Source organism: Aulonocara stuartgranti, assembly GCF_965226115.1.
Source record: "Aulonocara stuartgranti genome assembly, chromosome: 4".
Lineage (NCBI taxonomy): Eukaryota > Metazoa > Chordata > Actinopteri > Cichliformes > Cichlidae > Aulonocara > Aulonocara stuartgranti.
The window spans coordinates 12,636,441-12,774,997 of NC_138942.1; the positions used below are offsets into that span (position 1 = coordinate 12,636,441).

A 138,557-nucleotide genomic window follows, 5' to 3' on the forward strand; every position below is an offset into this window, starting at 1 on the left:
AAGTTGAACGGTTTTGAAGGAGATAGAGTACAAAAAACGTACGGAATAGATAATAAAATAGTTTAAAGATTAGAAGAACAATACTGTGAATGCTTTTCAAGCATTCACACTAATTATGCTCTTTGATAAAGCAAATTGAACTTTCATAAGTGTAAAGTGATGTGTATTAGTTGGTGCTCAAGGCACAATAACATCCAAAAATGTAATTAAACACCCATGGCAGTTTTGATTTTCATGATCATCTTTCTGCACTCCAGGACATTTTGACATGCAGTAAATCACTTAAAAGCATGATCAAAATCCTCCAGTTTTATGTAACGGTCTAACACAGACAAACAGTGAGTTATTTCTTGATACCTTCTATCTGAGTAAGAGTTTGCATGTAGGAATCTGACTTTGGCAGCAGGGTGATGATGATGATGTGATGATCACAGCAGCAACATCTTGGGTTCAAATCCACAGGCCAACTGGGGCCTTCCTATGTGGAACTGGTGACCTGTCCAGAGTGCACCTAAGACAGATGGGCTCCAGCCAGCCAGAACTTGAATCGAATAAATGGAGGAACGATGAATAGAATCTGACTTTAAGAAAGTGGTTTTAAATTATGTTAAAACTTGAACATACATATGCGATTATGAAAATATCTTTAGGAAAAACGTTTCTTTTTTCTTCAATTCATTAGGCTACATTTATTTTAAGGTTATGTTGACTTTGGAAACAACCAAATCCCAATATCATTTTTGTTTGTTTGTCTTTATTTCACATTTTCTGCACATGTACCCTTGATTTTTACAGCCTAAGGAAAGAGAAAAGAACTATACCCCACTTCACACATACTACAGCACTCACACCAAAAGACTTCACAGACAATTATCAGTGTTTGTATTTACTCAGGGAACTCTAGAGCTCTAGAAAGCAGATCTGAGATGAACTGGACACACATCAGTGTTGCCCAAAGTCTCAAATGCATCAGTGACGTGTGCAGTTATCGCCTCCTTGTAAATGATACACTCATTAATTCACTTTCATGTAATCAACTTCTGTGTTAACTCTTTGTTACTGTCATTGTTAAGAACTGCATTGACACCATACCTCGAAGCCACTTTGAAGCACTCCATTCATTATTTACAATGTAACTAGTGCACTCGTCTCCCTCTGTTGTCTTCTTTGTAAGCATACAGTAAAATGCCACAGACTTACAGTATTCACATCATTACTCTACCAGCACTGGTAAAGGCCTACTTAGGTCATGTGTGAGTCACTACCTGGCACTTGGAACACTAGTGGCTATTGTTATTGTGGTGCTGTAATGCTCTATAGAGTGGCATTGTGTTGCTCTGTCTTCTGCTGTCACAGACAGAAAGCAAAGGAACTGATAGATTAATGCATGCCCGCACAACTACGATTATATTTACAGTCACCTACAGTGCAATCAATCAGGTTTAAGAACAAGGATAATATCTCATGAATAAAGATGGTGCTTGGAATTGTACTACATGAACACATGCAAAGACAGATAGTGATTCAGGCTCAATCTGGTTTTTGCTTGTTATCATACAGTTATCTGCTGGAGCAATGTGTGATTTTATTAGAAGAAATAGCAGGATCTTTATGAAGTGAAAAAAGGATCATGTATTTTTCTTTGTTCCCGCCGTATAGAGTAACTCAGATAAGGAAAATGAGATGGAAGACAGGACAACACACACACACACACTGAAAAATATGGCACCACATGCTAATGCACACACATCTCCATTGTTCTATTGTTCTTCTTCATTCAGCAGAACCCCTCGTAGTGTTTACATAAATGACTCAAAGGTTTTTCCTTGTAAAACAAGTATTTTGAGGAGCTTTAATATATGTAATGGTACAAATGTAAACACACACCATTTTTCCTCCACAGAGCATACAACGTTTATTGTATTTAACTGGCAGACAGAGAAAGAGTGTTATTGAAGGGTATCAGGTATGACATAATAAAACAAGTTCAGTTTTCAGCCTCCTGTGACGTTTCTCAAGACAACAAAAGAAAAGTGACACTTAATAAAAAATAATTACATGAATCAATGTCAAGAGGAGAAAAGACAGGTTTGACATCATTCGGGGTGGATTTGTGGAAGGCCTTCAGACATTTTAGACATAACCTTTGACTTGTGTGGCAGGTGCCCTGCGTGGACTGCTCTCTCCACTGCTGAAAGTGGGAGAGCCTGGGATTCCGGGAGGACTTGACCCCGCATAGAGCAGTGACCCCCCAATTAGAAGCAAGGCTGATGCCCCCCAGCCGATGTAAAGGGCAGGGCCGAGCTCACGCTTGTGTGGAGCTGCCACATGTGGATCATAGAAATCCCTGATGATGGAGTGGGCAGTCCAGCAGACGGGCACAAGGTAAAGAAACCCCGCGATGGCAAAAAGGGAGCCAGAAATGCGAGCAATGCGGGCTTTAAGGCTGTTTACGCCGATGCATTTAGTGCACTTGACTCCTAGGACCCCCAGAGCCAGAGCCAGGCCACAGAGCAGGATGGACAACACAGTGAGGCCGCGGGCGGCCTGCATGTCGCTGGGCAGAGCCAGCAAGCTATCGTACACCTTACACTGGATCTCACCTGTGCTCTGCACTATGCAATTCATCCAAAGGCCTTCCCAAATGATCTGAGCTGTCACTATGTTGTTACCGATGAAGGCGGTGACCCGCCACAGGGGGATGGCACAAACTATTAACCCACCCACCCAGCCCACGATGGAAAGGATCAGACCCAGCAACTGCATGCCCGTGGTAGCCATGGCGAAAGACAGATGGACTTGTCTCTGATATATTAGTCTCTGCACAGGCCAAACTTATAGTCCCACAAAGAAATGTGACAGTCTATATTGCTCGAAATGCCGTGGTCCACTCCGCCGTCTGTGGATGATGGCGTCGATGAGGTCAGTTTGATGTGGATTGATATCCTAAAATTAACAAAACATAAAATAGTCGCACCAGCCGGGTTATTCTCTTAGTAATCAAACAAGCAGTGCAAGAAAACGCTCAGAGACACACTGGATATTACATCACATGCTGTTGTTATTTACCACAACAACCACTAGCATAACATTAGTAAAGTATGAAAAGACTATTGGAGCATATAGTTATCATAAATATTTGGAATCAGGCTGGGAGGCCTGTTGGATTCCAGTAAGAACTGCAGAGAATAGCTTTCTTTGACATGACTGTGGGTGTCGAGCTACGCCTTGCCGGGTGGTGGATTATCTCAGAAAAACATGAGGAGACTCGGAACACAAGCAGCTTTCATGAAAGCCTGTAGAGTGGGCCAGGAGAACCTGTGTCTTCTGTTTGTTACAGCTACAATTTTACTAATACTGTTTATACGATCCATTCATAACAAGATCGATACATATGCAGCAGGACATTGAGGACCAATGGGATGCATTTTACTATTTAGTTCAGTTATTTAGTTTGAGTTTTGACTCCAGTAAAACTAATTCTTAAAGATTATTGTGATGTTTGGTGCAGATGACAGTGGATAAACCATATTAAAATAACAGAGGGCCCTGGAATATTCCCAGATCTCATTACTAAAATGTCCATTTCATTCCTAGGAAGTTTTGCAGATAACACAACAGAAGAAAAGCCACTTCCAGTGCATACATGTGTTGGAAACTAACAAACTAACAAAGCACATAGCATTAATTTGCTCTTAAGCCATAGTGAAGACATTTCTGACATTTGGAAATGTCCAAACAATATTAATGAAATGGTTATTATGAGGAATATTTACCTGAAATAGAGGTCGCTGAACTTTCACTGCTCCTCCCGGAGATGATTCACAGTTTACGGTTTTCCTGAAGCTCCGTAGGTTTTGTAGTTGAGCTGTGAATGCCTGAAGTTGTGAATGACAGCCCTGAGAATTCAGTTCAGTCAACAGGAAGGCCAGAGAGCAGGGGAGGCTCTCTGTCTCTCAGCTCCAACACCCAGGACAGGACTGGAGATGGGGCTGCCCTGCGAGATGCCAGTGTGTCTGTGTGGCGGTGGGCTGAAGCACGCACTTCTGTGCACGACTGTGTCGGTGTGTGAATGCGTGAATGTGTTTGAGTGTGTCTCCCAGTGCCTGGTGTACGGGCACAATGCCCTGCTGTTTTACTGTGCCCTCCCCCCCGCTTTCCCTGCTTCTCGTCAACCTCTGTCCCAACCCTGCAGCCCCGCGCATCCATCCAACTCAGCAATCCTCTTTTTTCTACTTTCACTCACTTGTTCATTTATGACAGCCATCTATTATTTACTGCCACACTTTTTTCTTTTTTCAGTCTGTTTATGCGTTTCATTGAAGTTTTCAAGTGTACTGACGTAGTCCTTTTGCACCATCTTGTTCAGTAGCCTGCTCTGACAGGGAAAATGTGGCTCATTGTTCAATAGCTTTGTAAATAAATAAACACATTAATCACGCTAGATAAATATTAAGGAGATAACAAGAACCAACAAGTAACTCTTTTTAAACTGGAATGAGGTTTAGATGTTGCAAAAACTTGAGCAGATGACTAGAGGAGCTGCATTTCTGCCTCCATGCATGCGACCAGGACTGAAGAATGGATGGAGCCGATCTGTGAACTTATCCGTGAAGGTCTGAATGTGGACTCCAGAGTCTGCGCAGTAGAAGGACACACGACCTTCGTTGTAATCCAGAAACACTCCAAACTTCTTGGGTCGTTGGTCTAGAGCCAACTGGGTGACAGGAGAGGTGTTTGCAATGTACTGGCCTCCAGCTTTCAGGCTTAAGGTCCAGAAACCATTTGCAGGGCACACTGTGAACTTGCCTTTCCTGTTTACGGACTGTCTGGCAACACCTAGGGTCCATTCTATCTTCTCCCCAACCTCCACTTCCCAGTAGCACCTCCCGCCAGCGAAGCTTTCTTTGGCCAGAACATTTCCCACTCTGTCAAACCTCTTGGGGTTCTCCGGTACTTCCTGAAGCTTATCCGTGTGCCTCACCTGCTTTCTGTCATCTGAGACCCAAAGGAAAGGGTTTGCTGTTTTAGCACTTAGGTTAACATCCACTAAAAAGAAAAAAAGAGCAAAGAAAGGAGAAAAAGAGCAAAAAGTCAAGAATTAGTCAAACAGTGCTCGTTCATTTTCAGCTATTCACAACAGCTGAAAATTCATGCAGTTAAATTTTGAACTCAAAATGAAGCTGAATTATGGTTATATTTTTGATATTATCCACAAAAATAATCTTCAATCCCTAATCATTTTTGTAAAGTTGATAAAATGTATTTCTGCACAGCGAGAACCTTACCTGAGTATTTCTCAATTCTCTTAAGTTCTAAAAATGAACAACAGGGGAAAAAAAAGAATGTCAATGAATTTATCTTTTAAGATTGATATGATGCACGCAAGATTAAAACAGCACCACCCACCAGCTTTGGAGAGTCTGTTGACTTCTAACTTTATTTGTTCCAACACGTCTGACAGTGCTCTTCTGGTGACTCCAATACAAGGATCAGTTTCTATGGTAACCTTGGACCAGTCCTTCATCTCACAGGGCTAAATAGCATTCGCAGTGTTGGAAAGATTTTACAATTATGCTTCAAATCACATCATCATCATCATGCATTTGGCAGTAGATGGAGATAACTTACCTTGGCAGGTCGCTTCAAGTCGTCACTCTGATCACCAGAGATCTGAGGGTCCGGTTCTTTGGTCTCCTTCCTCAGCTCCTCAATCTCCTGTTCGATCTCTTTGACCAGTGTTTCTACCTTGCTCTCCTCTTCTCTCTGCCTCTCCTCAATTGCAGCAACAACAGCTTTATGGCTCTTCTCCATAGCATTTACAAGTGCAGAGAAGATCTTCTGACTCTCTCGCACCTCTCTGAGGTAAGAGTTCTGATTGGACAGCAACATCATTTAATGATGTACAGATCAAAGGAAAATAAAGAAAAAATATAAATTATGTTATACATGTTTAAATTTTATAGATATTTCCACTCACCTTTTGTAGCCCGAGAGAGTATTTCAGTCTTTCTATCTTCTGCACCCTTTCCTGAATCATTTGGTTAACATCTATAACCTGTGAATGTGCAAACGATTTGCATCAGCACACAAAAATACACTAGATTTATTAGATTAGATTACCTGTTATTAGATAACAGACAAAAGAGTACCGTTTCCTCATCTGGTGGTTTCTGTGGTCGAGACTTCCTGTAGTTTTCAGATATGTCTGCCAGTATGTGGTTGACACTGAGATCAGGCTTGTCTGTGAACAGTCTCCTGCAGTGAGGGCAGTATTTCAACTGATGTCGTGTCCAGTATTTGGACAGGCAGGACAAGCAAAAGCTGTGTCCACATGGTATGGTTACGGGGCTGGTGAAGATGTCCCTACACAGAAAGCACAAGAAGTGCTTTTCAGGGAGCAAGCAGATGGTAGAGGCCATGATCTGAAAAAGAAATTATGTCAGAAAAAGTAAGAAACAGAGCTTTTTCCTGCTGTGCATATCGAAGTCTTTTAAGGGAGTGTTGTGTTTGAATAGTAAAGCAAAGACTAAACCAAAAGTGATACCTAAGAGTAAGTGAGAAGTGCCAACAGAAGTCGTTTGATAAACAAATGCAATGAAACCATCTTGTTAACAGTCCAAACTTAAAAGTACTATAAAGTACTATAAAGTAGATTTGTGTTTTTAACACATAATTGTGTAAATGCTCAATCCTGCATCCACGATTTTACTTGCGCACTATGACGGTACACAAGTATCAAAAGTACTAGTCACTGTTACTCATATTACAAGATGCTTATCGTATGTTTTATGAATTTTCAAGTGTATTAGTCATACATTGATTGGCCACTTTGTTAGGTGAGTCCGTTTAATTGCTCGTTAACATAAATATCTAATCTGCCAATCACATAGCAGCAACTCATACATTTAGGCATGTAGAAATAGTCAGAATGATGTGAAGTTGAAACTGAGCATAAGAATGGGGAAGAACGTAATTTAAATGACATTCGATGTAGCATAGTACTTGGCAGAGAATCACCCTGGGCTACTGGGGTTTTCCTGCACAACCATCTCTAGGCTTTACAGAGAATGGTCTGAAAAAGAGATTGTATCCAGTGAGAGGTCAGAGGAGAATGACCAGACTGCTTCAAGGAAGGCAACAATAACTCAAATAACTACTTTTTACAGCCAAAGTATGCAAAAGAGCATCTCCTTGAAGCAGATGGGCTTCAGTAGCAGAAGACCACACCAGGTGCCACTTCTGTAAACCATGAACAGGAAACGGAGGCTACAGTTTGCACAGGATCACCAACATTAGACAATAAAAGACTGGACAAATGACTCTCAGTTTCACTTTGCTGCCATGTTCAGATGTTAGAATCAGAATTTGGAGTAAACAAAAGCATGGATCCGCACTCCCTTGCATCAACAGTTCAGGTTGGTGGTGTTGGTGCAATGACCTGTGGGATATTTTCTAATCACACTTCAGACACCTTAGTACCACCACAACCCAAGATTTTAGACACAGATACTTAAGGTTTGACTTTAAAATCCATGCTTATTAAACAACAGTAAAAATTCAGGATTCAGCTCACATTTCGCGTGAGAGAAGGCGGATTTACTCATGGCAGAAATATTTTCACTGGAATTCAGGGCGTCATGTTTTAACATTGTGTTCTCATACAGAATGGATTACTCTCATTCTACACAGACTAAAGAGGCAGAAACAACTGGACATGATTATACTTTAATGCCCTGCTGTTGAACTTTACCCCGTTATCTCTTTCTATCTCTGCGTGTTTTGATTGCCACTGTCACAGCCAGTGTGAGCACCAGCAGATAGATAACAAACAGAGGCAGCAAAATATGCAGTCAAACTGGTATTTGCCAAATAGTTTTCTTGTGTCATGAGGAAGCTACTACTCAAAACAAAAATGAACTCACTAAATTCTCAATATCGTTTTAATGTAATGTGCAATCCTCAGTTCAGACTCCCTTGTACTCCCTTGTAACATAGGAAACAGTTTACGATTATGCAACATGGCCATAAAAGATTGAGAGGACTAACATGAAATCAGCACACAGGTAACTTTGTGAAAACAGACACGTTTGTTAAAAAGTATTAAAGGAAATGTGATCTTACCTTTACTTAGTCGATCTTTTCTGGGTAGGAGCGGTGTCTGTATGGCTTGTACTTGTTAATTTAGTTAATAATACACAGAAACTTCACTGGTTCACACTGAACAGGTGTACTAAGGTATGTGGATTGTCTAGGAAAGTGGCAGCGCTTTAGACAATGGCGTGTTCAGCTAAGACTCCGCCCTACATGTTATTTGAGTTGCACTTCAACTAATCCACAGCAAGGCACCAGGAAGAGGTGGAGGTTGAATAAAATATAAAGTGTTCACACAAATCTGCTATAAATGTGCTAAAATCACAGCTTCATTTATTTATAATAGGCCTATTTATAGTTTAAACTGGTTGTCACAGTTTGAATTGATGCCACTGGAAACCTTTCAAGTTTTCTGTCGAAATAGTCTCGTACTACACGTATGTTCTTGAGATGAAAGAGGGCTTAAGACGGCTATCTAGTTTGTTATCAAGTAAGTCAGAAAGCTACCTAACCAGAAGTTGGATACAAAGAGTAAGTTTTTTATTTTCATCAGGTCATCAGTCAGTTCCCTTTGTCATGTACGAGGAGCTGCAAAGAAGCGGTTAATAAAGATTGAGTTGAAGTTCAGTCTGGCAGTCGGGGCCATTCTGTTGTCCATATGCTTTATTGCCACCTGTGCTGTTCCCCCTGCTGATCCACCCACTGCACCACCTATGATCCCATAGAGAACCATCCCTCCTGGGCCCTCTATAGACCCGGCCAGCGCACCCATCACAGCCCCCACAACAAAACCCGTCCCCAGGCCTCTGACTAGGGACGTCCTGAGCCAGCTGTTGTCGATCTCCGCTTGAGCTCTAATCTCTGCGCCAATATTAGCCGTATAGGCATCCTTCTGGAAGTACAGCTCCTCTTCCATGTATTGCTTTTCCATCTCAGCCCATGCCTTCTCTATCTCTGCTGCTCGCTGCTTCCTAAGCTTATTCTCCTCCTTCTTTACACAGTCCTCTGCCTTCTGGAAAGTTCTGCTGGAGAAGTAGCCTCCTCCTAACGAGGCAACCATCAGCTCTATCTTCTTCAACAGCTCTCTGTCCTGACTTCGATCTCTCCAGTTCTTGTTGAAAAGGTGAAAGCGTCCACCGTACTTCTCGATGAGTTCTCGCAGATGCCAATCTGTCTTCTTCACCCTATCTTCCAAGGCAGCTCTATTCTGATTTCCTTCATAGGCCAGGAGGACCATGGCGTGTCTCAGACAGTGTCTTCCAAAGCGTTCCCTCATCAGTCTGGAGGTTCTCACATCATTGGGGGAGATTTTCTCCATGTCAAAGGCAACAAGAAATGCATGGGGACCAGGTATACATAAGCACTTGGACCTCCTTAGCTCCATCTTCCTCTTAGGTTTAGATATATCCTTATCATAGATGTTTGGTCCATTGATCACTGCCACTCGTCTACCAGCCAGCTCACCGTTGTTCTTTATGCTGCCAGAAAGGCTGGTGACATCCTTAGAAAACACCTGTCTCCCAAGTATGGAATTGGTTAGTAGGAACTGAGAAGGTCCACTGCTACCAACCACCATGAGCCTTAATTCTATGGCACCACCTTTAAAAATGAAAAAAAAAAAACAGAAATTCAATTGGGATCAGATTGATGAAGATATATTTTTTAAGTGTGTAATAAACTCAGAAAACAATAAAAAAAATGTCAAAAGAAGCTACAATATCAGCAATTAACATCATTAACACCATATTGTTTGTGTTTGTCTTATTTTATACTTTTTCTGATATCAATGCAATGCAAAGCATGTTTGAAAAGGGCTGTGTGTGCATGTGTCTGGTTCATCCTACTTTCTGAACATAACTTATGGTACATGTGTGCAGTAAAATCTAACAGTAAGTAGGGTAGTTTGATTTTTATTGTTAAAGTTAAACCTAAGGTTCAACTCCTCCTTCTCCACCTTTAGGTATTTTCCCACAGTCCCTGCCTGACATGCAACTTGAGAATATTCCCCTTTGTGCCTTTGTGCCTAGAGCAAAGAGAAACCACATCAAATCCTTTCTTTGTCATGTTTTCATGGTTAATGGAAAGCCTACCTTTCTTCCTTGTATCCATTTGGCAGCTTCACATCACAGATTCAGTAGTTTGTTTGTTTTTTTTAAATTTGGAAATTATTAAAACCTTTCCTTGAACCGACTTCACACATTTGAGTTCGGTGAAAATATATTCCTGTGTGTTTCTCGTCTCTCCCTCTGTCTGCCTCACTGTATCTGCTGATTAGATAACTGGTCACTAGATTTTACATTAAGTGGAAAATGACCTCAGGGCTGGAAGCTGGCAGTGAACATATTCACATTTATTGACATTAATATTAATCTATGTGTAATTAAAGCTTTAGATTTATTACTGATTGAATGTATGAACACTGTCTTATTTTGGAAATTATATTGCAGTAAATTTTATTATTATTAATCCTTTATTTATCCAGGTAAAAATCTCATTGAGATTAAAAATCTCATTTCCAAGAGAGACCTGGCATCATGGCAACAAAATGAGAGCAGGTATACATGCATGCGTTATTTGTTTTGATTTGAATTATCAAGTGAGGATCACACTCATCTGATGATGAGTAGCACCGACATGGATCCATGATTGCAGTCATATCAGAATGATGAAGACATTTATTGCCTATAATCCTGATTTATATTTTTAATCTTTAGTTAAAAAATAATCCGTTTTTAAAGCAGCTGTTCTAGGCTGTGTTACTGTCTGTGTGCTAGGCTTCGGAAAAATCAATATCTCATTAGTTAGTTTCATCGTGTGTTAGTGGGACACACATTTATTTTCCAAATATAGACTTGTGTCTTTATTTAATGTATCAGCTATGCTCATAAGAATTCCCACATAATCTACCAGTGGATCAGCCCAACCATACCCTTGAAAGTCTCTAGGTTGTCTTGACTATGGTTACATGTGTCGGTCCACTGAGTTGGTGCCAGATATTTGTATTATTCAATTCAATTATATACATTGCCAAATCACAACAACTCTAGCTTTAAAGCGCTTTATATTGTAAGGTAAAGACCATACAATAATACAGAGAAAACAGAGGAAAACCCCAGCAATCATATGAACCCATGAGCTATGGCTTTGGTGACAGGAGAGGAAAAACTTCATTTTAGGAAGAATAAACCTCCAGCAGAACCAGGCTCAGGGAGGTACAGCTATCTGTCGCAACCAGTTGGGAGTGAGGGTAGGAAGACAGCATAAAGACACGCTGTGGAAGAGAACCAGATATTAATAATGACTCATGATTAAATGCTGAGTGATGTATAAACACTTAAAAAGGTAAATTAAGAAGAAACACTGAGCATTGTGGGAATCCCCAAGCAGCCTTCCCACAAAGGGAAGGTTTACATTAGGACTGAGGGTTATCTGATCCAGCCCTAACTATAAACTTTAAGCCTTAAAAAAAAGTTTTAAGCCTAATCTTAAAAGTAGAGAGTGTGCCTGTCTCCCAATGTCTCAGAGCAGAGTGCTCTGTAGAGGTGATAGAGTACTGTGAGGTTTTTAAGATAAAGTGGGGGCTGAGTATTCAAGACCTTTTATGATAGGATCAGAATTGTAAATTCGATTCTGGATTTAATAGAGAGCCAATGAAGACAAGCTGTCTCTTTCTGGACCCTGTCAGAACTCTTGCTGCAGCATTTTGGATCAGCTGAAACCTTTTCAGAGAGTTTTAGGACATCTTGATAATGCTGAATGTAGTTCAGCCTAGAAGTAATAACAAGCAGTTGAACAGGTGTGCCCAACAAAGATTACTTATGATTCATAGGCTCCTAAATAAACTGCATCATTTTCAATATAAGGCCCATATAAATCATATTTTAATCAGAAATAGCCTAAAATCAGCCTCTAAATCATAGAATACGTACTAACAATACTATTCACCTTCCAGCATGTTGTCAAATTTGAACCATTTTAAACTTTGACAACAGCAAAAATACCCTACGTGTTATAAATATTTAATACTGTTTGATTCTTTTGCAAATTTTATATATAGTGAGTCTATTTGGGGTCAGATTTGACCTGTATCTATCCAAATGTATTTCAGATTCACTACCATTAGTAAAATCAAGGAAAACTATGAATTTTAGGGACTCTTGAAACTTCAAAACTGTGTGTGCCTTGTCTGTTATGGGGTGGTGGTGACAGAGTTCAAGGGCCACATTTGACCAGGTTAGTGCAAAGAAAGAATAGGAGTTATAATATATAACCCTACATGACAAGCAGAGGTCAAAGAGTGCCTTGATGCCAATGATTACCAATTTCACTTCACAGAGAGAGGGTTCCTGGTTAAATCCTGGCTAGGGCCATTCAGTATGAAGTTTAAAGGCACTTTGAGTGGTTAGAGTGGAAAATGCTATATAAATATGAGTGTATTACAGTTAGACCTGAAATGTCAAAAAAAAGAAAAGAAAAGAAAAAGAAAGAAATAATTCATTTTGATAGTCTCATAGTTACATAACACATGTGCAAGTCCCACACAAGCAAGGAGTTCATTAATGTTGCGATAATAATGATAACTGCAGATGGTACTTACAGAGATTTGTTATGACATAACATTGATCGTAGTGTTTAATGGTTGTAAAGGTCATACATGGTTATATAATAAATCCCAAGAGTTCAAGGAGTTTCTTTCCATTTCTACTTTAGCGTTAGAATATATTTAAATCCTTACCGCTGCAACGTTTTCACGTTTTGGGTAAAACTGGAAAAGATGTTGTGTGAAAATACATATTTTTCACCAAAAGCAAATGTTGCAAACCTAAAAACCTGGCTGACCCTCTTGTGCTTCGGGTATTTCTTACTGTGGTAAAACAGCGCCCCGCTGTGGCCAAACCGGGAACATGAAGAGGAAATCGCTCCATGTATTTCCGGTTGGAGCGACTTGACTGCACCTTCAAATAGCGTAGCGTAGCTATTTTGTAGCTACTTTGTTGTCACAGAAACGCATACCGTTTGAGTGATGAAGCCGGGTATTGAAGTAACCTCTGGTTCGGGTCGGAGAATGTAATCTCCCGTGGCGAAACAAACGCTGTCTCCAAAATGATGAGACGCACATTAAATGCGGTCAGTCGTGTCCTCCCTCCCCGACTGCAGCACTTCTCGGTCGGAGAAGTAACCGAAGATGTGTCTGAATGTGCGGCTTCTCCACAAATCACAGAGCGCGCGTCTCTTTATGTGCACGTGAGCTATAGCTTCTTTTTCTGAGAACATCACGCGCACATGTATCCGTAACTGCATGTTGACTCACCTGATTTAAGCATAAGTGGGCTGTGTCATGACTATAAGGTTCTTCCTCCCCCAGTGGCCTTACTGTCTCAGGAGGTGCTCCTACTGCAATTTCAATAAGTACATATCCAAAGAGAACAATGACCATATCATGACTAAGTGCCTTCAGATGGAGACTGAGACACTGCTGCGACTCAGTCAAGTATCCTGGTATGTGCATTTATTAAACCTGACAATCAGTAACTGTAAACTGCAGCTGAGATCACACTCTGGTTTTCATTTGTAGCATCACCTCAGTGTTCTTTGGAGGTGGGACTCCAAGCCTGGCCCACCCCTCCATCTTTGCTGCGATCCTCGAGACTGTTTCCAGGCAGGTGAATCTCTCGGATGAGGCCGAGGTCACCCTCGAAGTCAACCCCACTCCTGCGGGAAAGTCCAGGTTAGAGGACTATTGCCGTGCCGGGGTGAACCGATTTTCCATCGGGGTCCAGGTGAGCGTAATCCTCGGGTGCTCATGAAAGCCCATGGAAAAGCAGGGCCTTCCAGCTGTTTTACTCAAAGCATTTAGTGGTTGGTTGCAACGTTACACTCAAGGCCTATCATTGTGTTCATGTTTTTTTTTTAAATTCCCTCTTCTGTGTGATGACATTTATTTAAAACGCACTTTTTGAAGTTTAGTCCTGTCAGGTCCAAATCACACATCTAGGGTACCAGTGCTTTTTTCTTTTGCTCTGCATCATAGACATGAAATTGCATGCAATGAAAATTGCAATTTGGATTTTATATTGTAGATTTCAGTTGGAACAGAGCTTAAATGTGTTTTCAGAGCTTAATCTTTCCATCTGTCTATCTCCTGACTCGATAATATTGGAAAAATAACACAATTCAAAAATGTTGACCCACTTATATGTATTATGAGGTGATGTAACTCTGAAAATTGCATTAATAATTTGATTCTGAAAGGGTAAGGTGAGAACTTTTTTCATTTTATGGAACAACTCTGATCAAACTTTCTATCTTCAGTCTTTGCAGGATGAGGACTTGAAAAGTCTGGGAAGAGACCACGACTCCCACAAGGCTTTGCAGACTATCGAAGAGGCCAGGAGGCTGTGCCCTGGTCGGGTGTCGGTGGATGTCATGTTCGGACGTCCCAAACAAACCGTTGAATCCTGGGAAATAGAGTTGTCTGAGCTGCTGAGGGTGTGTGATGATCACGTGTCTCTGTACCAGCTGACCCTGGAGCGAGGCACTCAGCTTTTTAAACAGGTTGAGTGCGGTGCAGTGACGATGCCCTCCGAGGATGTGACAGCAGAAATGTACCAGCGCGCCAGGAAGACTCTGCACCAGCACGGCTTTCAACAGTACGAGGTGTCGAATTTTGCAAGACATGTAAGTCTTTGCTGTAACAAAACCGTACTTTAACGCTTCACCTTATCATGCATCCGTTTTATACACAAAAATGATATGTTAAATCGAAGGAAGGTTCGGAGAATGAAAAGAGAAAATAAATAAAAGAAAAACACTTCCTTGGTACACTTGTTTAAATGCTTATTAACACAAATACCTAGCCAGCCAATCAAGTGGCAGCAACTCATTGCATTTAGGCATGTAGACACGGTCAAGACGACCTGCTGAAATTCAAACTGAGCATCAGAATTAATAGAAGAGCGCTGATTTCAGTGACTCACAATGTGGCATTGTTATTTGTGCCAGACAGGCTGGTCTGAGTATTTCAGAAACTGCAGATCTGCTGCGAGTTTCCCACACAACCATCTCTAGGGTTTACTGAGAATGGCCTGAAAAAGTGAAAGTACCACTCAGCAACACTTCCTTGGTAGAAAATGCCTTGTTAATGTTAAGAGGTCAGAAGAGAATGACCAGGTTGACTTGAAGGCAACAGTAACTCAGATAACCACTCGTTACAGCCAAGGTTTGCAGAAGAGCATCTCTGACTGCACACCACACCAAATCTTCAAGAAGCATGCCAGATACCATCCTGTCAGCTAACAACTGGAAACTGAAGCTACAATTCCCACGGTCTCACCACAATTGGATAATAGAAGATTGAAAAATGTTGCCAGATCTGATGATTCTCAATTTCTGCTGCAGCTTTCGGATGGTAGGGTCAGAAATTGACATAAACATGAAAGCATGGATCCATCCTGCCTTGTAGCAACAGTTCAGGTTGTTGGTGGTTTATAATGGTGAACGCCACAGTCTATGTGAGTGTTGTCACTCATTGTGTCCATCGCTTTACGACCAGTGTCGTCATCTTCTGATGACTGCTTTCAGAATAACGTGCCATATCACAAAGCTCAAGTCATCTCAATCTGACTGATAGTGGCTTCACTGTTTACAGTTCATGCAAAAAAAAAGTCTTCCTTCACTCTTAATTGTAAAAAAACAAAATCCGTACAACAAACTACATGTTCAGTCCTCTGTTTTATAGGCATCCATATTTTTCTTGTATAATTTAGAGTCATCGGATGTTTTCGAGGTTATTGAGCGAGATTTAAATGTCCAGTTCTATCGAAAACCAAAGATTTATATTGTTTTTCCCCAGCAGAGTCTACTAAGTTGTATTTTTAAGCTTCTTTTTAACTTTGTGTTTGGTTTTCTGTCTTCATTAAATCTCCGTAATATGACAGTTTTACTATTCTCCCTCATAAACACTCAGTGAATGTTTTTCTCTGTGTAATGTAGAACTCAGTGAGTCATCACAATATCAGCTACTGGAAAGGCAACCAATACATCGGTGTCGGCCCAGGTAATACTTAGATGTAAAGCACTAAATCACTCCGGTTATGCTCCTGTTGGAAACTGTGCTTTTTATATTGTTGTCTCTGACACAGGAGCACATGGGCGGTTTGTTCCTCTGGGGGAGGGAGGTGTTGTTCGAGAGGCCCGGACCCAGACTCTGGAGCCTGACGTGTGGATCCGTGAAGTGCGGCATTGGGGACACGGGACGCGGAGGCGGCTTCAGCTTGGCCATCTTGAATTGTACGCCGTTGCACTTCCAGGCAGAGACAGATGCCCAGAAATGCTCTGAGCATGTGAAATGTAGCAGTGAAGTCTGAGACAGTCCACAGTGTAATTTCTCACACTGAGCGTTGAGGCCGTGGCACATGTGCTTGTTCTCTCAAACATTCTGTCCTTGTGAGATGCTATTATGAGACTTGTATTCAGGCCTTTTACTCTTTCTGTTCTGTCCTTGCTGTTCTGTATTCAGTTTAAGTTATGAAAGATGTTTGCTTGGCAGATTGGAGGAGGTGTTGGTGATGGGAATGAGAATGACTGAGGGCATTAATCATAAGGTAAAGCACACAAAATAAATCTTTCATTGTATTTTCTGTCACGGCAGATAATGTTCAGTTCGCAAAGACTTTTTTTTTTTTTAATTATGTTAACAGCACTGGGAGATGTTCAGCCCACAAACTGGCCTTGATGAAGTTTTTGGTGAATCCATTGTCGTCCAAGAGTTGCTCCAGAGCGGACAGCTGATTCTCGATGACAGGTGACTTATGATGTTTAATTTTCTCTTTAAGTTTCCTTACCTGTGCGGAAACCAACCTAACAATTGTTTTTATTATTTGATAATATTTCCCTTATTATATAACTGTTTGGTGCATGAGGTGACAGAAAATAAGGGGAATAGTCTGTTCTGATTTCCCCAGCACACGGTATTTAAAACGTCTCTACAGCTTGAAGGTTAAATCATTTGTGTCTTTTTTTTCTTTTTTCCTTGTCAGGGGTCTGAGGTGCTCCTGGGAAGGACTGGCCTTACTGGACAGCATCCTTCCAGCTCTCCTGGTGGAGCTGGAAAGACAAATTTCCCCCAAAGCCTCACAGGGACCACTCTGAGTCTGCTGGCAGACAAACCAAGAACACCTCCAACCTTCAATGACACAAATGTTTATAAAGCAGATACGCTCGTGGCTGTCAAAACATATAAAAACCAACAGTTTTGTTTGGTACACCTTTTAAACGTGTTAGTGAAGGCTCTTCATCATTTTCCATACCATTGCAAACATGACTTTATCTTTAATGACTGCAGCCCAGCAGCGATCGAGCATATTGTGTTATGTCCGTGTTGCCTCTCCCACCGGTTAGAACGAGTCTTGGATTTAAGTCTCCAGATGCTTTCATGCAGTCATTACTACAACGGATACACTTTGCACTAAAGCTTTAATTGCTGCTGTTGCTGTCGTTTAATCATAATTATACCTCTGACAATAAACAGGAAATTATTTTGGATTGATGTCATAGTCTTTTGAGCAAATGTACACGGTGAGTGGGAAGTTTTAGAGGGTGAACAAATTATATTATACCAAGTAAAGCCTCCGAGTAAGCAATCATTTTGTTCTCGGACTTGATTGATATCACTGCAGGTGCTGCATGTCTTCTCAAATCCCTGGAAATCATACCAGATGGATGAACATTAATTTCCTGGTGAGTAAAGGGATATCTAGATATATATATATATATATATATATATATATAGCTTTAAACTGATCCCAGCTCACTTGTAAGTCTCTACATTTCGTAATCACTGTCGAGTTTGCCTAAAAAGAGCTTTGAAATGTGGTACTCCTGGAGAGAAGTGAGACATTTGTGTTGTGCATACAATAAAACTCCCCCTCATGAGAGAATAAATAATAAATATTTAGTCCATTTAAAAGGATTGAGTCTTATCTCAAGGAACTTTACTGTCATAAGACATATTCAGACATTATTATTTTTCCATGAACTAGGTCTGGAAATACAGATCTTTATGATTCAACTGTGTATTGAAAACCCAGCTAGTGCCCTGTCACTTAAAAAGTACATGCGGGTACATCGGCACCTTTTAAACCTTGTTTGTAGATTGAAATCTGGTGACTGGAGGCATGTTGAGCACCAGTTTGAGATGATTTAAGCCTTAGCAGCCATTAGAAGATGGGTTCACTGTGATCAGAGGTACTTAAATCCCCTTTCGTTCCCATTCTGATGCTCATTTGTGAATGTACCAGACAAATTTGTCAATAAACTTTTAGTTTATCTTTCCAAAGTGGGTTTTATTGATCCACTTCAGTTTTACTGTTTGGAGAGGTTTATTTTAAGCAAATATACTGAACTTCTTGTCAGTGTCAGTAATATTAAATGCCGAGTTGAATAATCGTTGTGCTCTCTCCATGGTGCTGATCTCACTCCGTCTCTCTCCTTTCGCCCACCTTCCCCTCTTTAATAAATCATGCGCTATCACTCATTGTTTCCTCCAACTGCCATGGTGACACACAAGCGCGTACACCACCTCGGCTGATTAATAGGCATTGTAGCACCTCTGTACTTTAAGCCATTCACTAAGCCGTGGGCGTTCTAAACAAACCGTGCAAAAACTCTCGAGACTGACAACAGATACTGGAAGATGTTGAAGGTCTGCGTTTGAATCATCCACCCATGGCTCTGAACTCCCTCCCACACTCGAGGTTTTTACATCATCACTCGAAGAGAATTGACTGCTTACGTCAGTGTGCGTAATCTGGCCGTGCCCGTCTCTTTGTGAAGAGATTCTTAAATGTTTTGTAACAAACGGAAGGATGGAAAGCAAGGACACAAAACACGCAAGATAGTTGGAAATATTCAGCTTTTATTACAGGGTTATAGAACAGGGATATACAAAAAAACACGATAAGAATGCACTGGTCCAGCCAGGTGCTACAGAGTATAACTCTTTACGTATACCATATTGCAGCGTACTACTACAATTTGTTTGTCGAGAAGTCTCACAATTCATTGAATCTGACACTTCTCGGGTTTGTTGTGTTTGGTGCTTGATCCAAGCACGAGTTGCAGGTCGCTGTTGAAGCTCGGGCGGCGCGCCAGAGGGTCCACTGCGGCACAGGGCGCAGAGAGTACCCGCGTACGGCTACCCCTCCTGCCTCGCTGGCCGACGTACAGCGACCGGTAGGTGAGGATGGGTATGACCTGATGTCGCGATGGACTAGTCTCGTGAGGTAGTCCACCCAGAGAGGCAAGGGCTCTGAACATCGCGTCCAGCCCGGTGCCGGTTTTAGCAGAGGTTTCGAAGAATGGGATATCCTCGCCGAGGATTTTCCCCACGTCTGGCCGTCTCACGACTCTCTCTGAGTCTAAGTCCCCTTTATTACCGCATACAATGACTGGCACTCTCACTGGCTGTTTTAATTTCAGCAACTTTGCCTTAGCAGCTTTGATTTCGCTGAGCAGCTCACAGGCTTCACTCAGAGATTCTCTGTCATCCAAACTGAAGACGAGCAGAAAAATGTCACCTGGAGAGACAAAGAACATCAGATGTAAATTAAGGTAGTTAGCATTCATTTTCAAAATATAAAAAAACAACATCCCTTAAAAACAGATTTAATACAGTACTGATTCCTAACCTGTCAGGATGGATAGTCTGCGTTTGGCAGGGAAGTCCCTCTCACTTGCCGCATCCAGAAGATCGACCTGGTATGCCTCTCCTCCTATGTGGAACAGCTTTCTGTGGAAGTCTTCGATTGTGGGCTCATAGCTCTCCTCAAAGTCTTTCCCCATGAACCGCCGGAGAATGTTTGTTTTACCCACTCTGGGCGCACCAAGCACAACTATTCTATGACAATTTCTGGGCTTGGTCAAACGCAACTCCAGCAGGTCCACGGACCTCTTCGGGAGTCGATCAGCCGACACTTGCCGATTGCCAGAACTTGAGGATCTACTCACAACTATCCTCGTATCCTGCTGTCTCCAGCACCCCTTAACCTTTTTGACGAGCCCCATGCCTGTCGCTACGTTTGAGACTTTGGGGTGCTGGAGCACTGGACCGAGTGAGGTGCTCTGAAGATCTGGGTGCGTAATGCTTGATTGTAGATGCCCGGTGAGAGAGTTCAACATTTCGAGAATGCCATCAACGGGAAGATAAAACTTCTCAGTTGTGTTCATCTCTTGTGCTCTTTCAAGAGTCTCCAGTCACCGAGAGGCAATCACAACCTCACCAACCCAGTTGCTTTCCCATGTGTCCAGCGAAACAGAGCCGAGTGTCATCTCTTATACACCCACAGTTTCTGCGTCAGCAGGCTCATTCAAAATGCATTCCTTTTATAGAAGCACGGAGCCCCCCACGGCCCCCGCTTGTGAAAAATATTCCTTTGGAGGAAGACAAAAGTGCTAGATTGGTCTAGAAATATACAGTAGACTTTTTTCAGTTGGTGCATTGCAGCTTTCTGAAAGTTATCCGGATTGTTTTAAATTACGATCTTACTTTGTTCGGGGGGGGGCACGAAACACTCTGATCTGTTCTGGCACGTTTCTATTTTTAGCATTTGACCTGCAGGTGCTTCCTGTCTAATTCTGGGTAAATGTTTGGTAGACAGAGTACAGATAATTGCCAATATCATGGACAATTGAGGTGTGACGTGCGAGCGCAAATTAATTTTGTTTATCCTCTTTTCCTGAAACGCTGTCACGGAGACATTAGCCATTTGCCGTATATATATTTATATCTGTTATTTAACAGTTCCACAGTGTTTTCATAACAAATCCCACTTAACAACACATCCCTGCACCGCCCGACATAAATCTGTGCATGACGGATTTTATTATTCCTGAACTGTGATCGCATACTCTGGAAGTCCCTTTATTTTCTGAATTCCTCACGACTTTTTCGAGTGTTGAAGCTTGAAACAGAGCAACTCTTTGCTTTATGAATCATAGATGACCTGGCGATGAGTCCTCTGCAGAACCCCCGGAGTCAGAAAGCTGATGTTATTTTTCCACGGTACACTAACATATAAATCAAATTTGTATTTCTGGAGGAGAGATATGCTGATGTTTTAGGGAGAAGGTGAATCACTGGAGCATACCAAATCATTTGTGAGCTCAGTGCAGAAGTTAGAACATGATACAAAGCCTTTTTTTTCCCTCCATCAAACTATTCTCAAAATCCAAGGACACTTTGAATGGACAGCCCACATAATGGTTTCTTTCTTGAACCTGAAAAACATGCAGTTATATATACAAGACTAGCTGATCGCCATGGAGATTGCAGTCTCACTCTAATAAGTGCACTTTAGTGCTACAGCTGAAAACCATGTTGTGATGAATAATGTATAAGCAGCCATAGTAGCTGATAATGTACTAGTAGATGGTTGGTTTCTAAATAGGTGCTATCAGCAGTACATAATGGAACATTGATATACTTTTAGAAATACTAATGGGGTGCAAAAGTCTGAGAGAGCTCGTGAATATATTAGCTAGTTTGCGTTTTTCGAAATTATATTGTAAAATTTTCCATTAACAATAACAGTGAGCTTAATAAAGTGAGCAGAAACACGAATCCACGTATTTTAGTGCATCTTTGGTTTTGATCAGAGCATATACTTGAGATTCGCATTGTGCAAAATTTGCAGATTTTCTTTTTTGTTTTCAGGACATAAGAAGGAGACAAAAACACTGCCCCTAGAGGGCACCAGAGACAAACAGATGAAGTTAGTTGATTAACCAGTGGAAAGGAATTGATTATGGTTATGCACATCATGCTGCTTTTGTTGCAGCAGCAATTAACTAAAAGTAAATTATTATTCCAATTCATACACATTACAGGACATTACACCCATTTTCAACCCTGCTCCTTTGTCTTGCATGGCCTCTTATTTTAGCTGTTGTTTTTAGCATTCTTTGCTTGATGTAGCAGTTTACCTAAACAACAGCCTGAGCCCTCCTTTGTCAGAGTTCTTAATCAGAGTGTCTTATCCTCCCTGGTGTGTTCCTTTTGTGATTGGTCTGGTCTGGATGCCACTTTAGATTGCTGACTCTTTTACTACATGCTAAATGTAGTTTGGTGCTGTCATGCTCAAATAAGCAAGGCTTTCCCTGAAAAAACAATGTTCCTTGAGAGACAGCATATGTTGCTCCAAAACCTATTCAAATTGTTTATTATTATTGTTTAATGGACCTTTCACAAATGAGCAAGTTATCCATGCTGTTTGCAGCACCGCACATGATCACAGATGTAACCTTAGAACTGTGCACTGAAAACAAGGCTCTCTTCTTTAGCTCTGATGTCACAGCACCCAGCTTTTAAAAAAAATATGTTGCTGGTACTGAATTAAATTAAGCATATATTTTTTTCAAATACTTTTAAATATGCTGTCAATAAAAACAGAATACAATGATTTGCAAATCTCATAAACCCACATTTTATTCACAATATAATAGAAAACATATAAATGTTTAAACTATAAAGACATTTGACATTTTTGTGAAAATTTGAGCTCATTTAGAGTTTAATAGCAGCAACATCTCTCAAAAAGTTGTGATCAGTGCAACAAAAAGGCTGGAAAAGTAAGTGACATTAAAAAGAAACAGTTTGAGGAACATTTTTCAACTAATGAGATTAACTGGCAGCAGGTCAGTAACATGATTGGATATAAAAAGAATATCTTAGAGAGGCAGTTTCTCAGAGCTGAAGATGGGCGGAGGTTCACCAATCTGCAACAAGCTCTGACATGCAAAGAAGAAGCCATATGTGAACATCACTGGGACACACTGCTGTCTTTGTAACATAAAATACGGAAACAAGACCAAGGGCTGTCGGACAAGAATGGAACAACATTCCTCTCCCAAAAGACTGCCATGAAATTCAAAGTGGAGCTAATATTGTTCTTATAATTGTACATTTGATATGTGTTCTATGTTCCACTGTGAATAAAATATGTGTTTATTCTGTATTTATTTACATTTTACAGAGTCTGGTAACTTTTGGGAATTAGGCTTGTGTGCCAAATTCTTAGTTTTAATAAACTTTATGGTTAAATTATATTTAAATTCTTTGCATTATTACACTATACAGTTGAAAAAATCCAGCTTTTTTTTTGATGAAATAGGATGTCATGTTAATATCCCTGAGACTTACTATAGCTATAACCACCATAATCTAAGTCTTCCTTTCAGTGTAGTAATTTACATTATACACACTCACTGTAATGGAGGTGTCCCCAGGAGGTATAAGACTGTGTTAATAGATTAATGTCTCCAGAAGTAACACATGTGCACACACACTTGAAGTCTGATTGCCTTTCTTGCATGACGTCATCACTGGCCGTCCTCTCTCCTCCCCCTCTGTTTTCCCAGCCCTCGCCTGCATGTCCCCCCTGTCCTGACCTCATCACGCCTTTGTTGGGGAACAAAGAATGTTCAGGCATCTGTTTTGAGGAGAAATAAAGACAGAGAGGAGGAGGGCTGAAAGAGGTATATGAAATGAGCTTGACTGACTGGATCAGTGAAAGTGAACAGGGCGGCTGCAGCAAGCAATAGTACATTCCTACACACAGGGCTGGGTAGTACACACTTATTTCAGAGATATATATTATTTTTAAACCCCAAATCATACGTCATATCGCTTGATGACATTTTAATTCCTGTGCACTTTGCCCTTCAGTTGTCTTCAGGAGTGTTTTTGTTGTTACAAGGTTGAGCTGGTATTTCCTGTATATCCTGCTCAGTCAACCACAAGACCCGCTGCTCTCTCGCCAGCAGCTTCTCCCTTTAGTTAGATAATCATTTTGCACTCACTGTATGTTCATACAGACACCCTCAGATTACACTGTGCATTTGTCTGAGTCCAAGCCAGAGTGAATACAGAGCAGATTGAGGTCTTAATGCACAAAGATGGGAGTTCAGACAAGAACCCATTAGTGGTAATAAATAAGTAAAGAGCAGAAATGCATGGAAGAAGCTGGTGGGAAGGAAGTGTAGTTCTTTGTACACTCCCCCATGGGAGAGCATGTTCACTCAAAAAGTGTTGCAGCGCTGACTTTCTGTGAAAAGATCTGTGCCTGGCTTAGATTATTTGTTCTTATCTCACAGTACAAAATTGTACATCGGTCTAGCTGTGTGTTTGCACCACTCGCAAATTACACACAGTTCTAGTTGTTTTAAGCTTGTGAATGTTTGTGGCAGAGAAAAAGAGAGATTCCTCAGCATGTGCTGTGATCACCTGCTTCAGTTACGACAGATGATTTTCCATCAGGCAGTGAAAGAGTTAAGTCTGACTCTGCATGCACCGAGCAGGCCTCCCTCCCTCCCCTTCTCTCCATCCATCCATTTTTACTGTGTGTGTTTATAGGGGGCTGTGCCATCTGCAGGCTCAGTGCCTGGATTTGTGATAAGCAGACACAACTTAGTTTGATAACAAACTAAACAGCAGCTTCCGCCTCCGCGCCGTAGTTTGGGATTCTTACACAGTCCGTGCGCTTCTCGCTGACTGCTTTGGGCTTTAAATATCTTTCTCCACTAGTTCTTCTCTGTGCGACAGCTACGGGATATGCCGAGAGGCGGAGGCGTTTCTTATTCTACCCAAAGCTTCCCCAAGTTGGGACCCCACTGACGCGCTATGACATGAAGGTAAGAGGGAAAGTGGACACGGTGGAGACGATCTTTATGTTTTTCGTGGTTTCTTTTCGTTTTATCGGGGTTTTAACTTTTAAACTCGGAAACAAGGCTGAGTCACGGTCACATACTTCACCTACCCGATCATCGCATTTGACGCAATAATGGCCCCGGTCTTCCTAGTTTGGGACAGAAAGAGCATGCCAGGAAAAGAGCCGCGCTTTCCCCCAGCGGGTCAGTGATTTTTCTCACGGCTGTAGCCCGCAGTGAAGAATACCTGGGCGGGTATGTAGGCCCGATCTGGGAGCAGTTTTATTTGGGGCGGGGGGTTGCGTCCTATAAGTGCAGATAGATCGCGTTCTTTTAATTTAAGCAGGACTTTTTTTCTTTCTTTTTTTTTTTTTTAATTGTTTAAATCCTCCAAATTTGAAAATGGTCAAGTCAAGGTCAGAAATGGAAAATCAGTTGTGTTTTTGTGCGTGTTAATGTTTTGGGCCTGCTTCTCTTCCTGGCTGTACTTTGAACTTTGTGATAATTAACGAAATCGAGGTGCCAAAATTTGACTTAAAAAGAATTTATCGTCTTCATTTTGCCACATTAACAGAGGCAGAAATCTGTCCAGAGAGACTTTAACTGACTTCTGTTAAACATTTCTCCTCTGCTAGCCCTCATAAAACCACCTTTTCCTTTAAACTGACTTCCACTGACAGAAAGTTATAGGAAGAACGCATTTTCTCTTATTTTCTGGGCACAGCTATGTAGTTTCAAGAAGGGCCTAAGCAGTGAACCGGGCCTGCATTGATCACTGAACCTGCTGTTCTTTGAACCAGAAATAGACTCACTCACTCCCTCTTATCCTGGTACAGTCAAAGGTACAGCTAAATCTTTTGAGAGACAAAAGTAGCAGTGTGCTCATATTTCGTGTAACACAATAGATTTTCAAGCGTAATTTTTGCTGTTTTACTTTTTTTTATTTTTTATTGTAAGTCCTACTGATGTGATTGGGCTGTCACTCATCTTTGTACTCCTTTATGTGCGGGAGAGGAAGCTTATCAGTTAGCTTATGATTCCCCTGACTATGTAAGACAAAGCAATCCAAAGTTCAGGACAAAGTGACATGTACTGTAAGGCATAATTTTCTGTAACTGCTGCAGAAAAACATTTTGGTGATTCAGGCAGATAGACATATGCTTACATGTACAGGACACTGGGTGTTTCGTTAGTTATGGGAGGCCCACCACCGCTGTCATGATGATGTAACCAGGTCAGACCAGCAGGGGAGGTGGAGCCCCTCCCTTTTCTCATAATGCCCAACACCTGCAGATTAAACAGTAGTCCCAGATACAGTGAGTTTGGTATGACACAAAACTGTGCTTTTATTAGCAGCAAAAGTGACGAATGAAATAAGATATAGCAAATATTTGTCAAGCTGGTGGCTGCCCGCTTAGGAACAGTGCACTGCATGCCTTAAGCCATCGCCCATGTCTTCAAGTAAATTCGGGGAAAACCGAGATCAGGTGTTTTTTTTTTTTTTTCACTTTGCTCAGAGGCGTGGAGTTATTTCTCTCCTTCCAAACACTAATAATGGGTGGGAAAACATGAGAGCTAGGCGAGCTCACTAATGCTGCTGATAATTGCAGACAGAAGATGATGTATAAGGAGTTATAAAGCTGACAAGTTATGTGAAATTCTTATTTTACATATGCATATGCTTAAATCATGTTTTTATTCTTCCAGAAGGAGCACACTTGTGGACACAGCTGAAGTCACCTTTGGGCCTTCCCTTTAACCGCATTTTTCCATTAAGCTGAACAAGCCGTTTTCCTTTGAAGCAACACAGTGGGCTGGCCTGCTGCTGCTAGATTTTCTTCCTCTACCTGTTAAACACCGCTGCCATCATGCAGACATCATCGATCCGCCGCCAAATGAAAAACATGGTCAACAACTACACCGAGGCCGAGATAAAGGTTAGAGAGGCCACCTCCAACGACCCCTGGGGACCCTCCAGCTCGCTCATGGCTGAAATTGCAGATCTGACCTTCAATGTTGTGGCTTTCACCGAGGTTATGGGTATGGTCTGGAAGAGGCTCAATGATCACGGCAAAAACTGGAGGCATGTTTACAAGGCGCTCACGCTACTGGACTATTTAATCAAAACAGGGTCTGAGCGCGTAGCCAGGGATTGCCGGGACAACATATACAGCATTCAGACACTGAGAGACTTCCAGTACTTAGATCGAGATGGACGTGACCAGGGCCTCAATGTGAGGGAAAAGGCTAAACAGTTGGTGGCTCTGTTGAGGGATGAAGAAAAGCTAAAGAAGGAGCGAACCCAGGCACTGAAGACCAAAACACGCATGACAGGGGTCACAAGTAGCTTAGGTTCGAGTCCCTTACCTCCTCCTTACCCAGGATACCCGAGTGATGAGGGCGTCAGGTGCAGAAGCTCTCCTTCCTCCTTCCACTGTGAGTAGCAGGGGCTGTTGTGTAACTACAGACTATATATTACATTACTCAAAGCACACAGTGTTGAGTACTTGAATATTTCCTTTTGCACGGGAGCTGTCATTTTTCTGAATCACTCACATGGCAAGTCACAAGTTAAAATGGTCATGAGTTCATCTGATAAGTTCCCTGAACTCTTATGTGATGAAGTAAATCAAAACCTGTTTTCAAGGTAGTTTCGAAAACACTTAGTTTTAATACTCACGCTCCACCTTTCCGAGCCTTGACATGCATAAACTGACTGCGATTTCGTTTCAGTTTTGCTCTCTTCACACTGTTGGGCATCTGCATTCCTTTGATTGTCTGGCAGCTAAACTGGATTTATGATAGAGAAGAGGCCCAATGTGTGCTTGTTTCACTCCAACACAGGTTTACAGCATGTTTCCTTGAGGTGATACTCTGTCATCTGCCACTTAAGTGTTTAGGTCATTAGATGGGTTGATGATATAAGACTGAAATTTTCAGTGTGCGACTGAGGAGAGATGGTATCACTGACTTCATCAGCTACAAGTGACAACTCTAACTGGAAAGCTAAATGCATCATTTATAAATGTGGTGCTACTGGTCTGTACTATACTTTGGCAAATGTGTGGTCTTTGTGGGGAATGTTGTTTAAAAAGGCCGTTAGTAACTTTTGCCCTTGTGGTGTCTCAAGGGCAGATGTTTATCTTTTTATGTCTGTGGCTTGCTTCATGAGGGAAAAGTAAATACTGTATACCCGCAAGACGGTATATGACTGTATTTTCTTTCTTTCTTTTTTTTGTTCAACAGATTTTCCACCTAATACAAATTACTAGCATACTTTTCTGAGCAAGAATGAGTGCCAGCGGAAGCACATGGCCAGTGTCCAATTCCTAGCTCTGGTTCTGTGGTTCAGAGATACTATAAAAATAGCATGGTTTATTTGAAGGAGGCTTTCCTATCCATTCCAGAAATCATAGCAAGGAATTGGATAAAGAAACCCCAGATGATTTAGAAAGCCCCACCAGTCCTCTGTTGTTGTTTCTCTCTAGCTGATTTTAACTATAAAAAGGGGGGATATTTTGGTGATTTCCAGAAGATTCCATGATAATGATAATGATTAGTACCGTGGGAGGGGGTCACCAGGTTGTCAGCAGCTAATTGCTAGAAAGTATTCCAGCTCAGACGGGGGATATTGAGGGGCAGTGCGGTGGAAAAGATTGGTTTCCGAGACCTGACTTTTCCAGCGTGTGGCCTGCTTCCCTCTTTTAGCCCTGTGACCCACAGCCTGGCACCCAGACTGGTAAACTGCCAGCTCCCCCCGACCCCCTTCCCTATTCCCTCTCTCAAATCTGGACCTGAATCCTCCAACTGGCCCAGAGGATTCGGGGTAATAAGGTGGGCCCCACTCCAATCCATCCATTCCTCTCCCCCACCACCAGCCGAACTCTCCACACAGCCACACCATTGTTCTCAGTGCAGGCAGACTGTGGCAAGCAATGTGATCAAAGGCCCTTAACAACAGGCAATGGAAAATTAACATGCAAAAACAGTGCCAGCTCGTTTCTGACCTTAAAAATCACCCTAAAGTGTTTCTTTCTTGGCTTTGCATCCCCTTCCTCCCTCCATCTGTTGATGTTTCTCTCATCCTATGGCTCCCCATTCCTCCCTAAAACCCACTCCCCTCTGCTCTTTCTCTCCTCAACTAGCTCCAGACCTGGAACAAGCACGGCCAGCAACCAGTGGCGAAGAGGAGCTACAGCTGCAGCTGGCCCTGGCTATGAGCCGAGAAGAAAGTGAAAAGGTACAAAAACACACAACACACTCGCTCTTTCAGTGAGCACAAACCTTTCACGCTTACAGGCACATGCGCCAGACAGAAAGAGGCTTCTTCGCTTTGTTGTTGACATTTTATGCTGTAGTAAAACATTAAACAGCTGCCCCAGTGGTGAAGCGTTGCTCCTGACTGTGTATTTTCCAGAACTGTTGTCAGAAAATGATATCATCAGCTCAACCTCTGATGTAGCCAACAATGACCGAGCAGAGTGAGGAAGCTGGGAGCGAAAGAGTGAGAAGCCAGACAGAATGTGTGCATTGATCCACTCTCAAGCTTCCACAGCCCGCCTCGGTCTCCATGCCAAGGGCAGCTTTGCCCTCGGAGACTTCCTGCTTCAGCTCCTGTAGGAATATATTAGAGTGCATATCAGTTTCCACTTCAGCAATCAGACAAATCGGCTGTGATTTTTTGATAAGAAATCCAAGGCATTTGATCTGTTTCTCTTCTTTCCAGCATAGCCTATCATTACAGCAAAATCAAGCATGCTTTTTTACCATTTTTTTTGATTTGCCTTCCTCCAATTCCCTCATGTGTAACTCTAGCCACCTCCTCGAGTGGATATCGATGAGCAGACCCAGCTCCAGATCGCTATGAGCCTCAGCAAAGAGGAGGCCCACCAGGTACATGTATACTGGGAGGGATGCAGCTACCTTTGCATTTTTTCTTTGTCCCTTGGTTTAAACATTTAACCCAGTATCACATTCCAGTATTTTTCCTTCACAGAAGCAACTGCATGCCTACTCACTTTCTCTCCTTCCTACAACTGAACTATCCCCCCTTCACTCACTCACTTTTGAACAGCAAAGAAATATGCAACTTTCTCTAAAAATTAACCAATTGTGGTTTCATCCTTTGTTTTTTCTTATACTAACCATAAGTTGTTTCCTCTGAGTACACTTGTATGAGACACACATCTCAGGCTCTGACCTGGTGCTGCTGACCTTCTGGTGTGGTGCCAGGGAAGGGCAAAGGACTGGCTCCTTCACATTGATTGGGAAACCTGTTAAATTTGCTTGTGAAGTACTGTGAGGATGCCCAACTTTATTTCTGGTAAAATGGAAGCTGACTGTAAATCCCTCCTTGGTTTACACTTTCACAGCCAGTCCAACGCGCTCCTGCTGCTGCCCTGGATATGGACGAGGAAACTCAGCTCCAGTTGGCCCTGAGCTTGAGCAAGGAGGAGCACCAGCAGGTAGAGTGTCCTGGGGAGTGGGTGAGAGGACTTGAACCATTTCCTAAGCACTTTTGAAATAGACAGTAAGAACTGTCGTGACATTTTTCACAAGTTATTTATAAAAAATGAAGGTGCAGGTGACCACACTTGTCACTTCAGTTTGAATTACAGTGCTGTGCAAAAGACTTGAGCCACCCCCTCATTTCTGGCTTCTACGGAACCAGACTTGTAACTGTTTTATTTTTTGAAGTTGTCTTAAGCCATAATTCTCCAGACTTTTTGGAGGTCTTTCAAAGCTTTTCCTTGGACATTGACTGTTTTTTCCACTCATTATTAAAGGATTTTTATTTTCTTGGTAGTGTTACGTGGCTTAAAAAAAACAATCATTTAAGCAAAAAAAAAAAAAAAAAAAAAAAAGGCAGCCTGCTCAAGTGATGAATCAGTGCTGTGTAAACACAGACAACTTAGCAAAGAAGCAACTGTAAATGGTATATTTTGGCACTTCCAGTCTGTCACAAAAATCAAAAAAATTTTTCCATTTTCTTTAGTTGAATCTATGAAAAGTACTAAAGATGACACGGTTTGACAAACCAAAAAGAATCATTTTGCACCAACAAGGTGATTCCCACAAAGCTATTAGCTAAAACTCGCCATATCTCAGCATGGTGTGCGGTGTGTTCATTATAAATTTAAGGAAATCAGACAAGTGGAGGACAAAAGAAGTGGAAGGACTAAAAAAGGAAATGGAAAGCATCTGAAAGTCATCCATCCATCTTCTTTTGCTTATCCAATTCAGAGTCATGGGTGGGCTGGAGCGTATCCCAACTGCCATAGGGCGAATGGTAGGGTGCACCCTGGGCAGGTCGCCAATGTGTCTCAGGGTTTATCATGTTCTTAAGAAACAGGAAAAATCCAGCAAAGAAAAACACACAGTGGAACACTATTGGTCATGAATTAACCTCCACAGAGCCCACACCTCACCATTATTGTAACAGTGTGAGATCATCTTGACAGAGAACAGAAGTAAAGACAGCCAACATCCAAAGAAGAAAGAAAGCTGCTATATATGCTGTATTTCAAGCCATCTTATTCCACATCTTAAATAAATAAATCATAAATGAATACATTACTATTTTGCCTATATATATATATATATATATATATATATATATATATATATAAGGAAATTAAATGTGGGTCAAAACTTTTGCACAATACTTTATTTATAATGTAAATTCAGACTTGCTTCCTGAATAGCTCAGGAGAATATTACCTGTTTAATTTCAGTCCTCTGTTACAACATAAGCCATTATATGATCAGTGCCACTTGTCCTAAATCATCCTTTCTCTCTGTATTTTTTTTTAAATTATATTTTCCCCCATACAACCTTTACAGTACCTTATTGCCACACTTTCTGCTTCCTTTTCTTTGCCTTGTTTGAAAAAGTTGTATAACGTTCACTTTGTTGTATTATCTCGGCAACCTTTGGACCCCCGCTTCCTGTCTCACTCTCTTTGTCTCTTTCCTCCCCCTTTTTTACCCTCTCTGTCTACACTCCTATATAGTAACACAATAGAACTGCTCTGTTAGAGATCACAGGGATGCTCTGCTTTCTGTCCTCTCTTTGGCCAGGGAATTTTCTGGTTTCTGCCAACTGTGTACATATGTTGCATAGGAAAAATGCAAGCCATCTATTTTTCCTGTGCACCGTCACTGAATGAGAAATATAGTGTGATGTGACAATATGTGACCCGTAAAGGCTTACGTGTGTCTTTTATCTGTTGAAAGGAGCAGCTCAGCCGCCAAGGAGATGAGTCCCTGCTCCAGAAAGCTCTGGACGAGAGCAAACGTGAAATGGAGAAAAAAGGCGGGGTATGAAAGCTTGAAACATAAGCAGTAGTATATGACTATGAAAACATTCAATAATACTGTCAAAATATATGTTGAAATATAAACTTTTTCTGGTTTTGTTTTTTTCTTTGATGAATTTGGTCAGACGGCCTTTATGGACCTGGTAGATGTTTTCGCAGTACCCACAGATCTGCCTCCCAGTGACCATCGGTGGAATAATGCCTCACACCAGGCAGCTGCTGGGGCTGGAGGTACAGACCATTGGGACTCTTTCGGTGAGCCTTGAGTTGGCTTGGTCATGGTATATTATTTTAGATGGAATCGTATGAAGATGAAGAATCTTTTTTTTTTTTTTTTTTTTTTACATGAAACTCTCTGCTTTTTGTACCTACAAAATAATTTGAACTGCTCACCGGCTAACACTCTTTTATTTGTGTGTTAATTAAGAAGGCAGCCGCGTTCCAAGAGCTGATTCTCCATGGATGGTACCTCCACCTTCAAATAGCCCTCCCCCACCGTGGGAACCTCCAGCCAACCCCTGGGATCCACCACAGGACAACGTCTCCAGCCTCAGTCCTGTATGGTCTTTGCCTGCAAATACAGGTGAGTGTTTTCACTTACAAGTAGGGTAACTAAAATAAAGACGTCACCTGGATATCTTAAAAACTACCTATGTTCCACAGAAAGTTAAATAGCATTTCTGTCATGTTTTTATCCTCGTCAGGAGCTGATCTGTTCACAGCGCCTTTAGGAAGATCAGCACCTACAGAACCTGCTCCCCGAACTCTAAGTCCCTCAGGTAAACAATACACTATCTGCTATTCTTGTTCTACTTTTTGTACGTTGGTTCCACTTGCAGTCTTACTTGTCTTTCTACTTTTCTGCTGACAGATGCTGATCTGTTTGATGACGCTATGGATGGTGGTCAGGTGAACGGGGCTAGTGGGCGAGAGGACAGCCCTGAGCTTTTTGACCTTTCTCGTCTTCGAGAAAGCCTGAATGACCCCAGCTCTCGAACATGCCGGACACCCGAGTCCTTCCTGGACCCTTCGGCAGCTTCCTTGGTGAACTTGGACAGCTTGATCCCAGGAAACCCATCAGCCAAGAACAAGAACCCGTTTTTATCAGGTATGTTTTGTATTATTGACTGCAGGTGCAGTCATTGCACTTTGTTATTGGACATACAGAGTAGTTAAAACATTGTATTCAAATCAGCCAGGTGCTGGTTGTGCATAAGATGAGCACAACCACCACCTGGCAGTGTTAATCATTTACCAGTGTGTGCCATGTACTGGTAAATGCAGGCGAGTGATAATCCGCTGCCATGTAACGACTGCAGTAAAACCCCCACGTGCAGAGTGCTAGATATTTCCATTTTTCCATTTATCCTTGCTGGTATCTGTTTTTTGTGATCTCCAGTTGGTTTGTGAATGAGAATTAAAGTTTTTTTTTTGTTCCTGCCTTTTAAATCTCAGATGAGTTTTGGGAACAGTGTGTGCTTGAAACTGTAGCGTCATGAGAGACATAAAGAGGTCATTGACTCATCAGGTTCAAGGCTCAGTTTTAGAAAAAATAAACTTTGAATAGGTGTTAAAAGTAGACTTTTTCTCTTTATTTCTTTTCACATAGGCCTGAATGCTCCTTCACCCAGCAATCCATTCCAAGCAGATCAGCCGAAACTAAGTCTAAATCAAATGGGCACCGGCTCCGCCTTGACGGCTCCCCACGCCACTTCTCTTCCATACAGTGCCTCCTTGCCGCTGCCTACAAGTCATCCGGGTGCCAGCATCCCGTCGTCACATACTCACCCCACCCATCCTGGACTGGACTTGCCAGTGAGGCTCCCTGAGCCCTTGTTGCCTTTCTCTTCAGCAAGTGCTCAGGGATCACAGGCCGCACAGAGCAGTCAAAACCCCTTCTTATGAGGACAAACTAAACCGGAAAAAATATTTTAGAAAAATGGAAATTCACTAAATTGTCCTCTTGAAATATTGCTCTAACTGCACACCAAACTACAGCCCAATGGACTTGTATGAAAAACCTATTCTTAGTTGTTTTTATATTCTTGTAATGCACAATAACCTTTAGGTAGACACAAGCTGAATCTGCTCTTCACTGCAGCAACATATCCTGCTCCTCTTTTAATGAACAGACTACAACAGAGATAACACTTTTTTTTTTTTTTTTTTTTTTTTTTTTAAATCTAACTACCAAGTGTCAAGTACAATTTCAAGGTCATACCCTACAACGTAGAAACAAAAGGTCTGATAATATTTTGCTGTCAACAAACTAAGCTGTAAGTAGAGGGAAGATGCATTACAGGTTTAGGTGGTCACTGCTGATTACACATTCTCGGTATGTGCACATCTACCTGTTCGCTGCTTGAAGTACTGCATCATACTGGTATATGGCTGGAACAGAGCTGGTGGGGGAAAATCAGTGTATACCAGTCTGCTATTATGAAATTCAAGTGGCGAATGAAGTAATAGTTTGGGAGGACTGTGAGCAAATAATTCATATGAAGTAACCTTAAAAAATGTATGAATATGAGTTTATTCATTGCTTGCAAACCACTGACTTCACCAAATATAGGAGTGTATTTACAACACTGCTCAGTTCTTCACATGGGTTTATTCACTTGCATTTACTCATTTCCCTTGGTATCAATACATGCCACATGAAATCATGACGACTCAGGAACACACTCAGTATCACTGTCTCATAAGCAGTTTGCGCCCCCTGCTGGTGGTGAAGTCAGCAATATTACCTCTTACATTGCATCACTACCAGAATAAACAGAAAAAAGTGACAATAAGCCAAAAAAGAAACACAAAAAACTGCTCCTCTCAATTAAAACATAACATCCACATACACTGAAAACAAAGTTCATACACAAAATCCAAATTTCATTAAGAAAAAAAACATATACAAAGATAAATACTGAATGCCTTACATGAGAAAATATTCTGTAAAATCTTCATAAAGTTCTATAAGAGTTGTTACTCATTTTTTTTTTTTTTATATTAAATCTGAAGTGAAAGAGCTTTTTTTAATTTCAGACAGAGTTCACGTGATTTACAGCCATGGAAAACAGCCATAACAGAAAACAGGAACTCTTATAAGTGACAGTATCAATCAGGAATACCTCAGATTCCCACTCTGCGTCGAATAACAAATGCATGAAAGTAAGACCTTTGCAAATGAGACAATCATTTGATCCTGTTATACTATCACTTCGTCCTCTTCACTCTGCCTAATGTACAGTTATGTCTTTGTGCTACCAAAGATAAACACTCTTACACAAGAAACACACCATGAAAACCTCAACAGAGTAGCATATAAGCTGATAAAGACCAAAAGGCAGAACATTTTTTGTATAAACAGTATCACTATTATAAGATACAAATACAGAAACTGGCACGCACGCACACACACACAGTCACTGGCCACTTTATTAAGTATACCTCACTAGTTCAGGGTTGGACCCATTTTTCCTTCAGAGCTGTTTTAATTCTATTTAACCAGGTGCTAGAAACATTCCTTGGATTTTGGTCCATACTGACTTGACAGTCTTATGTATTTGCTGCAGATCTGTCATATGCACAACCATGGTGTGAGTTTGCACCAGACTTTGAAGGTGCTCCACTGGATTGAGATCTGGTGACTCTTGTGGCCATTTGAGTACAGTGAACTGATTGTCAAGTTCATGACTGGAGCTTTGTGACATACTGTGTTATCCTGCTGGGTGCAGGGTACCAAGAAAATATCCGGCACACCATTACACCACTACCAGCCTGATCCTCTGATATAAGGCAGCGTGGATCTATACTTTCATTTTATTTATGCCAAATTGTAACAATACCATCCAAATTGCTGGGAGAAACTTACACTCACTGGACCAGGCAACATTTTTCAATTCTTTGATGTCTAACTTTGGTTAGCCTGTGCAAACTATAGCCTGTTTCCTGTTCTTAGCCCCTCTGGTCTCCTTTTCCTCTGATCATCTACAACAACAAGGCCAGAGAACCCAGAGAACTCGGTTCAGCAGATCATCTTTACCATGTTTCAATGCTTAAACTAATTCAGTTACTGCCATGTTATTAGCTGATTAGATATTTGCATGAAAGAGTAATTGTGTACCTAATGAAGTAATCAGTAAGCGTATGTCACTTGACTGTGACGGACTCCAGCCAGCTCATCACCTCTTTAAGTCCCTCTCCAGATCTGGCACTGACTTCCAGTGTTGTGATTGGCTGAGTCGCAGATGCAACAATGTCATCCATCCTGAACAGTGACTTTATCTCTATAAGGCTCATAGTGCAAGGCATGTCCCTGGGGGAAAATATAAAATTGGAAAAGAAAATCAAAAATTTCCTAGTGGTATTATTAGCTTTCCTTATTACATACAAATTGCATTAAACCTGCTAGAGATCCTGTACAATATGGTAAAACACTAATAGAGACTGATGTGTATTCTACGAGTGTCACCTCTTGTTGAAGAGAATAAGCACGGAGGCCTTGCTCAGAGGCTCAGCTGACAGTACTGACAGCAACTGGATACAGGAGGAGGATATCTGAGCAATGTTGGCCGAATCCACCATGAACTATGGAGAAACAAAAGAAATCTACTCAAGTACTTCAATTTAGTAAACCCATATTGAATATTACAAATATAAACAGCATGTATACAAAGATCATACAATGACAGAGGAGCAGTCTTTGAAGTAACTGGGCCATATAGGGCCCATGCAGCCTCCCAGCTCTCTCACAGTCACCTTCTTCTTCTTCACGGTTAGATCTGTCAGATTGGTTCCTACCTACAAAGAATGAAGACTGGAGATGGAGAACTTACACGGATAAGGTGTCAGAGACTTTGAACTGTCCATTAGTACTTACTGTGGGAAGAGTTGAAGGTGGTGTCCCCAATTCATCTAAACCATGTACGATAAACTGTAAATGAAATCTGATAGGAAAATCGACTGGAGACAGCATTGCTATCAGCTTTAAAGAAAAACATTTTGAAATGTTTACGCAATATTTTATGAGCTATGAAAGTAGAACTTGAATATTTGTTATGAGTAAGGTTGGTGATGTCACAGCTGAGAGACTACTGTTGACTTGTCACCTCACAAATGAAATCACGTCATCTGTTCAGATGACAGTTTATTAATAATCCACCAATTTGGGCTAAGTTTATATGCGATGGGCCCCATGCATGTAATCTAGGCAACTGGAGGATAGTGTTTAACTTGTGCTGTTGCAGATCACTTCCCTTTCAATCTCTGAAATAGCTATGTGAACGAGAACTGCCTCCAGATAAATACTGGAAAAACCAAAGGGCTGGTGGTGAACGTCCACAGGCACAAATATCCTTCTCCACTTACGAAATGGAGAATGTGGACTATATCAAAAAAAATGCTATTTACCAAAAAGGACAGAGCAGGCTGTATCTGGTAAGTATGCCAAGGACTTTTGAAGTGCAGGAGAAGCTCCTGAAGACTCTGTGGTTCCAACAGCTATCTGTAATGGTGCTGGTCTGTTGGGGCAGCAGTATCTCTACTGGGGTCAAAAAGAATTGAAACAGGTAGACCAAGAGTGCCAACGTGATGCCCTCTTGACCCAGTGGAGGTAGTAAGTGACAGGTAGCATGGTAGCTAAACACATCCCACCCCATGCAGGACACTCTTACAGCACTGAGCAGCTTCTTCAGCGTCAGGCTGCTGGACCCACGGTGTGTAAAGGAGCAATATTGGAGGTCTTTTCATCCAGCAGAGCCGCAGCAGTAAAACACATGTATACTTACACATGCACACATTGGGGACTGATAAATCACAGTGTGCAACTGTTTTCAACACTCCATCTTCTATTAGCATCATCTGGGGCTCTGTTTTTTTGCTTCTAGGCATCTAAAGATGTTATTTTATTTTATCACTGCGACATATATGTACACACATTTAAATTATACTTCGTCTATCTTGTACATGTTTCCTATTGTTTTATATAATTATAATTATTACTGTTATTATCCACTTTCTGACCATTGACAATTTCACATTACAGTACAGCACTAATTTCTGCTGTAATGTGAATTTCCAAACTATTGGACTAATAAGGGCTACCAAAGCTTAAATATTGTAATAATAATCTCTCTTACAGATCTTATTATGAAAATGAATTTGTACACATACCGATGCAAAATAAAATAACACTGGGTATCGACATTTGGCAATTGGGAAAGGCGATATACAAACCCTGGTCGTCCATTACTTAGCAACTTAAGTACTACACAAGCTCATAGGCTAAATTAGTTAGCTAATTAAGCTATTTGGTAGTATTTCCTTTTACGTCAAAGAAATTCACATGGCCACAAAGGATATTTTGTAGACGTTTGAGCAACAACGTCTTTCCAACACCGGTCGCTCCGAGGAGTAAACACATTTCTTTGCTGGTCATGCCGGTTTTTCCGCAGAACCATAGTTAAACTCGTAGCGTATAGCTGTAGCCTCACTTGGCACCATGGCGACGTTCACGTGACCGGACAAACGTCGCAACTATTGGACAAAGTAGAAATCAATCAACCCAGACTTGTTTATGATTGGCTACTACTCAATCATTATTTACATAACGGAAGAAAAACAAGATCCTGCTTCGGGACAAAGTCCTGGTTGGCTGCCGCAACGGAAACTGTCAGAAAGACTTTCATACCCGCATTTGCGATGCGTAGGTGGTTTTAGTCCTGCTGTAACTGTCCTGGAACTGATGATAAATAATCATGGAAGCTAAGTTAAAGAGGGAGTTGGGGACAACCATGCTGAAATCAGCTGGTCATGCTGGAGGTGGATGCATCAGCGAGGGACAGAGTTATCATACTGACACTGGGAAAGTGTTTGTAAAGATAAATCACAAGAGTGAGGTATTTGTTATTGTTAGTTTTTCATTTTCTTTAACTGTTGTGTCATTCAGTTCATGATCGGCTTTCGGCGTGTGCTCAACTCGGGACTTAAATGAATGGGACATGATCCAGCAGCTGCACCACACTACTGTCCGTGGACTTTGTGTAGATGTTGTGGAGTGGAGAACAATGCAAAAATTCACATTTACTGAAGCTTGTGTTTACCAGACCGTGTTGTCCTGTCTTTAAATTATCCAGGCCAAACTGATGTTTGATGGAGAAATGGCCAGTCTGGAGGCTATTGTAAAGACAGAAACCGTGAAAGTCCCCAAGCCCATAAAGGTGATTGAGCTTGACACAGGAGGCTCTGTATTTGTGATGGAACATCTGGACATGAACAGTCTTAGCAAGTAAGAGAGCTCTTGACTACATTTTTTTCTTTAGTGCAGATTAAAGCAGAATTTGGGCAGATGAATTTAGTTTTAGAAACACTGAGCAAAATATTTTTTCAATGACATACTTGATTTTTAAACACAATGAGCAGGTACTCAAAACAGCTAGGAGAGAAGATGGCAGATCTGCATCTTCACAACAAGAAACAACTGGAAAAATTAAATAAAGAGCAACAGACAGTGGGTAATTCAGTTTAACTTCATCTTAGGATGCCACAATGTGGATAATACACACACACACACACACACACACACACACACACACACACACACACACACACACACACACACACACACACACACACCAATGAATAATAATGAACTGTGTCAAATTTAAGGTAAAAAGTTTGTGATTACTGTTTATTAATATTACGGCTATATATGCAGGAAAAGGAGCGGGGCAGTCAGATGTGGCTGCTGTTGAAAAATTTGGCTTCCATGTAACTACATGCTGTGGATATCTGCCACAGGTAAAGCCAATGTATATGTGTCTATATACTGTGTCTGCATTCTAGTGGAGGGTGTACAGTATTGATGTCTCTAAGTTGTGTTACAAATGTTTGGTCTCCAAATCTTCAAGATGTTAAAGTGAATTTCAGCAGCATCACAGTTTTTTCTCATTCTTACCTCTCCAGGACAATCAATGGCAGAGTGATTGGGTTCCATTCTACACCCAGCAGAGGCTACAGCACCAGCTTAACATGGTGGAGAAATCGTATGGAGACAGGGAGACCAGAGAACTATGGGCTGAGTTACAGGTGCAACCTCCCTTTGATCCTGTTTGAAATTAAACATATTTTGCACAAGACATTATGATTGTATCAGCATTGTAATGTGCATGTTGTGTCTCTTATTTCCAGCTGAAGATCCCTCAGTTCTTCAAAGATGTGGAGATAGTCCCTGCTCTCCTACATGGAGATTTATGGGGAGGAAACGTGGCAGAATGTGCAGACGGCCCAGTCATCTTCGATCCTGCTTCCTTCTACGGCCACTCTGAGTTTGAGTTGGGTATTGCCGGGATGTTTGGTGGCTTCAACAGTGCTTTTTACTCTGCATACCACAGCAAGATTCCCCAAGCACCAGGATTTGCAAAGAGGAACCAGCTTTACCAACTCTTCCACTACCTGAATCACTGGAACCACTTTGGTGGTGGTTACAAAGGTTCTTCCATAAGAGTTATGAAGACCCTGCTGAAATAAACACACTCACAGGCACTCTTAGAAAGCATTGCAGTCTTACATTGAAGTATTATGCGATTTTGCTTATTTGACCAAAAACAGTGTGTGAAGACACTAAACAACACATCTAACACTTTAATGTCTTCTGTACTGTGCAGAAAATACTGACCTAACATAGAAAAAACAGTTGCATCCTGCCAGCTCATCTGACACTTTCCTGCTTCCTAATATTTAAAACAGAATCTGCAAATAAATTCTGTATTTTGCACAAGGTGTTACAGTGAATTAAGTGTAGTTTGTTTATAGACATAAATTAAACAAAACTTGCAAATCAGAAGTCTGTACTGCACACCAATGACTGAACTTAAAAATTATTGTTTTTTATTTATTTATGTTAATATTGAGGAATCCTTTATAAGCAGGTAGAACAAACCAGAATCTGACTTTCACTATGGATGCAATGTTTTATATTTTATCTGCATTATAGTAGAATGGCTACGAATGGAATAAAGGTTGGCATACTAACTACACCTACAAAATATCCCTGTATAACAGTGAGTCATTGCAAGCCCTTGTTGTGCATGGTATAACCATTATTAAATCCTAAGCGAATCCATTGTGTTTTTCCAGACCTGCTGAATTTGTTATTTATCTAGTGTGAAAACCTTTACACACTACATTTACACACCTTAATTCCCTGTGAATGGAGGCATGGAAAAGAAAAACAATCCCATTTGGATAGAAATGTTTCATCATTAGGTCAACTTCACAGCAGCCCAAATAACTGTTTAGTAAAAGGTTAGTAAACATATCCTGCATTAATACGGTCTAGAGAACACGTGACCTGGGACTTTTCTTTCCGCCCCTGTTAACCACGTGAGCCATCTCGCTTGCCGTACCGGGGCGGGGTACGACTACAACAGCTAGCTGCATCGTTATAGACATCAACAATAGTTGTGTCCAGTGAAGTTTATGTAATTTTGAGAGCTGCCATATTTCGCGCGTATACTCTCTGAACCTCCTACGCATCTTATCAGTATATGTTTTAATTCAATTCACCAGTTTCCTGGAATAATTTCCACCTTTCCGCTTTTATTTGTTCGCACAAATGCTAATATTAGCTAGCTAAACCTGTCATAACTTGCAACAGATACTCGTGCTAAAGGTCTGCGATAATGCCTCTATCGGAGACGGAGAATGGGTTTTCCGGTGGTGAAGGAGGAGGAGAGGCGGACGCTATTGTGCAGACTTGTGTGCTGGGCAGCTTCAGTGAGAGAGGCGAGACCACAGCCCTCATCTCCAGCCTGCCGGAGGTCCACGGAGACCTGGGGCCAAGGGAGTCTACTACAGAGAGGTTCCTAGGTGAGACGGTCACAAATAAATCAGCTTCCCCAAGATAAGCAATTTTAAGTGATTAGTTTGGAGACGTGATGGTCTGCTAATTTCTCCCTGCAGTAATAATGAACAGATATCAAGAGCAGCCTCATCTGCTGGACCCTCATCTAGGTACACTACAACAGCTAATTTACAAATAAAATCACTCAGTTTATAAAAAGTCAAAGGAGCTTGCAGTTTATAAAAACACTTCCTTCCTTATTTTGTTCCTTTTTTATTTTAGAATGGATGTTAAATATGATACTGGACTTTATAAGGAGTGAAAAGTCTCCACCTTCGTTGGTTCATTTGTGTTTCAAGTTCCTCTACGTAATCTGCAAGGTCAGTTTTCTCATTAAAAACCTCCTGACTGCACTGAATAAAAGCCGCAATGTGATTGCACTCACGCATGTCTTATGCAGCAGATTCACTAATCCTGCACGTTGTTTGTTTATTTCTGGTTAGGTCAGAGGCTATAAAATTTTCATGCAGCTTTTTCCTCATGAGGTGGCCGATGTCCAGCCAGTTCTGGACCTGATGTCCAGACAGGATCCCAGTGACTCTGAGGTGAGGCTTTAGTTTAAAGGGAAAAATAATAGCTTCACACTGATGCATCAGTTACATATACCTATAGGCAATAGTGTATATTGTTTTGATCTTTATTTATTTACTTGTTCCAGACTTGGGAAACTCGGTACATGTTGTTGTTATGGCTGTCTATGACCTGCCTCATACCCTTCGATCTTTCTCGTCTGGATGGCCACCTCGAGTCAGATGGTGGTAAGGCTAGAGAGCCTATCATGGATCGCATTCTAGCTATTGCCAAGGTTAGTTATACCAAAGTGATATGATGTTTTTATGTTTTGGCATAGCCATTGCCAAAGTCAAGAGTGCTGTGGCCTACTTAAAAAAGAAAATCGCATGGGGCCCACTTAGTCTTAAATTTTTAACTCAAATCAAAATAAGAAAGAAAGTGATGTGTTTCCTTGAAAAACTTATTTAAAAAACATAACAAAGGCTGTTGGTTATAGATAGCTAATGCTACTCAGTCATATGTAAAGTGCTAAGGCCAATGTGTGACCCACCTTCCACTGAGACACAAACTTCAGTACAAGAGTAGTGAAATTAGGTCAGAATAAGGAGTAAACCATCTCATATTACCAGTTTTTTATATACATAAACTAATTTTATAGAAATATTTAACTGTACATATCTGAGAGTAATTTTAAGGTGAATTTCTATTACTACAGTGCCTTTGCATCCCGCCAGGGGTCCCGGCCCACACTTTGGGAGTCGCTATGTAGTGTTGCGGCTTGATTTTTGATGATATATATGCCTTCCTGTACAAACTGATCCACCAGAGATTCCTTAACAAGAAAATCCAGCAGTGTGATATTGGCACTAGATTTAATCTTGTCATTTAAGATTTTTGTCAATTTTTTCAAATTTGCATAATACAGTATGTGTTTGTGTATTTTTAAACAGTATGAATAATCGCACTATTTTTTTTCTTCCACAGTCTTATCTAGTTGTGAGCGACAGTGCAAGAAATGCTGCATCTGTATTGGTATCAAAGTAAGTGGACAAATACCACACAGACACTTAAAGTTAAACAGTGTTTTTAGTAACATACCTGAGAGGTAAACATGCTCCAGTCCATGTTTTTAAATCTGTCGTGGAGTACACAACCTACTCCCATTGGCCACACTTTGATTGTCTTCGCTAATGGTTTCACACGATTGATGAGTGGTGAATATTCGGGGGAGAAACAAAGAAAGGTGATCAGACTGTCCCAGGTGGGGGAGGGGCGTTACCGTGTAGGCTCCAGCAATAGGATATCCATCCATCCATCCATTCGCTTCCGCTTATCCTTTTCAGGGTCGCGGGGGGCGCTGGAGCCTATCCCAGCTGTCATAGGGCGAAAGGCGGGGTACACCCTGGACAAGTCGCCAGTCTGTCGCAGGGCCAACACATAGGGACAGACAACCATTCACTCGCACATTCACACCTAGTGGAGTACCCGGGGAGAACATGCAAACTCCACACAGAAAGACCCTGATGGGGGAATTGAACTCAGGACCTTCTTGCTGTGCGGCAACAGTGCTAGCCACCGTGCCACCGTGCTGTCCTGGATAAGGATAATCTTTATTAGTCCCACACATGGGAAATTTGTTGTACCACAGCAGAAAGTGAACAGTCTAAAGTTACAGTAGCAAAAATTAAGAAAAACACTGGAGTAGGATAAGATAATAAGAATAAGATACTATATACTATAGAATAGAATAAAATACTATATATAACAGAATAAAATATGTTATCAGAAAAGGAATTGCAATTGTATACACATTGTCCTGTGTTGTCCCCTCTTGTGTGGCAGGAGACATGTTGATAAAATTTAGCTAATACTGTCTTTAGGTTGGAGTGGTTGAAGTCACCTGCTACAATAAATGCAGCCTCAGTGTGTACAGGTTGTTGTTTGCTAGTGGCCGCATGGATTTCGCTCATAGCAAGCTTATCATTAGCATTAGGTGGGATATATGCACCTGCATTTGGTTGAATCTGAGCAGAGTGTAGTAATATTGTCGAGGCAATATTTCTGTCAAAGCCCTTGAGTTAAACCTGAAAGTCTGCAGTTCAACCACATGTTGATTCTTTGACTTAAAATCTTTTTAGTGATTTACATTGTTCAAATTCTTATGGACTTTATTTTAAACTTAGTTTTTTATGATCTAATAATGTTTCCCCCTGCTGTTTAATAAATTATTTCTGGTATTTGTTCCATTAGACATCTGTGTGTTGGAGTGGAGAGTGTAGCATGCAGTATTAGATTTAAGATATGGTGTGTGTTTCAGGTGCTGCTGACATCATAGTCACTTTCAGTCTAGTGGAAACCAGGGTATTTTTCAAATGACCATAATCTTAATTATTTTACAGTGTGTTGCTTCAAAGCTAAGCTAAAAAACACAGTTACGATGTTTTTAATTTTGCATCTTTATGTTTGTGAAAATATGTTTTTTACTGAAAACCATACAAGATCATTACTAAAGCATTTTGCCCCTGGTTACAAATATATCTCAGATTCGAAGTAAATTCCAACAAACAATTTAAAACTATTGATCTGTAATCAGGTCTTTATCCAGTAGAGGGCAAGATTGCTCTTGTTATATTTAGTGTCAGCGATTTGGTCTTTCATGGTGTTGTCTTATTTTACATGACTCTGCAGGTTCGTGACTCGCCCTGATGTGAAACAGAAGCGCCTCGGAGACTTTTTGGACTGGAATCTAGCCACTATATCCCAGACCAATGATCAATCATTAAGAAACATTGTGGTGTTGGATGGTGCTCTGCAGTCTCTGGTAAACATATGCGCTCACACTCAAGCCTGTATGTTGTGTGCATACTTGTCTGTGTGTGTATGTGTGTTTGAAGACAGTGTAGTCTGTTTGTATAAAAACCTGTCGAGGGGGACTTACAAGAGCTGACATGACTGGTATGCTTCACACAATAGCCTGTGTGGTTTTAGCAGGTGTGTTATGCACCTGCTGCATGTGTGGGATCTCTTGCTTCAAGTGACTTAATTCAATTTCATCTAATGATTTAAGAAAAACGTTTCTTGTTTTTTTTTTTTTTTTTAAGACAACAGAAGTTTTTTCCCATGTTACACCTTCATTGATAAGCTACGTTTAGATCACTTTGTCTAATCTAAGGTGATCTAATGGATCCCACAAGCATGCACATGAATGTTGTATAATTGGCACGTAAACTTGTATAGCATGTTTTTAAAAAGCGTCGCTTTGCACTTAATGTTTGCTAAATGAACCTGGAGCCAAGGTGTTGCTTAGGGCATTCAAAACTGGCTCTGTGCATTTAGTCTCAAGACTTCAGAACTCAAGCTTACATGTTTTTGTGGTTAATGGGAGATGCTTAAAAGTGCAGCTATGTACCAGCTGCATTAAAAAAAACAAACTATGTTACAGGCAAAGCTCTTCAAGCATGGAAAACGAGATGACCTCTTGCAGTATGGTAGGTTCCTTTTCTTTGTTCATGCACAAAGTAAGAAGCAAGACTTTGCTCTACAGCAGGGGTAGGCAACTCCAGGCCTCAAGGGCCGGTGTCCTGCAGGTTTTAGACATCACCCTGTGTCAACACACCTGAATCAAATCATTAGTTCATTCCCAGGCCTCTGGAGAACTTCAAGACATGTTGAGGAGGTAATTTAGCCATTTGAATCAGCTGTGTTGGATCAAGGACACATCTAAAACCTGCAGGACATCGGCACTCGAGGCCTGGAGTTGCCTACCCCTGCTCTACAGTCTCATTTTGGGGACAAAAATAAATAAATAAAAAGAATCACTGACATGCTGTCTCTTATATAACTGGCATGTGATTGTTGTTTAACTAATTGTTTAATAGCTTCACTACCTGGAAAATATTTCAATCTAAGTATTAATTTCCACAAACTTTTTATATTCCTGTGTGTTCGCTCATGTAATAAATTTAATAAATAAATTTCCTCAGCTCCTGCAGTTCTACAGTGTCTGGAAAAGAAGCATCTGTCAGAGAGCAGCGAGGCCATGCTGAGGAAGCTTGGTGTCAAATTAACCCAGAGGCTCGGCCTTACCTTTTTAAAGCCCCGTTTGGCCGCTTGGAGGTCAGATTTAGTACCAGCTAGTTTTTAAAATAAGCAGAAACACAGAAATGCATTTTGTGTGTGTGCCTTTTTGTAATATGCAAAATTTTCAGGTATCAGAGAGGCAACCGATCCTTAGCAGCAAACCTTTCCATGTCCCAATCGGCTGCAGACAGTACTGGTGCGACCTCTGAAGTGGAGACAAAAGAACAGGAGGAGGACTACGACATTCCCGAGGAAGTGGAGACTGTTATTGGTAAGTTTCTGCTTCCAATTAATTTAAAATGTTTGTCCTTACAAAACATTTAAAAATAATAATAAAATAAAAAAATCTGATTTGCATGTTATTCTACAGAACATCTGCTATTGGGACTGAAAGATAAGGAAACAATCGTGCGCTGGTCTGCAGCAAAGGGGTAACAAACCTTTTATATGACACTTGAAAAACCTGAACTGTTTATAAAAACGCATCCATGTTGCTGCTTGTCTTTGGTATTTTGACATGTCAAAAGCAGATCATGAGAAAGAGTTGTTGTGTTACAGTAATCTATGTTGTTTAACCCCTCAGCATTGGGAGGGTGACTGGAAGGCTTCCCAAGGAGCTGGCAGATGAGGTGGTTGGATCAGTGCTGGACTGCTTCAGGTACATTCATGCTTGGGGCATTTCGGCTCTCTCTGTTACTTACCCCTCATAGAGGGGCAATGTTCTGCGTTTTGATATGCTTTGCATGTGTTTTGATCCTGAAGCTTCCAGGAAACAGACAACGCTTGGCATGGAGGCTGCCTGGCACTTGCTGAACTGGGTAGAAGAGGACTGCTGCTGCCTTCCAGATTGACAGATGGTAGGTGATTTAATATCTCAATACTTAATGTATGATACACAGACTACTGTAAACAACTTTTATTATTTTATTAAGCATCTTTATACATATGACATGACATTTACAGTTGTCTGCTTTACAAAATTGTTCAACTTTTAGAAAACTTGCAAAATTTGCTCATCACCTTTTCAAGTCATTTCTGAGATTAAAAAAAAAAAAGAACAGTGTAACATTTTACATTTTTAACCTTGTAGCAGTGCTATTGGCTAAAACAGTCAAATCTTTCAGTGCTAAATCAATACAATAAGAAGTCCATTATCAATGAGGCTTTTAGACTTTAGATCAGAGATGGTCCTTATTATAGTCAGAGTTTAGTTGTTAGCAGCAACGAGATCTCCTCCTCAGAACCCGTCCGGGCGCTTTTACTCTCTTGGGTTTATGGCATTTGTTTTCAGCCTTTCCACTGTGTGGTCTTTTGATTGCTGTTGCCTTGGCCCTGGTCGTTTGTTTGCTCTTCTCTTGATAAACAGGACTTTTAGCTTCTGTGGAATCTGTCAAGGGCTCGTCTATAGTACTGAAGTCACGTGAAGACGCTGCAGAGCTTGCAATGGCTAGCTGACAGAGTGCTAGAGCTGCAGTCTGCCTCTGGTCACAAGGCTCTTCATCCAGCTTTTCAATGGAGCTCTGCTGAAGATCTTCTAAAGTGCTTGTTGGAGAGCTGCATACAGGGCTGGTCTGAGAAGTTTTGAGGCTGAGGTTCAGGGGCGACTCATGCTCTGTTGATTTCACTGTGTCTGAGCAGCTCAGTCTGTCGACAGACTGAATGTTTTCCTTGTCTTGGTTTCTTGTTGAGAGGTTGAGGGGAGCCATATCATCTGTGCTGTCGACTTCATGACGCTCTGATGAAGTTTCAGGATGTGGATCAGAATCAGACATGAAGGAAAATCTGCTGTTCGCAGCTAATCTGAAACGGAAAGGCCAAAACCATAATGTACACAACATAACAATACAATAATAGAAACAAAAACGTTTTTAAAATTAATACATCCAAAATTTTGAATTTTGCTTACCCTCTGTCTACGTGCTGAGCTGACATTTCTGCACACTCCTCTGGTCTTAAGTCATTTTTGATGTGTTGCACCGCTGTAGACGTGTTTCCTAGTTGTGGGCCGATCTGTGACTCACTGATGTTGGTGTACTGCAGCGCCTCGATGTCTCGCTGGATGATGTGAGCTTGGCTGGGTCTGTCAGGGGATCCCAGAGCTGAGCTGCCCTCTTTGGGACTCAGCCTTGTTGCCTTGTCTCCACTTTGCCCGTGGTGGCTCTCTGCTTGTGTAGAAGTGTGTGGGTGGTTCAGACTGGCACGTGAATGTATGTACAAGTCATAGTCTTTATGGCCAAAAGTTGGGCCATACATATCCAAAGGAATATATCTGTGTCCTGCAATTGGCATAGAAAGCTCGTGGGGTCTGTACAGAGTGTAAGGCAGAGGGTGCCCTGGGTGAAGAGGATGGCAGTACCTGTATGGGAAAGAGGGAAATGGGGAAGTGTTAGCTGGAGTCACTGGTTGTTGTACCATAGGCCTCTGGGGATCCAGAAAATCTGCCTGAAAGGAAGGAGAGTTTGGCTCATTCACATGGTGATTTCCTGGAAGATAGTAAGGTGGATATAGGGGCCGATCAGGCTGGAGATAAGGAGAATATTCGGGAACCAAGAGAGGCGCGAATGATTTTAAGGGAATGGATGATGAAACCGTGCTCCATGGGAAGCGTGGGTGGTTGAAAGTGGGAACAGGAGCTTGCAAGTCCTCGGTCTGCTTCACAGGTGTCTTGAAAGCTTCTGCTCCGTCACGGTTGGGTGTGACAGGTGAGAAGGCAGATGGGCGCGTCTGATCCTTTTCCTCGTTGCTTTCCGTGCTCTGTGTCTCTGAAACCATATTTGGATTTGCTGCACTCTGACTGTCCTTGATGACTGGACTGTCACACCCTACATCGACCTTTTCTGTGTCATCTGTGCTCTCAGCTTTCTTCTCTTCAGCTCCCTGCTTCTCTGGAGTGTTGTTCTGAACTGCTGGTTGGGCATTTGTTAAATCCTTAGTTTTAGGAGGGATTGCTTTTGCCATTGCCTTCATCTGTCTAGCTGTTTGCCCACCTTTCTGTGATACGAGGGAGATGGAGTTTTCACACAAGTTGTATTTCATATGGTTGAAAAGATGGGACTTTTCGTTGCAGGTGAATGGGCACTGGAAGCACTGGTACTTGAAAGGCTTGCCTGGTGGTCGGGGAATATAGTGGGGTCTTTTTGGCTTGCGTTCTTGAACAGTCTCCATCTTGATTCTGAAAGAAGAGTATAGCGTGTCATAGTTGGAGATTTAGTAATGGTTTAGATTTTACTGAAGTACCTCTATTCTAAAGTAAACATGCCAATAAATCGGCAAAAAAAACAAAACACACCCGTCTTACAAAAAAAGTCACAAATGTCAATGGACTAGGCCAGTTGCCGATGGCCAGTAAATCCATCCAAATGCCCAACCCTACTCTGTACCAGATTCCCAAGCTTGCTGTCAAGTAATGAGCCTGCTCAAGTTGTTTGACTGGTTACCGTAAAAAGTGGTTGATTTTTCGGTGAGCGTTTCTTCAGCTGCTCAGCCAGAAAATCTCTAGCTGCACAAAACACCGAGCCCTCGGGCTAATGTATTTCTGCAACTTCACAGTGCTTTGGACACCAAACAGAAATATACCCAAATATGTAAAGTAGCCTACCATATGCAAAAATGTTGCCACACGTTTGCATAGATGCAGTTCTGTCCTAGTTTCGTTTTGGTTGATTGACGGCAGCCTGCAAACACCTCCACATGTTTCGCACTTTCACTCGACAGTCGGTTTTGCGATTGCTTTGCTCATCACGCCTCTAATGTTAGAGAGTCGCTAATCCACTAGACAGTTAGACTACACACTTTCTAGCACAAACCTCGAGGGCATGTAGAGACAAGCTCGCTCCCTCTCTCGCTCTCAATCTACTAAACTCTGCGCTGTCGGCGTGGGAACCACCAGCCACCTGCTTCCCATGACTACACCTGCGGGATGAATTTATCACTTGATGAGCTCACCAGCTCAGGAGACGCATGAGTATTGGAAGTAATTGTTTAATAGTTTTTCTTGTGATACAGCGTTCACGCTAGCTGAACAATATCAGCAATTAGTAAGTCTGCAAACGAGGATGGCATCTGTAGCACTTCAGGCTTCTGAAACGAATCATCACCTAAAGCTGTAAGTTCAGTGTTGGTGGGCGGACTCAGAGGAACCTGCTTGTCATGCGCTGTTGCAAGAAGTTGCCACTCGAGTTTCTGTCCCAACTGTGGTAGCATGCAAAACCACTCCCTTCTTAAGAAGTAAAAGTCTTTCGAAAGTCTTCTTATAACAAGTCTTTATTTTCATTATAATACAGCTTTAAAAAAACAAAAACAAAAAACAAAATAAAGGATCTAAACTTACTTGTTTTTTTTAAATAAATCTGGATGGAGTGAGATCAGGTAAGTTTAGTTTTTTAAAGATGATATTCTTTAAAGAAGGCTGTCTGTCTGCTGTCTAAATAAGTATTTTAGACCTGGTTAAAAGGTTGTCTGCAGAGCTCAGATATTTACCTGTGGCTCAGTTACTGCAGCCTGAGCAGGGACTAATTAGGATCAAGAGGTAGCAGGTGCACAGTTATCCCTACCCTTTATGCAGCCAATAAAAATGGTTAGAAACACCATTACAAATCACAGTCAGTCTTATCCATTGGCAAAGAAATGCTTTGATAGAGTGCTGAAAATAAGTTTAGTGTTAATAAAAGAAAGACAAAAAAAGAAAAAAACAAAACAAACCCTACCTTCTCTAGCCAAAGGGTCAGTATCTTATCCTCTTTATCCAGTGGGCTGTTCCACGCTTCACGCCGCACGGCACTTTCTGGTCAGGACACCTCCGTCGGTACGTGCTCGGAGTTCAGAGTGGGTGAACGTGTGTGTGATCATGAATGTGTTTGATATTTGTTGTGTGGTGAGTTTCTATCTCTGAGGAGTTGTCTCACCTGTGGGTGGAGCTTTCATCTAAACAGCAAGGCCCTCGGGCAACACTGATGTACCTGGTATTAGTCAAGCCTCAAGCAATGATTTACATGTGGGGGGGGGTTGCAATCCTTCTTCCCCTTTCTGGTTCCAACTGAACAAATAATGTATATGAAGTTTTAAATAAAGTTTAATAGCAGGCAGGCCATTTATTCTCCTATTAGTCCTTTTTATTTTCTGTTAAAACAAATGTTCTGTTATTATGAAACAGATTTATTTTGATAATCATCCTAAATAACATGCACTTACTATATTGTTCATAATCTGACCTTGAAAAGTCTTATGAACTGGTGCTAGCTTATTTTCATGTTGTATTACTCTCCTTTAATCTGGAATTGCAAAAGTCAAGCTTTGTGAAGATAAAGTAGTGATCTTTGCTTACCAAAAACATTTCATGCAGTTTGTGTAATATATATTTTGGACATTTCTGACAACTTTTCATCTCACTGCGGTGTCTGCTTGCAGTTGTGCCACTCATTATCAAGTCCCTAATCTACGAGGAAAAGAGAGGAGCGTGCAGTGTTGGTTCCAATGTGCGTGATGCTGCCTGCTACGTCTGCTGGTCTTTTGCGAGGGCTTATGAACCCAAGGAGCTCAAACCTTTTGTCACTCAGATTGCCAGGTAACCTTCCCTTATACACATGAAACACTGCTACACATAGGCAATGATGGGAATAACGGCGTTACAAGTAACGGTGTTACTTTTTTCAGTAACGAGTAATCTAACTAATTACAATTCCTATCGTTACAACGCCGTTACCGTTACTAACAAGAAAATGCGGCGCGGTCGCGTTACTATTTTTCAACAAACAGACGGTTGAAGCTGTGTTTAGCTTCCAGCACCTATAATCAGTTGCACGGAAGTAGCTGTAAGTAATCTGGGCGCTACAGCTTTAAGCAGCGGCACGCTCCCACGGGCGGCAATCACTTTCTGGCCGACGATCACTTTTTTGCACAACACCTGGAGCTAAGGGGGCAAAACAATCGCATGAGTGCTGCTGTTTGACTGAGGAAGAATAAAGTAGTTGTGGTAACCCAATCACATGACCACTTAAAGATGACAAAGCAACAAGGTGATATATACCAGTTTTTAAATTGTGTTGATAGGCCACGTAAAACCAGAGTCATGATAAACAATATATACGCATTTTTCCTCAATAGTTTCATCACGTTTACGGTCTAAGGACAGCGCTAGCAAGCACTCTCTGCTTATGACCAAAAAACAAACAAACAAAAAACACCTCTTTCGAGTTGGTGGAAAAATGTCGACCAATCAAAAAATGATATGGCAACCTGACATTTGGTTGTTTACGAATAGGGGGAAGTTTTAGGAGTGATGGCAAGAGAGAGAGAGAGCCAGTTTTGAGATGTGAGAGATTTGTGACGTTTAGCGTGTTTGGAGTGTGTAGTTAATGTGTTGTCTTGTGTAGTTAGTGTGTAGTGTTGTGGATAGTTTTGTGTTGTGTGTCCGAGCAATGAGGTGACTGCTATCTGCAGGTATCAAGCTGTGATGTTCTCCTTTATAGTGGACAGAAATTATTTTTTTGGAGTGGCACAAATAATTTGTGTGGCATCTTATTGAATGCAGAACAGCTGATTGTTCTGTAAATAGTTTGAAATGGGTTTTTTTAAAAAGGGTAAAAGGTAAATGGCTGCAAATAACTTGTTGTTTGCAAAACTTGTGCATATGATTTTAAAATTGGCAATTTATATTTGCATTTAAAGTTATGAAATATGATTAAATAAACATGTTTGTGGTTGTTACAGTAAAAGACCTTTTCTACTTGGAATTTATGTTTTTTTTGTCTGATTTTAGATCAATTGCGTTAATACAGTATATCAAAATGAAAACATAACTGTAAATTCAAACACGTGAGGTTGTGCTGAAAAACAATGATACCAATCAAGGCAAAGTAAATAGTTTTTAACGGTGAAATGTAGAGGAAACATCAAAAGTAGTGAAAAATGGCCAATTATACCCTGGACCCCAGAGGGTTACATTTTTTTTTTTAAAGTAAGGCAATAGTTACTTTTCAAGTAATTAATTACTTTTAGAATATTGTAACTCAGTTACTTTTTTTGAAGAAGTAACTAGTAACTATAATTAATTACTTTTTCAAAGTAATTTCACTTGTTATAGAAAATGTATAACAAACCTCATTTCCCCAGAGGAAAACTATTATCGTTATTCCACTAGTAAAATGCAAAATAATTACTTAGAGAATTATCTCCAGTTTCATTAGATTCCTTCAGTACCTTGCTGCGGTTTAATATTCAAGCAAAGTCAGCATTTATCCTCCTGAGCAGTTTAAAGTTAATGCATTTAAGAATTAGAAACACCTTTCTAATTAATATAATACAGTTGAAAATGGAGGATAGAAATTTTGCAAAGAACCGGCTGAAATCAAGAGATCGGTGCACGTGACATGTCAAGTAATCAGTCAAGTCATTTGATTGCAGCTGTTAGGAGTGACATTATCATTACAATTTGCATAGAAACTGCAAGGTGTTTTTACTGCCTCAAACCAGTTTTTCTGTGTCATATCAGTCTTGCATGTCCCCACACAGGCAACATACATCGCCATTTGATAATGTTTTCATGTGTTCAATTTAGAATAGGCTACAAGTTTGGATTTTTATGTTGTAAAAATCAAATAGATTCAGTAAAGCTCCAATTGTCTGAGGCAGTGGGTGGGAAAAGTACTTTTTTGTTGTTGTTGTTTTTAAAGCAAAAGCACAACATGGGCTTTATATGCTAAATAAAGGCTATAGTCCTTTTTTTTTTTTTTACATAGAACTTTTTATATTACGTTTCGGTTTTGAAATGAGATCCAGTATCTAAAGATCTGCATTCCTGGTTTGCAGGACGTTGACATTTGGAGTATTATCTAGCATATCTGCTAAAGAGCACATTTTGCTCTGTTTTGGTGTTTGACTGAAAAACAGAAGGTTTATAGGTTTGGTGCAGAAAGGTTTATCTCAGTATTTTTTAACCCTGGTGCAGCATGAAGGGAAATTTATTTTAGAAAAACAAGGAACCAAAATCTGGTCTTTTCCTACAATCCTCATCAAATTTATAAAAATGATTTTTATGTTCTGTTACCTTAGACTGCATTATCTCTATTAGAAGTGCATTTCTTTCTGCATGTTTTCCCCTCATGTTGCTGCAGCAGCCGCTATGTTAAACTGCAGGCATTTAGTTAAGACTTCATTTGCATGCAGCATGCTTATACGGGCATGGCAAGAAGTACTGAAATCGTTGTTTGTTTGTTTTTACATGAACATTAACAGACGGTACTTGCTGAGTAAAATGTTTTATATGCCTCACTTTAAAATCAGAACTAGCTCTAAAAATAAAAACCAAGATCGGGAGATTTTCCCATCTAATGAGCAACCATGCAGAGAAGTACGACATCACCCATTGACATGTGTTCAGTCTTTGTTAATAGTAACGGTTTATCTCATCCTTGAGCTCTTTTTCTTGGTGTGCATGTATGGACCTGTGGCCTGTGACTGTGCAGACCAGCTCTGCAGTGTCAGTTTGAACCCCTGCAAATTATCATCAGCAGTCGCGACAACACCCTCCCTTTCTCTAGCCTACAGGACTGCCAGGTTTCGCCTGCTGTTGTAGGTTTCGGTCGCCGTTTGGCAGCAATGCTAAGACAAGCTGGTTCCTGCTCTATTCATCAAAGCTTGATGACATTCACAGAAAACTCACTTTTGTCAGTGGCTTGGGGGCACACTCATGCACTTGTATTCTTACTAACTTAAATAAATAAACTATATACTAATTGTAGCAGTGGTAAAAGTAATTTAGAGTAAGCTTTATGTCTAGAGTTCAGCCAGGAAGTTTGTTTTCTAAACCCTCAGGGTGAGGGCAGTTAGCATAGCCAAATTGGGCAGCTGGTAAATCTCCATGCTGGGATCTTGCTGAAGCTGGGTACATGAAGGGAAAAAGGACAACAGCAGTCAGTCTCAGCCTGTCACAGGTTGGCCCCCACTTAAACGTGGTGTGGGGATATTTACGTCAGAAGGCAGTCGTGCTTAATCATATTATGGTTTACCGTCTGTGCTGAGAATCTGTGGTTCACAATCACAGTTTGCAATAATGATGTAATTGAAACCTAGCATCTGACTCATCTGTGCGCTCATAAGAATCTGTACACTGTTGGTGAAGATTGAGGTTAATTTCACAGGAATGGGGCAGTCTAACATTTATATTAGTATATTTTTAATTCCATATGCATAAAAACTGTATTTAAGCGTTAACTACAGAATTTTCTAAAATTGAAGTATCCGTCAAGCAGAAAAATTATAAAAACAAAGTACAAGAAGGCTGATTCATCTTTACTTAACGCCCTGTGACAAGAAAAAGTTATTACCTTCTCCAACACGTTTGGTGGCGGTTGAATGTATTTAACATATACTTTGTGTCTTTCTGCAGTGCTTTGCTGATCACTGCTGTGTTTGATCGAAATGTTAACTGCCGCAGAGCTGCATCTGTAAGTTCTCTTTTCGACATCCCATGCTTTCCTAACTAAGACATACAGTTACAGGACAGCAGTTCATTTTGTCTCTTTTTGTCCCAGGCTGCCTTCCAGGAGAATGTCGGCAGACAGGTTTGTGACCTCAGTATTGACTACATGAACATTGTGACTAACAGAATCGCTGTGATTTGAAGCTTATTTGTTGCCAAATATCTAGCTCATGCTCAAACTTGCCTTGTTAGTGAGAACCTTTTAAGTAAAGAAATAGCCTCCCAGTATGGCTGCAGGGCACCAGCAAAAGCTTGATTTGCAAGTAGACCTCGAGCAATAACTCTGTGAGATCGTTTCTTGAATTTGGAACCTAACTGTGTGTTTTCTATCTCATAATCATGAGCTCAGTGTTTAATAATATGAGCAACCTTTAATTAATGAAATGCAGTAGAAACATCTCAGCACTTTCTTGGTTTCTTGTGTCTCAATAGGGGACATTTCCTCATGGTATTGACATCTTAACAACAGCAGACTACTATGCAGTTGGTAATCTCAACAACTGCTACCTGAACATCAGGTAAGAAACACTGCACAAATCACAGTAGCCTAAAAAATAAATGTTGTAAACAGGTAATACATTTTCTTTTCACACTGGCACAGCACAGAATTAAATCTCAGTTTTTCCTAACATTACTGTTTATGTGTGTTGTCCCTAATTAAAAATATCTTATCTCACTATAAGTGACAAGCAAGAAAAAAATCATTCGGGCCAAAAGTGGGTTGTGTACTCTCTCTCTGGAACAGCGGTCCCCAACCTTTTTTGCGCCACGGACCGGTTTATGCCCGACAATATTGTCACGGACCGGCCTTTAAGGTGTCGCGGATAATTACAACAAAATAAAACTAGTACCGGTACCGAAAAAAAGAAGATTTATTCATAACACACGTGAAAAGACCAAGGAAAACAGAGTTAATGATAAAAACGATAACAAAATACCGCTGAAAACCGATAAAAACCCTGAAAACCATACATTTCACACCCGAGCCTCAACTCTTGCGGCCCGGTACCAAACGACTCACGGACCGGTACCGGTCCGAGGCCCGGGGGTTGGGGACCGCTGCTCTAGAAGATAGACCCTGCCTCCCACTCTAAAAAGAGAAACCTGTCCAGAAATGTCATAATCTTGGATTCTTCTTTGACTGATGACAAAATAAGGTCACACTTTATTATGTCTATAAGAAAATTACACTTTTTTCCATTTTATACTATAGTAAACACTTTCCTTATTTCTTGATTAATCAGTTTCAAGACCTTTTCAGTACAGCAAACTGGTCTTTGTGTGCACTGCAGTCTTATTCAGAGTGAAATAGACAGTAAACCATGGCATGCTTCAGGGAGTGGCTACCTTGTGATTGACAAGTTGCCACAACACGAGCACACCTCATCTTTGCTATGTCAATGGGCTCCACTCTTCACTCGCTTCAAATTAACCTTTTACATAAAGTGTACAGTCCATCATCACATCATCACATGACCTTGGGTTAAGGTAACTGAGTTGTAACGGCACCAAAAATCTTAATATTATAACCCAGTATATACACATACACATTTGATAAAGTGTATATTGAAGCCAGTGCAGAAAAACTTTAGCCTTTACAAGAATCTGCACCTTTGGCAGGAATGTGTCACCAACTTAGTAAACATTTAAGCGGTGAAAACGAATAAAGATGCTAGCCTCAGGGCATGAATGAATACAGAACGAGGAAGGAACATAGCACAGTGATAGCAGATGTGATTTAAGTGTGGCTAAACTGATGTTTGCATTCTATTGGTTACCAAAACATGCATAAAACTGTTATGTGTGTTGTTATTTTTTTATTACTTGTCTCAAAGTGTCTATATAGCAGGTTTCCCAGAGTACACCAAATCCATGATCGACCATTTAGTAGCTATGAAGATCAACCACTGGGATGGGTAAGTACTTGCATTAATAATGCTGCCAAATGTGAAAAGGACACTGTTTTGTTTTCACTTATTTATTTATCTATTTATCTTTGTGTATATATTTTGCAGTATGATTCGAGAGCTTGCCACTAAAGCTCTCCACAACTTGACGCCTCAAGTGCCTGATTATATGGCAGCAACAGGTAAACAATGTCACCCTACCTGTTCCTCAGTCAATGTTTGTCTTTTAGTTCAACTGCTAAATGCTTTATGAAACTGAATGAAACCTTCAATTAAAAATAAAGAGTGGAAATTTTATACTCCCCCTCCCTGCTCGGTTTCAGTTTTACCGCAGCTGTTGAAAATGGCCGTGGGTATTGATCTCCATGGCCGGCATGGAGCCATCCAGGCTTGCGGGCAGATCACACATGCTCTGTACAAAGTGGGCCTTCAAACCAACAGGTAGGCTTTATATACACAATAAAAGTAGCATTAGCTAGGGTTGGTCTAGAACTGAAACTTCTTTTTAAACCTTAATGTACACGGGTTAAAAACACTTTTTAATCAGAGTAAAGCATTAAGTCAGTTAAACTTCTGGCATATTAAAGTGGTCGTTTAAGTAGCAGAGGGGGTTGTTGGTTTGATTCTCATGCTTTGGTGTTAATTAAATTAACAACAGGTGCACTAGAGGGGAAACAATGACACAACCCCCAACACAGGAATGGTTTTACAGACCACTTCTACATTTTGCTAGTTTAAGTGTCACTACTGCTAGCATGAGGCCATACCTCACTGGACCTTGCAGAGGTTTCACTGGTAGTCCTCCAGGATGGTGCATCAATATGTGCCACTGGCAAAGGATTTACTATATCACCCAGCACAGTCTCAGGAGCATGGAGGAGTTTCCAGGAGGCAGACAGTTACTGTAAGAGAGCTGGACAGGGTCGTAGAAGGTCGTTAACCCCTTAACAGGACTGATATCTGCTCCGCCTATCTGCTTGTGTAAGAAGGAAGAAAATGAGCACTACCAGAGCCCTATAAAATGACCTCCAGCAGGCCACTAGTGTGAATATCTCTGACAAAACAATGAGAAAAAGCCTTCATGAGGCTGGCCTAAGGGCCTTACAGCCTGTAGCACCCCGTGCTCGTAGCCCAATTAGCATTTGCTATAAAATACCACATTTGGCAGGACCGTGTGCTTTTCACAGATTAGAGCAGGTTCACCCTGAGCACACATGACAGACGTGAATGGATCTGGAGAAGCCAAGGAAAATATTGATTCCTGTGACATCATTCAGTATATGGTGGTGTGTCATTGATGGTTTGGGGAGACACATCTATGGAGGGATGCACAGACCTCTACAGGCTAGCCAACAGCACACTGACTGCCATTAAGTATCAGGATGAAATTCTTGGACTCATTGCCAGACCCTATACTGGCGCTTTGGGTCCTGGCATTCTCCTGGTGGACAAGAATGTCCGACCTCATGTGTCCAGGCAGTTCCTGGAGGACGATGATACCCTTGACTGGCCCCCACAATCACCTGACCTAAATCCAGTAGAGCACCTTTGGTACATTATATTTTGGTCAATCTGATGCCACCAGGTAGTACAAGATCTCAGTGATGCCCTGATTGAAATCAGGGACGAGATTCCCCCAGGACTCTATCTTTCATCTCATTAGAAGCATGCCCTGATGTTGTCAGGCATGCATGGAAGCACATCGGGCCATACAAATTTCAGTAAAATGGACTCCCTGAATATGGCATCTTTTTGTTACTAACACATTACTGAGTCCTTATCAATATAGATAACCCATAACGATTTGATGTGTTTTCAAAGTGTCCATGTAATTGTTTTAGCAGCGTGCTTTGACAGTGCCCTGTAAGCCTTTGGCACATTAAATGATGGCACTATTAAAATCGGGCTTGTATTTGTCCCATAGGACTGTGGTGGACATGATTTCTCCAGAATGTGTGGATGCTTTAAAGAACATTCACCAAATGGTAAGTGCATGAACTTAAAAATAGTTTCAAGATTGACTTCAAATTAAACAAACTTTGCTCTTCTTGCTCATTTAAATTTGTTGGCCCACTTTCAGCTACACGACCGAAAACAGTACAGGTATGCTGAAATAATCTGTTTAGCTTTGCAGTATGGCAGATCAGTAATATATTACTCGTATTACAATTATGTTTATTTTGTTACATAGGGGCTTTGGTGGAGAGCTGATGAGACCAGCAAGTAAGTTTACATTCAAAGTTGGAATTTAAAAAATAGTTGCATGACATGCTGACGATTCCTGATTGTTTGTTTTTTATTTTTTCACAGTTTGTAGTCTTATAGAAAAGCTGTCCCTGTCCAAAATGCCTTTCAAGAACGACCCCATCATTAGTAAGGCAGTTCTTTACAGCACTGAGGTTTTGCTTTTCTTTTTTTTTCCAACATCACAGCTAACAGTATGTATTATGTTACAGCTGGCTGGCAGTGGATTATAGACGACACCATAAAGACTCTTCATCTTGTTTCTAGTGGAGCAAAGGATGGCATTATGGTAAGCTTAATGCCTTTTCATTCTTCTCTAATGTTGAGGTCATTCCAGGAACCAGTGAGAATGATGATGCTCATTTTTATACGTCAGTTATATCTGTTTATTGTAACCAATCAATAGAGCAAAACACAGGTATCTGTAGTATAAGGTAAAGTGGTTGCTCCACCAGAGTGTGTACTAGTTTGGTCATTTTCAAAGCTGTGGAATCAAATACTGTCACCATTTGTTTATTTGTGGACTATTTTCTGTTTTCTACTCTCTGGCCTTCCCTTTCCTGTGTCTGCAGGCTGCACTTGTATCAGCCTTGTCTGCCTTGTGTGAGGAGTACTACCAGGCCAGTCCAGGCCAGGCTGACCCACAAATGCAAGGTAGCTTAGCTATGGTTTTCTCATTATTCTATAACCAAATATGGATTTCATCTGTATGATTTGGTTAATGTCTGTAACATGTCCGTGTCCTTACATGTTTAGATGCTCTGGTGTCTCAGTACACTGAAGGGCTTAACAACCCACAGATGCTCACTCGTTGCGGATCTGCCCTGGCCCTCGGCTGTCTGCCAAAATTTATGATCCATGGCAAATTGAAGCAGGTGTGTTTGAAGTGTGTCCACACTTTCATTTTCAAGCTGTTTTCCATCTAGCTGTCTCTGCATTTTAGGTATAAATTGGTTTGTGTGTTTGCGATAGATCATTGAAGGCCTTCGGCAGCTGTGCGCTGAAACCCAGAAGGAAGGGACTTTTACTGAGGCGAGGAGAGATGCAATCACATCAGTAGCTCAGTGAGTATTCATATGCACACGCTTATTGCCTTCTCATCTTCTATCTACATTTTTTTCTACCCTGTTGTTTCTTTGGTGTGTATTTGTGCACTGTTATGTTTGTTTGTCTGTCCTCGGCTCTTTGCCTGCTAGTTTAAACACGTGGATATGTAGACAGTGGTGCTAAAATAAACAATTGGCCGACTATACCTGCAGGACCTGAAGGGCATGTCTGGCCATTTCTTCGATAGCATCTTTCCTCAAAATTCAAATTTAATTTCTTTGCTGTGGTTTGTGTATATTTCTCGTTGTCCTTTTAAATTATGTTTTGATTTGCAAACTGTTTTTCATTTTCTCCACCAGAGTGAGTGTGAAAGCAGGCGCATGTGCTGAAGGCTCTCCAGACTCTACCCTGTGCTCTGCAAATGTAGATGAGGTGTATGGCACTCTCCTCTCCAGTATGGTCGATTACACCACCGACAGCAGAGGGGATGTCGGGGCCTGGTGAGTGAAATTGCTCCTCAAAGGCACATATGTTCTTTTAACCGCCTCGGGGAGGAAGAATTCTTCCCCATTGAGACGTCTGGTCTTCTGTCCCTCCACAAAGGGACGTGCCCATGTCACAGGTAGCTCCAGGCCACGGTTACCGACACGCCTGGAATGTCACCAGGCTTGTCACTTGTCTCCAACATGGGATGGGCTGCTTGCTTTACACTGTCTAGTAATCTTGTTATTTTCTTCTTTCTCTTGAATCGCTTTTCTTCCTTGTTTACCTGCAATCTTTTTTTTTTCTTTCGTAATAACACTGAATGAAGACAGTCCTTCCCTTATTTTCATCATATATAATCAAGAATTCACAAGTTGCTTGTGTTTAAGTTTTGAATAAACACCCTGATCAGCATTTCACATAAACAAATTGTGCCCTTTAGCCATGAAACTAATTTGACTGTAAAACTGCAGAATCCTGTAAAACTGCAACGGTCTTCTGTTGTTTATGTGGCTGTAGCTCAGCAGGTAGAGCAGTTCAAATACTGACTGGAAGGTTGGTGGTTTGATCCCCTGGTTTGATCCCTTGATGAATCCATCAGAGGGTGAATGTGTGTAACATTAGATAGAAAGCACTTAAGCATAGAAAAAAAAGTGATTGAATGAGTAAGAGTGAATGGGTGAATCAGGCATGTAGTATAAAGCGCTTTGAGTGCCCAGATGGAGTAGAAAACGACTATATAAGTTCCAGTCCATTTAGATTACCTTAAAAAAAAGTAATAGATTGATAGATTTAATAGAAAGTGGTGGGGTTTATTCAAGCCCATGCCATTTAAATATACTGTGTGTGTCACTTGCTCAGGGTCAGAGAGGCGGCAATGACTAGTCTGAAAGATGTGACTATGCTGGTGGCTAGCAGTGCTCCAGAAATCCTTTCAGCAGACATGTGAGTACGAATCTTTAATTATTTAAATATGTTCTGTTTTTTCTGTATGTTCTAGGCTCTCCAACTTTACTTTTACTGTTTATTGTTGTCATATAAATTATATCCAATGTTGCCTTTGAGCTTCTTGTAGTTCAAGATCTTTTTTCTTAAGTCTTGATGGCAGCAAAACTTGTATAAACACAACTGTGAGAGAATAGTGATAGTGCTCATTGTCTTTATTTCACACTAATGTATGTAGGGTGAAATGTATGATGTGCTGCCTGGCCCAGCAATCTGCCGAGAAGATTGATCGCTACAGAGCCCACGCTGGCACCATCTTCCTTCACCTCCTTCACAGCACAGATCCTGTAGTACCTCACATTCCCCACCGAGAGGAGCTGTTGGGCATTTTCCCCATGTGAGTCACTACCACAGTTAACCAGTAGCTTTAGGAGCTTTAATAATTGCTATAATTTTAACCAGCCTTTTGTGTTTGGTCGGTTTTGGCACATGCACATGCAGTTTAACAGTGTTTCGTAGATGACAGCTTTATTTGCTGATCTGTGACCCATTTGCTCTGTGTTTCAGTGAGACCACAACCACTCTGAACTGGAATGCTCCATCTCACGCTTTCAAGTATATCGCCCAGCTGCTGGGATTGTTTGAGTATCAGTACCACACTCTGCTGGGGCTCACCGTGTCTGTGGGAGGAATCACAGAGTCCACAGTAGGTGGAGAAGTTGAATATTGTCAAATCTTTACATTGTTATGTGCAGATGGGTGATAGTTTTAATCTGTAAACGTCTAAAAGGTTGGCAGTGAGGGATTTAGAGATTTTCACCTATTGAGCTGTAAAGTTTGATCACCGGTAGGAATGATTTCCTGCTTCTGTGGCTGTCCACTACCCTGAGTCTGCTCCCACAGCAAAGGGGATCGCACTGGCTAACACAGACTCGAAAGACATCATCCGGTAGATGTTAAAGAACTCAGTCGTCTCAGAAAAGAGGGACAAATTTAGCACCTCTTATTGTGGGCTTTTGTGTTTTTAATGAAGTCCAGTAGATGTTTAATGATATTTGTGCGTAGAATAAAGCAGTGGCTTATTATAGAAATGTACTTTTCAGCATTAAACATCCCACAATAAGATCAACACACAATAAGATTTGTGTTGATACTCAGGTTGAGTTTAGACCAGCAGGGGGAGCTTTCAGTCTGATGCACTCTGATCTCGTGTCTGACGTATAACACCTGCCTTTACGGCAGTCCATCGAGTCATTGATACCAGCTATGTTACTCATCTCCACCTGATTACGTCTTGTCTTTTTTATGGCCAAGCGTGAGTCAGACTTACCTACAGATTCAAAATGGGAACATCCCATAGGTTGTATCTGGAGTTTAGCTAATTTCCTGTCCTAATATTTTACTCAACGTCAGTCGGGAGACTCAGCTGGGGTTGATCAAGTTTCCCCCCTTCGTCTGTTATGACCTAACCTGTTAAAACCAATCACTCGGAGGAGAACTTGCACACACAAATTGGAGCCAGTTAGGTTATTTCTTAGCTTTTAGTGTTTATAGATGTACTAAAGAAAATAAGTTTAATGCTTGTAATAGCAGCAGTGGGGCCAGTAAAGTCAAACTTGTCTTCCAGTGGTGGCCTAAATATATTCCCCAAGAGGCAATCAAGCTCTCGTCCTGGTCTTCCAGTGGTTTTTACTGCAGATACATCCTCAGAGATGAGAAGTAGTGATATGTTTGCACAGGGTTGCATTTAGGAAACTGAGCCAAGACTGCATCAATCCATGGGCCAAGAATACTGTTCTCACACCACAGGCACATATTCACACAGGCCAGAGAGACATGAAGCATCTACCAACTTTCCAGGAATTGTGTGGACGTAGATGGCCCACATGACCCTGAAAAAGAGCAGCCACACAACAGAAAAAAGTTGGTGTAAAACAGAAAATTAACCACTGAAACATTAAAAACTGTTATTATTATGTGTATATATGTGCATTAATGTGGATGAGATTTTCAGCCAAGAGTTTCTTAGTAACTCTGTTTATAGGGCATTGTGCAACTATATTATGTTGCTATCTTGCAAATGTCAAGATTTGACACTTTCTTCGCTGTGGTCTGATAATATCTGATGCTTTTCTTTCCCAGGCTCCTCAAGTTTGCACTCGCTCAGCAATAACTTCACAGTAATTTTAATATTATAGTCCAGGTTTCTGTTTTTTCTCAGTTTTTTTCTATTTACATTTCCTACCTTTGCCTTTGAATGACAGGAAAAGAGTCGTAACACGGCAGTGTTTTTGTACTGCATGTACACGTACTCTTGGGTTGTCAATCTGTCCTGTCTTATTGAATTTATTGTCTCTTAAACACCGTGAGACACTTTTTTCCATTTGGAACAAGCATTAAACTATAGACACGGACCTTACAGTGGCCAAAACTTGGGTGTTATTATGTATGATCAGTTAAAATGATGTAGTTTTATATACAAAAAGCTCAGACTTCATCTTCACTGTGACATCATACTGTTTTACAATAACACTTTATTTATTTTTTTATATATATTTACTAGTTTTTTCTGTTTCTGTTTAGGTGCATTTCTCTTCCCAGTCTCTGTTTGACCATCTGAAATTGATTCAGAGCGATAGTGCTGCTTTGGGACAATTTGGAGAAACGTTGCTGAGGATCTTCAGAGACAATCTTCACAATGACAGGTACGTGATGATGTGAGGCTTTTTTTTATCTGTCCTGTTTTCAGTACATTACACTTGTAAAAGCTGCATATATTCTCTTTTCTTTTCCTTTTAGAGTGTCCGTTTCCTTTCTTAAGATGCTCAATCAGATTCTTGCTAACAGCTGCTTCGAAATATTCACCATGCAAGAGAAGTGAGTGCTGTGATTTGTTTTTCTTTCTTTGTATTAAACTAAATGTGGATGTTTGTCAGAGCTAAACTTTTTCTGCCTGTGTTTTCTTAGTCATCCGTTCTGTGTGGACCTTTTGGCCCTTTGCAAAGAATTCAAGAAGTCCAAAGACATTTCCAAGCTGCGAGCATGTATATCAGTGTAAGTCTCTGTCTCACTGATAAATGCACACATGATGCAAATCGCTAAAGCTAAATGTATGTTGACTATGCCGGTTTGTGTTTCCCAGTTTATGTGGGCTGATCCAGTTCCAAGGTGAGGTGAGAAAGAAGGTTTTGTCCCAGCTGCTGCTGCTGCTCTGCCATTCATTTCCTGTGGTAGGTTTACTTGGAGCGTGCACCGCTATCCTTGAAGCAGGATTGTTGGGTTTTTTTGATCAACAGTTTCATCCAGGTGGAAAGATCTCAACACCTAATTACTGTACATTCAGCTTTGTTTATGTTTTTTGTATATTTATAGCCAGCTCTAAGGAAAACTAGAGCCCCATCACGTTGTATTTTTGAGTGGACTAAAGGGGACCTATTGTGCTTTTCCTTATTTTGTCACGCTGTTACAGAGTGCAAAATTGGCTTTCAGACTTCTCTAAACACAGTTTCTAGTTTCTTCTGCTCTGAAAAGCCCTGGCAGTGAGCACATAAGCCCCACCCACCTGCTGATCAAAGCTTTTGTTTGTGAGAGGCAACCTATCAGAAGGAAGGGGCCTCAAAGCAAGAGGAGCTAAAACAGCTTTTTTTCCTCCAGACAGTGTATCAACAGAACTGTATTAGTATTAGATATATGAATCCTTTTGAACTGTGAATCATGCAAAGCTACTCAAGTAGAGTCCAAGAATAAAAATAAATGTGAGCATAACGTGCTCGCTTTTAATGAATGGATGAATTGATATGCATGTGGCTTTGGACACATGCAGGGTGATGATTATTGTCATCAGGTCTAGTTCTCAGTTTATATGTTTGGATCAAGCATAGCTGATTGCTGGAATAGCTCTTGACTCTTGTTCTAATTTGTATTTCTCACAACTGTAGATAAGAAAGACCACAGCCAGCCAGATGTATGAGATGCTTCTGACCTACGATGATGTTGTTGATCCAGAGGTGTTGGATGATGCCATGACTTTGCTAAGTGACACTAACTGGTAAGTAGTCATACTGGAGGCAGCTGTTAAATAAACTGGCTATAAGCAGTATGTAAAACGTTGCCATGCTCCTTTCCAGGGAAAGCGACCTCGCCACAGTTCGGCCACATAGGAATCAGCTTTGCGACTGGTTAGGAGTCCCCAGGCCACAACCAGTTACAAAGGTAACCATTTAGCGTAATTATTGAGAGTTTAGAGCACAAGGCAAACAAATTGAATTGAGTTGATCCTAACTGCTGTCTTTAATCAGCAGGGCCCTGTCCAGGTTTCCTGATCACTCACAGGAAATGAAGAACACCCCATGTCAGGTAGCTCTTCTAACTGCCAATAAAACACATGGAAACAGTCGAAATACAATAAATGTATAAAAGAAATTACTTGATTTGTTGTGTTGTTATTACTAAGACACACCTGCATAAAGGTTATATCTCTATCACTTTGCGTGCGTTCTGGTTACAGCCTAATGTCACTTTGGTTTCAGTAGAGCTGTTTACTTGTAATCTGCACCTGGAATGACACAGATAGATGAAACTTAAACTGTAGTCTGCGTACACTCCAGGGGGATGTTTTCATTTAGCCATGTTGGCACACACCGTGGAATCTCACTGAGGCCTACGCAGACCTACTTTTTCTGCATCGGTGGAAGTGCCAAGGGCTAGAGGAGTATCGGGGCCTGATAGCAGAGCCTCCCTGGTGCTCTGTGGTACAGAGCCTTTGTCATCAGAGGCTGATAGTAGCCACATTGTGTCCGACACCTTCCTTCACAAAGATAGAATTGTTGCATTATTTTCAAATTACGTGCTTCTGATTGCGAGTCACACAGTGTAGAAACTCCCTAAGCTGGTAATCACTATATTGCATTACATTTTTTTGTGCTGTGTATAATATGATTAATGTAACTAGATTTATCCTTTCTCGTGGAAACTGATCTGTATTTTGACCTGTTTAAAATGGATAGAGAAAAAAGTTTTTTTATGATTTGCTTGGCTCCGTGTATTTCAGCAAGGCTGCGTGTGCTGCCAGATCATTAGTGACATATTTTTTCCAGTTATTCTTTCACGGATGAACTCTATGATATTCTAAACAGCAGTTCCACGGCACAAAACCATGACTGGAAAAAAAAATCCCCTCGTGGTGGTTTATGTAATCGAAAATCAACATGACAAAATCAGGAAATATAACATGAAGTTTGAGGTTATTTTATATGAAAGCCATGCTTCAGCTGTTTCCATTAGCTTTATATGTTTCTTGAATCAGCAATAATGGTGCCAAAGCCGTTCAGTCACTTCGGCTCATTTATAAATAGGTCTATTAAATATGACATGATTTGTCTCATAACGAGTGAGTAATAACTTCTGAATTAGTGTCTCTGACAAGTGGCCTGCCTTGTATCCTGCTCATTAACAAGGCCACATTCATTCTTACCCTCCACGGGCGTTGTTGAGTTTGTCTGAGTAGGCCAATATTGCCGCGGCCCATAATTCGACTTTAATTAATTCCCAGCCAGATGGAAATTCCTGTAGTTGCTAATGAAAGAAATGTTGTTTCTCTCAAGGCGGATTGACCGTAAAGAGAGCGGCTTTGCTACAGTGCTCAGGGTAGAGAGGAATGCTAATAATTCTAAAAGGCTTACAGTGCGCCGGCAGTATCCATGGTAATTCTTCACATACAATGGTGGCCTTTTTTTAGAGGAGTGGAGAGGGGAGGGAGGCGTCTTCCTCGTCGATTCAGTTTGGTGCGACATTAAGAAAGAGCTCCTGTGCACTTTCAGCTGTTCAGGTTATTATTAGACATTTTATCCAATGCAGTTTGCTTAGATTAATGATTATGAAGCGATTTGTAGGTGTGTCTGTATGTAACGTGGTTTGGTAGTCTGCCTGAAAGAGTTACTCATAAATGGTTAAACATAAACATCACCAGATCATCGCAGAATTTCCCTAACGTAGATAAGATTTCGATCGCTCCTCAGCCCCCTTTTTTCTTTTCTTTTCCTGTGTGTCGTGTCGCTGTTCCCTGCAGGAGGACGGTGTGAGGGTGTTGTGCGCTTTTTTTTCTCTCATCAGTAATGTCAGGCTCTGTTTGAACACTTGTTATGGCTTAAAGAAAACAGTGTGTTTCTAATTTACCTCATGATCCAGTGATTGCTATCAACATCACAGAAGCATGTATAATCAAAATTCACTTCCCCTCTCACAATCAATGACTCAACTGTGGTGAACACAGAGGCGAGTGTTACGCTAATTGCCCTCTGGATAACCTTTTGTTTATTCATTTGGTTTCTTGACCTGCTCAGTACTTTTCTGGGGTAAAAGGAACTGGACGGCATATAAATGTCTTTCAGTACAAGCATGCACTTCTCTTAGCCAGCGCGGCGTGGATTGAACCTGACGTCATAGTACGGGTAATTGATTTTATATTACTACTGCAGTACAATACATAGAATATTAAATGTCATATTTAATGGTTTAAAAAAAATCTTGTAAATCCAGTAGTCCCATAAAGCAGTTCTGCTTGTTGATTTATACTATTGCCATCAGTGGCCTAATAACCACATAACCACCACGCGGCAGAAGCCATTTAATCTGGAGATTCATGGCTCTAATTTTGGCATTTATGCAGTTTAACTATCTATTATATGTTCTATGGATAAAGCTTTTACTGTGCTTTCAGTGTGTCCCAGCCCTGAGATGGTGCTAAAGTTTATTATTCCCAGGTGTTTTTCCTGCTGGGTCCTTGTGTATATGGCCACCTGGTGAGGGAGCAAAACCCTCCTCCTGCTTGTTAGTCAGCTTCATTAGTGAAGCCCAGGCTGTAAAGGGCCTAAATTCATCAAGCCACTGTCACAGGTAGTGTTCCTTTAAGTTCAAGCCTCCAGAACAACCTTTAATATATTATAAATGCATACATTGAGATGGAATTTGCTTAACTAGAAGTGATAGTTCTTTTATTTTCTAAGCTGCTTCTTCTTGTTTCGCTTGCTTCCTTAAAGGGTTGCCACATTGGATTATCTTATCCCTAACATCCTTTTCTATCAACCCAACCCACTGCATGTCTTCTTTCACCTCATCCATGAACCTCCTCTGTGGACTTCTTATTTTCCTCCTGCCTGGCAACTCCATAGTCAACATCCTTTGTCCGGTATATCCACAATCCTCCATGTGCTCAAGTCTAAATTGACTTGACAAACAAAAAGGCTTTTCTTCCTTTATTTTTGCTTTCTGTTCAGCAATATCCTCCAAACTGTGTGCTCAGCCACGTCGTCCTCCACAATCAGAAAAATTCTGTGTTGCTTGCGGAAAAAAAGGAGAAACGCTGTCCCAAATGTCATAAAAGTCATGGATCGTGAACTTTAAGAAAACTTTAGGAAACTGCAGAAGTAAAGTTTAGGTAGAAATGACAGAAGACCTAATTATATGACTGATAGAAATAGCAGATATACGATAATCATAAGATTGATAGAAATAGCAGAAATGCTATAATTATGAATATGACAGCTGATGCGGTCTCCCTCCAGGAAACCACCGTCTTTATACGTTTTCAAAAAGCCATAATCAGCAGCACACCAGGCATGCGCTCTCTGCCGAGGAAATTACCACGTTGTTTGGAATTATAGTCATTTGGATATGGAGGCAGTTGGATACGTTTGGGAATGTGGCTTAATTGCTAAGCCTGTGTCCTTTTTGTAGACCACAGGTTAATGGGTGGTGTGTTTTTATATCGACAATGCTTACATGTGCTTGTAGATAATTTGGCTAATGGAACGGAAAGGTGGTATTTTTAATTCCCTCATTTGTTAGTTAGAAAACATTATCTTATAGATTTTTTTCCATAAAATGTTCATTTATTTGCTTGTATAATAGACTCTTGGTTTTTTTTAAAGTGTGACCAGCTTATTCAGTAGCATGTGAAAGAGTTCCCCGGGCTCGTGTCTTCTGAATACTGACCGCCCTTGTTAGAGCATGCACCATCCAATTAGCCTTCCTTCCTTATCACTGCTGACCTGGAGGAGGCTGACAGCTGTTATTGGCTCCAGCACCTCCCAGATTCCCCATTCACTATTCATAGTGCGTGTGCAGCATTTCTGTGCACTTGCATCCTCACAAAGTACTGTGTTTGTTTATTGTTCAACTGTACTTATCTGACCTGTGAGCAGTGAAGGACAGTTATGATTCTTCTCTTATTGGCTAAAAGTGCAGGTCAGGAGCTTGTGAGTCACATATGTTGTTTGGGTTAAAATGATATCAAATGACTGCTGAGAGTTTCTTGTTGCCTTCTGAGCGATGTCCTCCATCCACTGTTTGTTTGATTAAAGAAGTTCAGGCTTGCTTACTTAACGTCACTTAGAATTGTCAAGGTTTTTCTGTCCGATAAGATTTGTTGTGTATTCATAGTTGCTTGGTTATGAGTATGATGATAAGACTAAATTTAGCCTTGAAAGAAAAGCTTTTTTGCTCTCTCACTCTATATTGAAGCTGTAGACCCATTAACACATTTAGTGCATACAACAGTTTTATTGGCTGGCCAAAAGGTTTCGGCTTATGGCCTTCTTCATAATCATAAAACATATTACAGGCAGCATTTTAAGTAGGATAATTACAGGGCTTGAAAAAATACAAAACAGACAATCACAAAGACCAACATGCACATTGGTCATTGACACACTAACAACGATGGGCTTTGATCTTGCGGTTTAGAGTCGGTCATTGTTCCTGGCCGCAAGCTGAAGTGCACTGGTAGGGCACTGAAGTTGTTATATATACTGCATGTGCTGCTAGAGATTTAATTTGTTGCGATCTTATCGTCTTCCTGCAACATGGAAGTTGGTGAAGCTGTGCCACAAATCTTAACCCTGTCTCTGCTCTTTATTCTGATCACATCTGTTGAAGCTGTGGTTTTTTTGTTGTCTTGGGGGTTCCCTTTGCCAGTACTTTCCATGTGGTTCTTGGTCTTGAAGCAAGCAGTTTCAGCCCCGCTCCAGTTCAGATGTAACTCCTCTTCCTGTTATCGTTCTGGCCTTGAATGAACCTCAGTTATTCTCTGTGTTTGTGAGCATGTCTTCAGAGGTTGTCCTGCTGATGCTCTGTGCTCTTGAAGAGTGACTTCATGGAGACAGCTCAAACTTCAGGGGTCTGGCTCGCCTCTTGTTTGGACGCCGGCCAAAATGAGCTCATCCATGACAGTGCTTCCAGCTGCTTGGTCGTAGGAGTGCTGTTCTTCCTTGACCTCCTCACCCGGCAACGACGCCGTGAGGTGGTGCGTCTGTGACACGGTTCCCAGAGGCTCCGCCAGGGACTGACCACTGGCAGCCTGCCGCCCCCTCGGCGCCTGCTAAGCAGCGCGGCCTCAGGCCTCCACTGTTCCCTACGGAGAGGCCCAGTTTGTTCTGGACACACGCCAGCGCTGAGCGGTTGGGGGCAAGGCCAGGTCAGCTCTCAGGGGTGGTCTTGTAGTCCATGCGTGCGAATGTATGTGCGATGTGTTTGGAGCCACGATGATTAGCTTGTGTTTTGTTTTTGTGTGATTCTGTTATTTTTTTGCTTTGGTTTTAAGCTCTCGGGCCGTAAGATCTCTCTCTGTCTTTGTCAAACCCCCCAGCGTGTCCTGGGAATAGCGAGGAGGAACAGCACACAAGAGATTATGCTTCTAATTCATTCAGCTATTTCTATGAAGATAAATGCTGAAGGGGTGCGGATCCTGAAGGAAGCTTTTGTCAGTTAGGGGACACAGAGAATTGCTAGTTCCAGCGCTGCTACTCATGCTACACTTTCTTTTGATGCCGCTGCATAATATCAGCATGAGTTAGAAATCTCTGGAGCGTATAAGGTATCAGCAGGCCTGAAAGATATCCCCTGGGAGGAAGATAGCTGCATTGGACTGTGTGCTGGGCTCTGTCACTCAGTCATCTCCTGGCCTAACACAGTCAATCTGGTCTCAATCTGTAGCAGAGCACACGAGCAGGAGGGGGGCCAGCCAAAGGTCAGAACCTGAGAAGGAGTCACCCGTCCCCCCCCCCCCCTTCCTTCTGATCCACTTCTCCATTCGTGGCCACCTCCTCCAATGCTTCACCCACTTCTGCCTTAGCTCACCATTTGGAATCCATTATCCAACCCGGCTGGAGTTTTCTGATAATTAAAAGGAGACGTTCTCGATGTTCCCTCTCAGATTAACGGCTGTTCTCTGGGATCAGCCGTTGGCAGGGCGAAGACTGCAGGCAGACTGGTGCTCATCCAGAGCTGGGAGCAAATCCTAGTGTACATACATACATAGTGTGCTCACATAGTGTGAGCGAAATCCATTCGTTTTTTTAAAGTTAGCACTTTTGGAACTGGGATTTGCAATATGTTGGAGAAGAGAGTGGGGGAGAGGTGTTCATCTGGGGTACGTTAAGGCTGCGGTTTGCAAAAGAAAGCTATCAAAAACATCTGTCACACAGCGGCGAGCTTATTCTGAACTTTGGGGAGGGAGGGGGGGGCAACTCTGAACTCAGTTTAATTGTAATTCAAGTTTGGCAGCGGTGCTGCTCAGCACAGAGGTCAGACACACTTGGTGTTACATTCTCATCAGACCATCCCTCCAAAAGTGCACCTGGTCAAACTGAGTTCATCACCCATTTCTGAAACTGTGTTTGACAGCTCTAACTTTTATTACAGAGACTTGGCTCAAATCTGGATTTGCATTCTGTTTCTCTTTTTTACAGTTGATGAAAACTTTACCCGTTATTCAAATATGCACGTGGCATGAGGATAAAGAAATCCCTGATGGCAGCCAGCATTTACACAACCCTTCTGTCCAGATACATTCATTTGGTTAAGCAAATTCATTTGAAAAAAAAAGTCTAATAAAGTTAAAAGTTTTGGCTAAAGAGGACTTCAACTGATGCAATACAAGATGCGCTCCCATGCACTAATGAACTTGTGAGGCTTTTTCATTAGTTAAAAAACATATGAATCACATCAGATAACACTGTTTCATGCGTTATTAGTTTCAGCTAATGAGTCATTTTCCTCCTTATCTATGAGCACATCTGTTGGACTCAGTTTTTTTTTTTTTATGTGTGTGCATGCAGCAAGAGATAGTTCGTACTATTATTTTCCTGGCAAATTTAAGAGTTACCAATTTGGAGTGTGACCTCAGTCAAAGGCAGTCACTTGTTTGCTGTTAAAGCATGTGATTAAATCCTAATGACAGTGCAGCCGATTTGGTCTCTCTCGGGGTAGTTTAAGAAGCATAGCTGGTCTTGAACTTGTGACATGCAGCTAGTCTTGACAATTCACAGCTGCGAGGCCCCAAAGATCATCACAGGACTCTTAAATCAGATGACATGGTAGCCGGTGTGCTTTTTTTCTTTTTTGCAGTCTGTTAACAAGCCTTTCTGCAGTTTATTTATCCCCCTGTCACGTGATTTTGTAAATATTCAGGATGCGCCTTATTTCAGCAGCAGCTGTATCCTCTGATCGGAAGTTATAGAATGTAAGCTGTCGTCACTTTATAGTTGCAACACAGGTCGAGTCTTTTGAAATCGGTGACACAGTCTTGGTAAGAGCAGGGTTGCAAGAATTATTGCTCATCTTCGTGGATCTCAAGGGCAGATCCAGGCCACTTCAGAAACAAACGGCTTTTGTGGTTATGTGGATCTGCTGAAACGTAGAATTAGAGGCAGCATCAAAAACTCAGAGCTCTGTGATGATCTAGTTTTATCTGCTGGTGTGATTTATTTATTTATTTATTTTTAAAGGTATTAGATATAGTTTTTTTTAGGTTTTCTGCACCTTTACTCAGTTCTCAATTCCGTCTTATTTGCGCGGAAGTGAAAAAATACGAGTTTCAACATTTGCAGTGTGGTTGTGGCCAATTTTGTCTTGTCTGGTTAACCTCAGGGGGACAGATTAGTTTCTCGTGTTGAAAAGCTCTCTGCATCTCTGTTTGTTAGCAGCTTCCACAGTCAAAAATGGCAGAGAAGCATTTGTTTTTATTATAGCCTTTTCTGTCATTTGCTTTAACCTCGTCTTCCTGCAGAAGTCCTAATTACAGGGCTGGTAGTCATAGTGTGTTGGTGTATATGTTCTGTGCGTAACCCCTGCTTCTCTTAAAGTGTTTCACCTGTTCATGCATCATTTCCTGCCAGCCTTCAGGGATAACATCCGGGGCTGCTGCAGTGTTCCAGACATGTGTGGCTTATTAGCATGATAAATAATCACACTAGTTGCAGCATTGTTGTATATTTTATATAAACTCGAAGCGTAAACTTCAGAGACGCTGAGCCGATCAAAACATAGAGCTTGAATCTAGCTTGAATTTAGAGTTTGCAGGCACATTTTCACATGTTTATGTTTAAATTTCAGAGCAAGGAGTGCTTTTGAAATCATTCATGTGCTGAGAAATCACAGGCTGGCAGCACAAGTAGCAAAGAGGGTTTTAAACCGAGGGGCCTCTTGAGTCAACGATGCCATGCTTCTCTCCCCCACAAGGAAGGCCTGCTGCTGGAGTCACGAGCCAACATCAGCAGCCTAATAAGAAATTGCTTCTCTGCTCCAATCAGAGGAATTCAAACATGTGTGCAGGCCAGCCGCCCTCTCCTCTATTCCACTATTTTAAGAGCCAGACCAAGGGGGGTGGAATTACACTCCAATATACTTAATCATTTCCATCAGTGATGTGGGATACAAAAGCCCTGCTCCTCCAGGGCTGTTTCCAAGAGACATATTCACTGTACACATAAATATCCTGGATGAATTAAGTGGAGAGATCGCTGTGCAGCTACTACTTGCACAGAAGCTTTTGAAATTGTCAATGATGTGCGTCACGCCTGCTTTAACCGAGCAGTGTGCGCAGAAGAACTGCAGTGCTGTGGAAGAGCGATAGCAAGAGATTTGGCGATGCAAAAGAAAGGGCAGTGGACGCGGTCGCAGCGGTCTACCAGCAGCTGTCATCCTAAACGAGTGACTCAACTCTAGGAAGTGACTTTTGACATACAGTATAGAGTAAAGGAAGTGTGCACAAGTGTGCCGTAGTCTGATCAACAGTTTACCAGCTTTTTCGCTTTTTTTTTCGCACATTTAGCTGCATGTGCCCAGCGTCAAAGAAGCAGTGTTGTCACTTATGGCTTCTTGGTCCCCCCCCTCCGCCCCTCTTGTTTTTTTTTACTCTTTTCTTTTTGTTTGTAGTGGTCTTATCATATTTTTCTGAGGTCCCTCAGAGAGACAAGAAGATAAAATTGCAGGATGTGGGATTCCCCTCCTGCTCCATATGAAATAATCATCCCTCTTCCCGCTTCTCCTGTCATCTATGTGGTTAAGGGTGGTGGTGGTGGTGGAGGGGGGGGTTTCAGAGGAAGGAAAAAGCGCGTGCAGAAGCACAGACGAGCTTGCACGCTGCGGCGAAGATCACAAAGACTTTGGCAGGAGGTTGGCTGTGATGTGGCGGCCCTCTGATACACATGGGCACCATTCTGGCCGTGAATGGGAACAGTGGAGTACTGCTCACCGGAAAGCCCCAGCCTTTCTGATCCGTCACACACACACACACACACACACACACACACACACACACACACACACACACACACACACACGAGCACAAAAAAAGCTCTGGCTCAAAATTTTCTCCACCTCAGAGCTGCTGGTTCAAAGCAGCCTTAGCAACTTTGTGTTTAGAGGATTGAGTCCGATTTACATTAATTGGACTAAATCTTCGTGTCGTTAACGCGGATGTTGGAAAAACCAGAAGATTCACCAGGTCCCGTAACCACGGAGTCATCACTGACGTTAAAGGTGCAGTCAACATGATGTTTTGATTTTCTTGTTTTATTATTGTCTGACAACTTACCGGTAACCTATCCTACCAGTGCGCCCTCTGACACATTCTGCATTAGTTGCGGTGGAAAGACAAGTCTCTGCACGCGGATGAAACAGTAGCCATGTTAGCAGTGTTTATCATGATAGCAAGAGGGTAAACAAACACTCGAACTCCTTTGAGGTCCTCTTTTATTTATAAACCTCTGCATGCTCTGCTTGTCACCTACAGCAGCCTGAAAAAAAAGCTTTTGACATGCAAGAACACCAACTGACATCCTGAAAGTTTGAAGTTAAGGTACAAGTTCACCTGAGGTGCAGTTGGCTCATGAATGTGGGTGCACCGAAAGCATCACAAAGCCATAACTGCTACTGATGCAGTAATGGATGGGAAACCGCCAACTGATTCTTAACTGTGAATAAGTGTGAAAGTCACCAAAGTGCAGGTGAGATAAAAGGTTACAAGAAAGGAAGGAGGGAGTTTTTACTGCTATTTTTTTTTCTTGTAAAGTTATAGCTTTTATCTTTGTGGTTAGATGTGGCTTTAAGCAGCGTTTTTTTGTTGCACAACAGTCAGCAGCACACATTTCAAAAAAATGAAGACAAGAACAATGCTTGTATGGATCAACACAGAACACAACAGAGAAGATAAAACAACAAAAATGTCTAACAAATAAAAATGAGTAGACATTGTATATGTGTGGCTAATCTGTAGTGAGAGTTGGTAAAAAAAAAAAATAGGAAAGTTAATCAAAAAAAGACATGCAACTCTGAAAAAAACTTTAAAAAATGGTACACGGAGTTGTTCAGTGGTTCTAGTTTCGGCCATCGTGCAACTGTGCTGCATAATGACCTGGAGAAACCTGCAGTCAGCTGAGACTGAAGGAGGAACCTGGGTTACCGATGAACGGACTCAACCTGGGATTTCTGTACCTGGATGATTGAGCAGGCATCACGACATGTTAACCTGAGCTTTTCTGCTCTGAGAACTGACATAACATCCTTAAGCCACAAAGAAATAACTGGATGATCAGGTGACTACCAGAGAAGCAGGATGCAATGTTTTTTTAAAAACATGAAAATAAGTAAATGTATCATAAGAATTAGTTATCTTATAGCAGATTAAGCCCAGCTGTGTTGTCCAGCTGTGGAGATCTAGATATTTGTGTGACATACAGGGACTGAACCACAGAGAGGTCAGGGGTGGCCACCGCCCCACCCACATGCAAGTAATTGTGAAGCCCGTTAGAAGCTGCACACACACTAAAGTCAAAGACATTCAGCTACTTCCACTGAGTGCAGGCAAAAATAACTGCTGGCAACTTGGGCGAGCCCAGAGTTAACTGAAACTACTGCCAATGAGAGCACAGGATACCTTTGACTGAGATATGATAGGGGGTTACCTAGGCAACCGGAGCCTGGAAAGACTGCTACCAGCCGTCAGCTTCAGCTCAAAGTGATGCATGATAAGCAATTTGCTTCCTACGTGGACGCCTCTATTATATTATTTTTAACAGCACGGCCACCCATTTAAATTCCAGTTATTCACAAACCTTATCAAAAGTTTCCATCACTGAAACGGAAAAGCTTATTTATGTGGAAAAAACATAACAAGAAAGCAAGAACAAGGCATCAACTTCTATCCCACTCCAGTATAATTAATTAGCCCAGCCTTTCCACCTCCAGTAGTTTCGCAACCAAACAGGATTATAGATTGATGTTATTCTGTAGTAAGTCTGCAAATAACATTTAACAGTAATATTATCTGTATTTATAACATTCAATAGGCTGCCAGTACAGTACTCTTCTTGCTGAGAGGCAACAGTGCTGACCTCTTGTTAAAAATTGCTGGAAATCAGAGTAATTTAAGTACGGGTGCTGAAGGCAATTTTAGCAACACCTGAAACTGTATCAAGTGCTGAATAACTAAACTAGTAGAAAGTAAGAGGAGACAGATGTAGCTCTTCTAAAGATGACAGCTAAAATGCCCAGCTCCTGTAGAAACTACTTTTGAGTCACTCCACTGTGAAGTTTACTTTTTTAAACTGCTTCTTATTAGACCTTGAGCAACACTTAATAAAGGGAAGCATGTGTAGTCAGTCATTCCACAGAAGTGTTTAGATAGGGTTAGTCATTAACAAGGAGTTATGAGTAGAGTCAGCTTTTGTTTCCCCAGAAAAGCAGTAGCAGCATTATGGCTTTTCAGCTCTGCTGTTTACAGTCTGTGATGCCCTTTGACTCTCCCCTCCTTCGCTGACCCCCTCCAAATCCTGTATTTATTAAACAACCCCACCACCTGTCTGTGCAAGAGGAATGTGAGTGCCGTCAGGGCCCAACAACCGCCACCACCACCATCAGCACCGCCACCGCTGCTGCTGCCAGTTTCTGCTTCCATTTTGGTGGAGACAGGAGAGGGAGGGAGAGATTAACCGCTGGACTGCTGTGGTTTTAGGCCTGCCTGACGGACCATGCAGACTGCTGGTTCTCTCATTAGCCTCCCTCTTTTTCCTTCCAAAATCTCTCTTTCCCCTTCATTGCTCCGCGATGTGCCAGTGGGTTTTTGGAATACTGAAATAGCCTGTGTCTTGTTTTATTTGTCAGGCATTCAGTGAGAATTCCCCCTCCAACCCACAGCTGGCTCAGGAATGTTCTCTCAAGTCTCCACTCACTTCATCACCTCCTTGTCCCCCACTCGCTCTTTATTATTTCCCTCCTCTCCTCCTCTCCTGCACTGGCTCTCCGTTGTCCTCCTCCTCCCCACATTTCCCCACATTTTTATCTCTTTCCTTCGCCGTGTCCCTCTGTCCGCTTGCCTTTTCAGGGATGGTCGTTAGCAAGGGGCTGACATGGGGAGAAGAGTCGACCGGTGCCAAAGCTCACAAACTGCTCGCTGCAAACACAAAGGGTTGCTGTGGAGATGGGCTCACATATGGCTAAATTGGATTTGCTCACTTTGTCTACCCGCTCACTTTTATTATTTCTCTTTCTGCCACTGCCTCTTGCTCCCCTTAATGTTACTTTTCCCTCCTGTGCCATCCTGTGAAGCTCATTTATTTTCCTCATTCTGGATGTTAATCTCCCAACTGTCTACTTTAAAACTTTTCTTGCCATATTTTAACACAGATACACTAAATAACAGGATGATAAAAAAAGAAAGTATTTATATGTGAAGATCTGTTCTGTGTCCTTCACATCTTATTAGATATAAAACTCCCTGAAACAACTGTTAAATGTTTACTGAGAGTACTGAGGATGACTGTTTTAAAATAAAACAATAGTGTAAGTGTAACTTTATTTAGATTAATATGCACCAATAGACTGAGGTGAGTTTACATATATTTCTGTCTCGGGTTTGAATGTATCACTGCAGATCTTTGCAAGTACAAATGCAAATAATTTATCGGCATCACTGCATTTCCAATAATTTTCTCTGTAGGTCTGTTTTTGGTCTTCACGTATTTCACCTGATCTTTTCAGCTTTTTGGTGCATGGCACTTTGTGTGCAATGCACTTGTAAAGCTTTTTTTTTTTTTTTGCCAGAGTAACTGCCTGAGTGGGGCCAAAAACAACACTCGCTGAGCAGTGGGACTCAAAGAAAACTGTAAAGTTGTGGGCTAGAAAATGAAAAACTGAGCTGAAAAGATGCTATCGCGCTTTGCATAACTGCAGTTGGGTAATAATTCTCTGTTGGGAATCTTCGTCACATACAAGTGGGCCTATTATTGATGTTAATTTAATTTCTTTAAAGAGATTTAAGCCTCGAAACCTCAGTTACCCCCCCTCTAGCGATTTTATGCCTTCTCCAACCAGTCGAGCTGCAGTTCATATCCATATCTGCCCAGACTCGTATAAGGTAATCGGTGAAGACACGAAGAGATTTATTTAGAAGGCAGTGCTTCAGATATGGACGTTGCTGCAAAAGAAGCTTCAAATTCTAAATCGTGGAGCAGCAACAAAGGCCAATCCACAGGTCCAAGGTGTGTACCCAAGAGCTTAATTTAGAAAAGTTACAAAGGGCTTCACAGAAAGAAATTTAAGGAATCCACAACATGGTTAAAAAATCTTTTTAAAAAAGACAAGAAGCACTCCGAGAGCACAAACCTCACCACGACAGCTCACTGTCACTCTCTTGAAGCGTATAGTTGTTATTTCCTGCAGAAGATTAAAGATTTAAAAAGTAGTAGTGAGGTCAGAGGTCAAATGTCACATTTGACCTATTTGGATATATTGGATACAAACAAAGGCACTAGACTTTTAAGCATAGTTTTAAAGCTAAAAGAGATATTTTATGAAAGTTTGATCTTATCTGACCTCGAAGAAGAGGACAGATCCAAAGTAATAGTGAAGGTGCTTAGAATTGTTCCCTCTATGACTGTATGTTGTTAATATAAATACGTTTTTAATTGCTCTATATAGCACTATTATCACATTAAGATCAATCTATTAAATATGAAGCAGAGGTCGGAGGTCGAATGTGACATGATATTTCAATCATTCTCTGGTACTTTCCATATGTTGACAATATACACCCCACTTGTAATAATCATGCTTTTAAAGTACAAGACTTTTTGTCATTTTTGAACTAATAAAGAATTAAGTTGACTTTAAAGACCTTGGTGGATCTACAACAAATTTTTAAGGGATATTATCACCTCACTCTAGTTTGATCAGAATAGTTAATAACTCGGGGGAAGCATGGCCAGTAAATGCTTTAGATCTTCCAGTACTGAAGCAATAGGGTCATATTTTTTCGTGCCAGTTAAAATTGGTATCCTGCTGCAAAAAATAGCACTTTTTTCATTTTTAGATCATCAAGCTAAACGACCGATGAGCTCGTGCCATGGCAGGGCGACCTTTTTCCTTCCGTCCACAATTTGCCAGAATTGCTTCTCCTCCTGCACGAGTCTAAATTTAATCAAGGTCACGGTAACACTGGTTGTTCTCAACACATTTTCATTTTCATTAGTTGGTGCAAATGCAACCAAGCATTTACAAGGAAATGTATCGCTTTCTTTTTGTGCATCGCACATAACAATCACCTGTAAGCAGTAGCAGCATGAGGCGGATGAGCTACTCCGTCACTGACGTTGTGGTTTCCTGTTAGATATTTGTGCGAATTCTTTAATTTATATATTTAGTCATAGCAGGCATGTAATTTTGTCATTTGAATCCAATTCAGGCCTAATTTAGAGAAACTTCTATAAAGAATTCCTGGGACAATGGGAGAGAAGCGATGGTAGAATTGTGCAGATGTTTTAAAAATGTTAACATATTCCAGAAATACCTTCCTCGAGCAGATTTTCTCCTAAATTAGTCAGAAGTTGTGTGGCAGCATAGTTTTGAATCCTCCACAGAGAGCTATTTTGCTAGCTTAAATACCTTTGACATGCCAAGCTACCTGCGCTCAGCTCTATGGAAATCACCAGCCAGCTTAAAAGAGATCGCTCAAGGGGTGTTACTAAGTAAGCATAGCTGTTATAAACTACAGCCAAAACCTGTAACCCCTGTCTGTTTCTAATGATTTACAGCAAGAGACTGCAGTCGCCTTCATTTTCCAGTCTTCACATGGGTAACAAAGGGAGCGTTGTTCACGACACAGAGAGCATAGTTTTATAGATGGGCTTAGGTCAATGTTAAGGTGGTTTAGTGAGTGTGGTTTTTTTTCTCATGAACATATAAAGCATCTGGGCAATGTTTGTCTATACCAAGTTCCAGACCCACATTTGATGTTGAAAGATAATAATCCACAACACATCGTGGCCTCTGAAGGAGGTTTGATTCCGCTCCGCCACATATAAAGTTTTATCCTGCTACAGCATCTTCAAGAGAGTGATTAACACAAATTCCTCCACGGAAAATCGCTCAGAACAACTATGAATGGATTCCTGTGGGGAATAAAAGGTGGCTGTGGGCTTTTGTGGACCATATATATTCTAATGCTCCACCGCCATGCCATGAATCCATTGTTAAGCTCTCTGTCTCCCAAACACAACAGCAAAGCAGAGCATCATGAATAATACGGCATCTAATACCTCATGAAATATACATTAGTTGAAGTGCTTTCAGAGCTTTGTAGCACATCATCCTTCATGATTCATACGTGCTTTCTCTCCCTCTCTCTCTCTCTGCGTATGAGGGAGAGAAAGCATGCAGCGGCACTGTGCCGGTCGAAGCACTTGTTGATGCTGAAGCTAAAGTGAACCAGATGTACTGGAGGGGGATATGCTGCGTTGCTCCTCGCTGAGGTAATTCTTGGGTTCTGTTTGGAGTTGGTATATCATTTGCATGCTCGCACGGGTGTAAACTTTAAAGACAAACAGGGAAGCGTTTTGTGCAGGTGTTAAAGAAGTTGTTATTCTGCTCGGTGTTTGGCACGATCCCGTGCAGGAGGGAAAAATAGTAAAGTGAGAGCGAGAGAGAGAGAGGAAAAAAAAACACTGGAAGCTGTACTTCCCCTATAGAGTTGCTGGAAAATTTGTCCCAAGGAATAATTCATACTAAGGGTGGTTACAGTCCAGCCACAACCTCCCCTCCTCTGAACCTGTGAATCACAAGCAGTACACAGAACCACAGCTCTGTTAAATGTGAAGGGAATAAGAAAAGCTTCTTTATGGAAATGGAAATGGACTGGCATTTATACAGCACTTTCCCAGTCTTACTGACCACTCAAAGCACTTTTTAAACCATGCATTCATACAACGCTTTATTCCTACACCAACCTATTTAGAATCACCAGTTGACCTAGCATGCATTCATAAATTACAGAGATGTCAAAGAATTATATGGTACACATGGGAAAAAGATGGTAAATATGTGGTGATGTCTTTGAGAAACTTTGTGTCAACAATTTCCCTTTCACACGTGAGACTGGGCTAAAGCTTTTCTTGGAGCATATGTTGCCAGAAACCTTGAAGGTCAGATCATTAGTTGGATAATGTATGTCCTTGTGCCCAAATGGTCCCAGACACAAGACAAAGGCGTTACTCCCGCGTACTTTCCAGGAGGGAAAACTGATACTCTAGACCTTGAGTCCAGATCAAGGCGTTCGGGAGACTTTGAGTCGTTCTAACTTGCCTCGTTCATGCATACCTTAGTGTATGTAAACACACATAAGACACAAAACACAGACTGGAATGTCAAGATAACAAATAGTACGTCTTACTTGCCACACGAGGTTCCTCCTTTGTGTCTGAATACTGTTTGAGGTGAACTTTGGTTATTTCATGTGTCCAAAGTGTGTTCAGAGATTTGAAGGTCAGAAGTTGGTTAAACCTTCTAACCAAAAACAGAAAAAAGTAAAGTTTTCAACTTTAAGACCGCCATAATAAGCACTAACAATCAAAACTGCTGGTCTCCTGTATATATAGTCTGTGCATGCAGATTGTCTTCATCTGCAAAAGTGATGTGAGTTTAACTTATTAACTTACATGACTTCAAAGAGGATATGAACAACTGAAACTACCAAAATCTAAATATATATATACTTGTGATAACAAACTAATAAAGAAAGTAGTAATTTAATTCAGTAATATGCAATTTAATGCGATTATAAATAAAACTATAAATAACTGTAAGGATGTATCATTTTATCTTAGCATTTACTTCCATAAATATACTTTCTTCACCTAATGTAGTTCCTACTAATGTAAATCTGCTTTACTGTGCAAATGACTGGGCTGTCACCCACAACAGAAAGAGCTGCAGCCTGTCAGGTTATTGATGGGGAACTTTAGTAATCGAGCTGAAATTTATATCATCAGAGGTACAGTTAAAATTGAAAGGAAATAAATGAATTCATACAAAAGCACATTATTAGATAGATTTGGGAAATTTGGTCCCAAATCTATCAATTAGCCATTAGCTGCTCATTAAAACAAATGTCTAAACAGCCAATCAGATGGCAGCCCCTCAGTGCATTTAGGCATTTACGTTCAAACAAAACATCAGAAAGGGGAAGAAAGGTGATTTAAATGACTTTTAAAGAAGCATGATTGTTGGCTTGTTTCAAAAACTTTTCCAACACTACCAGAGAATGTGAAAAGGACAAAATGAGTGGAAGTTCTCTGGAGTTCTCAGGTGAGAACAGCCACACTGAAAAAGACCCAGTCTTTAGAACCAAGGTAAGCAGAAGAGCACACAACACCTTGAAGCAGATGGGCTACAGTAGCAGAAGACCGTACAGGGTCACACACACACACACACACACACATCCGTGAACAAAGAGAAACTTTATAGCAGCTGCATAATTCTGTCAAGTCAATGTGAGCCCAAAATTCCGAGGAATGTTTCCAGCACATTACTGAATCTTTGTCATAACAGTCCTGAAGGCAAAAGTAGGTCTAATCAAACACTAGCAAGGTGTATTAGTGAGTGTGCACTACCATGTTTCCCCTCTCTATCCCCAAGAAATTGCAAAAAATAGGCTAAATCTTCACGCTGTCACACATTCTGTTCTGCACCATCTCTCCTCAGATTATTCAGATGTCAAGTTCAGCACAGACAGCATGCAGGTTCATTCTTAGGTAAACACAGAGGTTGCAAAGCGGAGCCCTGCTGTCCTGGTTCATTGTAGGCTGGTGACTGCAGGCATGCTTGGACACATCAGCCCTGGATCACATTGCTTTTGTTGGGACTGTCCGAGGTCTGCTCTGCTCCTCGTGACATCAAAGGACCATGTCAGTGTGAGTTAGCAAAGATGAGAGGCCGTACAAGCGCAACTCAGTGGAGTGTGATCAGCAGGGCTCACAGTGCACACTCTGGACAACACCGTGTTGTGTTAGCAGGCAGGGTAATCACGTAGCACTACAAAAACACTCAAACACAGGAGCTGCAAGAAAGAACAAACAGGTGATGATCGGGGTGGAGAAAGGGATAGGTGGAACATTTGGATGGTGGCAGAGAACACTCTATGAGGATAGACTCCGTTCACGTGGTCTAATGACTCACTAAACACACATCAGAACAAAAACAGGCTGCTGTGTTATCTCCTGTATGTGCTACTGGACTGGATGTATGGACAACATTCAGCTATTTGATAAGAGCTACAATAGGACAGAGGTGAAGCAGGTTAGGAGAGAGGAAGGTGGAGGTCAGGAGTCACCACACAGGAGGCAAAACATCCTCTGCAATACTCCCAAAAATCACATCCCCTAGCATTGCTGCAGCCAGACCTGAACATCCTTTTAGCAGTCCAAACACGGCCTTGCTCTTCCCTGCACACCTAGTCTGTAGCAAATAACACGGAACGAAAAAGTCATCTGTGAAAATGTTTGGATTGTTATGTCTGAGAGGCACGCCTGTTATCTCCCGGCTGTATAATATTCTTATGCGCTGCTGGTGTGGTTCTGTAATAAAAAAAACCCCCAACATTTAACCACTTGATGATTTTCATGTGTTAGTTTCAAAAGAAAGAATTAAATATTCTGCCATTAACTGGGGAGAATGCTGTGAAACCGGTGCTTTGAAGGCAAATGAAATGCATGGTGCTCTTGAAATGACATGTTGGATGAAGTTTCTCCTTATTTAAAATAAAGAGAAAGCGCTTAATGCTTTGCATTGTCTACTTACAGTATTATCTTTAAGAGTAATTTAACATTTCTGTGTGCAGACAGCAGTTGTTGCCCTTAAGGTTTGAACTGCTGTGAGCATGTGCTGTTTTTTTCTTCTTCTTCACAGTGCCAGTTCTTTGGCGCACAGAAAGAGGTGTTTTACCGACAGGTGTGACTCCTGACCCTATCCTCTGTCTGCATCTGTCAACACATCTAACCCCGATGTCTCAGCTCAGGCGTGGAGAGACACGCTGCACCACCACCGGCTTTGTCTGCTCACCTGCTCGCATGGATAAAATATCCAGTCTGTTGAGCAGCAACAGCTCGCGCTAGTAATTGCTCTTGATTTTGCACCTCGGATTCTTCTGCAATCTTGTCTCAGACGAGTTAAAAAAAACATAAAAATGGGAGGGTTGAACAACAAGTGTGTTTTTCTGACTGCATGTATTCCATTCTGAACCGCCCTTCGGTGAGTAATGAGGAGGGGACTGATCGTAAACTACTTGCTGATGTTGAGCAAGAATTTGTACACTGGAGATGATGTCAAAGCGCAAATATCTTTTTGGCAATTCACCAGTTTCCTTAATTTATTTTCTGGACAGCAAGGTTAATCTTTACACAAAGATAACATTTCTGGCAAGAGTCCTGAATGACACAAACACACACAGGCATACGCGTGTATACTTTCATTCAACCGGCAGATGACTCCAGATGTTTCCTAAACAGATGAAAGGCAGGGAAGCTCCTCGCCAGCCTGCGTTAGACTCAACGAACGCTCGGAAGCCGGCCAGCTGGAAACACCCAAGCTTCCATACTGTTTCCTTCTCAGTGGTCCCTCCCTGCTGAGGGCCCATGGTTGCGATTTATATCCCCAGGAAGCATCCAGGCTTGTGAGGAGGACGAGGGGTCTGACTCCACTGTCGTTCAATAAAGCTTCGCGATAAGAGGATATAAGTGAAGAGAGGAAAAGAATAAAATGAAAAAAGAGAAACACAGTCTCTAAGAACACACTGCAAATGTGCTTGTTTCAGTATGTTTATTAATGTAGTTAGACTGGCCTGCTTTTTGGCAATCTCGTCTAAGTATTTCTCATTCTGGGTTTTAGATTGGCAGCAAGAAATTATTAAACTTTTCCAACAGACTTGTCTTTCACCACAGATCCACTTCATGGAAATGTCAGGATGTTATTAAATCTGCCGCTGCAGCTCTGCAGACCCTGTGGTCAAGACGTAGGCTTTACACATGAAAAAAACAAAACAAATGGCAGCTTAGCGAGGCTCCAGCCGCAGCTCGAGGTGTGTGAGCCACCCACGTTTTACCTCATTGTATCTGAATAATGCAACATCAGTGGAAGCCACAAACCTCTCAAAATGTCACTAGGAGTCAAAAGTGGGTGTGTCTTTCACCTGAATGGGAACAATTATGGTGTTACCTCAGCTCATACAATGGGCCCATTGTGAGGAGTATAGCTCCACGGGCTGCTGGTGGATCTGAGGCTTGGCAAGATGAGAGTGGGATGGGGTTGAGGTGCGGAGCGAGCCCACCGCTGAATCGCTTGCTTTGTTTGCAGACATATCCCGGGATTTTTTTTGATCATATGGTTGGAATGGATGGGGGACTCAAAGCTGCTTAACTCTGCTTACAGTCTGGGCTGCGCACTGCGTCACACAGGTGTGAGAGCAAGTTTAATCTCGCACCGAATCCCGTTGTCACTTTAGAAAACCGTCCAGATTTGGCTTTGGGCACACAAAATGCTAGTAAAGAAAAAACAGTATTATTTCACAAGTTTTTCAATATTTTACAGACGTTGTGTATAAACATCTGCTGTTTGATTTACTGCAGATGGTGAAGAAGACGCAGCCTTTTGTGTCGTGGACTCATTGATTTAGTGATCTGTTCCACACGCTGTGCTCATGCCTCCTTTGTGAAGGTGTGTGTCACCTGCTGCAGCTCTTTCAGCTGGTTGTGATTCACCTGCGTAGATGCGTGTCTCATCATGACGGAGTCTCCCGTGTTTCAACAGGTGTCTGGTAGGACAACAAAGTGAACTCCTTCACATGGGGGCATATTCAGCAAACGGCTAGAGCGATGGACGTGTTAAAGAGCAGCTGCAGTTGATGTTCAGCTGATGGGGTACTTGTTAACTTGAACATTTTTTGAAATCAACTATTATGGATTTAATAGCAGTGAGTGCCTCAGATATTTTATCTGCCTCCATCAAAACTGTGTTTACACTTTGTTTTCCTCTGCTTTCAGCATCTCTGATATGCATCCATACGTGTGACCTGCTGAAGCGTGTCTGTGTGCTGGGTCATGTGACCGTGGAAGTGTGCATGGAGCGTGCCAGCTTTGAATATGCGTGAGGCAGGCTAAGTGCTACAGGTGTGTGCGTCAAATGCACAAACCGGCCGGACAACTTGCTGATTCAGCCCTGCGGTGCTAAAGATGTCTGTTTGTGTGTGTGCGTGCAAGACACTGAGCCTACTTAGCACGGCTAAGCCGGGCGGGCAGAGAGCGGAGTAGAGGACAGACAGCAAAGCACAATAATAAGGTCACAAAGCGCAGCCTCCATGCTCGGCTCCCATGATCCCTCAGCTGATCCTGCAGCTGATCTGACAGAAACAGCCTCCTTGTTCCACTCAGTCAGCACATCAGCCCCTTTCAACTTCATCCAGGTTACTAAATACATAGATTAATACTCTCGCTACATTCTGCACCACCTGCTTAAACCCTAAAATATCTTAATGTGGACCTTTCAGCAAAACCTCAGACTCAGGGCGAGTTTAATCGTTCTGGTGCCCTTGAAGGCAACTTAAAACGTATCTGAGCATTCATGCGGAGGCCTTCAGCATAATCATTTGTGCATGCCATATACCTGTTTGAAAGGAGAATAATAAATTGTTTCTAGATGCCTTTTTCTGGGGATGCCAGAAGTTAGTTTTTTACCAGCAGATCCTTTCTATTTGTGCTCTATGAGTACCCTCTTTTCTCAAAATGTCTCATGGTTTCATCACAGACTCTGTTGGCAGGAGTCCTGACATGACCTCAGGTGTACTGGAACAAGATACAGACCTAACAGGTTATTTGAGTGTTGGTCTGCGCTCTTCATTAATGCCACGCTTCAGGCCCTGGCGTGCCTGTGTTGTTTTTGTTTCACATGACACGATGAAACAACAGAAAGGTCGAAGTATTTAGCAACAGCTTGGAGTATTGCAAAAAGATAGAAAGACTATCCATCAAAACAGCGAACCAAAAACAAGACTGTGATGAAATGTGGTCATTTTATACGCTGGGACAACAAGCACACTCGATACTAGAAATGTAAAAGAAAAAAGAAAAGAAAAAAAAATAGTGCGAACCACTTTTTCACACTTTTAAATTTAATAAGTGGCATTTCCTTTAAAACAGATGTCAGTTTCACTTTTGCAGGGCTGCTGGAGTGATAACAGTTTTGCAACACAAGTCAGGAAGAACAAAATAAATGAGGCAATGCTCTCCCTACTGACCCTCCTCTAAGCTAATAAACTGCAGTTTCAGGAAACAATTCAACTCAGTTTTATTTATGCAGCCCCAATTTCCAACAACATTCAACACAAGGCGCTTTATACTGCAAAGAAAAGATCTTACAATATTGAAAAATACAATATTACAAACAAAGTCTGAAATATTTTAATGCTTTGTCTAAGTATAATCTCATCAAGCATTAGAAATAGAGCATATATTGCACAAATGTACCAAAATAAACTGCCCAGCTACTGGATAAGTACATTATATTTACTGAACTACTTTGAGCTGAATGTATAAATATGGGTATATATGCCTGTAGCCTCATAATTATCTTTTTTTTTTTTTTTTTTTTTTTTTGGATCTTTAGCCATCAGAATTGTTGTCTTAAGGCCAAGAAAGATGCCAAGCGGATTTATTTCACCAAGTGGATCATCATGGCCTTGCCATATTGGTCCATTTGATTGATCTTTATTATAATTATGTATTTATTTTATTTTCAGTTGCTACAAACGGGACAGACATGACTGGGGGATAGGACAGGGAGAAAGAATGAAAGAAAGAGAGGGAGAGAAAGAAAACCAAAGGGGAGAAGAGACGGTGAGAAGGGGGGGAAGAAAGAAAAAAAACAAAACAAACAAAACACCTGGGTCATCTGTATGGAGAAAAAAACAGGAGAGAAAGCAAACAACAAAGAGCAACATAATAAAAACAGCACCATCACAATAAACTAGCTAGCAGTAGATATCAGTAGAAACTAAATACTAAACGATATTGTGCCGCACGCAAGATAGACAGCGTACAATGTGCTTTGAGGCAGCAGCCAAGAAAGCTGTAGTCCGCGTCTGTGAATACCCGTGTGTACACCTGTGTGGATCAGCATGCTTGTATTCCAGAGGTTTCTCCATGGTAAATGGCCTGCATTTGTATAGCGCTTTTCTAGTCCATAGGACCCCAAAGCGCTTTACACTACATTCAGTCATTCACCCATTCACACACACTGGCGATGGCAAGCTACATTGTAGCCACAGCTGCCCTGGGGTGCACTGACAGAGGCGAGGCTGCCGGACACAGGCGCCACCGGGCCCTCTGACCACCACCAGTAGGCAAACAGTTAGTATCTTGCCCAAGGATATTTGACATGCAGCCAGGAGGCAGCCTGGGATCGAACCACCGACCTTCTGATTAGTGGATGACCTGCTCTGCCACCTGAGCTACAGCCACCCATGTTACGATCTGCTAAGGAGTGTGGGGAGCCACAGCCCCGTCCTCCAGGGTATGAAGCAGGTATGGAGGAGATCAAAACTCCAGACATCCAGAGGCCCCCAGAACACAAGAGACCAAGGAAGACCAACAGAGGGGCAGCCGCGCCACTGTCCCAGTAAGAGCTGAGGAGAGTCCCAGATGAGGGCTCACTCAGCAGCCACCGAGCAGAAGCCAGGGGGAGTTGCAGTGACGCGCCCGTGAGTTCCGCCGGCAGCTAGCTGTGCCTGAGTGACCGAGCCCCAGGCCGAGAGGCCGAGGGCACCCCACCTCTGAAGTGGCCCGAGCGAGCCCCAGGCTCCAGGCCCCGATAAGCAGCCGCCAAGGAGTGAGCCGGTGTGTACCCGGACGCCCATCCCCAGACACAAAGAACCACCAACGCACCGACACCTGAGGGAGTCCGCCACTGGCAGGGGAAGTGGTGGGTGGAGATAGGCCTCCAAACCTTGGAGGGCCTGAGATGTCCCCAGAGAGGTGGCGTCTGATACCCAACCTGACATATAGACACAGACATACAGGCACACACAGACTCAAACATCCATTCCCACCCTCATGCTCTCATATGCACTTACTCCACACTCAACCAACATGGAGACAGACATAAAGAGACGCTGTACACACGATCACACTCCCCAAGCGTACTCTACGAACCGGGTCTAGGTACCCTTGCCCCTGGAGGGGGGAACTGCACCCAGACCCAGGTGGTGTTACCCTTTTCCCTGCCTCATAATTATCTTTAAAAATGAACTCATGAGCGCACTAAAAAAAGCTTTGCAAGCTATAGCTGGTGGAATAGCCTCGAATTGCTGCCCATATAAATACATCATAGGGGTATAGCCTTGAGGAAAAAGGATACTGTCTTTATTTTCCACTTCAGCCTTCAGGTTCTTAGACTCTGTATTTCCTGACCCTTAGCTATCGAGTCTTGTCATCACACCGGTTATGATGAATCAGCAAATGAACGAGTAGCACCTTCATAGTTGACCACGCCGCTGTCTGAACTCCTCTCTTTCTGAAATTCCAGCTTTTGTTCCGATGGCAACGAAGAAAAAGAACAAGTCGACAAGAGTTTCCATTAGGAGCCGTCATACTTAGTTTATCCCAACACTTGACTGATTGTTTTGTTCTACAGCTTGATGGCTCTTTCTCCAGGCAAACCATGTGCTAATACTGTATATAACTGTGCATGTGGATAAACACAATAGACTAACTGTTCTCCTCTTCTACATTTCCCCTTCTCAGTCTCCTTCCCTTTGTAAATTCACAAGCTTGTTATGTGATCATAATTGTGCTGAAAGAGCTAGGCCTATTGGACGGCAGCGTGGGCTGTGTAGCGGTGGAAGAAATTCAGATCCTTCGCTTAAAGCCGGGGGTAGGAAGGCAGTTTTTGTGGTTTTGGGGCAAAAAAAAATTTCCATTATAACCTTTCAGCATAATGTAACTAAAGTGGTCTGAGAGGAAACGCACTTCCTACTTATTTTGTTTTAAGACTTTAGAAAATCTACCCCGTGATGGGAGATGTTAGTTGGTCACAGTTCTTTCTGCAGAGAAGGAGCTTTTCAGTTGTCTGTTCTACGAATGCAGATTTGTGTGCATGTCAGGAACACATACAGGAAAATTTGCCACTTCAGCATCAACAACTGGCTCCCCCCCCCCCCCCCCCCCCCCCCCCCCGGACCCCCTACACACACACACATACACACACTTATTAGAGTCTAAAAGAGATGCTGACTGTAAAAAAAATATGCAATGTGTAAGTACTGGTGAAGTGCAACTTTCATTAGATACACTATACTGCCAAAAGTATTCGCTCATCTGCTTTCACACACATATGAGTGACACTTAATTCTTAATCCCTAGGCTTTGGTATCTGTCCACCTTTTGCAGCTATAACTGCTTCAACTCTTCTGCGAAGGCTTTCAACAACGAGTGTGTTTATGGGACTTTTTGAACATTCTTCCAGAAGCACATTTGTGAGGTCAGACGCTGATATTAGACAAGAAGGCCCGGCACACAGTCTCTGCTCTAATTCATCTCAAAGGTGTTTTATCAGGTGGAGGTCAGGACATTGTGCAAGCCAGTCAAGTTCACACCAAACACGCTCATCTGTGTCCTTATGGGCCTTTTTTGTGCACTGGTGCGCTGTCATGTTGAAACAGAAAGAGGCCATCCCCAAACTGTTCCCACAAAGTTGGGAGCATGAAATTGTCCAAAATGTCTTGGCATGCTAAGACATTTAGAATTCCTTTCACTGGAACTAAGGGGCCGTGCCCAACTCCTGAAAAACAACCCCACACCATAATCCCCCCCTTCACCAAACTTTACGCTTGGCACAGTCAGACAAGTACCGCTCTCCTGGCAACCACCAAACCCACACTCATCCATCGGATTGCCAGACAGAGAAGCATAAGTCGTTACTCCAGAGAACACATCTCCACTGCTCTAGAGTCCAGTGGCGGCATGTTTTACACCACTGCACTTGGTGATGCAAGGCTTGGATGCAGCTGCTCAGCCATGGGAACCCATTTCATGAAGCTCTCTATGGACTATTGTTGAGATAATCTAAAGGCCACATGAAGTTTGGAACGGACTGACTGAGCAGAAAGCTGGCGACCTCTGCGGACTTTGCACTATGCACAGAGGTCTACCATTTCATGGATGACTTGCTGACGTTCCCAAACACTTCCATTTTTACTTCCGCTTTTTTATAGTTCCACAAACAGTTGACTGTGGAATATTTAGTAGCGAGGAAATTTCACAACTGGACTTGTTGCTTAGGTGGCATCCCATCACGGCATCATTCTTGAATTCACTGAGGTCCTGAAAGTGAGCTCTGCGTGCGTATGTATTTGATTTTACACACCTGGGCCATGGAAGCGATTGAAAGACACAAATGCAACAAAAAGTTCTCATAGACTGTTACAAAAGATGGACATGTTGTCGGATCTAAAAAGTGAAGCTAAAGATTAAATGACCCAGTTCTTCACTTGATTTGTGACCTTTGGTAATACTTCCATGATGAGTTCATAGTCTCAGGTGCTACCATCAAATCTTACTGAATAAAACATGATATATTGCGTAAATTCTGAGATTGTGTGACCCTGTATGAGCATAAAGTATACCTCGGTTTTAATCAGACCTGTCCCTCACTCATCACATCCAGTTTCAGAACACCAAGATACTCATAAACTGTTGAACCTGAGGCTTAAAGATGGGACTTAACTAACCACCAACATACACAGTCTACCGTTTTAATACGCTGTTAGTGAAATTAAGATTGATTACAGGTTATGAAGTGGACTACTCATGTGAACTTGCTGTAACACCCAACAAGGGAATCCAGCTTATGCTTTTGTATTTTACCCATGACAGGACGTCTTGATTGGCTGTTAGTCAATATGTATTCTACACTCATCCGCTGATGATGACACATCTTCTGGTTATGCTAACCGGTCTTAGCATAACCGACCAGCAGCTACAGCTCTGGATAACGGGCGATCGTGGCTCAAGAGTTGGCAGTTCGTCTTTTAATCGGAAGGTTACCTGTTCGAGCCCCGTCTCGGACAGTCTCGGTCGTTGCGTCCTTGGGCAAGACACTTCACCTACCGCCTACTGGTGATGGCCAGAGGGGCCGACGGTGCGATATGGCAGCCTCGCTTCTGTCAGTCTGCCCCAGGGCAGCTGTGGCTACAACTGTAGCTTGCCTCTACCAGTGTGTGAGAGTGAATGAATAGTGGAATTGTAAAGTACTTTGAGGGTCTCGAAAAGCGCTATATAAATGCAATCCATTATTATTATTAGAACTTTCATGTTTATGTAGCCATCAAAGCCATTTTGACACAGTCACTCTTTATAGTAATTGAAGAAAGTACCTATAGCATTTAGTTTAGGCAAGGTTGCTGCTTGGATTGAACCTACAGGAGGCAGGATGCCCCCTTGCTTGCAGTGACTTTACCTAACATGTATCTGTACTGTTCTCACATAGGGGCAGTTGGACATTACACACACTCTGGACCAGGAGGCTGGCAGGTTAGAGCCCATTCAGTGTAGGGGTTTGTGTTCTCACGTGCACCTCTGTAGGGTGACATCTGGAGAAATTCAGGGCTGTGGCGCCTGTGTGTAAATGCTAAAGTAAATAAAGCTGTCAAATGCACGTGTAACAGTAAGAACTACATTATATGTCTCTAGTGTTAGGTCATTTGCAGTACTTTAGTAACTGTACCTAATCATTTTCATCACTGTAGCTGTAGCTGGCTTTCTTTTGTTTATACACGGCTTCAAAAAGTAAATCAGCAAGTGTGTGCATGGTTAAGTTGTCTTTGTTCACTTTTCACCCTAAACCACATGGCAAAAGCCAGGATGCATCTCCTCAAAGATCGCATTCTCTAAGTATAAAAAAGAAAGCCTAAACCAAAAACATAACTTCAACAACCATCAATCGACAATACCCAGGGAGTTTCACTAAACCGCATCTGCACTGTCAGATCGCTGCATCTCTGACTGCACAAAGCAGACGTGATGTTAAAATTCCAATAAAAAAAATCTGTTTTGCTGTACTGGCCTTTATGAAATCAATATTACTCCAATCTTAGAATGTGCTGCAGAGACTCCAAGAGACTTAAGGATTAGGCGCTGCCCAGGAACGATGCCAGAGTATGCGGGTATAGACAGAAAGAGCCGATCTCCTTGTGTGAGCCAGAGAACTTAGGAATTACAAAAGAAGGCGATCTTGCTTCTTCCCTCCCACCCCCACAGTTCCTGAGTCTATCATGGCTGTCACCTAGCATCAGCGAGCCTAAAGGCTGAAGCTTTTTGTGCCCAGCATCCTGGACTGATCATGCAAATCGAAGAATGAGCGCACCCATCAAGGAAGCTCTCATGCCACAGGGCCACGAAGAAGAAGGAGGGATGTGGGCCAGAGGAAGCCATGAGAATCCGATCACTGAGGCTAATCTGGTGAGCGGAAGTCGTCTTGCCTGTGATGGAGAAAAGGTGGTTTAAACATACACTTATACAGTGGATTCTGGGGTTTCATTGCCAAACTTGGCTGTAAAATGGCTGACTGCACACTTAGGACTCATCCATATTTGATTTCTGTGAAATCTGAAGAGAGAAGAGTTAAATTCCCCTTTGTCTGTGCTGCTACTTTTACAAGAATGTCCCCCGCAATCTTTTTATGCACCCTCAGTGCTGTGGTTGCTCAGGTCTCTCTGTGCTGCAGAGATTATAAAGGTGCTGACAGCTGAAAGTGATGAGAACAGCTTGGAGGCATCACTGGCTGATTTGCATGGACTTGACAATGTCACTGTGTTGAGCCTTTTCCCTGCTTTTCTCTTCCCTCTATTTCCCCCTCAAGCACATACACATGACCTATACATCATCATTGGGAGTGAATCAAAAGCATGGCTTTGTCTGCGCTGCCTTGCAAAACTTTTTTTGAATTTTGAGTGAGATGCTCCAGTTGCTGCATACTTCAAATATGTCACTACCCTCCCACACGCTCTCACACCGACTGGATTTTACCATCGACAGTTCAACCACTGACTAGTGCTGATGACATGTGGGAACTGCACTGTGGGGAAGAACAACATCATTGAAGGAAGTTATTAGGACTGACAAAATGATGTAAGGTGTTGGTAGAGAGACAAACACCATGTCAGTCCTCAGATATGACCGGTACTTCAAAATGACAGGGTTCCTGTTTACTGAGAGGAATGCGACAATCTGGAAGACAGCCAGAGAAGGATGATGACAGGCAGACGGCCTGTTGATGCTATCAGCGCCTTCCAATCTGCTTGCGCATACCACAAGATATCGGACATGGCTATGTGACTGCGGTTTACCGTGTGTCTGGCTAAGATAGTAGCCTCAATAAAACAGGTTGAGACTAGCTTGGAAAAAGAGCAACAGTGTGTTCATCAAACTGGTTTAACACTCAGGGGAAGTCTGTTGAAAATGAACTCCAGACAAACTTCAGATAAATAAACCCAGAGAGGAAAATGCCACAGACAACAATAGGTCTGTTTAGGAGGTTTTAGTTTTTGCAGCACAGTGAACAATAAGTTTATTCATCATCCTCCGTACTTACTAAAAAAAATGGTTCTCTTAACAACTGTTAGAGAGTTAGTTTATTGCAGACAAGTCTGATTTCTTGCTTTACCAAAGTGAAACCATTAAAGACAAACTAAGAGTTGAATAGGACACACACACACACACATATATATAAATCACATCCTGTCAGCAGCCTAATCTACTTTATGACTGCTTTTTCACCTGGAGGCTACCTAAAGGAATAAGCCATGTTCAGCAAGAGTTTGGGACAACAGGCTTGACAAAAAAACCAAACCCTTCCCCCGCAAAACTCCCCCGACTAACTCCCGAAACTCCACTGATTCTCTAGCTCACTATCCCAGGCTATATAACACATATTTACCAAACTCACTTAATCCTTTAATTTACGATCCACTTCAGTGCCTCTCTGTTGAACATCAGGGCTTCTCTGCCAAGTTTCAGTCTAAAAAACAACGGTAAGAGCACACTGTATGATTAGCTTTTTTGTTTTTCAGACTCGTGATTTGCCTCCCCCCAACACCACCAGCACTACTGAGACTTCTGACAGGTGGAGAGTGAGAGCTAAGCCTGCTTCCTTGATTCTGTGGCCGAAGAGAAAATAACAAACACTGGCAGCAAAAGAGCAAGCAACTGCAATAACAAGCTGAAGGCAATAATAGGATAAATCCCTTCTTTAACACTTAGTCAGTCTAACCTGACTGCCAGGTAGGTATGGCTGCAGTTTCATATAATTTTATTGTTTCAAACATGTGTAAATGCTCATACAAACGATGATGTAGTTTTGAAAGTGGCCTGTTATTGGTAAACTGGAACCAGCATTCACAATTACTCATTGACCACACTTGTTCAAAAATTTGTGGCGTGGAAATATGAGCCAATCACATGACAGGAACTCAGTACATTTAAGCATGGTTATGATGAGGGACTGACGTTCAAACATCAGAATGGGGAAGGTAATTTAATTTGTTGGTGCCAGATGGACTGGCATTTCACAAACTGCTGATCTGCTGGTATTTTGTGACACAAGCATCTATAGGGTTTACGGAGCATACTCCAGAAAAGAGACACTATACAGTGAAGGGCAATTCTCTGGGTTAAAAATGCCCTGTTGATGACAGAGAGGAGAGCAATAACTCAAATAACCACTCGTAACAACCAAGGTGTCCAGAAGAGCATTTCTGAATGCAGAACACATTGATCCTCGAAGCAGACGGGCTACACCACACTGGGTGCTACTGCTGTCAGCTAAAAAACAGAACACTGAAGCCACAATTCACACAAGCTCGCCAAAGTTGGCTCAGGGAAGACTGGAACAACAGCGCCTGGTCTGATGAGTGTCGATTTCTGCTGCAACATTCAGAATTTGGCACAAACTACAAGAAAGGATAAATCAATCCTGCATTTATCAACGGTTAAGGGCCTGAGCATTGTTTAAACACCACAGACTACATGAGTATTGCTGCTGCTGATGTCCATCCCTATATGACCACAGTGTATACATCATCAGATGGCAGCTTCCAGCAGGATAACAAGCCATGTCACCAAGCTCGAATCATTTCAAACTTGTTTCTTTAGGATGACAATGACTCAAATGTCCTCCACAGTCAACATATGCCAATCTATAAGAGAGCACCTTTGGGATGTGGTAGAATCAAATCTGGGGCAACTGTGTGACGCTGTTATATCAAAATGGACCATCTGAGGAAAGTTTCCAGCAATTTGTTAAATCTGTGCTATCAAACCGGTACTAATGAATTGTGCCTAATAATGTGCGGCAATGTCATAATGTCTCACTTAAATAAAAAAGACAGATATGAGAGACAGGAGTCCAGTGATTAAAATCCCCGTTTTTGGATCTCTGTCCTCCACAAACCTTACAACTACAGGACCACTGGGGGTCTGTTGTGAGCTAAACCTTAGCACTGATCTCTGCTGCACAAACAGTGGAAACCACATCACACATTCTCAAGAACCAGAGTTTAAACACAACACAAACGTAATGACTGTAATAACCACAACACTGCTCAACAGATAGATGTTACACTCACCACAGCAGAGCTCTTCCTTTCTCATTAAATGAAACATGTAGCACGTGATAACTCAGTGTGAGGGCATATACTTAAAAGACTAGTACAAATTAGGTTTAACGCACTAATTAAATTTAAGCAAGGTCATTATTTGTAATTACACTGTGTGTCTGTGATGTATCAGTGCAGGTGCTATTATGACTGATCCTCAGATGTCTTGCCTGGGCACGTCTTGTGTTTCTGTTACCTCATTGAGAAGTGCAGTGGCAAAGATAACACAAAAAGCAGATCATACACACGCGCGCGCGCACACACACACACCAGCCAGGCTTCTCATCCTTACTACACAAGCAAAACAAAAAAAGTTGCACAATGCCTGGAACAAGGCTGTGGATTTGTGTTTTCCTTATTGTTACAGCAACTTTACACTCTCGTCCTATTAACCGCTCATCAGCACATCCTTCTGAGGTTTGCAGGGGATTCTGAGTTGCCCAAGCTAGGACATGCACCCTGCATGTCAGGTCAGAAACGCAGAGGTGTCAATCATCACCGCAACCACAACCAATTTAAAATCCCAAGAAAGCAGAAAGGAAAAAAATAGCAGTTACAAACTGCGCTGGTTTTCCTTGTCAGACAGGTTTCTTTCCCATGCCAAATGGCTTCCAGATACAAAACAACTTTTTCATAAGAAGTCGTTGCGTAGGATCCATTACTAGAGCAATGAAAAGTTTATGTTTACTGATGCTGTAACCAACCCCGAAGATCGTAAAGTTCCTCTTGTTGTACTCGCAAACAGAGCTATGTGTAAACTATGATGTTACAAGTCACAAATCAACAGACAAAATAGATCTGAAGTCCCTGAGAGCTGTCTGGGGCCAGAGACTTTATATTAATGATGGCTGTAGCTACTGTCAGTACAAAGCACAAACTTCACACATTAGTGGGATTAAACACGCAGCAAGTCACATGATTTGTCAGATAATTTAAATAAAGATGTTTCAAAAGACAGCCCTGCAGCAGCAACTTCAGCTAATCCCCCTTAATTGAATAAATGGAAAAAGATTGATGAATGGATGTTTAAAAAGGCACCAAGAACACAAACATGGTGGTGAGGTCTTTGCCATGGTCTCCCCACTCTCCCCTTCCAGAATCCCTCTCATCTGAAAGAGGGGGAAAAGAAAACTATTACAGGATAAATTTAAATCGCAGAGCCCCTGTGACATTATTAACAGACATAATGGATAATACCATCATTACTTCCCATAAAGAAACATGCAAATTTGTTTTTACTTGACCAGTACTTGACTTTGATTAATTAACTCCTTCATGTGGCCAGTACTTGCAGATGTCTGCAGAGCTCCAGTCAAACCATGAGACCACAGCTGATAGTCAGCCCTTTTTTAGCCCTCAGATCTCAGTATAATGTACAATTGATGGTTGCTATAAAAGTATATGGCAAAGCTAAAGGCAAGAATGCAACTGGCTAAACTTAATTTGACTTACAAAGAGGGACTATGGGGATTTTTTTTTAAACCATTATAATACTAGAGTTTCACCAGCATGCCAGTATTGCCAACATACCACTTTTAGGTAATTGAGTCTATGCACCTTTCCTTTGAAAGGACACTGCCAGGAATACCTGCCACTTTACTTCCTTACCTCTTTACCCTCATTGCACTAAGATCTCATTATTTGACAGGGATCTTTGCGGCTCCAGCATCGGGAAACAATAGTATTTCTGTTCATAGAGACAGACACCCACAGAACTATAAAACACTTTATATGAGGGATATAAAAGACCTCTTACAGACTGATTTCTTACAAAAATAAATAAAGTTTATTCTGTTGAAATATTCAACGAATGTCAAAGTGTTGCAACTGCGGAGCTGCTGTGGTTTCTACACAAGTTTTATGCAACTTTCAAGTGCTGTCGGAACTTTTACATGAGTCGAGCAACTAACCAGAAAACAGTCACAGAAAATAACAGGGATATTGGGGATTGTTTGACATGATTATATTAACCAGTTTTAAGCAAGTTACCTTAACTCCAATCAGCAATCATATCAAGAATTCGATATTAGCCATATACTTATTCTTTAAAACATTCTGGTGTTTTCAGTCACAGAATAGGATTGTCTCCCCTCGGAGAAAATGATCTGTGTTTAGACAACTGACTACAACCCAACCTGTTAAAAAAAATCTCCTGGTGATGTAATTAACTTCTATTAATCTAAATGTGGCATAGCTATTTTTTTCAGCTGCTTCCTTGAGGGGTCACCACAACAAATCGTCTGCCCCCATCTCGCCCTTTCTTAGCATTCTCCTCTCTCATAACAATCCTCTGCATATCCTCCTTCACTACATCCACGAACCTCCTATGACCATGTCCAAACTATCCCAGATCCACATCCAACTTGGCCTCCTGACTTCTTGTAAGTGCCACCGTCTCCAAACCACACATGACAGCAGGTCTCCTCTCCACTCTTGCTGCTATGCTTCTGTCACAAATAACCCCTCTTCAGCTATGCCAGCTGAAGATCAATCATTTGATATACCATATATCATTAATTATGGCGCATTTACAACAGATAACGTTCTAAAATTCAACCAACTTTAATATTTGGAAGGACACAAACCCGCAAAATTTCGAACTTCTAAAATCGGAGTCTGAGATGAGGCCCCTGAACGCAGCATACACAGAGCGCTCGGGTGTGACGTAGAGCGCAATCAGGGCTGCTGAGGCAGACTCGGAGCTGAACTCACTCCACATTTAACGGAGGGCTGTCAGCGCTGCGCGGAGCTACTGAGTGAGTGTGTGTGTTTGATGGGGAAAGCGCTTTTAATCCCCTGAACTTTTCGAGAATAAAAGAAGAAACCCCGGGGAGCGCACGGAGCGGACCGTGGCACATGGAAACGCTATGCAGCTGGAGAGACGGCGGTGGACTTTATCGTAGTTTCACTCAAGAGGAGGCTAAGTGAGGCGAGATAAACATGCTCACCCCGATGCTGGCCTCCTTGCTGCCGCTTTTCCTTCTCTTTAGGATTTCTTTCTGCCAATACTCAAGCGACCAGTGCAGCTGGAAGGGCAGGTGAGGTCTACAGACTTTTTCCCCCCCCCCTTTTAACTGAATGTATTTTGAACGTCAAACTAAACTGCTAAATAAGAAAAAGCGAGGATGTGAGCAAACATGAAAGCTGCTGGTGGCGACCTGAAATGACTGTGACTGAAACTCAAGTCGCCGCGGTGATGTGGGAAGCAGGCGGCAGGGTTAGACGATAAATTAAAACAAAGCTAGCCCCTATGGTGGCTGTAGGAAACAAAAGATTTGTGTAGTTTGTGATATAAGTTAAGAAACTACCGTAATTTTTTGTGTGTGAAAAATGTAGTAATGTCAGAGACACGTGTGTTTGGGGTTGTTTTGGACGTATGAATGACACGATGGTTCAACCAAAGATTTTAATAACATGATGGGAGGACGTTGGAATACGAAAATAACATGTTTATGACATCCCACACACAAATCGCCTTTTTATTTTATTTATTTATCTTTTTTACTTATGTTTTATTCCCCCCCTCCCTTCCCCTAAAGAAAGTGTGTGTGTGTGTTGGACATATGCACACACTCATAGGCTCAAAGTATTAAAGGTAGCCACACAGAGATGTATGATTGATAAACGTCAGGAAATGAAGCATGCACTGGAAAGTTTCACCTCCCATCAAACATCTGCTGAAATCTGTTTTGCAGTTCAGAACTGCGCCTTAAATAAGTGTGGTTTTCTTTTTTGTTGTTGTTTTTTTTCATCATCCTGCAGTCAGGAGGGGCTGCCCATACTTTTGAGCTTTCCACCAATAATCTGTTGTTCATTAGGCAGACTCTTGACTAATCTCCTTTAATTGCCTGCAGAAGTGATGAAGTTAGAAAGGACTTAATTAGAGGCATGCTGAGGAGAGCCTGGTTATGGGGCTGCAGAGGCATATGCTCAGCATGTGCTGCGGGTTCCTTTTGAGATCTATGGCAAATTTTGAATTTCAGCATCTCATTTTCAGGAAACTGGGCGTTTCTCCTCCGGAGTCAAACCGCTAGCTTGGCATGTGTATGCTGGTAGACTGCTGATGGCTTCCTGCCTCAGGCTTTGCCACAGAATGACTGACAGAGCCGGAGTTTTCAAATCCCGACCAGGCATTAAGTTCTGGAGGGAGTCATTTGGTCATGCTGGCGCCAGAGGCCGAAGTGCTGCCCGGACAAGTCTCTTCCAGTCTCTTTGGTTGCTTGAAAGCAAGGGGAGGTTCGGTGCGTGACCTGCATTTGCACTTGCATGCTGCAGTCCCAGCTACTGTTGCTGCTGTTGTCTGCCCAGAAGCCCCTGTGTCCCTCCATTCATCCATTTCTGCCTCCAAACCCTTCCCAAAGGCAGCTTGCCAGTGATGCGTTTTGCCAAAGCGCTGGGCGGAACAATGCGGTACGGGGAGTGTGTGTTGGGAGCTGAGGTCATTTTGGCTGCTCCGGCTCGTGACTGGTCATGCAGCCAGTCTTGCGCACGGCCTTAATAATGCTTCAGGAGGAATGTGGTTTAATGTCCTTTGGGTCTGCCAGAGGTCTTCAACTTGGTCAGTTAATTCAGGCTATAAATGCCCCCAAAATCATTTTTAGATTAGTGAATAAGTCTCTTTATTCTTTATTTGGGTAAAGGGGGGTTGAAAAAAATTAAAGCTTTCCAGAGAAATGCCACTTTTATTGCAGCTTGTGCCTTTTTCTTTTCTTTATCCAGCGGTCTGACCCATGAAGGCCACACCAGGGATGTGGAGCAGGTGTACCTACGTTGCTCCCAAGGCTCTCTGGAATGGCTTTATCCCACAGGGGCCATCATCGTCAACCTCCGACCCAACATGGTCTCTCCCGCCGCCGCTCGGCTCTCTGTCTGCATTAAACCCTCCGCCGAGTCCAGCGGCACCAACATCTACCTGGACCGCAACGGCAAGCTGAGGTTACTGCTGCCTGAGCAGGACCAGGCTCAGGGCAAGGTGCACTGCTTCGGCATTCAGGAAGGGGCCCTCTTTATTGAGGCTGTCCCCCACATGGACATCAGTCGGCGGATTACGGCGTTCCAGTACGAGCTGGTCAGTGACAGGCACAAGGCGGGGCCGCACTTGCTCGTTGGTAAGATGCATCTTTGACATCTTTAGTGATACCCCTGAAAACTGCTGCTTCTTTGATCTGTGTAGCTCCTATAAAGGCCTTACTTTAGATTCCCTCTAGAACTGAGTGCCTTTGTGCTCTGCCCCTGTGGTGCACACCGAGCACTAAATGCAGCCATCTACTGGTGGAAACTTTTATTAGGTTGGACTCTAATAGTAGGAAACTTAACATTTGCTCCAGCACACTGCAAATACTACATCCAAAGACTTTTTTTTTCTAGTAGCATTGTGTTTACATTAAGGATTTTTTTGGGGGGTGGGGGTTCTTGTCAAACTCATATTTTCACCGTGAGGATTAAAAGGTCAAAATCGGCTTTTAAACTTTAGTTTTTCGGGATAAAACGTTCACCTCTCAGCTCATTTTACAAACATTCTGACTGGATTTGACTTGAACGTTGCACTGTAAGCTTCTATTGTTTTCTTTTTTCTTCTTTTTTGCCTGGCTTGTGTGTGGAGGGGCACAGTCAAACAGAGGGCCTCCAATGGAAAAACAGCCGTGTATTTTCACGCTGCGTACCTGCCAAACCTGCACATTTTCAAGCTGTGCAGCTATGTTTTTTTTCCCTTCTCTTCCACCTAAAGCAAAATATGAGCAGTATCAGGCCCACATCTGTTTTTACGGCTCTCTTGGTTCACATATTCACATCCTGCGTCATTATCTGGCACAGCAGACAGAAACAGACAGAGAGAGGGTTAAACGTAGAGTAGGAGTTGTTTTGACCGCATTAGCTCGCTCGGCTCAGCTCTGTAGTATAATCTGCTGCTGTAATGTGGCCTAAGATAGCACTGGGATGATTCACAAAGACATTGGTCTCGTGTCATCTGAAGCCTGGAGTCACAGATTGATTGCTGCTGCTCCTCCTTCTTTTTCATGTTTCTTCTTTTCCTCTTCTCTCTGACCTACTGTGCTGGGATTGAGTTGCTCACCATCAAATTGGAATGTATCTCCAACCAGATGTTGGGAGGAACTTCTAGGACCATATAGGCTTGTATTTCCCTTGCTGTCACTCCCTTAACCTCCCTTTCAGCTCGCTTGACTTATTCTCCCTTTTCCTGTCTTCAGTCTCACTATTTCCTACTTCTTAATTTTCTTTCTTGCCTATTTATCATTCTCGTATTTTTCCTTTTCGTTCCCCCCCCCCCCCTTCCTAGTTGTTTGAAGTGGGTTTCGTCTCTGCTGAGCGGTATTAGCAAGTTGTGCTCCATTACAGTGGAATGCATCTGGTCCCAGATGTTTCAGGGACACTCTAATGTGCCCCTCCACTCCCTCCTTTGCCACTCCTCCCATCCCTCATCCCTCTGTGCTCCTGTGAAGTGGTTCTGATCAGAGTGGCGCTGCATGTGCAGAGGGCCAGAAAGAGATGCTGACTCGGTTCTCAGCCCATTCCTGCGGTTCTATTTCATGTTTGACTTCCTTGGAGAAAAACATAAAAAAAAAACCAACCTCTGCTCTGGGTGAGGTTGGCCTCTCTGAAGTCTTGGCTCTCCAGCTGCTACTAAGCCATCCAAGCTTGTGGCTGTTTGACCCTTGAGCCCTCTTTAGTGATGTCGCAGTGCCTTGTGTTGCTACACTAGCTGACCTCAAAGATCCCTCACCTCTGTACACCCATCATCAGACAATCCAGCTAAAAGCTAAAAATAAGGTTAAGCTGTGCTCCTAAATATGACCAAGGGTGAACATCACCGCTTTGGCAAGAAGTCTTATTAGATGTATTGCACACACCAAATTAATATTTATGCTCAGTTTTATGACTGGTTGTGCAAATTAGGGTGCTTTCCAGTGCACCGGGCCCACCTGAGTTAACATTTTTTAAACATTCTTCCACTTATTTTGTGGTCAGACGACTGCTCCTTCCTCACCCTCAACCCACTGCTGACTAGACAGTCCTCTTTTTGCTCCCACTCCTCCTCCTACCCCCACCTGCTTCAGAGTACTACTAAGGAAAACCAAAGCAGGTCTAGGGGTTAATAAAGGCATTCTGGTTAGGACAGCCACAGGACCACCTGAGTCAACTAATCACGGAGTTGACTGCTCTCATTAAGGGCCCTTTCTACTGCTATAAAACAGTCTGGACGAGGGGGCAGGCTGAGTTGCTGCTATGCAGACCCCAATCAAAGGTGAAATGGTGCCTGGAGCAGACTTTTAAATAATTGATGTGGGCTATTGTATTTAATTCACATTTTCTTTTTGGAAACTAAATTACCTGCACTTTAATTGCCCTGTGCCTGTGTAATGCAAGATGTGCACGAAACCGGCAAAATCTATCCTCTGTTTGCTTCTTCTGAATGTGGGCCCCCCTTGATGTTATAGTTGCAGTCTAAGTAGGCCTGCTGGAGTGCTGTGAGAGCTCAGGTCAGATGTAACCTCTACTAGTTTTGCTGTTCTTATACCCGTCATCTGGTCCTTGTTTGTCATGGGGTGTCAAGGGGTTCCTGTTTTGGCAAGGGAAGCTGACTGAACAGCTCCCAGGAGCATTAGACATGCATACACACACACACACACACACACACACACACACACTCTTAGCTTTTTGAGTTGTGCTTACTATCAGCAGCGTGCCTTTGTCTGGTGTATAACTCTGAGCTCAGCTGAATCCTGGTCTCTCATTTCTAAATAAATATTCATTTGTCAGGATGGAAATGACTGTGACCCTAATTGTCTGTATGTGAGGAACACTTACTCAAACACAGCCACAGATGTGTGTTTACTGGAAGTCTGTGGGCCTGTTAACACGATTTTTATCACGCCACATGCATTTTTTAATTTTATTTGCACACCATTTTTCTCTGAACTCATCCACCCTCTTTCTTTATTTCCACATAGCGTCCTGTCAGCCCTGCAGTGACACTGAAGTGCTTCTAGCTGTCTGCACAAGTGACTTTGGTAAGTGCTGTTTTGAAGAATTATAGGCTTCCTGCTTCCTGCTGCTGCATGGTTGGCGTCGATGTCCAATACAAACACACAGTTTGAAATATTGCTGTTACCAGTCTCTAAATCCCATCTTCCTGCTTGGTTTTTCCAGTGGCACGAGGCAGCATTAGGAAGGTGGATCAGGAGGAGGAGCACTCATCTGTCACTGTGGAGATCAGTCGCCTTTACAGACAGAAAACCCAGGTCTTTGTATCTGGGGGTGTCAGGGTACGGAGCTGGACTGGCCGTATCAAAATGCCCCTTCAGTGTGGGGTGAGGTCCGGTGAGGGGGAGTTTTTGTTCACTGGGGCCGTGAGGTTTGGGGAAGCCTGGATGGGCTGCGCACCACGCTACAAAGACTTCCTGCGGTTGTATCATGAGGCACAGCAGCAGGGCACCAACCCCTGTCACGTGGACACTAACTGAGCAGGTCATCTGCCCACATTTGGAGATGGAACAAGCCCTCAGTAACTGAGGAGACTGGCCCAGTGGCCCAGAGCCCCTCTCCTCTCCTGCTGCGCCGTGACTCTTTGGAGACAATGGCTGGAGCTGCTGGATGTTGCCAAGCAGCGTGCTAGCCGAACGCCGGTGATGCAACGTGGAATGTGTTCAGACCGCCTTTCTCACGCACGAGGAATCGCAAACTTTTAAATGTAGCAGACCCCATTTGGTTTTTATGTGTATAAAATGTGAATGAATATTGTACATTTTGAAGCTCTGTGTGCTTTGTTCAAAATCAAAACAAAAACAAAAAAAACGTGATGTACAGTTCTGAATTTATTTCCTATGACAGATGTATAAAATGAAAGACTCTTATTTTGTTTAAAAACGTATTGCAGTTTAAAACCTGAGTTATTTTTTTTCAGGTTGTACAATTGTTTAAAAAAAAAAGAAACCAAAAAGTTTTTTTTGTTTTGTTTTTTTTGTCACTGAGAAGAATAAAAACTTTTATTCCCATGTGCATGCTTACATGTGTGATGTTTGCATACTCTTCATGTATACGTGTGTGTGTGTGTGTGTGTGTGTGGTGGCAGATTTTAGACAAAAGTATTAGTAATCGGAAGATAATTATTTAACTGCTTTGACTTTGACTAACTTGAGCTTTTATTTCTAATTTTATATTTTAGATAAAACTATGGTGGCCTGTAGGTACAAATACAAAACACAAAGGAATGAAAAGCAAAGCAACATTTGAGAAAACAAAAAAGTAAAGACCTCTTTTATTTAAGAAGTGTATCAATATCTAATCTTTAAAAAAATGTTATAAACCAAATTATTAGAAATTAATACTCATTGATAATATTCAATCATTTTGGCCATAATGAACCTAATTTAGGGACACAATAGTGCTCTATGCTGCAATTTTAAAGAAACCTGGTGGGTCAAAGTAGCTCAAACAATATTCACAAAGCTGTTAAAGAGTTTCATTTTCACCTGATTCTCCATTGGAATGAAAACGTAGTCATACGATGTGCATTAGCTTCTTCACCTCAGCTTTGAGCTGAGACTCTCTGCCAGGGGTACAGAGAGATTGATATCAGAGAGTTGGGGTGGATTCCTCTGCACTGGTTCCTGTGGTGATGGGGTGGCTGTGTTTCAAGGTCGATGTGAAAGGCCCCTTTGTTCCAGCGCAGCAGTCTAGTATGGGAGAGACGACTGAAGACAAACCTGAATACAACCCTGTGACGGGGCACGCAGCATAAAGTCGCGCTCTCCAACCACGCTAATTTTGAATGACGTGCACAACTCTGCTCAGGCACCACATTTAAATGAAAGCCTTTCATTTTCATCACCTCTAAATAAAACACAAAGAATCGGAATATTGGAACTTGTAGCTGTGCAGCACCAGCTGATGCAGCCTGTGAGCCAAGCCTGTTGAGATGACATCCAGTTCATGGCCAAGGCTCCTTTTGTCTGACTTTTCACTTTAAACGGAAATGCACCTAGAATGTCTTTCAGTAAGGTGCCCCACACGGACAATAGCTTTTCCAGACAGCACTGCCCATTGAAATGAATGTCTGGATTCCAGCTAAAAAGCCAGAGGTCCTGGAATTGCTCACTGGGAAATGCAAACAGAGTTTCTATGGTAATGATTCCTTACTGTGAACATTTTTTTGCTCTGGCTTTAAGACCAGGAGCCATGGAGTTAGAGGAGCAGGAGGAAGAGGAGGGTAAGTGGGTATTATTTGACTGCTGGGTCCTTCACTGGTTCTCAAAAGAACCCTCTCTCCTTTTTCCCGGGCCAAACGGCATTTTCATTTCAGGTAACAAACACAGAGTGTTCAGGTGTTTCCTACGCACACTTATATCTCTACATGACTGCTGTGCTGTGTACCCTTTCATATAAATTTCATATAAGTATCTATATCAGGCAAGCTGTACACATCCTGTGTGTTATGAGGATATTTTCAGAGTTTGTATAATTTGGAATATATTCTTTCTTTCTTTCTTTCTTTCTTTCTTTCTTTCTTTCTTTCTTTCTTTCTAGTACACATTGTTTCTTATCCTTTAAAAGTTAAACAATTAATTAAAGGGGAAATAAATCACAGATTAACCAATATCAGGCCAGGGTGCAAAGTTCCACGGGATGGCTTAAATCAAAAAGTGTTTGATTATACATTAGTGAAGCAGCTTTGCAAAAAAAGAAAAAAGAAAAAGAAAAGAAGCTATCAACAATATAAATACAATTATGATGACCATCGTGTATATTTTCCAGTCAGTGTAGCCAGCTGGTGAGCAGTTCTTCAGAGGCTCTCGTGTCATGAGGGCGTGCATTCAATTAATGCATTGCACACATGCAATCGGTTAAACCTTCTTGGGCGAGGTCAGATTTTGTTGTATTACCAGTTGAGAAGGATCAGTCTCAACCAGACATAAATATGTGGAGCCATTGTGCTGTCTGCGTGATTCAGCCAGAAGTCACTGCATGGTCATCTTGTGGGTGGAATTTTTTTAAAAAGAAGGGAAAAAACTGCTGTTGAAACTACAGCCAGGGTGCAAAGTCAGAAGGAAGGGCAGTCAAGTTAAAGAGCAGGAGAACCCCTGCAGTAGGATGAGGCCGAGTTTCTGAGTTTCGTGTAGTGGTTAATATTTCGGTGCCTCTTTGGGAAGTGCTGGAATGTGGGGAATGTGTTGACTTCACACACACATGCATGCGCGGCAACCCCCAACACACCGCCGCCTTGATTAGCCGGAATCAATAGAGTCTCTGTGGTTTTTCTGTTTGCATGCATGTGTGCGTGTGTGTATGCTAGTGCGTTAGTGTGTATGCCTCCACTGTGCACGTGGCTCTAACCCCAGCACACATAAACACACCGCCCCAGTGGCCAGATAGCTGCCACCCACACTGAGCCACAACTTACTCTGCAGCTGCAGTCCCAACGCCTCCAAGCTGACACAAATCTGCCATGACACTTCTGTAATGCAGTCACATGTACACGGTGAACATAGTTTATCCGATTTTAAATCCATTTAAAATTTGCCCTTTTTCCTGTCTATTTGTCATGTGGAATATTATTATGCCTTTTATATTGTTTAGTGTTCATTTTATTTGATGAAACTGACTTCAGTTTATGGATTGTAGATGTATGTTTATTATACAAAATTACAGTTCAGCTGTGTACAATTTTCTAAAATTGTACATTTGTTTCGACCGCCTTGTTTTTTGACAGCTGGCCTTTGCTGGATGGGTTTTCCTTCTCTACTAACTACTTTAAAATGCTGCTCCATAGTAAATATACTGCATTTCTATAGTGGTTTTCTATTTCATTCTTCTTACAAGGTTCATTCACCCTTTCACACACACATTTTTACAAAAACTTTTTTTTCTGTGCCTAACCATTTTGCCTAACATTCACACACACACTCACACTTAGATGGAAATGTCAGGGGCAGCTCGGTGTTTAGTATGTTGCCCAAGGATGCTTCAGCATGCAAACTAGAGACGCCAGGGATAAAACCACCTTCTGGTTATTATATGACCAGCCCTACCTCCTGCCCCAGCTGCCCCAATTGTCAGTCACTTTTTATCTTCTTTGAAAATTTCTTCTTCTGTGATTATTTAAGTGGGATATTTATCATGTTGGAAAATTTACCTTGTGCTGTTCATCAATCTCCTTTTCATCGTATCTTACAATATTTAATCTGTGCCCAGAGCTCTGGTTTCCTTGTGGACGCTGCACAAGCTGACCTCTGTTGTGCCTGAGAATTCATCTCTTCAGTGCAAGGTTACATAAATCAAGAAATGCGTGTGTGGCTGTTTTCAAGGATAGCTGATAGTTTGTGTTTTACATAGTTGTGTCTTACTGCTTCATTTGTGATGTCTCGCATCTTTCTGAAATCTCACAGTTCAGTTTCTGACTTGTTTAGACCGTTCCTTTATATGTGCCGTAGAGGTAAAGCAGATCATCAACTAACCAGAGGTTGGTGGTTTGATCCCTGGCACTCCAGTCTGCATACCAAAGTATCCTTGGGCAATATACTAAAGTCTGAGTTCCCCCTTTTTCACTGACTCATTCACATAAGTGTGAATGTTAGATAGAAAGCACATAAATGTAGAAAAAAGTGATAGTATGAGTGGGTGAATGTTGTGTAAAGCACATTTATGTAAGTGCTTTCATGTATTTAGTCTAAACTGCATTTGTACTCACTGTTCTTGCAGTGGTCCCAGTGGCACAAAGGTTCTACTTTAGGGGTCCTTTTTGATAAACATACGGCCTGCGGTCCAGAACCTGCCCACCAAATGAACTAATCTGGCCCACTAATTTGAAAAATGTAGAATGTTTATTTGTTACACAGTAAAAAAAAATCTGTGAATTTACTGATAATTTATTTTGCTTTTTTAGTAAATAAAGCCCATTTTTCCCACAGTGTAAGCCCAGAGAGCCACACTGCAGTCTGCTACTGCAGCATTTCTTCATAATGTGGAAAAACTGAGACATATTGCTAAACACCTGCTTCATCTTTTTAAAGATATCCCAGGGACTGTATGTGTAGTTAAACACATTTTACATGTTAGCGCTTAAACTAAGGGAAGCAGGTTTTTTAATAGCTTGTTGGGCAATAGCCTTACTGTTCCCGCGCACTTCAGATGAAACCGGGCTGTATGTGGCAAATTATAAACGAGTTCTCACTCCTGGTCTAACCTGTTTGCTTATATTGATGAATAGAATAAATTGCTCAGTTTTGCTGCACTCTGCATTGTTGTGCATGATTGCAATCCCACTTCAAGACATACAGAGATGAAACCTTAGAAAAAGTGGTTCAACAAGCTGTTAAGGCCCCTCCCTGCATGATTATTAATCCCCAGTGGGTCATGAGTTTCCCAGTCATAAAATTCCTTGCAGTCACCTCCCCCAACAAGGCTGCATGGCAGGATTAAAGACTAGGGTGTTGGGTGTCTATAGCAAAATGCAACTGCAGGGTCAGAGCATGGCCCTGCATGTCTCAGTATCAGGTATCAAAGAAGATTGGGAAATAACGTGTTCCAACGTACTAAATGTGTAGTATGCATTAAGCAAACCAGACGCTGTCTTCATCAGATGGTTTGGAGATCACCGTAGGTTCGTTTTGGCTGATGGTAGCCTGTCAAGACAAGGTTTCGCTCCATCTTCTAGTTGGCAGACAAGTTTTGGGATCACATCCAGACAAAAATACAGAGTAGCATTGGCCAAAGTCTGCTGATGAAAATAGAGTTCATGCACGTGATAGAAAAACGCCAGACTGCTATGTTTTATCATGTAGATGACTCCCTCTTGGCTGATGTCTGTATTATGACTAATTATTTCTGTTTGTGTGAATGGTGATTTAGTGCTGCAGTCTGCTCCTACAAGACAGCCTTTTGTCCTAAACCGTCCTCTTTCTCAATGAGTGACTGTGCGGCTGCTGTCAGCTCACATGGATCCCAGAGGCAGCGTCGAGGTGCCCCGTTCCCTCGGCAAACATGCCAGTGTCCTCCAGAGTGGGGGGTCCCGCTGCAAGGAGCAACTCTGAGTTCCCCCCACAATGCTCGGCGGCCCAATAAGGGAACAGAATTTGGCTCGGAGGACGTCAAGCAAACATGCAGCAAATGGCACTTTTATTTGCTTGCCGTCACATCCCCTCCCCCAGCGACCTTCATTTACTGGGATCCACAGTGCCATTTCCAGCAGCCCCATGGCAACAGCAGGACTTGTCAACAGGGGTACAACTTTCTCATGATGTCACCGTGCCGTGAATGATTTGCAGCCCCTAGAAAGTTGATGAAACTCCTTGAACTGATATTTTCTTGCAAACACAAAACAACACAAGCTTTGGATTTATAGATATGAAGCTTCACTTTGAACTGGATAGAAGGAGCATATTTTGCATCAAGTTAATAAGAACACGGTCCTGCTTTCTTTCATTCAATGATGCGATACATTGTAACTGGAACATTATAGAAATATTCACAGACCTGAATGACAAAAGCCCATCCTGTCGCTACACCTACCCTGACTCAATCTTGCCTTTGAATGAGCGTGTTGTTGTGTGCTCTATACAACCTGTCATTCATCAGCACTTGCTTCTTTTCTAATTGTGATAATGTGACCTGCTCAGGCCCCATTGCTCTCAGCCTGTCAGATGCATCGGTCAGAGAGGAAGATCTCCTGTTTGCACAGCCCAGTGAGCACCAGTTGCTTTGCCCTGTTGGTTGACTCCTCCTTGGTAACTGGGCCAACCCACTTTGACCTCTGACCGGGGCTGTGGCCTTTGGATAGGTGGAGAAAAAAATGGCTCCTGCCTAAATTCAGCCATTAAATTCTGGAGTAGACGGGGCCATGCCCTCTAGCCTCCAAAGGAAACACACATTTTAGGGCATTGTGGCATGACAAAGATCATCAGCCCATGGCGGTGCAAGTGCAGAGCGTGATAGATTGCGTAATTTAACATGTGACATTTGATGGATGTCCAAATGAGGGCTGTAATAGGTTGTGTGAAGGATAGGTAGGAAGTGAACACTTAGATTTCCACACAGGAGCGGATGTGAGCTGTTTGCTCTGAGGACAGAATGATGGATCGATTCTGAATGGGGGACAACGGCACTAAAGAGGATCTAGGTGCATCCTCCCTGTGTTTAATATACAAACATTACTGTTTGTCCGGACAGCGAGACAGTTTCTAAGGCTAACACAATTCAAAGTAATATGTCAACAACACTGAACAAACCAAGAAATGAATGTGGCAAAAGTCACATTTAGCGAGGTAACAAATAAACATGTTTCCACCCTCATTGACTAATGCTCCACTGCTCCATTCGTGTCAAACAATCCCAATAACCATGCCAGAGTCCTTGGATCCAAGATTTCTCACAAAATTGCGTAGCCACCCCTTCTTTTCTTTTTTGTTTTCAAGGAGCCACACTTTATTGTAATATTTTAAAGTGTGCTTGAGTTATAACAGTTCTTCAGGCTTGTAGTTTTTCATTGGTGATTAAATCCTTTTTCACTCATTTTCAAGCCAGTCCTTGTACCTGACTATTTGAAGCCACTTAACGTTGCTCCATGAAGTGTTTAAGAATAAAAAGGCACCACACTCAAAAGTCCAACCAGTGTTGTGTCTACATACAAAAGGCAACTTAGGAAAATTGCATTTTAAATGACTTTGTTGCTAACAGCCTGTTGCAAAACAATAAATTCTTCCCTAATTTTCAAACTTAATCTACAACTAATGATCATTTTTGGTTTTTTTATTTTTATTTTTGCCCCCCCAAAAAGTGACTCCACCCAAAAATTGAAGAAACTGTAAAAGTGTCAGGCCTAAGAACTATCTGCAGTCGATGAACTATATCTGAAAATGATTTTCTTAAGAAATAGGAAAAAAAACTGAAGCATCAGATTCACAATGACTTCATTTTTCAAACTGAGAAATTACAAGAAAGCGAATAACAATACATGGCTGCTCGTATTTTCACATTTACAACATAAAGAATGGAGGGGTGACTTAAGACTTGTGAATAGCACTTTGGATGTTTAAGATATTTTCTTTCACACCAAGATTATGCCCTCCAAGTCATCTTGGCTCAGTTTTTTAATACACATTGGTGTTGAAACATCTTATACTCTGTATTCCAGGTTACATGCCACAGGAGAGCAGAGGGATTTCATTAAAATCATTACTGGCTGTAAAACAGTGCGCCGAGTCCTGAGCCGTGGCAACAGTTAATAAGCAGACAAGTGTTGGCAACAGCTGAATGGTCAGCTGGGAAAAGAATGGCTGAGGCAAGGGAAAGTATAACTACAGGGGGTCATGCACTCACACTTGCATATGTGTGTAGCTGTTTCGCATAGTAGCTTAGCACAGGTGACTCCCACTGACCATTAATCACAGTCGGGGAACCTGTTGTGTTGCACAGCAGAACAGAAAAATAAGAACACAGTTACAGACCGAGAGGGGATGAAACACATATGTTTGTGGTCTCATTTATCAAGAGAAAGAAAGAAAAAAAGCATGTTTTTATTTTCCCCCTGCTTTGTTTTTGCCAACAATTTATCCCCACTGACTTTTTTTCAGACTGTTTCCTTCTCTTTTTCAGTCTCACTCTTTGGTATCTATTCCAGAAAACTGTGTTGAGGCTGTATGCAAAGGTGGCAACACCGTCGCGTCGAGTTTGCCCAGTCGCAGACTAAAGAGACAAGCGCTCTGTAGTGTGACATGCTGTGTAGATTTTGTGAGGATTATCACCGCTCCACTGTGGAATGTCTTACTGGGAGAAATCAGAGTGGATGGATGAGGCCACGGGAGCCCACTCTGCTAAAAATGTGAAGCGGGCTGAAGATTTCCATTTCTAGTTTTTGTCTGTAACTACAGCAAGGCCGAAATGTTAATCTTACTCTTCATTTTATCTTTAAATTGAATCGTTTTAACATATTTATTCAATATTCAGGAGAAGACAGACTGAGGTTTCCATATATTAGAAGTTTGGTTTGATTCCCAGCTCCTCAAGTCAACATGTCAAAGTGGGTGATTGTGGCTCTGAGAGCTTTGAGTGGTCGAGCTAGACTAGAAGCATAAATGCAGTCTGCTTACCATTTTGTGTTGCTTTGTGTTTAAAATTAAAATCCTCATGAATCTCCTTTTATTGTGCAATCTATCTGCATGCAATTTTGTGAGTCTTATATTACTGCATTACTCTTTAAGTTAATTACAAGAACTGCTGATGCTCACTGTACTGTAAAGGATCACACTCTTTAGGGACCCATACTACTTACCTCTTATACAAGTAGTTGCAAATTTTAAAATCACTTGTATGCAGATAGCATCCAGCTGTTCTGCTCTTTCCCACCTAACCAGATTTCTAAACTTGCAGATCTAAAGACATATTAGACTGCCATCAAGTGTTGGTTAAAAGCTCATTTTCAACAATTACATTTCTGACTAAACAGTAGCTCAGATATTTAATCCCAAAGATCAAACAATACCTCAGATCTGCGAGATCTTCTGTAGATTAAAATTTTGTGTAACACTGGGGGTTATCTTGGACAGTTACCTGCCTTTAAGGCTTTTATGTCAGGAAGCTGACTTGATCTTTTCATCTCAGGGACACTGCTGAGGTAAGATGAAATGTTTCCAAGGTGGAATTGGAGAAATTGTTCATGCTCTTATCTTTTCCCGCTGAAATATTTGCAACTGTCTACTTAAATGTCTTGAAAAATCATCTTTAAATCAGGTTCAGTCTGTCTAAAATACAGCTAGGGATTTCATATCTCTCATATTTTGGAGTATCTTCACTCTGCCTCCTCTTAGCTTTGGAGTTCTTGTTTTAACTCTCAAAGCTTTGAATGGTTAAGACACCACAGACCCTCTCCGAACTTTTACTGACCTACTCTTCCAAGATGTTTGTTACGTCTTTGAAGCGTAGGTTACTGCTGGTGCCTTGTACTCATTTTACACTTAAGGCATTCTTTTTTGGCATTTGGGAAGTTTCATGTGTGTTCTTTAATATACGTTTTCCTTTTGTGTATTCTTTTAGGTGTCAAGCACCTTGTTACTTTGTCTGTAAAAGGTGCTTTATAAATGTACTAGAATTGCTTGTAGAGGTTTGCCAAAAGTTGGTCATGATTGAGAAAATGTTCTCATTTCATAGTAAATTAGGCTTAAACAGGCAAAAACGCTGGTAGAGCAATGTTTTTACTCTATGTTTCATTGCTGAACACAGAAGGCTCGACTCGCTTCATTATGCTTTTTCAGCCCAATGTCGCCCCCTGCAGGTTCCTCTTAATGCAGCAGCTTTCGTCGGTGTCGTCGAGGTTGGGGTACATTCCCGTACTTATCACCATTAAGCCTGCAGTGATGGGCCGAGTTACATACAGCATTAAGCCACAAACCAAAGCCATAATAATAGTGCAGTGAGAGCACAGAAAGCGGGCTTTATGTTTAAAGTCTCTCTCCAGTCCCAGAGAGACTGCTCATATTTCCATCTGTGGTGAAATGCGGATTTATACTGTAGTCATAACAAAGCCTGAACAAGACTGACACTGCGTAATAAAAGGGTTGGATGATCATTTGTTCTGCAGACATAGCTGTCCACAAACTGATGGATTGCTTGACTGTCTAACGTAACAGTGTATAGCATGTATTCATACATCGAGGGATTACCTAACGACACACAGAAGTAAATATACAATAAGGAAGAGCTGCGTCTGCCTTTCTGATGAGGAAAACTGACAAAGACGAGGCATTGCGGGTTCCCCAAAGGCAGCACCGACCCCACGAAAGAGGGAAACTGTACTCTCCTTTCTGCTGAGTGTGACTTGGCCGAGTGTGTGCTTAAAAACTGTGTATCCACAAGGGTCGAGTTTTCAGTGAGAGCCGGGCGATATTTCATACCAAATTTAGAAAGAAAACAGTTAAAGGTATCAAGTTGAGTTCATGACGCCTGGGAAGAAATCCTGTAATAAAATAACAGTTGTTTGCCTGCGAGGGATCTGAGAGGTTGTTTATAATGGGTCTGTGAACACTGATGAACTTTGACGCTATTTGACGACCACAAAAAAAACAAGACAGAGGAGCCACGATTTCAGGATTTAATTACGCCAAATTACAAAGAAATAAAACACACGATGCTTTCATTTCTTGAGAAGTTGATGTACAGACTTATAGACAGATCTTTCCTCAGCATATGGAATATAAATAGTGTGGTGAATTTACAGATCAGCAATGGGCTTGTGTGGCCAATAAGGATGCTTTTCTTTGTCCAGCTTTGTTTCTGGGAATGTGTCATTCAGGTCTTCAATCGTCATCTGGTCAAATGGGATCATGTTCTTGAATTTTTCCAGCTGGGAAAGGAAGAAAAGATGATCAGAAAAAAGAAAAAAAACAAAACATGGCTTTAATAAACCCTACTAGGCCTTAAGTGGAAATGTCTCAGCCGACTTTTTTCTCCTTCAGAATAAAATGTGCTGCCAGTTTTCCATGAACACCCAATATTCAGAAGCACTGGGTGCTACTGAATATCCACCTGAATCTGATAAATACAGAGTAAAGTGGTTGCCCCATGATCGGAAGGTTGGGGGTTCGAATCCACTGAACGGCTATTCTGAGGTACCCCTGAGCAAGGTACTGTCCCTACACACTGCTCTCCGGGCGCCTGCTCAGTGGCTGCCCACTGCTTCACTGAGTGAATGGGTCAAATGCAGAGAAAAAAAACAAGTAATTTCCCCACGGGGATCAATAAAGTATACATCATTATTATTATCATTATTATCACTGACTGTGACTGTGTTCTGGACTGCCAATTTATTTAATATTCCTCTGTCTCTGAATGTGTGCCAGCCTGAAATTAAACTGTGGCTGTCAGAGTTGGTGGAGACACGTATACATAATAATGTATACGTGTATATATACGTATACATTATTATGTATACGTGTGTATATATACATATACTTGTACTTCTGGGAGTATAAGTGTTGAGGGGGGAGCGGAGGCTGCCATTGCAACTTGGATAAATGCTATAATGATTACAGAGTATCTGAAGACTGCCCTTCGCCTCAAACAGGTGGAGCTCCAAACTGCCTTTTCTGCTAATTAATTCTGTGATGTTAACGCTGTGCGCCCCAGTGCACTTTTTCCAGCAGTCACCTGTTGTCTCGGGTGTGGCTATGATACTTTAACCTGATCTAACAGGTGCAAACGTTTTCTGGACCCCTGAGGCAAGTGAAAATCCCGTCATCGCTTCCTGTGTTTCTGCTCCAGCTCCTGACAAACTGCTGCCAGGTACTAACACCTAATGCAAAACCGAGTCAAGTCAAGTAGATGCTAGCGGAAAATAGCCTGATGTTTGAGCTTAAGGAAAGATGGTGTTGAAAAAGTTAAATGTCACTTAAGTTGTCCAAAAATAACAAATGAAAAGTATAAGGCTCACCTGTTTTTCATACTGAGCGATACGAGCCTTGGATGCTTCAATGTAGGCAGTGGCTGTTTTGTTCTGGAAGACAAGTAAACATTACAAAAGACTCATTCATGTGCATGTTCATTATCCGTGTTTATGTTGTGCTTGACTTTTTTTATTTTTTCAAAATTAAACTTTGGATTTTGTCCTTCTCAGCTTTATGTTCAGAATGGGACACACATTCTTACATCCACCATCTCCAAACAGAGGCACTCACCGCTTCCTCCTCCTGAGCATATATAATTGCTGTCTGAGTGTCTACAGGCTCCGGGACCTTCAGGGCACTGAACTGTGGGACACATTAAATATAAGGTTTATACATTCAAGTAACTGGAAAAAAGGCCACAAGTACGCAAAATACACAAAGCACAGCTGCTAATTTTTTCCCAGTATTTTTAAGCACTGGTTCAAATGTTTCTAACCCCTGTGAAAAACTGTAACTAAAGTGAATCTGGCTGCTGTTTTGGTTTAAACTTTAAAAAATGCTGGAAAAAATGAGTGCAAATTAAAAAGCATGATTATTTTGCCAAAAGCCTGTAACTGGAAAATATCAGTAATATTAATATGACGTTAACATTTTACATTTCTTCATTAAAGCTATCGTAGAGGCACTACGACACTGATTCTAAAAATGTTGGGACACTGTGTAAAATGTAAAGAACAGAATTCAAATCATATTTCATTTGCAATTCGTTGCTAATAAAACATCTCATTTTGTAACTAATTAGGTTAATTGGCAACAGGGCAGTTGCATGCTTGGTTATATAAAAAGCAGCTTAGATAGGCAGAATCTCAAAAGGAAAGGTGGGCAGAGGTTCACCCATCAACAGACTTTTATTAAAAGTGGTAGATTTTTCATATTTGATATGTTTCAAACACGTTTCTAGGTTTTACTATGAATAAAAAAAAAGGAGCTTATGAGATTTACAAATCATTGCATTCTATGTTTATTTGTATGTTGCGTGGGTGCCAACTTCTTTTGAATCGGTACATTTAGTGCAGGCTTACCTTCTTTTCAAACTCATCCACCATGCCTGCTTTAGCCACAACAGATCTGTAGTAGCTCCAGTCAATAGCAGGAGGTTTCTCGGGTAGAGAGGTGAGTCTGTGAACACACAACAGCTAACTTACTGTCATCACAAGACATGTAAACAGACAAGACATGACAGAAGAGCTCCTATTGACAAAATCTGCACACTTTCACAGATGTATTCTGGGCATACTCATGATGCAATGCCAATAACAGATGCAGAGGTTGTCTAAATAAAGTTAATTACAGTTAACTAAATACTAAGAAATAATACCAAACATGTATGACACGGGTGGCAAAGAAGAGCATGCTGGTGACTTCACATCAGGCTATTTTATGGGCGCAATGCGCCTTTGTAAAATGCTGGAACAGGGTTTGAAGACTGAATACACACTTGGCAGCAATGGCATCACTTCGTGTCTTCAGGTTGTTGAACATGGTCCTCTGGTTGGGCGGCACCCTCTCAGCGAAAGCCGTCCAGTCAATGGCCTTCAGTGCAGCTCGTCTCCCAGCCATGTTTGGGAATGTGTGAGCTGAAGAGGACAACAAGACCAGAGACCGGTGTTTCAGATTAACTGGTGTTGGTCAAACAGAACGCAGGGACTGAAGCTGTCACAATTTCAGCTTTACATTTGGATTCCTGTGCTGGTTGTTTTTAATGCAACACTTCAGTCATCAGAAAGACACTAAACAAAATCTGAAAACAAATAAAAGTATTCCATAAAAAGGTTGTACTGGTTTTCATAAGAAACATATTTACATTTGCTTGACTCATTTAAAGATTCTTCTCCTGAAAGTGAAACTCCTACAAATACCTCTGTTCCCAACTTTCAGGTGACAAACTTATACTGAGGCCATTTAGTAAATCCAGCAGCTTTTTAACATCAAAAGAAGGCTCTGCGCTGCTGCAGACATTAGTAAATCTGACCCTAAACTAGAGCTGGGCGATATGAGATTTTTTCATATCACGATATGTTTTTTTCATTTCAGGCGATAACGATATCTATCACGATATAAGCCAAATAACTATATTTGTAAGATTTAAATGTGCCGTTGCTCACAAGTAAAATGTGAAATAATCAGCAGCTTGTTTTTATTTAAAATTCAAATTTTTTTTTTTTTATTTGTCACATACACAGTCATACACAGTACGATATGTAGTGAAATGTTAAATATTTATTTCCCATAATAAGTTCAACAGGGTAGATGTACTTAAGGAACATGAGACTTTTTCAGATAAATAAAGGCAAATATTGCAAACTACACAAAAGGCAGCCGCTAAAGCGTTTAAGTTTCAAAATAGGACAAACGAAACAGACTAAATTGTCAATTCCACTTAGAAACAAAATATTAATTCTAAAAATAAATCTTAGTTTGTTTTACAGAAGAACAGACAAAACTGACTAACTTTTGTCAATATCAAATAAACTGAGAACTAAAAGGAAATTCTCAATCTCTCCTTGTTGTATAGCTGAGCTTTTCAAACAGTTTTAACAGTTACTTTAGTCTGACAAAAGCCGAATGACGAATTAGCGCTTCCAGTCAGAGACTGAGGCTACGTCCACACATACACGGGTATTTTTGAAAACGGAGATTTTCCGTTTTCGTTTTAAAAAATAATCCCGTCCACACATAAAGGCAGAAATGAAGGAAAACGCTGCTATGAACATGCCAAAGCAGCAGGTGGCGCTAGATTCCTAACCGTGCCTAAATGTTGGCCAATCAGAAGTCTAGAAGCCTCGGTGGGAAAAAGTAAACAAAGCTGGGGCATAGAAGCAGAACCGAGTCGTATGTGTGGAGGGACAGTAACTGTGTGTATTTGTAAGCATTTAAACACTGCAGAGAGTAGAATTAACGGTAACAGTATTGTAGAAATTCATTTCACCGAAACAATAACGTGGCGCACAGTGTGACGCATGCACCAGTTTATTGTATTTCCAGACTTGCTTTCGGCACAATTTACAGTGCACGCTACTCTGTTTTTTGTCAGACTTGAAATAGCCGAAATACCTTCACACTACGGAACTTCTATGGCTCTTCCGTTCGACAATCTCTCCGGCATTGGAACCATCATCTGTTTTCTCTTCGGTCACGCTCGGTTGATTTTTCTAGTCGGCACACTCATTTCCTCCATTACGCGCTGGCTCCATTACCCGCTGGCTGCTTCCCAAACAAACACACGTGCGGCTTGGCACTTGTGCTGTACATAACAAGTCACGCGACGTGACGCTGCGGCTGTGATTGGTTCGGCTCTGCGCTACTTAATTTGGATTGGCTGACCTTTTTTTTTTTTTTTTTTTTGAGGACAAGAGCGGCGAGGTCTATCGCGATAGCTTAATTTCTCTATCGAGTAAAAGTTATATCGCGATACATATCGTTATCGTTCTATCGCCCAGCTCTACCCTAAACGTTCTTCCATCTTTAAAATGCCAGCCTTTGTAATAAGGGATATTTTTTCACAGGTTTTTCTCATTTAAATCACCCCATAAAACAACAGGGTTGGAACGCAGTGTGCCGCTTTGTAGTCCATCTTCAACACGGCGGACATCCTGAGTCACATCGTTAAGGAGAGACAAGTGTAAGGCTGTTCTCTTTTCCTAAGTCCTGAGAAATTCTCCTATCCACTTTTCCTTGTAAGAGTTTAGGAAAAGAGATTAGGACTAGGATACAGGAGGTACTTTTGGAAAGCATTCCAGGTGTAGTTGTGTCACAGGTTAACCGGGTTTACTGTCACAATGACAGCGTAACATGGGCTGACATCCAATCTGAGTGCAGATACGTGTATGTGTAATTGTATGGTGTAGTTGCAGTGATGATCGATCTCACATCAAAGAAAGCTTTCGGGAATATTTAAAATATCCTGGTATGTTTAAAACACATTGAGCTGGTCATTGTCTAAAAATGGAGAATGAGCACTGAGCATATAGCTGCCCACGTTAGACTGACTGGGTGAACAGCACCATGCAGGGAAACCCGAAAGTCGGTGGAGCTGATCGGTGATGTCATAGGGAAAATATCGGCTTGTGATTTATGTTACAGAAACACAAAGGTGCGCGACCGGACAGAAGGCTTTTTAATATTTATTTATTTGTTTTTAATTAAAATAATGTAATCGTTGTCTGAAGATAATTTTCATACTGATTATCACCTTACAATCAATAACGATGCTGCTTTAACTTTCTGGGTAAAATATTGCTCAGTGAGAGCCATTAAAGGGTTGTTTTTCTTAACAGATTGTTTTTTTTATTTATTATTGTTGTTCTTATTAAAATGTCCCATCCGCACACTTATGTTATACAGCTAACGCAATGTGCCTTCAGTCTAATGAACTTAAAACGTAGCTAAACATGAGCAGCATAAGCATCCCGAGGTTAGCACGCAGTAAACACAGTTTATACGTTGCTGTCGTTTTATTTTTTCTAACATTTTGTGAACAACTTTGAAAAAGATGTCCAAGATTAGACTGTGGCGATTAGTTTTAAGGTTTGTTTTGATAAATCTGAACTTCATGTACATACCAACTCCGCAGGGACAGACCGCCGACAGGAAGCGGAAGACTGTCTTCTTCTTCTACATATATATTGGCGGTTGGCAAACAACTGAAAGGTGCATTACCGCCACCAACTGGTATGGAGTGTGGTCTGGAACATCACTCAAAAAACCCTAAAAAACCCAAACAAACAAAGCCCATCATTAATCCTTTTCCCTATTTCCACCATAAACTCTGGGACCACTACTGCTACACCAGTTTCTCTCCACATCATATTGTAAGCCTTTTCTATGTCAAAAAACACTGCAACTACATTCTCTTTATTTATTTCTGCTGAGTTCATGTTCCAAACACAATACCGGATCCATTGCATTTCTCCCTCTTCGGAACCCACTTTGATGTTTAGATATATAGCCTTTACTTTCTGTATAGTATATTAATCTTTCATTTATCATTCGTTCCATTACTTTGCAGACATTTGATGTTAAAGCGATAGGCCTGTAAATTTCCTGGGTGGACACCACCACAGCCTCCTTCCAGCTTTGTGGCAGTTTTCCACCCTCCCAAACTCTGTTATACAACTCTAACAAAAGATCTTTAGCTGACTCACTGAGTTGGTTTAACATGATATAGCATGCCTGATCTATTCCTGGTGCTGATAATTTAGATTTCTAGAGTACTCGATGTAGTTCTGTCTTTGTAAAAGGAATATTTAATGAATCATCTGTATCCTCTACCAGTTCCAATAAGTCTCCATTCTCTGTAATTGTCATTTCTCTTCCTCATCGCCCTTCCTTACTAACATTGCCTGAACTGTGGATGTTAACAAAAGTTTTTGCCAACACATTTGCCTTTTTCTCATCTCATATTACTACTCCATCCCTCAAGATTGGATAACGATACTCCCTTTTCATACCATTCATCCTTCTAATCATTGACCAAACATTCTGTATTTTTGTCTCCCTCCCCACTGAATTACAAAAACCCCTCCAGAATTCCCTCTTTGCATTTTTAATGGTTGTTTTTACCTTAGCTTGTTATCTTTTATATTCAGTGAAATTCTGAAAATTGTGATTCTTCTTTAATATCTTAAAAGCCTAATCACTTTATCACACTTCTTCGTCCACCAAGGTACAATTGTCTTCTTCCTTCTTTCCTTTTTAATCACCCTGCTTGCCGCCTCTAAAACTGCCTCACAAATAGAATAATTTAACTCATCCACCCCCACATTCATATCAATCTTTTGCATTTCTTGATCACTAACTATTCTAAATGTATCCCAATCAGGATCATTAAAACACCACTTCTTCACCCCCTTATATCCTGTTTCTCTATAATCAACTCAATCTCTGTCATTATAGGATAATGGTCACTTTCAGTACCTGCCAGGAACAATTACCTCCCAATGAGTTTGACTCCAAAGTAAGGCCAATTGCTGATTCGGACCCTGTTATAACATTCACTCTTGTATCACTTCCATCATTTACGGAAGACGGTCAAACAGTTTAACTGCCTACATGGCTTAAAATTGCCATCTGCTGTTTGGTGTGTGTGACGATCGTGAATAGGGACGAAGGACAAATAGTACAATGAAACAAAGAAAAAAAAGAAAAGAAAAAAAATAGAAATCAACTAAACATAACATTCAATGCTGAAATGAATTATTCTGATAATAAATGCAAGTAAATAGCTGTAATTTGGCATGAATGTGCTTTACTAATTTTTCCAGCTTTACTCTAAAGAGCTGAATGAAATGAACCACAAACCTGGTAATTTTTACAATAAAGTAAAATTTGTAAAATTTTTAGCTGATTTCAAGCCAAAATAAACCAATAATTAATAATCTTTCAGAGACCTGAAAACAAAACACTACAAGAAGAAATACTGGTAAAATGAGAAACTTTATTTTACAACTGTTACATTTTTTTTTATTAAGAATAAACAAATTATGGCCAAACTTTGTGTCGGACAAATGGCTTCACATTTGGCTCTAGAACACTTTGGTATACAGAGAGGTTCGTACTTGAATCAGTGACTACAAGACTCTAGTTTCCAATAGCTGGGAATCGAATAAGCCGTGCTACCATGTTTCTTCAGAGAGAAGGTGCTTCTTCCTGTTAACCCTTCCAAACAACCCATGGTAATTAGTCTTTTTCTAACTGTTCTAATTGTCATGGACTTTAACATTTGAACTGAGCCCCGTAGTGTCTGAGATGTAGCTCCTGTTTTGTTAGTTTGTTTTTTTGTTTTTATTACAGTGCCACTGAGCATTGCATTGCCTGACCTTGGGGTGTATTTGCTGGGGAAGAGTGTGAGATTGTGTTAGCATACACCTGAATGCTCCACACCAGAAAACTGCCAAAACCTCTACTTTTATAGAGGTGCTCATGCTGGTTTTTAAAAAACAACAACAAAAAAACCAAAAAACAAAATCTTAGTAGCATTTCACATAAGATGAACATGTGGATAACTGTGAATAATAAATAATCTGCTCTGGACTGCAGTGAATGATTGCACAGACAAGACAGACTGACATTGTTAATGATAGGAGGACAGCTGAGTTACAAAGAAAAATGTTGAACTTTGAATTTAATACTGACTACATACACTCCTAAAACTGTCCAGATTCGCTGTTGTATAGTGTAGGCTGCTCTGTTGTATCAGACAACTGCATTTCTTCTGACAGACTGAGCGATAAGTGATCAGTGATGACTATCAGAAGATCACTGTAGTCCTGGAATACTCCAAGGGGAACACAAGCAGACAATCAAAATTTGGGTGAATATGCTTTTACTTTGTCTTTGGTTTCATGAGCCTGTGGTGCATCATGCACACAGTTAACACTTAATATCAATGAAATCAAAGATTGCAATCCTGAATGCACTGAAATTAACCACTGACATTCACTTGGAAATGATTAACCCTGAATATACACGCACGTCAGCCAGTGAGGGTGAGTGGAAGTTAAAGATTACACATGAAGTAATAAAATCCAGAGCAAACCAGCAGTCAGCAATATTTATTTACAAGACCCAGCATTTTGCAACCTAGATGTATTTTCACTCTACTTAGATCCAGCTGTCAGTCCAATGCCGACACAGATTTTATCCTTGCTGCTCGGATCCTGTGCCCACAGTCTCAGATGTGTGAATGGACTCAAATACAGCAACACGTGGAAATCATGCTCCGCAGCTTTACTGCAGTGGTGCCGGTAAGTTTATGTGACTAATTTTTAGCACATGTGCAATTCTGAGCAGCATAAAGATTCATCATTTTTTAGGTTTTTTCATTGCATTGGCTCTTCAAAACGATCATTTTAATTGCATTAGTCATTTTATGCCCTGATTGTTCTTAGCTTTTAACAGTGAGACTGAGCTTGATTACTGTGCACTGGTGCATGTTTGAATGCATTTTTTATTTATTTGACTTAAAGGTAAATATTTAAACAATCTCTGTTTTGGAGGAAGGAAGGTTCAGGGTTTAAGTAGTCATCATCATGGGCTCATCTGATTAGAATGAGAATAAGCAGTCAATCATTTACAGGTTTTGTCATTTTATTGAATAATGGGTAAAGGAAGGAAAGACACATGGACTGCTATCTCTAAAAAGGACAAAGTATGATTTAAGTGACTCAAAATGATACATGAACTCAGGCGACTCAAAGAGAAACTCACCTCAGCGGCTGCCCCTTGTGGGAGTGAAGAAAGAGTGAGCGGTAGGTGAGTGCAGTCCTTATATAACGAGTGACAGGTGAGTGCAATTAAGGCCAAGCACCACACCCAATCAAAGGTGAGGAAAAGAAACAAGGTGCATCTGGTGAAGTGAATGTGCTAAAAGGTGAGCCTTTACAACAGCTGCCCCCATATTTCTACTGAGAAATATGTTCAAAGGATTAGAGATGCTCTTTTTCACGAAGCGGGGGCAGAGGAATCAGACATGCTACAGGTCTAATATAGTAGTGATGGTGAGATGAAGCCTCATGATGAACTGAAGCTTTCCATCCAATTGGTCGACTCATGGTTCGAAGCATTGTGATGATTCATTTGCTCTACTGCACCATCAAGTGGACAATTCAAGTGAAGCGGGCTCTTTGATTATAATGATGTGTAAACCTTATGTACATCTGGATAATGACACAAACTAGTGTTTGGTGCTTCACTTTTTAATAAACTAAAAGACAGAAATCAGATTATAGGATGTGTAGTGTTGTTTATTTATATTTTGGTGTTTATCATTTGTGATATTTATTACTGTGTGCATACTTTATTAGGAGAGACAAAATTAAAAAAAAAAAAAAAAAAAAAACATCTCTTCCTTGCTGGTTCCATCGAAGAAGAAATGCACAAGTAACTATGTAGCACGTACGTAATCCAATTCCACAACACGGTGTGATGGGGAATCAGCTGTTTTCCTGCCCATGTTATTTCGAATCTGGCGCGAACCGGTGAACCAGTCCCTGAATCAGTCACGTGGTACGGACTGCCCGCGAGGCCTCGAACGTCACTGCCTACGTAATCAAAGCAAGCCTCGATACGCGCTTCAGAAAAACGCCCCCGCGATTACCCGACGCACGATTCGAAGCTTCGACACACAGGACACATCACTATAATATAGGTTCAGGGGGTCGACCTAGAGGTACACAACGCAGGCCAGACAGTTCAGGGGGCCGACCATGTAGCCAGCGGTGGCGGCAAAGCAGATCCAAATGCCAACCACGTGGGATGCAGTGGCAGGCCCAGACCTGCAGACCGTCGGGCAGTTTTGCAGGCGCTGGGGGCAATGTACGGGGCTTGGCAGAGGCAGGACCAGGTGATGCAGGAGCAGGCAGCGCCCTGACCACTGGCGGAATGGCAGCCACAGGCAGTGGAACTGGTGATAGTGGCACTGCTGGTGACGACATAGGTACTGCTGATGGTAGAGTATGAGGTGGCTGAATGAATTCAGAGCCATCAGCGGACACAAGGATGTGCTGGAGCGGTTCTCCTGAACTGGAAGATGTGAACAAACATTGGGCATGCGTGGAACTGCTCTGGGGTTGGAAGTCTGTGATTGGACCTTGGAGTGTCCATCCTAAGCAGGTTTTGACTGCTGCAGGAGATCCAAATGGTCCATGTCTAACTGGTGCAATAGGCTAATAAGGTGGGTATGATCAGAGCCTATGAGCAGTAGTGGAGCTGCTTTGTTAATAAAGGTTAATGGGATACCTTGAAGACGCTTGTATCTCCGTTGAAGAGAGGATACGGGGTAGGTGTGGTCTGAAAGTGCTAAGTGACTTGTAGCGAAGGCATTATTAATTGTGTAAGTTTTCTCTGGATGTGTGATGGGAGAAATCTGGAAACTTACAGAAGAACCTTGAATAGTTTCAACTTCTTGATGGACAGTTCTGAGTGATGAGCTTCTCAGCTTTCCCAGTTAGGTGGAGATGCTGAGCTGCAGATGTCAGAAGCATGGTACGTTGGGAGCCATCATCAAGTATTGCATATGTTTCCAGGGTTCTTTTGCCATTATGCAGGAGCACTTTCACAACCTTTAATAGTACACTAGTACAATCGCTAGGTCTATCAAAGTACAGTGTCCTCACTACAGGATTAGTTCCAGTTCTAGGTCTCTGATTCACCTCACATAGGATCTGTAGATGTCTTTCCATGCAGGTGGCACATGCTTTCCTCAGATCACACTTCGCAGCGTGATAAGTTCTAGCACAATGCCAGCACCATTTGTTTCTCTTTATCCAGTGTATTTTCTCATCTTTTGTCTTGTTAATGAACTTGGGGCACTTGCTAATGTGGTGTTCAGGTGAGCAGCAATATGCACATCTTGCCTTAATCATTATGATGGGTTGTGCTGCCTGTACAGGATCAGATGCATTTGTCCCATGTAATATTGTTGTGAGTGGAGAGGTGTACTTATGGGCAGGTCGTGGCTGGTTAAAGGATGAAACGGCACTGTCCTTTCTTGGTTGACACTTTCATTCCATTTGCAACCAGGATGAGAACAAAGGTAAGTCATACATCATCTCCTTGTTCCTTGTAAATGTGCCGTTTGAAGCAACTGGAATGCTCTGCGGGCAACTTTTCAAGTAGGCGATCGACATGGGAGCCACAATTTAGTTCTGTCCGTCCTTGATCACCCATAGTGCTAAGCAAACCAACTAAAGCTTGCACACGAAGAGCAAAGTTATCCAGAGTCCGACCATCACCTGCTCTGATAGGAGGAAGCTCCAGTATATTCCGTAGCTCTTTCAATCCTAGCTGTCTTGGTTGCCCATAATGCTCATCAAGAGCTTTGATGGGTGTATTTGAGTGTATGGGTCAGGAGCATAGGAAAAGGAAATAGCTAACCGTTTAGCTTTGTCTACTTTCAGATGATCGAGAAGGACATGATATTTGAAATGCTTTGTCTCATGAGGGTCAAGCAGGTTAGTAAGGGCCATTCGTAACAGCCTATACTGGATTTCATCTTCCCAGTAAGGTCTGGGAAAGAAGGACCCTCAAGCTTATACACATGTTCTAGTGCTAACAGGGTGACTAGAACTAGCAGTAATGGGTACTGAAGGGTTTTGTGCATGCAAACAATCAGATGTAGCTGGTTGCTGCTTTACAGGAGGGTGCTGCCTTGGTTCTGGAATGCAAACGAGAGATTGAGCGGGGTCTTCGTCTAGAGGAACAGCAGGTTGAACACATGAAATCTGGTGGGGACCTTGCAGTGGTGTGGCCAGGAAATTAAAAGGAGTCTCATCAGGTGTAGGAAAAACTGGTCTAGGCAAACCACTTGAAGGAACTGCAGCATCTAATATTGTTGAATTAGGGAAAGGAGGGCTAGCAGCCAGAACTGCACCAGAGTGACAGCTAACCTGGGGGGGCTGAGAGGGTGATTGACATGTTGCTGGATCAATCACTGGGAACTGCTCATGATGCGTTTGGGGAATGGCTTGTAAACGGCATACAGAGGATTTGCTTTCATCAGATGAAACAGTGTGAATTGAAGATCTGGAGGAATGGGGAGGAGATAATTGAATCATAAATTGCCTAATCTCCCTCATTGTCATCAGGAGTTCCCTCATCACCTCATCTTGATTTGTGGGTAAAGGAGCAGGGGATGTCTCTGGTTGACTTTCTGACTGCCCGTCAGGATCCTGCAGCCCATGTGTGTCTGTGTCACTATGCTGGCATTCTGTTTGACTCTCTGTATCACATCTAGCACTTCTACTTCCGGGATACTGAACGTCATACTGCTGCAGGTGGGCAGGAGGTCGCCTTTCACGACCGGAACGTCTCAAATCCTCAGTCAATGGCTGCTGTGTATCCATGACGTTAACACTACTCCGGCTCCGAGGACCGTGTTTTGGAGGAAGGAAGGTTCAGGGTTTAAGTAGTCATCATGGGCTCATCTGATTAGAATGAGAATAAGCAGTCAATCATTTACAGGTTTTGTCATTTTATTGAATAATGGGTAAAGGAAGGAAAGACACATGGACTGCTATCTCTAAAAAGGACAAAGTATGATTTAAGTGACTCAAAATGATACATGAACTCAGGCGACTCAAAGAGAAACTCACCTCAGCGGCTGCCCCTTGTGGGAGTGAAGACAGAGTGAGGGGCAGGTGAGTGCAGTCCTTATATAACGAGTGACAGGTGAGTGCAATTAAGGCCAAGCACCACACCCAATCAAAGGTGAGGAAAAGAAACAAGGTGCATCTGGTGAAGTGAATGTGCTAAAAGGTGAGCCTTTGCAACAATCTCCTCATTAATGACAATTACGACCTGTGGATTCCAGTTGGGTATTATCGGCAATAATATCACTAAAAATGCACTAAACTCACAGGTCGTACCATCTGATCTCCGAACCCTGTGTTCTATATCAGGGCTCTTCACGTGGACAGTCCTCCTCAAAACCCATCACTGACCACCAGCTATGTCCACGGCACCTCCTCTTTCTCACTACTCCCCCTGACTGTGAGCCAGAGTCTGGATGCAACTGCCCAACGCTGGCCTGAACGGGAAGCTGTGATCTTTGTGCAGGATGGCATCCGAAAAACGTTTGCACAGTTTCAACAAGACGTACGTGATTTCATCCATTTAGCTTTTGCTTTTTCATGCATTTGACAACCCTTACATGTTATTTATATGTATTTAGTTGTTGTTTTAGTGGTTGAATCTGACGTTTTAATCATATTAATATGGGCTTTTCCCATTAAGATCCAAGATGTAGGACCTTTACTGTCAGTGATGACTTTGCATAAGAATCTGGTTGATTGTTAAACCCGATTACATCATTTTAAGAAAAGCATGGACATAAAATGTGGTTCCTGGAAAGTATTAACCTGGTTTGATAGTGACTCTCTGTGCACCATCTGTAGTTTGTCTTTTGAAGAAATTAAAAAATAAGATTAGCTGTGTTAAAAAGCCCATCTTACTGACATCAGAAAGAGACTTAAAAACAAAAAGAAAAGACAGAAGAAGCTTATTTAAGTTTGCTGCTTTTTACCACAGAACCCTGTTAATCATTTTTAACTTTTGAAAGTGTTGTGTGTATTTTTTTTTTGTCATTTTATTTTTGTGCAGGTTGACAAGGCTGCTGCAGGCCTTCTTGCTCTGGGGCTGAAGCGAGGCGATCGACTGGGAGTCTGGGGGCCAAACACATATCAGTGGATCCTTTTCCAGTTTGCTTCAGCCAAGGCTGGAATCATACTGGTTAGTACAGGAGCTGTGTACATGCCCTTGAAACAGCTTTTACAGCACCGTAGCTTGTGTTATCAAACACAGTCAAATGTAAGTGACAAGGACATTGAACCTGGCAGTTGCATAGAGGAGCTGTTATGTAATCTCACAATTTTATGCTCACCAGCTCAAAAGTAATCTGTCATCATCACCTATAGTATAATGTGCATAATAAGACACCTTTCTCACTCACTATGTGTTAACAGACCTCTCTGCATTAAATCATACTTGTTATTAATCTCTGGCTCTCTTCCACAGCATGTCTTTTATCCTGTCTTCCTTCTCTCGTGTGAGGGAGTTTTTCCTTCCTACTGTCGCCAACCTGCTCGCTCATAGGGGGTCATATGATTGTTGGGTTTTTCTCTGTATGCATTATTGTAGGGTCTACCTACAATATAAAGCATCTTGAGGCAACTGTTATTGTGATTTGGTGCTCTTTAAATAAAATTGATTTGAATGATATGGTATGATTTCTGTAGTCTTTTGAAAAAAGACAGTGAAGCTTTGCATGGATAAAACTTTTGTCTTTGAACTGTTATCTTTGCAGGTGCCCTTGAACCCAGCCTATCAGGTAAAGGAAGTGGAGTTCACTATACTAAAGGTACAGTCAGTTGGCCCTATTGGGACAATAGCCTGAAATTGAATAGAAATGTTTAGCCTGCTTACAATTTCTATGCTGTACTTCCATTGGTTACTGATAATTTACTGGATTATTCAAGCGTAAAGGAATTTGAATGTATTTAAACAGATTTGTTGCATCTAGGTCCAGTGTAAGGCAGTGGTATGTCCAACCAGCTTTAAAACCCAGAGATTTTGTGAGATGCTGAGGGAGATTTGCCCAGAGATTGGCACAACACCAGGAGGCAAATTTAAAAGCTCCAGGTTAGTCAGATTCAAATATCCCTCCTCTGCTGATATTAAGGGACTATGAAATCTTTTTATAACATATCACTTTTAAAAAAATGATAGTGTTGAAGTTGAAGCTGTTTAGGATTTGAGACAAAGATATGGTCATGGTTTTTTTTTTAGGTTGCCATACTTGGAAATGGTGATTGTGACCGACAGCAGGCAGCCAGGGATGCTCCACGTAGATGATGTGATGCAAGCAGGGGAGAGTCGGCACCACAGAGAGCTGATGGATCTGCAGAGCAAGCTTTCCTTTGATGACCCCATCAACATTCAGTTTACATCAGTAACATTCAGTGTTTCAACTTTTTCCAGGGCACACATGTATCATATTGACCTGTAACAACAATTAGAGCATTGAAAACGATCTAATAATCATTCTGCTCATTGTTGTACAAATTGCTCATTTGTATAAGGGTACGACTGGGAACCCAAAAGGAGCTGTGCTTTCCCACCACAACATTGTAAATAATGCCTACTTCCTGGGCCTCCGTGTCGGTTACGGATGGAGAGTAAGTTCATGTACGTGTTACTAACAAGAAGAAAGCACAAATAATAGTGAATTACTTCCTTATCTCTATTCACCATCAGCCTCGGGTGCGAGTGTGTGTGCCTGTTCCATTCTACCACTGCTTCGGCTCCGTGCTTGGAGGAATGAGCATGGCAGTTCACGGCATCACGCTAGTTTTTCCTTCCGCAGCCTACAACAGCTGTGCCAATTTAGAGGCCATTCAAAGTGAAAAGTACAGCACCACTCATCTTCACTATCATAAGTGTCCAGCTGTACGAGAATAAGCACTTTCACAGATTACCATCCATGTCTTTTCTTTTACTCCAGGTGCAATTTTGTGTACGGTACCCCCACCATGTTCACTGATCTGCTAAGCCAAGATTTACAAAAATATGATTTGTCTTCAGTTGAAGCTGGTGAGAGACCAAAAGACATGACACCACATTTAATGGGTTAAAATTGGTGTCATGTCTACCCTTCATATTTGCTACTGCATTTTTAGGGATCATGGGAGGTTCTCCGTGCCCTCCAGAGATTGTGAGAAGACTGACAACAGACATGAATATGAAGGAGATAACAGTGAGATGATACCTCTTCAGATAACACTAAAACTTACCGGAGAAGCACGTACCAGCACATAGCAACATATGCAAATCATTTTTCCCCCAGTTATGCTATGGAACAACTGAAAATAGTCCTGTTACATTTCTTGGGTTTCCAGAGGACAACGAGAAGCTGAAGATTAACACCGTAGGATGCATCCTGGGTCACACTGAGGTATAATTTCTTTCCCACACAAACCTTCATCTACACATCCCTCTAACACAGTGACACGTGGTATTTTTGCATGCCTTAACCTTAGGCTAAATTGGTGGACCCCACTACTGGGGAGATTGTCCCTCTTGGGGCCTCAGGTGAGCTGCTGATCAGAGGCAGCTGTGTGATGCATGGGTACTGGGATGAGCCAGAGAAAACCAGAGAGGTGATCTCCCAAGACCGCTGGTACAGGACTGGGTAAGGTGGAGTTTCACATATGTCCCTAGATACACAATTGTTGAGTAGAGGGCAGTGTGGGAAGTGTAGTTGTTGTCTGTACAGTGACACAGCCAGTCTGAACAGTCTGGGATACTGCTCCATTGAAGGACGCATAAAGGATATGATCATTCGAGGAGGAGAGAACATCTATCCAGCTGAGATAGAGCAATTTCTCTACAAGCATCCCAAAGTAAAGGAAGTGCAGGTAAGATTAAACCACTTGGGGGCAGCATATGAGTACTAAGTAGTGTCTCTGTGTGGGTATAGAGCTTAAAAATACTATTTTGGTTGTTGTAAGCAATAAGCAGCCTCTGAGAATACGCATTAATCAGCTGTAGTGTTCGGTATAAACTGTAACTCTTCCTTCCCGTGCTTTCAGGTGGTTGGAGTGAAAGATGAGCGGCTGGGTGAGCAAGTTTGTGCTTGCATCAAGCTGGAGGAGGGTCAGAGTTCCAGTGCGGAAGAGATAAGAGCTTTCTGCAAAGGCCAGGTAGGAAGAGATAAAACATAAGACTGCTAGCACCTGTAACCACTTTAAATTGAAGCATGACTGTAGCTTGCCCCCTCTTGCTTTTAGATTTCTCACTTCAAGATCCCACACTATGTGTTATTTGTGGACAGCTACCCTCTCACGGTCTCTGGAAAGGTAGGAAACGTTCACACCAACATGCCATCTGTTTCCGCCATGTATTTATATACTCATAACACATAATTAATATGAAATGAAATATTTTTCTAGATCAAGAAGAACATATTAAAGGAAACAATGGAGAAGAAGTTGGGCCTTTAATTTTGTGTCCATGGTTGGAGAGCACCTGAAATGCAGAACAGTGGAAACTGGAACATTTCCATGTTCTTTTTAAATTGTAGTTGTGGGGTGCTATATAAATAAAAATTATTACATTGTTGTTGTTGTTGTTGTTTTTAAACCAACCATAAAACTTTCTTAACCAAACTATGAAACTTAAATTGCCGAACTGTTCTGTTTTTTTTTTTAAGATCTATGACAACACCAATATTTCACTGAATTAAAAGACAAATTGTACCATTGTGCAGTGTGACAAAAAGAACAAAACAAAAAAACCTTTGGGAAAACGATGCTTTGGAAAAGTAAAAGTAAGTGCTCTTTGTGCTGTGTAATCATGAAGCTCCTTTAAACCACTACCACCCTTCTAACCTGGGACACTGTTGAATGGTTAGTAATGGTGCTTTTCTATTCAGTTTGTGCACTCAAAGTTTTTTCTTATTACTAGTCTCATTTACACAGATGTTCAAATTATTGCTCATTTTCTATGTCGAACAAGTTGTAACCTTGTAACATTCTCACTCCTGATGGATGCGCTGGGTTTAATATCTTGTTTAAGGATACTTCAACACAAAGGCTGGAAGAGCCAGAGATCAAACCATCAACCTTCTGATTAGTAAACAAAACCACTATATCTTGATTCACTACTACTGTGTACATTTAAAAAAAAACAACAACAACAACAACAACACATCCATCATATCAATCTTTATTTAAACAATATGATATCATAATACAATGGGCTTAACCACCGTACAATAGTAAAACCCATTATCCGAACACATGCCATACAGAATCTGAAATAAATAGGACCTTATTGCCAAATGTCAATATCCACAAAGTGGTAGGCAAAATTGTCATCTATACAAGCTATACACCAACTATAGAACCAATTTAAGTAACAGGCTCCTATTGTGCCCCAAGTGGCATCAAATGATCAACTAACAATGAATACAAGTCTTTGTGTGAGCCTTTAGGGTGCAAATTGGTGACGCTGAAGAATTAAAGATATGTAAGTGAGGGGATGCAGAGCCAAATATGTAAAAATGTAAGTATTGCCAAAATAACATTATAGTTGTTGTTATTAATGCACCATAACTCCAGATAAAACTGAGGGAAAAAAAAAAAAATCCTTGAGTCAGTTTTAAGCAGTTTGATTTGTATGAGCCAAAAATGACACCCATCAATAATTAATAGCTGCTAACTCCTAACATGTCACAATGAGGTAATAAGCCTGGAACGACACAAAAAAAAAAAAAATCAATACATTAAATATTATAAAAAGGCAATACTGTTCTCTTGAAAAAACGTCAGTGGACGTCTGCAGAGGAATACACTCGACAGCAGCAGAAACCTGTAAATTCAGGTTTAACCCAGAGGGGAGAACAAGCTGATATTTCCACAAGCACTCCAGACATCAGCCAGTAACAAGAGGAACAACTGCAGCACGGCTACATGGCTTTAAACAGTCAACATTCATTTCGGTCATTCTTCAATTTAAACACATGCAAGAAAAAAATAAAATAAAATCATACAGGAAAATTTCACTTTAAAGTATACTGTGAGATAAATTAGTTAATGTGAACATATCCCTTTTTAAATATAGAAAAATCTAAACAGAAATTAGTTTAACTGTGCAATGCAATGAAACAGAAAAGGAAGGAAAGTTCAAAGGAAGCTGTGGTCTCTCATAGACCAGTTGTCAAGGATGAGTCTTCATATGAACTGTGGAATCACCTAGGTAACCGTGCCAGTTCAAAGTTGACATCTTAAGGTCAAAACATTGCAGTGACATTCATTCAAGCACAGTGCAGTACAGCTTTAGGCACAAGCAAGAAGAGAATGTGGTAGGAACACACACCAGTCAGCCACAACATTAAAACCACTAAAAGCTGATGTGAAAAATGATGATCACCTGGTTACGAAGCACTGTTCTGCTGCAAAGCCCCAGGTACTAAGCTTAACCTCATGGTATATCACTCCCTGATGGTAGTGCCCTTCCTGCTGGAGGAGAACACACCCAGCCACACTCCAAAACAGCTCCTAAACTGCCTGAGAAAGAGTATAAGGCATTGATCTCCAGAGTCCCCAGCTCCCAAACTTACTGAACATCTGTGTGGGAGGCACCAGAAACATCTGCTTCCCGTGCTCCCCAGACACCACAGCTGCTCCAGAAGCCCACCAGGTCCATGCCCCGATGGGTATATACACAATATAGGAAAGTGCTTTCAATGCTTTTTTGGCTGACTGGTGCAAATGACTGCACCTACTCACAGATGCACTTAGAGCTGCAAAACAGACACAAGCCTCTCTTGCACACACCGAGCTAAAAAATTCACACATCACTCCAGCTCTGTTTTCATTCACTCACACACACATACACACACACACACACATACACACCCTCTGTGTTCCCAGACTGTGTTGAGGAGATAAGAGTTTCTTTAGAGCTTTCTCTGGCTTGAGGAGCTCCTCAATCACACACTCAAAGGCAGCATGCCCGGTGGAGACAGGGCTCTGGATGGTGTCATGGAAGTCAAGGTGCTGGGGTCCAATCCATTAACAGTGCTGCAGATGTCAAAA

The 138,557-nt window shown here is 41.7% G+C and overlaps 13 protein-coding genes and 1 long non-coding RNA gene across 34 annotated transcripts in view; 7 read left to right on the forward strand and 7 right to left on the reverse strand.

Moving 5' to 3' along the window:
• Positions 1-1,850: 1,850 nt before the first annotated feature.
• Positions 1,851-8,229, reverse strand: cldnk (claudin k). Of its 2 annotated transcripts, XM_082531129.1 has the most exons (8): positions 8,125-8,229; positions 6,153-6,425; positions 5,981-6,058; positions 5,632-5,874; positions 5,410-5,536; positions 5,289-5,315; positions 3,777-5,049; positions 2,787-2,946 (listed from the first exon to the last, which is right to left on the reverse strand). In XM_082531129.1, exons 2-7 carry the CDS (start codon positions 6,420-6,422, stop codon positions 4,505-4,507), a joined length of 1,290 nt encoding a protein of 429 aa, XP_082387255.1. In that variant the 5' UTR covers positions 6,423-6,425; positions 8,125-8,229; the 3' UTR covers positions 2,787-2,946; positions 3,777-4,504. The 2 variants fall into 2 exon arrangements, with proteins under 2 accessions (XP_082387256.1, XP_082387255.1); XM_082531130.1 differs by lacking the exons at positions 5,289-5,315; positions 5,410-5,536; positions 5,632-5,874; ... (1 more) ...; positions 6,153-6,425; positions 8,125-8,229 and having other exon boundaries at positions 1,851-2,946; positions 3,777-4,509.
• Positions 8,230-8,663: 434 nt separating this feature from the next.
• LOC309705360 (GTPase IMAP family member 9) lies at positions 8,664-13,523 on the reverse strand. 6 transcript variants are annotated; one of them, XM_082531134.1, is made up of 3 exons: positions 12,830-12,936; positions 11,024-11,365; positions 8,664-9,693 (listed from the first exon to the last, which is right to left on the reverse strand). In XM_082531134.1, exon 3 carries the CDS (start codon positions 9,668-9,670, stop codon positions 8,669-8,671), a length of 1,002 nt encoding a protein of 333 aa, XP_082387260.1. In that variant the 5' UTR covers positions 9,671-9,693; positions 11,024-11,365; positions 12,830-12,936; the 3' UTR covers positions 8,664-8,668. The 6 variants fall into 6 exon arrangements, with proteins under 6 accessions (XP_082387260.1, XP_082387259.1, XP_082387261.1 ...); XM_082531133.1 differs by lacking the exons at positions 11,024-11,365; positions 12,830-12,936 and adding an exon at positions 13,406-13,523; XM_082531135.1 differs by lacking the exons at positions 11,024-11,365; positions 12,830-12,936 and adding an exon at positions 12,960-13,008.
• rsad1 (radical S-adenosyl methionine domain containing 1) lies at positions 13,012-17,637 on the forward strand. The gene is given in 10 exon segments (XM_082531128.1): positions 13,012-13,338; positions 13,460-13,593; positions 13,670-13,874; positions 14,407-14,772; positions 16,087-16,150; positions 16,236-16,383; positions 16,643-16,697; positions 16,794-16,897; positions 17,133-17,217; positions 17,219-17,637. Coding segments are annotated over 10 exon segments (1,371 nt in total). The 5' UTR covers positions 13,012-13,197; the 3' UTR covers positions 17,288-17,637.
• A 1,434-nt stretch (positions 17,638-19,071) lies between these two features.
• Positions 19,072-20,390, reverse strand: rasd2a (RASD family member 2a). Its single transcript, XM_082529301.1, has 2 exons — positions 19,782-20,390; positions 19,072-19,670 (listed from the first exon to the last, which is right to left on the reverse strand). The coding sequence occupies exons 1-2, from the start codon at positions 20,317-20,319 to the stop codon at positions 19,153-19,155; spliced, it is 1,056 nt and encodes a 351-aa protein (XP_082385427.1). The 5' UTR covers positions 20,320-20,390; the 3' UTR covers positions 19,072-19,152.
• A 4,083-nt stretch (positions 20,391-24,473) lies between these two features.
• On the forward strand, positions 24,474-34,705 carry epn3a (epsin 3a). Of its 4 annotated transcripts, none has more exons than XM_082529884.1 (11): positions 24,474-24,780; positions 26,503-27,231; positions 28,941-29,035; positions 29,611-29,688; positions 30,168-30,260; positions 32,032-32,115; positions 32,240-32,369; positions 32,542-32,697; positions 32,819-32,893; positions 32,986-33,222; positions 33,724-34,705. In XM_082529884.1, exons 2-11 carry the CDS (start codon positions 26,664-26,666, stop codon positions 34,017-34,019), a joined length of 1,812 nt encoding a protein of 603 aa, XP_082386010.1. In that variant the 5' UTR covers positions 24,474-24,780; positions 26,503-26,663; the 3' UTR covers positions 34,020-34,705. The 4 variants fall into 4 exon arrangements, with proteins under 4 accessions (XP_082386010.1, XP_082386012.1, XP_082386013.1 ...); XM_082529886.1 differs by having other exon boundaries at positions 32,240-32,345; XM_082529885.1 differs by lacking the exon at positions 24,474-24,780 and adding an exon at positions 24,966-25,050.
• Positions 34,629-38,636, reverse strand: arl16 (ADP-ribosylation factor-like 16). 2 transcript variants are annotated; one of them, XM_082529891.1, is made up of 6 exons: positions 38,471-38,636; positions 36,991-37,045; positions 36,795-36,911; positions 36,583-36,698; positions 36,235-36,426; positions 34,629-36,098 (listed from the first exon to the last, which is right to left on the reverse strand). In XM_082529891.1, exons 1-5 carry the CDS (start codon positions 38,545-38,547, stop codon positions 36,261-36,263), a joined length of 531 nt encoding a protein of 176 aa, XP_082386017.1. In that variant the 5' UTR covers positions 38,548-38,636; the 3' UTR covers positions 34,629-36,098; positions 36,235-36,260. The 2 variants fall into 2 exon arrangements, with proteins under 2 accessions (XP_082386017.1, XP_082386016.1); XM_082529890.1 differs by having other exon boundaries at positions 34,629-36,426.
• Positions 38,637-38,741: 105 nt separating this feature from the next.
• fn3krp (fructosamine 3 kinase related protein) lies at positions 38,742-41,232 on the forward strand. 2 transcript variants are annotated; one of them, XM_082529888.1, is made up of 6 exons: positions 38,742-39,007; positions 39,245-39,396; positions 39,528-39,622; positions 39,826-39,908; positions 40,074-40,196; positions 40,299-41,232. In XM_082529888.1, the coding sequence occupies exons 1-6, from the start codon at positions 38,867-38,869 to the stop codon at positions 40,635-40,637; spliced, it is 933 nt and encodes a 310-aa protein (XP_082386014.1). In that variant the 5' UTR covers positions 38,742-38,866; the 3' UTR covers positions 40,638-41,232. The 2 variants fall into 2 exon arrangements, with proteins under 2 accessions (XP_082386014.1, XP_082386015.1); XM_082529889.1 differs by having other exon boundaries at positions 38,746-39,007; positions 39,531-39,622.
• Positions 41,233-41,479: 247 nt separating this feature from the next.
• tbcd (tubulin folding cofactor D) lies at positions 41,480-67,131 on the forward strand. 2 transcript variants are annotated; one of them, XM_082529881.1, is made up of 39 exons: positions 41,480-41,978; positions 42,072-42,122; positions 42,235-42,332; positions 42,456-42,557; positions 42,671-42,817; positions 43,510-43,565; positions 45,214-45,346; positions 45,968-46,013; positions 46,509-46,641; positions 46,734-46,876; positions 46,976-47,036; positions 47,189-47,263; positions 47,368-47,462; positions 52,012-52,168; positions 55,991-56,048; positions 56,136-56,165; positions 56,516-56,601; positions 57,919-57,999; positions 58,099-58,172; positions 58,314-58,431; positions 59,915-59,975; positions 60,071-60,093; positions 60,182-60,213; positions 60,301-60,363; positions 60,447-60,523; positions 60,807-60,888; positions 60,991-61,109; positions 61,207-61,298; positions 61,641-61,781; positions 62,626-62,709; positions 62,948-63,106; positions 63,277-63,415; positions 65,293-65,414; positions 65,509-65,586; positions 65,677-65,763; positions 65,852-65,939; positions 66,648-66,757; positions 66,837-66,921; positions 67,008-67,131. In XM_082529881.1, exons 1-39 carry the CDS (start codon positions 41,792-41,794, stop codon positions 67,029-67,031), a joined length of 3,597 nt encoding a protein of 1,198 aa, XP_082386007.1. In that variant the 5' UTR covers positions 41,480-41,791; the 3' UTR covers positions 67,032-67,131. The 2 variants fall into 2 exon arrangements, with proteins under 2 accessions (XP_082386007.1, XP_082386008.1); XM_082529882.1 differs by having other exon boundaries at positions 67,011-67,131.
• On the reverse strand, positions 47,507-51,524 carry znf750 (zinc finger protein 750). Its single transcript, XM_082529883.1, has 3 exons — positions 51,312-51,524; positions 48,512-49,777; positions 47,507-48,405 (listed from the first exon to the last, which is right to left on the reverse strand). Exons 2-3 carry the CDS (start codon positions 49,768-49,770, stop codon positions 47,820-47,822), a joined length of 1,845 nt encoding a protein of 614 aa, XP_082386009.1. The 5' UTR covers positions 49,771-49,777; positions 51,312-51,524; the 3' UTR covers positions 47,507-47,819.
• Positions 67,132-69,124: 1,993 nt separating the features above from the next.
• LOC309705442 lies at positions 69,125-88,570 on the forward strand. Its single transcript, XR_014276551.1, has 3 exons — positions 69,125-69,158; positions 87,939-88,229; positions 88,353-88,570. It is a non-coding gene; the product is annotated as an uncharacterized lncRNA (long non-coding RNA).
• Positions 88,571-101,683: 13,113 nt separating this feature from the next.
• Positions 101,684-108,027, forward strand: metrnla (meteorin like, glial cell differentiation regulator a). The gene is made up of 4 exons (XM_082531972.1): positions 101,684-102,051; positions 103,733-104,121; positions 106,984-107,043; positions 107,183-108,027. Exons 1-4 carry the CDS (start codon positions 101,954-101,956, stop codon positions 107,494-107,496), a joined length of 861 nt encoding a protein of 286 aa, XP_082388098.1. The 5' UTR covers positions 101,684-101,953; the 3' UTR covers positions 107,497-108,027.
• Positions 108,028-118,098: 10,071 nt separating this feature from the next.
• Positions 118,099-124,095, reverse strand: atp5pd (ATP synthase peripheral stalk subunit d). 2 transcript variants are annotated; one of them, XM_082530841.1, is made up of 6 exons: positions 124,026-124,095; positions 120,902-121,040; positions 120,486-120,582; positions 119,695-119,766; positions 119,451-119,513; positions 118,099-118,364 (listed from the first exon to the last, which is right to left on the reverse strand). In XM_082530841.1, the coding sequence occupies exons 2-6, from the start codon at positions 121,021-121,023 to the stop codon at positions 118,233-118,235; spliced, it is 486 nt and encodes a 161-aa protein (XP_082386967.1). In that variant the 5' UTR covers positions 121,024-121,040; positions 124,026-124,095; the 3' UTR covers positions 118,099-118,232. The 2 variants fall into 2 exon arrangements, with proteins under 2 accessions (XP_082386967.1, XP_082386968.1); XM_082530842.1 differs by lacking the exon at positions 124,026-124,095 and adding an exon at positions 122,518-122,607.
• LOC309705197 (medium-chain acyl-CoA ligase ACSF2, mitochondrial-like) lies at positions 122,781-136,077 on the forward strand. Of its 6 annotated transcripts, none has more exons than XM_082530835.1 (17): positions 122,781-123,085; positions 127,070-127,208; positions 131,862-132,057; positions 132,562-132,690; positions 133,265-133,318; positions 133,481-133,599; positions 133,747-133,909; positions 134,040-134,135; positions 134,215-134,366; positions 134,462-134,550; positions 134,637-134,713; positions 134,804-134,911; positions 134,997-135,148; positions 135,233-135,374; positions 135,549-135,659; positions 135,747-135,815; positions 135,909-136,077. In XM_082530835.1, exons 2-17 carry the CDS (start codon positions 127,087-127,089, stop codon positions 135,957-135,959), a joined length of 1,830 nt encoding a protein of 609 aa, XP_082386961.1. In that variant the 5' UTR covers positions 122,781-123,085; positions 127,070-127,086; the 3' UTR covers positions 135,960-136,077. The 6 variants fall into 6 exon arrangements, with proteins under 6 accessions (XP_082386961.1, XP_082386962.1, XP_082386964.1 ...); XM_082530836.1 differs by lacking the exon at positions 122,781-123,085 and adding an exon at positions 126,002-126,979; XM_082530838.1 differs by lacking the exons at positions 122,781-123,085; positions 131,862-132,057 and adding an exon at positions 126,002-126,979.
• A 590-nt stretch (positions 136,078-136,667) lies between these two features.
• Positions 136,668-138,557, reverse strand: part of ndel1b (nudE neurodevelopment protein 1-like 1b) — a 15,223-nt gene continuing 13,333 nt past the window's right edge. For all 3 annotated transcript variants that reach the window (XM_082529599.1, XM_082529600.1, XM_082529598.1), the window contains exon 9: positions 136,668-138,542. In XM_082529599.1, coding sequence (XP_082385725.1) covers positions 138,452-138,542 — 91 coding nt within the window. In that variant the 3' untranslated portion in view covers positions 136,668-138,451. The remainder of the gene's footprint in view (positions 138,543-138,557) is intronic.

Coding starts and splice junctions, on each gene's coding strand:
- cldnk (XM_082531129.1), bottom strand. CDS start 6,422: ATGGCCTCTACCATCTGCTTGCTCCCTGAAAAGCACTTCTTGTGCTTT. Junction 5,537..5,631: donor ACTTGAAGCGACCTGCCAAG/GTAAGTTATCTC, acceptor AATGCTATTTAG/CCCTGTGAGATGAAGGACTG. Junction 5,050..5,288: donor GAGAATTGAGAAATACTCAG/GTAAGGTTCTCG, acceptor TTTTCTTTTTAG/TGGATGTTAACCTAAGTGCT.
- LOC309705360 (XM_082531131.1), bottom strand. CDS start 10,139: ATGTGGTTTCTCTTTGCTCTAGGCACAAAGGCACAAAGGGGAATATTC. Junction 9,694..10,048: donor CTGTGGGAAAATACCTAAAG/GTGGAGAAGGAG, acceptor TCATTTTTAAAG/GTGGTGCCATAGAATTAAGG.
- rasd2a (XM_082529301.1), bottom strand. CDS start 20,319: ATGAACACAACTGAGAAGTTTTATCTTCCCGTTGATGGCATTCTCGAA. Junction 19,671..19,781: donor CAGACTATCCATCCTGACAG/GTTAGGAATCAG, acceptor TTGTCTCTCCAG/GTGACATTTTTCTGCTCGTC.
- epn3a (XM_082529884.1), top strand. CDS start 26,664: ATGCAGACATCATCGATCCGCCGCCAAATGAAAAACATGGTCAACAAC. Junction 30,261..32,031: donor GCAAGGAGGAGCACCAGCAG/GTAGAGTGTCCT, acceptor ATCTGTTGAAAG/GAGCAGCTCAGCCGCCAAGG. Junction 32,116..32,239: donor AAATGGAGAAAAAAGGCGGG/GTATGAAAGCTT, acceptor GAATTTGGTCAG/ACGGCCTTTATGGACCTGGT.
- arl16 (XM_082529891.1), bottom strand. CDS start 38,547: ATGACCAGCAAAGAAATGTGTTTACTCCTCGGAGCGACCGGTGTTGGA. Junction 36,699..36,794: donor AAGACTGCTCCTCTGTCATT/GTATGATCTTTG, acceptor GTTTCTCCATAG/TTCATGGTGGATTCGGCCAA. Junction 36,427..36,582: donor CTTATTCTCTTCAACAAGAG/GTGACACTCGTA, acceptor ATTTTCCCCCAG/GGACATGCCTTGCACTATGA.
- fn3krp (XM_082529888.1), top strand. CDS start 38,867: ATGGAAGCTAAGTTAAAGAGGGAGTTGGGGACAACCATGCTGAAATCA. Junction 39,623..39,825: donor TAAAGAGCAACAGACAGTGG/GTAATTCAGTTT, acceptor CTATATATGCAG/GAAAAGGAGCGGGGCAGTCA. Junction 39,909..40,073: donor GCTGTGGATATCTGCCACAG/GTAAAGCCAATG, acceptor TTACCTCTCCAG/GACAATCAATGGCAGAGTGA.
- tbcd (XM_082529881.1), top strand. CDS start 41,792: ATGCCTCTATCGGAGACGGAGAATGGGTTTTCCGGTGGTGAAGGAGGA. Junction 42,123..42,234: donor TCTGCTGGACCCTCATCTAG/GTACACTACAAC, acceptor TTTTTATTTTAG/AATGGATGTTAAATATGATA. Junction 42,818..43,509: donor GCATTCTAGCTATTGCCAAG/GTTAGTTATACC, acceptor TTTCTTCCACAG/TCTTATCTAGTTGTGAGCGA.
- znf750 (XM_082529883.1), bottom strand. CDS start 49,770: ATGGAGACTGTTCAAGAACGCAAGCCAAAAAGACCCCACTATATTCCC. Junction 48,406..48,511: donor GCTCAGCACGTAGACAGAGG/GTAAGCAAAATT, acceptor TTTCCGTTTCAG/ATTAGCTGCGAACAGCAGAT.
- metrnla (XM_082531972.1), top strand. CDS start 101,954: ATGCTCACCCCGATGCTGGCCTCCTTGCTGCCGCTTTTCCTTCTCTTT. Junction 102,052..103,732: donor CAGTGCAGCTGGAAGGGCAG/GTGAGGTCTACA, acceptor TTCTTTATCCAG/CGGTCTGACCCATGAAGGCC. Junction 107,044..107,182: donor TGTCTGCACAAGTGACTTTG/GTAAGTGCTGTT, acceptor TGGTTTTTCCAG/TGGCACGAGGCAGCATTAGG.
- atp5pd (XM_082530841.1), bottom strand. CDS start 121,023: ATGGCTGGGAGACGAGCTGCACTGAAGGCCATTGACTGGACGGCTTTC. Junction 120,583..120,901: donor AGTGATGCCATTGCTGCCAA/GTGTGTATTCAG, acceptor GTGTGTTCACAG/ACTCACCTCTCTACCCGAGA. Junction 119,767..120,485: donor TGGATGAGTTTGAAAAGAAG/GTAAGCCTGCAC, acceptor TGTGTCCCACAG/TTCAGTGCCCTGAAGGTCCC.
- LOC309705197 (XM_082530835.1), top strand. CDS start 127,087: ATGCCGACACAGATTTTATCCTTGCTGCTCGGATCCTGTGCCCACAGT. Junction 127,209..131,861: donor GCTTTACTGCAGTGGTGCCG/GTAAGTTTATGT, acceptor GTTCTATATCAG/GGCTCTTCACGTGGACAGTC. Junction 133,910..134,039: donor TCAACATTCAGTTTACATCA/GTAACATTCAGT, acceptor CATTTGTATAAG/GGTACGACTGGGAACCCAAA.